The sequence below is a fragment of the Lepisosteus platostomus genome, chromosome 10 (genome assembly GCF_059453375.1).
Source record: "Lepisosteus platostomus isolate fLepPlt1 chromosome 10, fLepPlt1.hap1, whole genome shotgun sequence".
In the NCBI taxonomy this organism is placed as follows: domain Eukaryota; kingdom Metazoa; phylum Chordata; class Actinopteri; order Semionotiformes; family Lepisosteidae; genus Lepisosteus; species Lepisosteus platostomus.
Genome location: NC_142620.1, coordinates 16,617,529 through 16,739,424, shown reverse-complemented (window position 1 = coordinate 16,739,424; position 121,896 = coordinate 16,617,529). Strand labels below are relative to the sequence as shown.

General features: G+C 35.9%; 4 protein-coding genes across 6 annotated transcripts; 1 reads left to right on the top strand and 3 right to left on the bottom strand.

Annotated features, from left to right (window-relative positions):
* Positions 1-3,277: 3,277 nt before the first annotated feature.
* Positions 3,278-23,562, bottom strand: rad51 (RAD51 recombinase). 2 transcript variants are annotated; one of them, XM_088648457.1, is made up of 10 exons: positions 23,419-23,562; positions 22,027-22,122; positions 21,117-21,254; positions 20,560-20,677; positions 15,951-16,042; positions 14,956-15,050; positions 9,346-9,459; positions 7,634-7,763; positions 4,424-4,545; positions 3,278-3,929 (listed from the first exon to the last, which is right to left on the bottom strand). In XM_088648457.1, exons 2-10 carry the CDS (start codon positions 22,102-22,104, stop codon positions 3,806-3,808), a joined length of 1,011 nt encoding a protein of 336 aa, XP_088504583.1. In that variant the 5' UTR covers positions 22,105-22,122; positions 23,419-23,562; the 3' UTR covers positions 3,278-3,805. The 2 variants fall into 2 exon arrangements, with proteins under 2 accessions (XP_088504583.1, XP_088504584.1); XM_088648458.1 differs by lacking the exon at positions 23,419-23,562 and adding an exon at positions 23,261-23,408.
* A 2,142-nt stretch (positions 23,563-25,704) lies between these two features.
* Positions 25,705-44,722, bottom strand: knl1 (kinetochore scaffold 1). The gene is made up of 26 exons (XM_088648459.1): positions 44,582-44,722; positions 43,608-43,660; positions 43,116-43,158; positions 42,311-42,367; positions 41,864-41,940; positions 41,405-41,460; positions 40,319-40,343; positions 39,993-40,033; positions 39,793-39,845; positions 33,473-39,241; positions 33,112-33,265; positions 32,701-32,759; positions 32,338-32,436; positions 31,605-31,720; positions 31,060-31,150; positions 30,641-30,757; positions 30,039-30,126; positions 29,721-29,804; positions 29,189-29,228; positions 28,700-28,804; positions 28,467-28,567; positions 28,306-28,374; positions 27,998-28,107; positions 27,612-27,733; positions 27,219-27,344; positions 25,705-26,671 (listed from the first exon to the last, which is right to left on the bottom strand). The coding sequence occupies exons 2-26, from the start codon at positions 43,643-43,645 to the stop codon at positions 26,557-26,559; spliced, it is 7,755 nt and encodes a 2,584-aa protein (XP_088504585.1). The 5' UTR covers positions 43,646-43,660; positions 44,582-44,722; the 3' UTR covers positions 25,705-26,556.
* A 49-nt stretch (positions 44,723-44,771) lies between these two features.
* knstrn (kinetochore localized astrin (SPAG5) binding protein) lies at positions 44,772-48,976 on the top strand. Its single transcript, XM_088648463.1, has 9 exons — positions 44,772-44,816; positions 45,341-45,418; positions 45,517-45,649; positions 45,863-45,892; positions 46,049-46,148; positions 46,845-46,959; positions 47,237-47,298; positions 48,178-48,252; positions 48,756-48,976. Exons 2-9 carry the CDS (start codon positions 45,352-45,354, stop codon positions 48,885-48,887), a joined length of 714 nt encoding a protein of 237 aa, XP_088504589.1. The 5' UTR covers positions 44,772-44,816; positions 45,341-45,351; the 3' UTR covers positions 48,888-48,976.
* Positions 48,977-49,091: 115 nt separating this feature from the next.
* Positions 49,092-72,237, bottom strand: LOC148653443 (uncharacterized). 2 transcript variants are annotated; one of them, XM_088648461.1, is made up of 19 exons: positions 72,108-72,237; positions 70,497-70,559; positions 70,035-70,128; positions 68,761-68,886; positions 68,151-68,222; positions 64,454-64,600; positions 63,917-63,955; positions 63,706-63,786; positions 61,631-62,735; positions 60,138-60,291; positions 58,365-58,499; positions 57,170-57,280; positions 54,404-54,443; positions 53,814-53,914; positions 53,254-53,372; positions 52,898-53,166; positions 51,364-51,454; positions 50,113-50,396; positions 49,092-49,686 (listed from the first exon to the last, which is right to left on the bottom strand). In XM_088648461.1, the coding sequence occupies exons 3-19, from the start codon at positions 70,111-70,113 to the stop codon at positions 49,523-49,525; spliced, it is 3,117 nt and encodes a 1,038-aa protein (XP_088504587.1). In that variant the 5' UTR covers positions 70,114-70,128; positions 70,497-70,559; positions 72,108-72,237; the 3' UTR covers positions 49,092-49,522. The 2 variants fall into 2 exon arrangements, with proteins under 2 accessions (XP_088504587.1, XP_088504588.1); XM_088648462.1 differs by lacking the exon at positions 64,454-64,600.
* Positions 72,238-121,896: the final 49,659 nt, after the last annotated feature.

The window sequence follows — 121,896 nt, the reverse complement described above, 5'->3', positions numbered from 1 at the left end:
TTCTGGAGGCAAAGATATATTGTACTACACATCTGGAGCAGACCACCTATGCTAGGCCCATCTGACACTCTTTTAAAGTTATTGTTTGGTTTTGACTTGCTATGATTTATTTGTTGCACTCCTTTTATCCAAACTTGAATCGGCTTCTTGTGAAGAAAATATTAAAAGATTACTGGGGTAAAATTTGTTGGCACTAAAAAAGCCACTGTCTCTGAGGCTTACAATATGTAACATTGATAAAAAAAAGGAAAAATAACCTCAACAGTGAAAATACAAAGATTGAGCTGAGTTCATTTCCTGTTACAAACTATTTTTTTATTTCAAAAAAGGTGAGAGAAACAGATCAGATATAAACCATTTTTTTCTTGTCAGTATCAAAACATGATAGAACAGACTTCTGGAATGTGAACATTTTACCAATATATGTAACGAATGTCACACTGATTTTTTTTTTTCGGGGATGTTGACATAAATCTAGAAAAAAGAGAATTACTTGACATGCACCAGACTCTGGACAACATGCAATAAACAATACATAATTGCCTATTTAGTTTAGCGGAAAACGGGGGTTTGTTCACAATGACACAAACCCATTGGCTACACTGACTCATAGGCTGTAAAATTCACTCATGGTTTAATGGTGTTTTAATGTCGGAACACCACATAACTGACTCACTTAAGACCGACACAATATTGAAAAATAGAAATACAGTGATTTTGTCCTTGAGCAGTTTTGGTCTTGGCATACCTCAGTCTCGTCCTGATCTGCACCAGCCTAATGCCTCTGTCAGCATTAATACGCAGTGACAGGGCGGCGATTGCATGACAAGATACATGACCAGTCTGTGCGTGAGAACCATGCCCTATTCCAGCTTGGTTTGTTTTCTTTCGTGACCATGTTTCTCCCCTCTGCCGCTCTGTCACCTTCTCACCTTCCAGCAGGCTCCTTTAACCCCGGTTGTACAATTAGTAAGTCACAGCACATTGTTTTTTTTTTTTTAGAAAGTTACATTCTGGAAATGGTTCACACATTCATGGCTGACTTCACCGCAAAGGGACAAAATGCCAAGTGAAGCTTTGCGTGGCTGTAATTTCTTTCATTCTTATTTCATAAGCCAGACAATACAGCGCTCTTCCCGTCTGGTTACAGGGAAATGTGTCACTCCAAATCTGGGTTTGCTGCTTTTTAGGAACAGATAACACTTTGGTACACTTGTGTTTCAGGTCAGCTGGAGTTTAGAGACTAATGCAGTGTTTACCAGGGTGAGGAACTATGCGAAATGCATGAAGAGAATGCTTGATGTCAGTGATTCACCATACAGTACACAATTAGCATACGTGAGGCAGATTAACCATGCATTTTTCACCACAAAGCCTCAATTAATAACATCTGAACATTTTCCAAACCTTTAATGTGTTATCATGTAACAATTAGAAAAATGAATAAGCTGATTTACCTGAAAACTACTAATTAGTAAAACCAACAAAAACAGCAGAACAAGGCAAATTGAAAGATTAAGTCCGTGCCTACATCTGCTCATAAATAGTCTGCTCTGTAACCTACTTATCAGTGATAATGTATCTCTAGTACTTGTAAAATATTTTTAAGAATTAAAGATGGGATTAATGGAAAAGAATAGAGGTTGAAATCTTGCCAAAACGTTTTAGTTGGACTCTCATGTTTTAATATTGTGATATGAATATTGTGATACAATTTGTGTAGAGCTTTTCTTAATGTTTTTTTCTTACTGGAAGACCCCTAAGGCATTTTCTAAACAATGTGCCGCATCATGGCAGAGTGCCTAAATTTGACATATTAAAAAAAACAAAGGGAATGTCAGAGGTCAGCTAAAAAAAAGCTCTATGTTTCAATGTCATCAATTCCTGGCAGGTTAAAGCGACTATTAGAGGTGTAAATCGGCAGGGGATTTAAAACAGTAAAAAGAGGCCCTGACTACTGTGTAAATCCTTTCATAAATTTTCGGATATTCACTGTTTAATTAATGCCAAAAAAGTGTGAGTGTTAATCTATCATATTTAAGTATTTTGAACAAAAACAAATTACAATACCTTTAACACTATTGCCTGGACCTCAGTTAATGCTGACAAAAAGGTAATGCATATACTGTAGATGGTGAAATAACTCTAAAGCAAGAGCAGTGATTTGCTGTAATGATAGGCAAACATGGATCAGTACTACATCAAGCACAGTATTTCAGCTTAGGCACTGTACCTAAAGCAGGACTAAACACAAATCCTTTTTGTTGAAATGCAGCCCCAGTCATTATGAAAAACCACAAATGCATTCTGGTACTGACCACACACTGCTATAAATATAAAATGAAGCCATCTTATGATACACATTATTGGTAACACATTAAATTCAATGATTTAAGACAGCATTTTTTTTCATTCAACAACATGACAACACCAGGATATTGCTATAAACAAGAACCTGATGTAATTTTCTCCTTTCCTGGGTTAGTTATGCACTGAGCAATGTGTATCACTGCGACTTAATTCCTACAGGCTGTACAACAGATGTTACAGCCCACAACTAAGGGATGTCTCAGAGTTTTGTGTGTGCGGTGGCAAATCGGGGTACAATAATTAAGAGTAAAATAAGATTGTTCCGAGTGCCCTACGAATGCTGACAGCATTTCAGCAAAACAATCAAATCTAAGTGAAGGAGCTCCAAGGGGAGATGTGTCTGTAGTTGTTTATGTGGCGAGGCTGCTTTGCATGGTTTTTATAGCCTATTGATCATCATCTTAATACAGATAAACATAAAGGTTTTTTTTCTTCCACATGCATAAATACCAGCACACACCCTTTAAAAGAACAACATCCCACATAAAACCCCTACAACAAAATCGTTAGAAAGTTCTGTTGGATTTCACTTAATTCATACATTGCGAGAAAACAAATACAGGACTTTTTGTATAAACCGTTTGAAGTTTACATTCCCTAAGCCTCTCCAACAGCATGAAATTGAAAATTATACAGTTGAATTTCATTGTCATTCATTGAAAAGTTATATCCAAACAGACAAAGCACAGAATTTTAGAGTTGTTGTAACTTTTAAAAACATACTCCATAACAAAATGACCCTGCAGTTTGTCTGAGGAGAAATTTAAAATATTGTATGTTGCATGCTAGACACTTGACAATCGGCCAACATACATCTTAAGAACACAATGTTCTTTCAAGACAAAACTGTAAAATCAGAAACTATCTTTACAATCGCTTAAAAATAATGAAAACAACAAACCTGAAATTAGTGGTTTAAAAATAAATTTAATAGGGTATATCATATATATACAAAGGAAGGTGATATAACAAAAACATAAAAGGGAAACAAAAAAAAGAATTTCCTTCCATACCTACAGAGGAAAAATAAAGAAAACCTCAAGGTCTTCGAGATTTTTCAGTTATCATTGCTTTTCTCTCAAGTCCAAAACAGTAACTACATAGTAATTCATTACCTTTTCAGAGCACAATATTCAACATGAATTCTTCAGCAAAGTCTATTATACACCTTTGTTGTCTTAGCCCGAACATCTCAATATTCAACTTCTTTAGCAAAACAGGCATGAACTACCATTTCTTCAATAAAAGGGCTTTCACACATCTATGTGTTCACTCATGTGTTCTACAAAGAGTAAAATTGACAAGGGTAAAAAATCATCTTCGACAGATCATGTTGGACAAGCAATGCAAACTGTTAAATAGCGTCCTTAATGCAAAAAAAAAGACCAATGTTAATTTCTGACAACTGCTTCTAAGTTCTACAGTTGCAAGCAGCTCAGTCTTTTGCATCACCCACTCCATCTGGATTAATAGCAAACATGGCCTCAGCCTCTGGGAGACAAGGAGAATCATAAATCTTGCATATCCGGGTCTCACCACGGCCTTTTCTTAAGTACAGTCTGTGTAAGAGACATAAACAACACCAATACATGAACCTCGCAAGTGCAAAATATTTCATGACAACTCCTTGCTAAGCACATATAAAAGAAGGTCCTTAACGTTTTCGCAAACATTGCTAACCCCCGATACTGGCAAGGTTAAAGGATCCAGTTTGTTGTGAAACTGCTATCTTGTCACTGAACATGCTTCAGGCATCTGTTTCAGTAGAATTAAACTGGACTTCATAATTACCATGAATATTAAACATTAAAGCACAAATGAATAATTTAAATATAATAAAGGGCATTCATTCTTACAACTGCAGAAAACCTCTGTAATGCAAGATCCACCGATTTCATTTCATCCCTAATTTTAATAAAGGTTGGAAAAACGGAAGGAAATAAGCGACACATTCAAACTTTCAACAACAACGTAATGATATTAAAGAGTTTTATAATAACCAATAACAATAAGTAATAACCAATGATAATGTAGTTCAGGCGACAGAACACACCTAGTAGTTGATGCATGGGCGAGGATGTTGCCTCCAATAGGCTTTTTTGGATCTGCAGAAAACATAGCAGCACCATCCACCTGAGCCACCACCTGGTTAGAGATCACCACCGCTACGCCGAACTACAGGGAAAAATCACAGTATCAGAAAGACGCACTGGGTGTCCCTTCTTCGTCATTCGTTGCCATTTGCTATTGCCCTCCGTGAAAGAGAAAAATACAAACAAAAAATTATTGTAGGTTAATAACTAAAACATGTAATGCCCTAATGGAACAGCATTCATAATTGTTATTGCACGTAAGTCAGATTGTTTGGAAAATTAATGAGCACATGTGGATCAACAGTGATTTCACATGCTCAAACTTGATTTGATTGGTGACAGATGTACATTTTTAATGCTTGATTTGAGGATTTGTATATTTTATTATAGTCAGGCTTCACCAGCCTTCAGTTTTCAAAAGATTCTTTTTTGCTGTGTGGAAATAATTTTGTTACACAGCCTTCTATGGGCAATGGTCTACCAACAGTCTTCTGAATAGTGTGCAATCTGTACTAATCTGTGCCCCCACCACATTTCATGATAGATTTTGTTGGCTGAAGGGCCTTTTTATATTTTTTTACAAGTTTCATTATACAATTTATCATGAGCATTCACAAAACATGAAAATGACTGATAACTAAACACAACACACAAGTAAGCAACAGCACTAATGATGATTTAGACAGTAATGAGACAGATAATTTAGACTACTCCTTTAAGCACAGAAGGAGACTAAGTGCACACCAAGATGCTAGTTGCAATAAAAGATGTCAAACTATAAAGAGACTCCTGACTGACATACAAGCAAACACTTTGTACATTAACCTTGCACTTGTGTACAGTCAAAGACCATATTAGTAAAAACAAGAAATCTACAGGCAGTGGACAAAAAGAAATACCACGGTAAATTCACAAGGTCACCATGTGAAGCAGGGTAAGAGTCTGCAAGTGACCGGAATTCGGCGGAATGGAAAGTTGCAGAACCACCACAGCCCCTCACTGTTGGACCAAAGAACTCAAGGCTTTAGGAGTCTTTAGGTTGGAGCCACATGTGCACTTCTCTGTATGTTAAAAATATGCTGAAGGATGATTCATCTGCCAATATCCCATTTCTCTAATACTTAGCAGTCTATTGCTGGTGCTCTTTGTAACAGTAATCTCGTAAACATGCAGTGCCAGGTGTGATAAGCAGTTTGTGGACTGCAACCCAACTGTAGTATCATGCTCGAATACCATATGCCCATGCTAACCATAATTACAAGCATTTATGCTTGTTTCAACATTCTTGTACTTCTCCCCAAGCATGCTAAGGTGTTATTTACTTAGAAGCACGAGACACACCTGTATGGAAGCTCTTGCTCTCAATATACAGTACTTGGTGTCCCTCGTGTACCCAGATGTTTCTGTTTTTTGTCCACTACCTGGAGGTGTCAAAGTGAAATGTTTGCATGCATCACACCACAGAAAACATTTCCTCCCAAACAGTGTTCACACTGTACAAAGAATGCCCATTACTTGCTCATATAAGAGTGAATGAGTCATGCAAAGGTTCTGTAATTTGATGCCTGTCTGCCTAATCAAGATTCAGGAAGCACATCTGAAATTTGAAAACTGTGCATAGAACTCCTATAGATAGTATAGAAAGACACACCAAATATTTTATTTTAAAATTGTTACAAGATATCCAAGATGCTGCAATGGATTAAAACAGAAAAAAAAGTATTCTTGCCTTTCTTCTTATTACATTTAATTTGCTAACATAACTGACATATGCCTGTCTAGTGTCTTAAATGAGGGGTTAAAAGCAGTCCATTCGGTCTACATTGTAGACATTAAATACCATCTTTTAAGAGCAACAGCTCTGACCTTGGTGTCCTGACTACATACTGTTCTGGCATGAATGTCATGTTCCTGTAATGGATGTACAGTTTTCCCCTTACCAATTCATGTTTCATACTGCCTTTGGTGACTAGCTGTTTGGTTTGATACAGAAGAATAACTACCATGTTACATCCTGGGTATTTATAATGTGTTTTGTGATCCTTAGCTGTATATAACAAATTGCTACATAAAAGAAAGCTGCATTTTGTCAAAATTTAAGGACATTTTTTAAGTGTGTGGTTGTGCAATTTCTCTTTAGAATATACTTGAAATGTGCCAATAAGGAACACTGGGCATTACGGTACACCATCAGACACCAACTTCCCATAAATTACAAAATGGGAAAGGCAAAATACTTTTTCAAAACCACACAAATCTGTGCCGAAATATAAACTTTTCTGGTGGTCTGTTTTAATTAAAATTCAAACCTCATGATGCAATCCCTTTGGTAAAGATTGGCAGAAGGCCTTCTTTGGTGGAATAAAACCAAAAGAGTAGTTTTGCTTATTTGAAGATCAAAAAATCTACCTCACGCTTCAGACTCATTGTGTCTGAGTGCCCCTAAAGGGACAGCAAGGCCACTTGATGTTCATATGAAAAGATCTTTTGTGTGGTCAAAAAACTGCCACACTTGAACAAGTTCTGCTAAACTGAAAACAGATTTTGGTAAACTATCATCTACTTACACCACATCCTATGCTTGAAGCAACTTACTGCTTGTCTTCGGAACTACTTTCCCTGCCACAGATGGATTGCAAACCAATTAAAATCTGACAGTTACACTAATTCTTCATTTTGTATTCAAAGGTTCACTCTTTAGAGTTCTATACAATTGCAAAAAATATTACCCCTTGCAGTTAAATCATTTCACTAAACTCTATGATTGTGAAAATGGGGTACTTGATACATTCAGTAGACATACCATTTTCAAACAGGTATAATGTAATAAGAAATTTGTTAAACTTTAGTGACTTGCTGGGGATGGTAGGTGCCCCTTATGTCTGAGGCCCAGATCAAATCAAAACTTGGGCACCACTAAACTCAAATTTTAAAACAAGCACTTGATGATGGATGATTACAAAAAGCCTATTTCTTTCATCTGCATGGTTTGTATTTTTAACTAGATGGTAGATTGAAATTCTGATTTGGTTCTGGCCAAATTACAAGCACCAAAAGACTCAATTAAAAGATCCTAATAGGTTTTGTGTACAAGCAGACAAGTGCATCTTTACATAGCTGTGCTCTAAAAACACGTGTTACTATCTCTGAGCAGCAAAAAGGTACTCTACCTCATCTGCAAGCCTCAGCAGCATACGCAGAAACCTGCCCAGGTGACACTGTCGTGCAGAAAGCTCTCCTCTCCCTGAATAATCTGTTCTGTAGAGGGCTGTAGCACTGTCCACTATAAGCAAAGCATACCTGGAAAAAAAAAAAGTTAGACAAAGGTAAATTCACACCAATTAGACATGACTTCTAACTGAGACCTATTTCCCATTTCTAGAATTCACGGGTTAAATGGCATTTTAAGACCATATTCCTTAACGGGGTCAAACAGAAAGCCAGTTTCGATAGGAGAAGCAGTGATGTTCACTAGAACTGCAGAGAAGAACAAATGTACCAATTTTAAGGCCACAGTAAGCGCTGGACAATTCTGTTTTACATTACAAATCCCATTATGGCAGAAACAGCTGATTGCAACTTTTACTTGCAATCAGTATATGTCTCATTCCCTTATGGCCAAACTGTTTTCATTATGTGTATTGCTGACAATGCAGTCTAGCTCTCCGTTTAATCTAATGAAATGTGACAAACCCTCATGCTCATTACATAGAAGCAATGAACAGTTTATCCTCTAAGGACTTGAATTCCTTGTTTAGATACTGTACATCTCTGTGAAAGTTGCACGAGACGGAGTTTAAGTCTTCAACGCCAGAATCTCCTAATTAATTTGAACATTTAAGGCTTTTTAACAGAAACTGATAGTCTTGAAGAATCTTAATTAATGGTAATTTGGCAGAACCCCCAAAGTGAGGACTTTGGAACTTTGTAGTGACAGCCTGTTTTTGCTCAGTGCAAAAAAGTGCTTTAACAATTTAAAGCACTTTGGACTGCTTAAACAATAGTTTTTCTCGCTGAACAGGAATACTAACAACATGGAAATAACAGCATGAAGCTTATTCCTTCTGCATTACCATTGTGAGTGACAAAAGAGGTTTCTCCCGAGGACAAACCAAGTTAAATTTAGAGGACAAACCAAATTAAACATGTTCAACTGTGGCAAACAGTTGTATTCACATATTTCTTTTTTATAGGCCGTGATGTGGAATTTGCTAAATTTGCTCAAGTTCATTCATGAGCCGAAAGGCTCCTTGTGACAGCTCCACGTGGCACACTCCATCCATAAATCAGGCATCACTGTTCTCTCAATCACAAAGAATGCATGTTATTTTCTTGGTTTCAGTTCTCGCTTCCCTTGCATACGTTATTGTTGTAAATGCAAGAGACAGCTGTTGAACAGGTAGAGTGCTTCCGGACACTCCAAGTACGACATCACAAACAATACCTTGACAAGCCAGTTTTCACCATGTGGCAGTGCACAGCAAAGTAGTTAGAAATGCGGTATTTGTGCTAGCATAGGAAACCAAGAACTCAATAGGAGAGGTAAAGCAACGTAACACACTAAGTCATTTCACATTTACCAAAAAATTAACCATAAATATTTATAAAAAGTAACAATCCACCCCGTTCATAAAATTTAAGACTAATATACTTCAAAAACAATGGCTATTTGTTGCTAAGCATCAGTGTCAATGGTAAGCATAAACAAGCTGAAAAACTGTAGATTTTGCATCCTCATTCAGTTTATTTGCATTTGTTTAAATAGGACAAAAGCTACCAATGATCTTGGAAGAAAACTATTTTTTGAGAAATGCCCCTCTATTCATATACCACAGATTGCCGATATTTCTTGATTTTAATTTACATACAAAAGAAATATTACCTAGATTCTGACATCATTGCTGAGGCTTGGTACAACAGCTGGGTTTGGTGGTCTGTGTTAAATGCTCTGGCGTAGGCTACGTTATCAAGAACATCACTGCCAACCAATCCATACCTAGTGAGAAAAAAAAACACATTAAAATGTTTTTAGAGAGAGACACAAATGAATTGTACATTACACCAAAGTAAAAAAAAATCATATTAGTTATTTATCAAAGGAACATTTGATATCTTAATGATATCAAACATCTTACAAAGACATCTGCTGTTAGGTACACTTTTTTAAGTTGTGATCTCAGCTCATGGTCATTTGGAAGAGAAAGAAATTAATTAAATATGTCTCAATTACATTTTGTTAGGCTTTTTGTTATGTGTGGTGTGCATCAGCGAAAAATCTAAACTGCTTTATTTAATAATAATAATTGCTTACACTTATATAGTGCTTTTCTGGACACTCCACTCAAAGCACTTTACAGGTAATGGGGACTCCCATCCACCACCTCCAATGTGCAGCCCCACCTGGATGATGCGACGGCAGCTATAGTGCGCCAGAACACTCACCACACATCAGCTATTAGTGGGGAGGAGAGCAGAGTAATGAAGCTAATTCATAGATGGGGATTATTAGGAGGCCATGATTTATAAGGGCCAATGGGAAATTTGGCCAGGACACCCCTACTCTTTTCCAAAACGCCCTGGGATTTTTAATGACCACAGAGAGTCAGGACCTCGGTTTTACATCTCAGCCTCTGTCACTATACTGGGGCATTAGGACCCACATGGACCGCAGGGTGAGCGCCCCCTGCTGGCCCCACTAACAGCTCTTCCAGCAGTAACCTTAGTTTTTCCCAGGAGGTCTCCCATCCAAGTACTGACCAGGCTCACACTTAGCTTAGCTTCAGTGGGTTGCCAGTTGTGAGTTGCAGAGTGATATGGCTGCTGGTCAAATGGTCCTGTTTCTTCTACCTTAAAGTCAGTGATTTTAAATGTACCATCTTCAACAATGGATTTCAGAGTTATGAAATCATTTAGATTGGAGATATTTAAGTTAGAGATGTTACCTTTACTTGTTTGTAACAGTAACATCTTGATGACATTTATCAGCGTCTAAAATATCAGTGTCTAATTAAATACCGACAACATTTTCACAAATACCCACCATTTCATCTCCAGTGGAAATCCATTTTGCACTGCATTTTACTTTTAGAATACAAATGACAACTGAAACAAGATGAATTTCCAAAGAAAAATACTAAACTCTCAAACTGTATCAAAGCACTATCTTGGGGGAGACAATAAAACAAGTAGAAAATGTAAAGGGTATGTTCGAGATCTTTGGCAGAACACCAAGACAAAGCTTGGGAAAACCCAGGCCTTCCCAGCTCCTAAACCACTGATTATCAACTGTAAAGTGCGATCCCTAACTAGCAGTTATCAGCTCTGTGCAAATCAAACTGAAAAAACATGAAAGAAACAGTCATGTCAAACATTTTAATCTGAATAATTACTAAGGTGTTCAGCTGCATTTTTACATAACTTAGAAAAGAGATTAAGGTTTTAATACTTATCCAAGTTCTGTACCATGAAGTCTTCCACCTATTTTCCACAGTTAAAAGTCTAGACATGGTGTAAAAAGTAATACGATGGTGTAATTGCACTCAGGATGACAGTGATGATTTTTGAAAAGTATTGAGTATCTTGTCATTTTTGCCTTGCACATATGGAATGGCAGGCATTACAGAGATCACAGGCAAATTGTACACCAAAATAAAATTGAACAAATAAAATGAAAAAATATCCTACTGTTGGAATAAAAAAAAAGATTGTAATACTGAAGGTCAGCCATGCAAGCTTTTGCTAGCTCCTGCGTGCAATGTAATCAGATCTTTAAAAGTTCCAGTTGCAGTGCCCCTGACCCTCTCCCCCAGGCCTCAGTGGCAAGAAAGGCCAGGCTTTTAATGAGCAGCTGGATGGTGTGCTGCTACAGTCTGACAGGGACTGAGTGACCTGGGGCTGGCTACAAGGGAGAACAGGAGGCCAGCAGGCCACACGATCACAGAGAGAGAGTGAGACCTCATTACGAGGCTCAGGGGATCCCCCATACAGTTCACAACGGCATGCCGTGAGAAGGGGCGAGTGTGCTGTAACACAGAGAAGGAAGCGTGAAATCCTATTTAATAGTCACAGAAAGATTTCTTTTGCAGGCCTTTTCACCATTTTTTCCTCTTTTATATCTGTGTAAACAGACTTAATAAAGCTGTGTAACAAATGGTTAAAAGAAAAGGCTTAGAAATCTCTTACCTGCAGTAATTACATACTTATTCTGAACGTTGACTAATATGCACAGACTTGGAATACCTAGTGTTTAGAGGCAGCAAATAAAGCAGCTTTTATAATTCAGCTGCCTTTAATACATGGAGCAGACAAATTGTTAGTTAGGGACTTCCCTGAGGTTTGCAAGTTTAAGTTCTGCGTGACTAAAAAAAATGCAAGGTTCTTAATATGTTTATTGTTATAGTAACTTTAAATGAACCACTTATTTTACACACTCATTTAAGCACCTTTGTAAATCCCAAAACAAACACAATACCCTTTAATTTGCCTGAATAAGTGTAATTTAAAGGTCGTAGAAGTGACATATGATAAAGCAGTACATTCACAGGTGCCTCAATTTTAAAGCACTAAACATATGGCTATTGTTCATCTGTCCTACAGTCACGCAAGAAATGCCCCATATTCAGACCTCTGCTGAAGTTTTATAGCAGGCAGTGCGAGTGCTAGACACTACAAAGGCACCAGATTGACATCAACTTAATTCATAAAGTTACTGCCAAATAAATCATTCTGACAATAGTAAAAAAAAAAATCAAATATAATATTCCGCAAGACAAAACACCACTCTATTTATTATAAAGCTTTTTATCACAACTCTTTGTAGCATGAAAGACTAAATTTGTCAGTGCGCTGAACTTATTTGTAAGTTAACAGTAATATTTTATGCGTTGGGCCAGATTCTGTTCAATACATAAGGTATATAAAGCCTAAAACAAGTACAAAGGAGTAGAACAAGATGAACTGATACTGAAATTTGGTCATTTAGATGTTTAACTTGAGACCAATGTTATTTATCTTGTTCAGCACTTATTGTGAACTTGTATTTCTGATCCTTTTCATGTAACTGTTATTTCTGTTCATTATATTTTCAGCACTGTTTCACACCATTTTATTAACTAGGAAAGAATTAAACCAATTCATATCAACACTCAATCACAAAATATCATTCATTACACCAGTAATATTCTCCTCTGTAACAGACATCATACAAACTGACATAAAATAAGACTTTGTTTCCTCTACTATCAAAAGAAATTCACAGTAGTTATGTATTTTTAAACCAAAACCTCCTTCCTTTATCAGTATTTGATTTAAAAAGAAATGGAATTTATGGAAATGGAGTTTTATTTTATTGAACCGGATTTGAAGGCTAATGGCCAGATTCTTCATGCATTTGTGTGTCAAAACCACAGCACATAAAACAATAAAAGTGCACAATTTAGTCTAATTTGTATTTACATATTCAGTGCATTCAGCCTAAGAAGCCAGAAGTATAATGCTAGTAACATACACTGCTGTTACAATCTGATTTTATAGCTCAAGAACAAAAGCTTAAACAGAAGACAAAAGCCTGGGAGTATGAACATTAGTTTGAATATGTAGATGCAGCACTTCTGAACGCACATAAAAGTACAACAGATGGCATGAGACAAGAAACTCTGCTTTACAAGCTTAAAAATAATCAAATTTAAAAAAATATATGGTTCAACTGTATAGTAAAATAAACTCTAGGTCCTATGATTAACAACTAAGGACCTCCATATTTAAGTTGATCTGGCAGGCTGTCATTGCCAGAATCCTAAAAGTGGTATATTATTTATGGTTTGCTTATGATAATAGAAGCAGTCAATTTTAGATGTAAGAACCTAAATCACTTGGTATATAATTTAAGACTGAAATCTACTGTATATAAAGCAGCATAGTCCAGGAACAATTGATCTTGACCAGAATGAAATGAATGTCACATTTAGGGTTACAATATCCGAAGACACCAAAATCATTGTTTTTGATTTTTGTAACGATAACATTTGCCGTTGTTTTTTTTTTAACTTTTTTGCTGAACAAAAAAAAAAGAATCCCACAAGTATGTTAAGACCAGAGCTGTCAGTAGCACAACTTTTTCTTGGAAGGCTAAGTTTCAAAACATTGGAAAAAAAAAACATCTTGGAAAGTTTATGTGAAATGTGCTGAGGTATTACTTCCTTATTCTTCAAAGAGTTTCAAAAAGAAAACTCAATAAATAATTACTGAAAATTTGGCTGAACCACTACAGACAAATAGACTGTCTAAAAGTGAAAGAGGTTCAATTTATTTGGATGCATATGACCTCCAGAAGGGACTCAGAAGTAAGGAAGCGAGTTCCAGTGATTGCTGTGGCCGAGCTCGTTTAACAAAGCCCCACATTAGAAGGGATTTAAATCCGTGCAACAAGAACAACAGGAATCAAACAGGCCTCAAGGAAAACCCACCCAGCCTTCCCACAGCATATGTACAGATGCCAGTTCAGATAAAAGGCCTTGCTCTGCTTTACTCAGGCATACTCAATATCACACTCTCAACTGCTACTTCCCTTCGATTTAACGAATAGTGAAGGGAAAGAGTTTCATTTTCATTAATGAAGTGCCTGGAAAAACCCTGAATAGAACACCAATGGTATATTACTTTCATTTGTACATTTGGAAAATGTACAAACCACTTTATAGTCCGTGGACCAAATAGTTTGGGAACAGTCAACACTAACATCTTTCCTTTTTCTACCCCCAGACTTAAAGGTTGCATTTCTACCTTTCATCAAGACTGCATTTAAAAAAAAAAGTTAATATTTTGAACAAGTTAAAGCAAAAGGAAGACTTACCTCCCCAATGGTTTTCTGAAGTAGCTTTCTGACCCAACAACCTGAAGTCATTCTTGAGCTATTTAATCAATCTTGAGCTTCCAAAACATTTACATATTTTTGCTTCTGGTGTTGTGAAACAGTAAATTAAAATTGGCATATATCATGATGCACAGCATTTTTTCTAGTAGAATACTGTAATGGTATTCCTTGCAGAACACACACAAAAAGTGCTTGTAAAATTGCACGTCCCAAATTAAGTGCTAAAGCACATGTTTTAACAAGTGTGTGCTTAAAGTAACTGCTCCAGTGGGAACACATGTATACTACTGTTTTGATGTACAAAAAATACATATAAACATATTGACACTTGCAAGAAACAGAAAATTTAGGAGAAGACCTTTATTATTTATTTCGAGCAATGGTGGAGACCAAACACAGGTCGAATAGAATCAGATGAAAAAAATAAAACTCCAGGACCATTTGGCCAGCTTTCCACTGTCATAGTTCTTTCATTCCCTGATGTGTTTTTTGTATTTGCTGAAGTCTAGATAGGTCCCAGTCAAATGTACTTTACAAATTGGCAACCATGAATAGCATGTTGTCATAGAAACATAACCCATGTAAAGCATTCATATAGGAGGCCATTTAGAAAAATCACACCTGTCTGCAACAGCCAACAGTCTCTCGGGTCGGAAGGTCCCCTCTGTGTCAATGTACATGGCTTTTCCCTCTCCACCACCTTGGTCAATTGGCAACTAGGAGACAAGAACAACAACAATCCTTTCACTTAATGGTTTATCATTTGAAATGCACAATATCTTTTACAGGAGTGATTCTCAGTCCAGGTCTTGAAGGACAACCGTCAGCTTATCCAAATGATTTCTTAAAGGGAAACTGCAGTCCTAATTTCTCAGACCGATGGTTAAATATTGTTTTTACAATGTCCAAATTAGGCACAGAATTGTGAACTTTGTGAAAGTAATGGATAGTCATAATGTTGTCAAGAGTTTGCGAGACCTGCGATGTGAAGCGGCCCTTCCTGCTCACTAATCACTGGAATGACTAATGTAATGTGATGTACGAGCGTCTAAATACAGGTTGTGCAGACAGTTCACTACCGAAATGTTCTAACAGAATCCACATGCAAAGTTAACAAATAAATTGTATTTGTTGGCAAAACTGTCTTAAAGCCGAGATAAATATTTATTTTGGGATTAAAAGAGATGTATTCGCAACACTACGTGTTTACAATGTAATAGAGCTGCTTCACCTCACTAGACGTTTGTATACCTGGATATTTTGTCTATTTTGGAATGTAAATATCAGGTTTTACACGTCACTGTGTACATTTTATGTTCACTGTGATTTGAAATGCACCCATCTATGCTGATTATTTCTAACCAAAAATATAAAAATAGCATTACATCCGAGAATACTGCAAAAATGGCTTGTCAAATGACAAACCACATCAGAACACTGACTCCAGACAGGATGGCCAGTTCTTAAATTCACATGCATATATTATCTGTCAAAGCTTCACCCTACAATAAAAACTGAAGTATACAGATATAACTGAAAAAGAAGATTGTACACAAAGTTTAAATGACTAATAAATTCTTTCAGCATGTTAAACATTTATATATATTAATAAATACCTGACAAGTCACTGCTAGAGTGTGGCAAAGCTGGGTCTTTCCTGTTCGGAACTCTCCAAACATTTCTGTAATTGAACCAGTTTCTATCCCACCTGAAAAAAAATGGAAATACTATACATTAACTATGACCACGACACAAAAGGTGTCACTAAGCACTTCCCTGCTTAATAAATGTAAAAAATCAAATTATTTCAGATAAGCCAAACATACATAAGATTATTTACTTTATTCAAAAAATTTGGGAATATATATAGCTCATTTGGCTCGTCAGAAGCTAATTCATCCAAGAATCTAATAAAAGATTTTTTAATTTTTTTTATGAAGCCAAAATATCAACTTCAAAAACACTGCTGGGTGTTTTCTTTCATACTCCGGTGACCTTTTGGAACAAGGACTGCTTCCTAATCTCAAAAAGTTTGTAATTTGATCCCCTTTATTTACCCTTGTATCCCCTGGTTTGTGTTTCACTTTTGATTCTGACAAAGTTGATAGGACTGCCATTGTCTATGCTTTTGGAGATTTTGAATAGTAGAATCAGATCCACTTGTAGTTTTCTCTGTTAGACTAAAAAGAGTCAATATTTTCAGTCTAAGTAGGACATTCCTTCAAAGCACAGGAATGTATCCAGTTGTTTTTGTTTGGTTTAAGTTCAAAGCAGCTATATATTTTCTGAAGTGAAAGTGAAGAGACTAAAATTACACACAATATTCTAAACAGTCTTTCTAGGACATTGCACTTTTTTAACATAACCAAAATTTAAATTATATGCTTTCATGTATATCTTACCATTCTGTTCGATTTAAAAAAAAAAAAAACATATTGGTAGGCAGCCAAAAGGGCATACCTATAAATTTGTCCATTTTTTACATTTTCCAGACCAATTGTATAATTTTGCACACAGATTAAAGAATCAGTGTGGGATTCTTTCTTTTTGGACAGCTGCTGACAAAGTCTCCTGAGAATTTAGAAGGGAAATCTTGATCTTTACAAGCCTGTGAACACGCAAGGTAGGATCCAGACAGCATAACTGTCCTACCTCCGTCCTTCGGATGAGACGTAAAACCGAGGTCCTGACTCTCTGTGGTCATTAAAAATCCCAGGGTGTTTCTCGAAAAGAGTAGGGGTGTAACCCCGGCGTCCTGGCCAGATTTCCCATTGGCCCTTACCAATCATGGCCTCCTAATAATCCCCATCTATGAATTGGCTTCATTACTCTGCTCTCCTCCCCACTAACAGCTGATGTTTGGTGAGTGTTCTGGCGCACTATGGCTGCCGTCGCATCATCCAGGTAGATGCTGCACATTGGTGGTGGAGGTGAAGGGGAGACCCCATTACCTGTAAAGCGCTTTGAATGGAGTGTCCAGAAAAGCGCTATATAAATTTAAGCAATTATTATTATTATAACAATGTATTGTCCTCACCGATATGAAATACTATGTGAACTGTAAAGTTTTTTGCAAGTGTAAATATCTGCAAAGGATCTGCAATCTCACAATAAAACCACATTATTAAACACAGCCACCTTTTTATGAAAGTTATACTGGTGCCAATATACAAAGAGAGCCATGCTTTGCTGTGGTTTAATCATGTGCTAGTAAAAATAACTCAAACTCATACCGCCTGCCTTGAAAATGTGACTTGTTTAAAATTAGTCAATGATTTCTCATTTAAAAAAAAGAAAATTATTGTAACTTTATCAATCAAGGGCTTCCTGTACCTGATTACACTCCTAAAATGACCAATCAAAAAAATCAATGGCATTGTCAGTATATATAGCAAATTAAAATTATATGCCAAGTGAATGTGGATCTAGGAAATTATATATTGATGCAGCCTATTCATATAAACAAAGTTGTTTATGTTTCATGAATATTTAATACATATGAATGGAACTGTACTATAAACTCATTCAACTATAAGCTCCAGGAACTGTAAAATTGTAATAGAACACATACTGTATATACATGCAGTAGCATTAATACTAACTTTAACCTGGACTCATTGTTTATCACTTGATGCATATTAATTACCATTCTGTACTACCTTGAGGTATAGTAATTACAATAAATTACAAGTAAAATAAATAGAATAAATGAAGTTTAACAGCTATACAGTACAATCATCTCGACGGACCAATAAAAATAATCCATATTGTATTTACATTCTTTTTATTTTAATCTACTCAAATGTTTTCTTTAAACTGGTGTTAACTAATCAAAGTAAGTACCATGAACTTCATTTAGACTTTTTTAGCCACTTACAGCAGGCAGCTTATAAAAAGTTAAAAATGAGGCAGAGAAATGTTTTTCACCTCTGTGCCAAAAGAATTTGCAGGTCCAACACAAACTGTTGGCACTTCCACTAACTGTAAAATCATGCTGGAAAACCGTTAACTAAATGTTGCCTGTCGACTTCTAGAATGTCTAGGACATAGACTCAACAGTAAATGAACACTCTGATAATCATTTTATAATGTTAAGGAGGGTAGGGTAATATTACTTATACAAAATGCTATTTTTGGCAAAGGTTCAAAGGTTATTATTTCTTAAATGGGCACAGATTGTTTTATTTCAGACAAAATGTCTGGCTATCTGAGATGTTTGTTGTGGAAAATGAGCTTCTCAATTTGAACCCACCATGACTAATATGTAGCATAATGTGTGCAGCAGCTTTTAAGGAAACAGTAGGCTATAATATTGTTCGGATTCATAGTCATATGAATGCACCTAAAGTGCTTGTCTGAATTGTAAGCGGGCCTAACTAATGGTAAAATATTTTTAGATAGGAGTTTTAGGCTGAAAATAATAAGAGAAAGACCTCTTAGTCCATCTTTCTATCTATTTTAAAATAGAGGAGTTACAGCCTATCACAACAAGCAAAAGGTGCAAAGTGGGATACACCATGGACAAGATGCCAGTCCATCGCAGGATGCACGCACACACGCGCACACGCACAGCCAATTCTCCCAGAAGCAAATTGATCCACCAGTACATCTTTGGACCTTGGGAGGAAACCAGCACACCATGAGGAAACCCACACCAACAGGGGGAGAATTTACAAATATATTTCAATATAATGTATATCACATACATATACAAATATATATCCACACAGATAGCACCTCAGGAATTGAACCCAGGGCTCCAGCACTGTGAGGCAGCAATGCTAACCACTGCACAACCTTGCTGCCCGACCTTCTAGTCTCGATCAGCAATTTCTAGCCTAGATCTTCTCATCTCACCCATTCCCTTTTGGTCTCCCAATAGACAAAACGGTACTGTGTATTTATAATTCATCTAAAAGTGTAGAAGCAGACTAGCCCAGCCTATACCAAAAGACGGCTGAAAGGTGTTTCTCACGTGTAACTTGACAGGATAAACACAGCAACTAAGCTAAAAGTTTTGGGAGACAAGAGGACCAAAAAGACACTGGTCTCCTTTTTTTTTTACATTCCTTTGCTTCAACTCCCTCCAATTTGAAACATCAATTTTACAAGTAAACAGTTTCCGACCAAATGTAAGACCACATTCTTTAGCCTAGGCCTCAAATCCCAAATTTAAACCTAGAAAGTCTAAAAACCTCACCACAATGACTGCAAATGCTGTTAAGAACTTACAATCCCCACAAAAAAAAAAAACACTCTATGAGCTACCCCTAATTGGTAGAACCCCTGTTACAGTCTTCTGAAGAAGTCAGGACATTATGACAAACTCCCCCCCCCTCAGCCCACCACATCAGAAAGAGCGGATACTGTAGTTTTTAAGGAAAAACAAGATGCAACAGATGCAGTGGAAAATGGTCCACTGTCAGAGGAGGGGCAGCACAACTACCCACAAAGACAATTAAAGAACAAAGAAATCTTTTTTAAGTGCCACTGTGCAAAGAAAGAAAGACCCCAAGAAAGGGAACAATCTCCAAAATCATACAGAGCACCACCATCCTGTAATCCTGCTTATTATATGGTTCTGGCAGTTTTAAAGAGGATGCGCTGCAAGTGGTGTCATCATCTTTAATTCACTCCTTCTCCTGGATCACCTCTATATCAAGTGTGCAGCTGAGCTTGGAGTAAAAGTAAAGTTTGGAGGTCCATCCAAATTTAAAGTCTTGCAGCTGCCTTTTCTGCATTACTGATGCAATATAAAACTATAACTGTCACCATGCTTGAAAATAAAGTATAATTCCATGACACAAGATTACAATGAAACAGCATTTAGGCAAAAGGTATCAAGCATATAATTCAGGTGTTTAATTTCAGGTCTCCCTTCTTCAGCTCATCATCAATGTAAATTTCATGTCTTCTAGACTTCACCTGCAGCTGATCCTTACCAGCTATGTCAATTACAAAGCACAGTGTGAAGGCTGGTTTGGAGGTTAGTAGTGCCTTTACTGTTTAAAATTGGTTGCCCTTACAGAGTGATTACTTCACAAAAATGCCATTTGTATAAAAATGAAGTGGTTTCCTTGAAGTGCAAGTGGTACAGTATGTACCATAGGATCAGGGGGTTATAATCACTGATTTTAAGAAACAAAGACCCTTTGAGGTCCATAATAGAGGACATAATTTAGGAGTGGATATTCACAAAAATATTTGAATGGCATAAGCTCTCACCTTGTAGCAGCTTGTCAAGCTCTTTGGATCCTGTGGTGATCTGGATGATCTCAGCTCTACGCTGATGGAATTCTGTGGCTGTAGTAAACCCCATTGGTACCTGTTTTGCAGCCTCGGCCTGTAGTAAACAAATTGTGGTAATAGACCATTTGAAAAGATCACAAAATTCTTGCCATGCAAACACCACAGGTCAAAGATGAATTTCAACTGAAAAACAAGTTGTACCCTTTGCTTAGATCTCACTGATGTAATTTACTTTTACAAAAGAACTTACTACATTTTTGGATGTTTTATCTGAAGCAGTTCAAAGGAGCTTCTTCTCTTCAGTTCCCTTTAGTATGGGTCCCATTTATGAAGGAAATCAAAACTTCCTTCAAAAGCTACAATTCTTGGCAGAGAATTATAGTCTTTATCTTCAATCTCAAGAAGGGACTATGATGATTTTGGTTAATAAATTCAGGACTTCTATAGCAGTAAAAGCCACAGGTCAACCAAAGCACATAACATAAGACTAGACAAAATGAGATCAGGAGGAAGAGTATATAAACATGGCCTACCAGAAGTTTCTCAGCTTTAGCTTCACTGATTCCTTTGATGTTCAGCAGTTCCTTCTTCGGTGCATAAGCCACTGCCTCTACCGTGTGGAAGCCAGCCTCCTCCAGCTTCTTGATGTCACTTGCACTGATCCCACATTGCTGTGGAAAGACAATATAAAATAATGACTGCCGACAAAGCGAAGGGCAAGATAATGCACTGCACACACTACCGCAGATCTCTAGATAGAGGACACCCCTTTGCAATTCATTTAGGAAAAACTAAAATTCCAAAGAACTTTGGGACACACTGAGTTGTATAGAAGGTGTAAGAGATATTCTGTTAATTGTAGAGTTTCACTATAAATTGAGGTAGTGCAGAATGCTAATAGAGTACTCATTTCCAGTAACTATGATCTTGAGATTAGGATGAGGATTAGTGTATGAGTGAGTAATATGCATATTAGCCCTAACCTATCTATAGATGCTTTATTATCATTCTATATAACTTCAATTTATAGTTGATGGCTAATATATTATATAGATATTGGTATAAATATCTAAATGGAACAGGTAAAGGTTTATTTCATGCTGAAAGAAAAAGAGAATGTTTCAAATGTGGAGCCTTCTGATGCAGCTACTTACTTGAACTTGTAACAAATATATACGTTCACTATATGTAAACATATCTGCTAAACACTTTAAGTGTTACAAACCTTTGCAATGATGAATGAGAACAAGATATTTGTAAAAAGACTGGTGACAACAAAACATATTTTTTTCCTGTGGTAAGAGAAAATAAGCAACTTACAAACCAGAAAATTCCACAGGGTCTGTATCTGATGTTATGTTCCATTTATCATCACTACTATAGACACACAAGTGCTACAAGATACACATCACACAGCAGTGACCTCTCTGTCTAAAACCATACCTCCAGTCTGCTCAGTGGTTGAGGCCCAAAGTTCTCCTCCACTTCAACCTCCTCTCTGGTGTCACATCTCATGGCCATTCTGGAAAACCTTTGCGTCTGTATACAGTATGTCAAAACAGACTAAATGTAAGCATTCAAGACTAGGAGGGCAGCAATTACCCATCCATTTTTTTACCATTTCTTCCAATGCAGGGTCAAGGGAGAGCCGGAGCTTATCCCTGAAAGCAGCAGGCAATAAGCAGGGTACACCTTGGACAGGACGCCCGTCCATCGCCAGGCGGACACAGACACGCACACATCCACACCAAGGACCGACTTTCCTAGAAGCCAGAGCACCCAGAGGAAACTCACACAAACACAGCAAGAACATACAAATTCCACACAGATAGCACCCCAGATCTGGGCTGAATTAAATGGGCTCAAAAATGAACTTAGTTTTATTCAGGGAGGGTTTGATGTTAAAGGCAAATTTCCCTTAGCAGAAGCTAACTTGTGATCATTTTATAGTAGGCCTAAGTTAAAAAACAAAACAAAGCGTTTGTAAAATCACCATCCATGCATAATTCTACTATTAGACTTCCAATCAAACCTCACAAAATAAGGATATTCTGTACATATTGCCAAGTAAAATTACCGCTAAAATATAAGGCTGCTAATATAAAATAAGGTATATTTTGATCAATGTGGTCAAATGTGGTACACGTATAAACAGGCGTACAATTTCTGTTCCAACAAACTGCATAAAACATGCACAAGGTTGCTTAAATGCGCTTAATTCATAACTCGTGACAGTTGTCTTTTTGCCAAACACTGAAGAAATGCAGAAGCTGAAGGAGTTCACACTATCGAGTCTGCAGTGTAGAGTGAGCGGTGGCACTTAGCATTTCAGTACAGACCTCGGCTTTGTAGGATTAGATCACAGGTCAGAGGCCCTGTTCTGAAGGGAATACTATAAGGCGTATCACAAAAAAACTAAAGTCACGTAAGCCGATATATACACTTATTGCATATTATGAAGCCATAGATTGAAACTAGAATTTCAAATGTTCGCTTACACTATCTAAATATGGTCAATCTAACCAAAGTGGCCTATATGCTAACAGGTAAGAAAATTACTAATAACGGTCCAGTTTAGCTTCCAAGCCCTCTGTTTGCAGTAAATCTTCTGAAAAGAACATTAAGGAACAACACAATGTTATGTAACCTGGACATGTGTTGAGGAATAGTACAGTACCTTTGTCTCCTTTAGACAACTGAAAAGAATGTTAAATCTTCAACGCGCTTCTAATGTAATTCCTCGGGAATAATACCGTGACTTGAATGTCACTTTGAAATCATTAAACAGAAACTTTTTTTTGTTTCTCTGATCTGCAATGTTATTGACAAACTCACCTCCCGCTTTCTTCCTGTTCGTGGAATTCAGAAACTCCCGCGCACCACCAAGCGTCCGTGCGTGATGACGTTTTCGCCTTTCTTAAAGGAGCAGGTCCCCAAATATGAATGCTCCGTAATTTCAATTTGAAGTTTACTAATATTGTTTTGAAGCGTTCCATATTGGTTCGTGTAATTGAAAACTATGAGTGGATATTTTATTCTGCCTTCCAAAAATGATGGCGACACCAGGTGTGCAGTATTCCAGATGCGGTATAACGATGAATCTATTTCTTTAACTGTTTTTGTGTCATAAATTGCTGTACAGTAGGTTCAAGCCTTCAGCATGCTTTTTATTTTATTACCTAAATGGGTCTGAATACAACCACTATCTGCTTCATCCCAGTATAGATTTTGCCCGAAACCAAACAGTTTTAAGTTTTTGTTGACGAATATCGCAGCGGTCTGTTAAAAATCACATTGTGCCATTTTGGGGTGGGGGTGCGCCTTTTGAGCTGCATTGCTTTAGGAGGTTGAAAGATCATACATCAGCAGGAGCAGACTGCGAATCGGTTACTTGTCTATAGATTCTGCTTCTCTGGAGAGTCGGGCAAATTTGGTTAATTATTCCCAGGCACGCAATGCAATTCCCCTGGTAGCACTATACTGTGTTGGAAGCCTCTTTTCACTCCTGGAACAATCGTTCAAGCTTTGACTTAAAAAAAATGTTTTTAATGTGGCCGACTTCATTGTAACGTGACAGCAAGAAAAATATTGTATAAATTAATATCTAATGTAGCCATTCCACAATCTTTTGAAAACTTGGGAATCTAGGATTTTTATTAAATTTTCTACAAATTATGGTTTTCTTGATTATTAGTAACCTTATGCGAGATTTATTGGCCAATAGTTACTTTGGTCGGTTTTTCGACCTTCTTATGGATGGACACTGCATTACCCATTATCCAGTCCATGGGTACTGACGTGCAATAACTTGTGAAACTGGTGGAAAATGCTAATTTAATCTTTAACAAGAAAAAATAAAATGTCTAATTTTGGAGAAAAAAAATGGAAACGTGTCTTTCTCATACCTACAACTCAATTTAGTTTCAATGACATTTACATTAGTAAGGTTAATTTAACAAGTATTCCCCCCAGGATGATGCGAAAGCAGCCAATGTGCACCAGTACACTCCCTCAACGTTATCTCAACATTGAAGTGTAACAGAGCCATCTAGTGGAAATGGATATGAATACACAGGACAAAAATTGCCTGTCAGACCCTCGAAATCCTAACTGAAGTTCAGCAGGTCCATGCAATTCAGGTTATCACATTCTAGCCACTACCTTAAAAATCTAAATATGACATATACATATTTTTTCCAATATCCTTATGAAATACATCCAACATAAAATCAACAAACTATGATTAAGCAGCATAATACAAATGTTACATAATACAATACTTACAGTAAATAATCAAACATTTTACATTATAACCTATTCATTTCAAAGTAGAGAATAAGTAACAAAAATGAATGACATCATGAATAAAAGGATAATTAAAAAAGTAAAAGTGATTTGTAAATTAAACAAATACCAGGTATCATTTATTGGACATTAATTCTTCAGTCAGTTTTACAATTGATGCTTTTCAAACTTGATAGCTTCCTGGGTCTTTCAATGTTGCTGTCTAAGCCACAATTATACAGTACACAATCTATGCACTAGAAAGGTCGCATTCTGAATATTGTGTACAGTACATTTAAAATCCAAGAACAGGAACACTTTTTTACACAAAGGATAGTGAGGGAATGGAACAAATGACCCAGTTATACTGTTGAATCCCATACCCTAGTTTCTTTCAAGAAATGGCTGATCAATTTCCTACCAAATAGGCCTAATGAGCTGAACGGCCTCCTGTCATTTGCAGCCTTTATTATGATCTTAATTACACCACCTTTTGAATCTGTTGGTCATGGGAAATTCCTTAACCACAGAATCTGTTGTACAGATTGCTGAAGAGGTAAAAATTAAATAATGAAAGAACTGCATTGCAGATGTGGGACGTCCAAAGTACAAAACTACAAACAGGAGCATCAATCTTTTTGTTTAGTATACCAGATATATTTTAGAAATTGGCAGCAATTTCAATTCTGAACACATTTTTATAATGTAATCCTATCTAATTGCTGTTATTTTGCTGTATATTGAAGGCATCATCCAAATTGGTGTTTATTAAAGGCACTGAAGAGATTTAATAACAGGCAGTGTAGTTATGCACAATTAAAGCAAATCATGTCTAAATCTTTTTATAATTCTTTTTATTCAACACAAAACATTGCATCTCTTTTATCAAGCTTAACTTTTCAGAAAAGCAAAATTAAGAAATAAATCTGGTTAAATTAAATACACAACAATTTCAAGCGTACTTAAAATTACTTAAAAGAAAGAGAAAACTAATTCCTGATTCACTTCTACTTAAAGCTGCATCTATACATATACAGAGTAAAACAAATACATAAACGCTTACATATTTATTCAAATATACAAAGTCTACTTAAAAAATGGTAAATCCTTTGCAAATAGTAAATATCTGGAGCTATCTGATTTGTTTTATATATACAAGGCTGACTTTACAAACTGATTAGCACTAATGAGAAACCTAAATTCAGGATGTGTGCTAAAAAGGGACAGTGAAGTTACAGCAAAGTTTCACTGCAAATGTCACAACTGATAAACCCACAATAGTATGTTAGTACTACACAGCATGGCTTGCTCAAACCAGGACATTGTGAAATGAAAGGCTGCGTATTATTGTAACTTCTGATTAGAGCCCTAATTAAGTTTTTACTGACTACCAAATCGGAACATTAGTTAGGCAGTAGCACTGAATACAAAAGAGAAAATGACACAAGTCAATATATCAGCGTCAGAAACATGTGAGGGAGGCTGGAGTCTTTAGTGCACAGGTCCTCCATCCTGAGCTAAAGCTGCTCAGAAATAACATATTAGACTTGGTGGCTAACACAGGGTTATGAAGAATTTAATCTTCAAAATAAACTGAGTGCATATGTTAAAAAGCTTTTAAACACTGTTTTGGATTTAAAATATTTAACTCTCATCAACATTAAAAAATGGCATTGGATATAGCAGTGCTTAAAAACGGACAGAAGGCTTTGTCAGTAGGTTTAGGTGAATCTTTTCCACAATCCTGGTAAGGTAGTTGTTTTCAGGTTGAACTGCACATAGTACCTCTTCGATCTGTTCCCACCTAAGAAATAAACAGGTTTCAGATTCTAATTAGTTAATGTGAAACAACCATAAAATATTAACCTTACTGTTTTCTTATATGATACTAATATATGAAGGTAAACAGTGTATTCAACAGTGTATTATAGATGCCACATAAAAGAAATTGGTTTTTGTATCACTGTTGATGTGATGATCAAAATACGGTGATATATTGTGAATACTACTTTGTTAAAAAGTAGGTTTGTACAATCCAAGAGACATGAAAAAGTGTAAAAATAATTTTAATGGAAAATTGTGGAGTTCAGGTTTAAAAGGGGAATGGCTAAATTGGTTCCAAGGGAAACAGAAAAATGATGGCTTATTTTTGATGATACCATTACTTTTTTGGAAATCGTGAGGCAATGATTAGAGACATCATGTATTTGGAGTCATCACATTTTTCAAAGAAAATTTGGAATGCAAAACACTAAAAGGAGGGGGTTTGGGTGCAAAGGGAATGATGTAAAAGCCAAACTGTTTAGGAATCAGTTTAAACTTGCACCGCAAAACAATTTTTACTGACTTACCTTAAATTTCCAATGTAATTTTTGAAGTCCAACAGCACAAGACGGGAAAACGGGTAAGCTGGAGTAAGAGCTAATGTAATTTCAAACTTTGCAAATCCTTTGACACTGGAGAACAAAATCTTGACACTGAAATTACAAAAAGGGAAACAAGATGAATTGTTTAAGGTTGATATATAAAATTTATTTTCCATGATATTCGATTTAGGTAGCAAATGTCAAAGAAAAAAAATCCATAAATAACTTTTAAAATGCATATTTTAAAAATAAGTAGTTGCAACCATATATATTTTGTGTTTAGAGGCACAGGTCAAAATCAAAACCAGCCAGTTATCTTTAGAATTAGATGGTTCTAGACCACCTTTATGTATAGTAACCAAAGACATAAAAACTCACTGTGTGTCTAAAAGTGTCATTTCCAACATATCAAATTTGAGCGGCCCCCATTTTTTCAGGTATCGGAGCTCTTGTCCAAGAAGACGAAGATGACTAACCACAATAGAGAAGTCATGAAGGAGCTGTCAAAAAAATAAGAAGCATTTTAAAAACTACTAACAGAAATATTTGGCTTATTACGCCTTATTTAAGGGACATTTTTGTCAGCAACTTGAATTAAAGATTTCAGTAACATATTTCTATCCAGGTGCCATACTATGAAAACAATGATTGAGACATTTAAATGTTTCATACAAAAGTTCTGTATTTAGTCAAATATCTCCAACATTTAGCAGAAAAGCTGTCAAAATATAATATCAACAACAATTCAACAGTTTAGTACATACCTTAGGAATATCATACTGCGTTGAGTATTTCTTGCACCAACTTTCCTTACTGTTTATGAACTGGTTTATCAGACTGTGGATTACAAGAGAGGAAGGATGTGCTCTTTCATCTGTGGAAATCAGAAAACATTTTTGCATCAACATCAATAACCATTAATGAAAACTGAGTCGGTCTTGGAAATTAATTTTATTTGTTCTGTATTACAAAAACATCATGCTAATGTAACAGGTTTAAAATGTATTTACTGAAAGACTAAGGCAGCCTGTGTGAGCAGAAACAAAAGATTCAAAGGTATAGTTATACTTACCATCCAATAGTGTGTAAAAGTTTATAGCCAGAATATTTAGCACAGCCTTTTCACTTGAATGAGTTTCATCTGGGAAAGAAAAATAAAACTACATCATTGAACCTGTTTGTATCTCAAGTAACCTAAGGTTAATATTTTATACATACGCTTTTGCTACTCACCACGTGGTGCTTCAAATACCAATTTGAGTTCAAGAGATCCATTCAAAAAGGTGAAGACTGCCCGGCCATCTAGCCACTGAGTAAGTGTCCATTCTGATAATCTAGAAATAAAAAAATAAAGAGAGAAATATGGTACAATGTTTCATTACATTAAATTCCTGATTTAAAGATTTGAAAGAAAAACTTTTACAAAAAAATTACTTTTTATTATTATTAAAATAAAATTGCCACACCTGTTGAGGTCTTGAATGTAGAGTTCCAACTCTTGTGTTTTCACCTGCAGTTTGCGAACTTCAGTTTCAAGCTGTTTATTTTCCGTCACCAATTTGAACAATTTCCTGAACAAAAGTTTTTTTTTTTAAATTAGTAATATCTTTATCAACAACAACAAAAACAATAATAAATATTGACATTTACCTCTGTGCCTAGGAGCACATAGTTACAAATGCAAAAAGCACACAAAATCTAGTAATCTAAGTAAATTTAATTTACAGTATAAAGTGGTTACTAATGTCACTTTTTGACATATTTATGTCACCAACAGCAAAAGCATTTAAACCAGTGCTTGTGGGAAAACCTCTGAGAAATCTATTTAATGCAACTTTCACGTTGCTCCCATTGTAACGGAATACATGAAAAGTAAATATTTATTGTAATTTTAAATTAAGTTTAACATAGACAAAAAGGTTCTTCATATTTTATCAGACATTTAAACAGATTACCTTTCACAATCCGCACCCTCTGCATTGAGGTTTTCAAGCTCTATAATTGACCAAAGAAAAATGACAAAATGAAAACTGAATAAAGCACATTTGAATTATATAATTAAAATAAGAAAGGCTATTTTAAAATATCTTTGAATGAAACATTAACATGGACATCAATTATTATTGCTAGTATTAGTATTTAGTATAACCTCCTGTAGAACGTGAACACAAACATGTGGCAAGGTCGGGCATGGTATTTGTGCTATCATTAAGCCTTCTACACAACTAAAAGGGAAAAAGCCTCAATCTGCATCTTCATTTTATTATATCAATAAATTTGCAGCAGTAAAAAATACCTATAAAACCCTACAGTCTAATTTCCCCAATAATCACAAAAAAATAGGAAAGTAATTCCAAATTGTGGATGTTGTGATTTCCAACAGAAAGTGGACATTAACAATGCAAACAAAGCACTTAAAAGGTTACTATAAATTGGGAATTCATCTAAATGTACTGGAAGTAAGTGGGTTCAAACTAAGTAATTTACCTTCTTGCCTAGTTTTCAAGGTAAGCTCCAATTCAGGGTTCACATTTTCTTCTTCCATTTCAGAAAAATCCAAGCCTGCAAGCTCTACAAAATAATACCAGTAAATATAGTTACACACATAAAAGTTAATATATAATAAATGATAGATATCAACTATATTACACAATATATCTACTCAGCAACAGAACAAAGTGGACAAATCTTTTAACTAAATCTCCTAAAATCATCAGCATAGCATGAGGTGTCAGTGTATAGTTTAAAATTAAAGGAAATGCAAATAACTAAGTAATTTTTGCTGAACAAAACATTTGTACATACCTGCTTCTAGATTATGGAAACATTCATTTAGGTTTTGCAGCAACCCTTCAGTCAAATTGATCTTTTCCTTTAAATCCTGTTGTGCAGTCTGTCGAAAGAAATTATTTCTGGATATGTACAGTAATGATAATCTTAGCACTGTTCAATAAATTTCAGAGATAACATTCTGTATTTCAGTATGGAAAATAAGGAAGTGAATGTTAGGCACATTCGGCACATGTGCTGCTCAGTACTTTCTTCACCTCTAAATCAGATACAACAAGCCAATAAAAGGAAAGGAGAACAGGATTAATGGGATTTAACAGGATTCTTTTCTAAATTAGAAACCACAATTTTAACGTGCTCAGCTACAATTGATTTTACATGTGTACATTTTTTTTTAATTAACAGACAAAACAGCCCTAAATCCACACTACTCTACCTTGGGAAGTCCCAGTGGCAGTTACTTTCGTGTTTAAGATTTTCTATTTGGTGTATATCATTGCACGTGTATTGAACTTTACTCTTGGACAATCTATAAAACACTATTTCTCAAAAATACCCTACGATAAACATCCATAAGATCCCTAACACAATGTGTGAAGGTTCACTTGCTCTCTCACCTGTGCACACTGCACCAACTTGGAATACGAGTCAATTTTTATTTCATGGAAATAAGCTTTAACGTTCTTCCTGAATTGTACTTTTTTCTCATTCAGCTTGAATGCAAGACTTCTCAACTGAAGGGAATAAAAAATAAGTTAATAGTGATACAGCACTTGTAAAAGCAATAACTGAAAAAAGCAATTATTACATAAGAGATTCATACCACAATAGATTTTTAGGGCTACAAAAAATATTTAATAGTTGGTAAAACATAATTGACAAATGTTGAATAATTATTTTTTTCCTACTTTTGATATACATCTAAAAAATATGATAGCAGAAAAGTAGATAAACATCTCAAAGAATTCCTTCTGTTTCTCACTCAGCCAATTATACATTTAAAGAGATGTAAATGTATTTAAAGAGAGTAACAGACCTGTTCTTTTGAATAAGATTTCACTGTTAACCACAGAGATTCATTCATGCTCTTCAAAGTTTTTTCTTGGTCACAGATTCTGGTCTTTAATCTTGAAGAAAAAAAAGTTAAATTTTATTCAAATATGAAATCCAGACTTAAATTAAAAATGATTTAATCCGGTTCTCTTTTCCCAATGTCTATATACAGGAGCTAACATTACAGAACAGAATGTTTTCTTGGTTGAGATCTTATTCCTTCATTCATTCAGTCATTTGTAAACACATCACAATAATTTTGTATACAATTAAATATTTGTAAAAGTTTCTGACATTGTTAATTTTGCGAGAAGTTTTCAATTTTGCCAAACAATTTTCTACTGATGCTACACAATGAAAATCTCTTAAGTTTTTAAATGTAAGATTATACAATGAAAGCATGAACAAAGTAAATACATGTATTACAATGCTGACATCCGTTTGCTGATACATGAAAACATGAATGAATACATTTTACTAAAGCAGTAAAGAATGAGAGGTCACACAGTATATGTCAAATAAACATACTTGTCCAAAGTCTCTGTCAATGCTTGACAGTCCTCTTCGTAAACCTGTTGTTGAGGTCTATAAATATACTTTTCTTTGAGCAAGACCTCTGTCTTAGGAGCTGAATCTGATGCTACCTGCAATTCAGATGAGTAAAATGATAAGATCACTTTATTGGCCAAATACAATTTCTTGTATTAGGAATTTGTCTTTTCGCATACCCCAACTTGCTCTCTATGAGAGACACAGACAGGGAGAGAAACTTGGGGTCTGAGCGCAGGGTCAGCCATTTGTACGGCACCCCTGAAGCAGTTGGGGTTAAGGGCCTTGCTCAGGGGCCCAACGGAGTAGGATTTCTCTGCCGTTGAAGAGAAATGGCCGCGGTATACGAACTGGCAACCTTCCAGCCACAGGCGCAGATCCTTAGCCACAGAGCCACCGCCCGACCAAGAATGTCATTTAAAAATATAAAACCTGTTGCTTTGTACAATTTTAAATAACATTGTTCTGAGAAGGCTAACATAATAATTCAAGTTACATTATACAGAATCTATACAATCTTTGAATCTAGAGTGGATAACCTTTTTGGAATAAGGACCCCCAAAGCAGTAATGCTTTGCTGATATGGCACCTAATATTTGTAAACACAGCATGGATGCAAGAAGAATTATAATATTCTTCAGAATACTGAAGGACTAAACAAGCTTTTAATGAAACTACGAAACAAAAGATCCAGGCTTGTTTCAATTCGTACATTGTGAGGAAGTGTGCTCTGCCTAGGTCTCTGGATATGCATGTAGACATCAAGGAGCTGGAGAAATTCTTTGGCTGTAATGCTACCATCTTGAAGTTTCTAAAATAAAAAAGTAAAAGTTAAATGATTATACACATTTTTCCCCTCACAGGAAAAATAAAACTTTTGGTTATTCATTAATACATTCTACCTGCTTAAGATACATAAACATTTTTAAGAGTTAAAGAAAGTAGCTATTTAAACATTTCATTAATTTACTAAACTTATACTGAATATATTATACAGTTTAGTACCTTCTAATTTATAGTTGTATTAAACTTTTACAAAAAACAAAATATAATGTATCTATACAATAAAAATTACCTCTTGTAAATCCTCTATCTCCTCCAAAAATTGGGATTCGAATCTACTGCATCTCTGAGCTGTGAATCATTCAGGAAAAAAAAAACATATTAAATAATGTATTGGCTCTTACAGTTCCTGAGCACTACTTTCTTTCTATTGCCTATTCGTCTCAATTTATCATTGACAAAATTCTTAGAATCATTTGCAATCTAGTACATTTTAATTAGATCATTTTGTAAAGACTTTATCATTTATATTTATACGATGTTAGATATAGCATATTTGACACTAAGGACAAAGGGCTTCTGTTTAAATACAAATTCAGTAGAAATTGTTTAATATTTTTTCTGTTTTTCTTAAATCCAACATTACAGCCTTTCCATGTTCATTAACTTAGAGTAAAACATGATAACAAAAAATGTTACTTACCACTTGAGTCAAATGTTGCTTCAGCTTTTAGGTTCATGCTGTTGCTGCTACCAGAAGTGGTGTCAAAGGTCTTGGTCATTGTCCCACTTGGCAGGATTTCTGCTGTAATGCCCAAAGCACTACTGCTCCACTGGACACGACACACTCTGGCTTCCTAAGTAAGAAAATAAAAATCTGTAGTGACAAGAAAACAAGAACTCTACCTGGTAGAGATGTAAATTTCAGGATCAATTAAATAACCCACCTTCCAGCATATTATAAATTCTAAATAAAAAGCAAACCTATACAGTCAAACAAACAAAAAATCGATTCATTGCGTCTTCAAAGCACATTCTGAAGCGTTATAAAAAACATAACACACCTTTTCTTGATTTGCAGAAGGAACATCGGGGCTTCTCTTGATCTTTCTTTCATGCACCATGATGTCTTCATGTCCATCTTCCTGGAGAGGTCTTTTCTGGCTTGGTGTTTGGTTGAGTACTGGTTTATCAAAGCCCGAGTCATTTACACCAACATCAGTCTCAACAGTGTTTTCCTTATCGCAGTTTTCTGCAGGGAACTCGCAGTTCATATTTTCAGCCGAGTCCTCCTCATCAGTGTAGTAAGGAAGAATTTCTTCATCAATATTTTGGACAGGGTCATTGTTTCCTTGTTGAATTGCAGTGTCCGACGTTACAGCATTAATCAGTAGTTTCCCAAAATGACTGCTCTGTGCACAATTCAGTGTCTTACTATTAAGAATTTTCTTTTTTTGTGGGAGCTTTGGTAGAAATCCACCAAAAGACATTGATGCTTTCTGAGGCTTGTCATAACAGAAGTTAACAGGTGTGGTCATATTCCTGGTAAGATCCACATGACTACTGTTGTCGTTGCATTGAAGATTCTTTGGCTCTTCAGATACTGCAAAATGTACCTCTCCATTATCAGCTGCATTAGGATTGTTACATTCATTTCTGGGAAAGGAATCTTTATCACATTTGTCTTCAGTTTCGGTTTCTGAGAGCTTAATCAATTTAGGTAAAGGTGCTGTGTGGCAAGTCATCCCAGTTTCTGATTTGTTGATCATATTTTTAATGTTTTTAAGTTTTGACTGGAGATCCACAAGACTTCTCCTTCTTCTGTTGGCCATTTTGACAGCTTCATTAATAGCCTCTGAATTCTGTAGAGATAGTTCACCACTTTCTTCCACTGTTCTATTAATTTCACAAGTTAATTCAGTTAAATCAGCCTTTTTCATTTGCTCTCTTGATTCTAAGTTAAGGTCAGAAACTATGAAAGGAACACTCTCTCTTTTAACTTCTTGATTATTTAATCCAAAACAGTTACTCTTGTCTTCAGATCCTCTTTCTTCATCTAATTTATTTACATTTTGAGGTTCAAAACAAAAAAGTGAATCAGAGAGTGTTTTCTCTGTTGCAAGACCATCTACCAATACACTCATACCTAAAGCAGTTTTATCAGAGGATGAACAAATATCTGTTTTGATAGTTCTAGACATACACTGTACTGACATTTCCTGGGATTCTACATCTCTTTCACTGCCTTGCACAGGACTCCTTCCTTTAATAGCCACTTCTTGGCCTTTAGTTTTTTCCATATTTTCACCTTTTGAGAAAGTAATTGTTTTAATAGGAACTGACTCATCTGAAGCACTAGCCATATCCATATCATCACATTGTTTTGAAAACTCAATATTTTTTTCAGATATCGATAAAGCAGCCACATATTGCTTAGATTTCGTACTGTGACCTGCTGCTGGATTAGTGCTGCAATCAATAAAAACTGTCTGGCTCCTTGTTATATCCATATTTTGTTGATCCAAAACTGAACAGTCTACTCGTAGAATGGAGTTATTCAATGCACCGGTTGTTTTCTCTCTTTGTGTTAAAAGATTACTGCTTCCGACAGCAAGTGTGTGACTTTTTGTCGTGTCCATTTCATCTTGTTCATCTGTCAACAGAGTAGTTTTGTCCACAGGGGCGGACAAACGAGGCACACTTTGTTTAAATCTCTTATTTCCCTGTGCATTCGGATGGTTAATTTCAATGCTGCTTTTCACATCATTAGCAATAGTTTGGTTCTTTGTCTTTTCTGTATCACTTTTGAGTAGATATTGCACATTTGCATTATTTTGAAAAAAATTACTTTCAATAACCACTGTGTTGCTTTTAGTCATGTCCATTTCATTCCGATCCTCTGAAAACACAACAGTTTTATCAGTAGGAAGTGAAGAAAAGGTCACACTTTTTCTAGGTCTTTGTCGAATTCCAATGAATGAATTAGCTTCAACAGGCCTGCAGTCAACAGCACTAGTTTGGCTTCTTGTAATTTTTATGGCAGCCGACATCTCAGAATTAAGCTGGACACTATTTAGAACAGACTGCATGCAATCTTCACCCACCTCTTTTACTTTTCTCTTATCTATGACCACTGTGTGGCTTTTGGTCATGTCCATATCGTCACAGTCTCCTGAAAAAACAACTGTTCTATCAGCAGAAACAGACAAGAACATTCCAGATTCATCTCTGCCTATTTTGTCATTTGTTGGTAAAATGTTTGAGCTGTCAATATCCACTGTGTGGCTCTTAGTTATCTCCATTTCAGCAAAGTCCTCTGAAAAAACTAGTGTTCTATCAGAAGGAGCCAATAAAGAAGTCCCATTACGTTTTGTTTTAGCTTGGATCCCCATAAATGGATCAGCTGCTTCAATATTCTTATAGTCAATTGCAACAGTTTGACTTCGTGTCATTTCCATATTATCATTCTCTCCTGAAAACACGACTGTTCTATCAGCAGGAACAGACAAACCCATGACACTTCTAGATCTGATGTTAGATTTTGGTGCAAAACTGCCTGCTGCAGTGGTTTTAAAATCAATCTTAACAGTCTGGCTCTTTGTAAGTTCCATGTCATCTGGTTCAGAGGTGGAAAAGTGGGAATGTGGTAGGATGCTTTCAGACAAGAACATTCCAGATTTCTCTCTCGCTCTTTTTTCACTTTCTGGTAAGAGATTTGAGCTATTGATAGCCACTGTGTGGCTCTTAGTTATCTCCATTTCAGCTAAGTCCTCTGAAAAAAGAACTGTTCTATCAGAAGGAGCCAATAAAGACGTCACATTATGTTTTGGCTTAGCTTGGATCCCCATAAATGGATCAGCTGCTTCAATATTCTTATAGTCAATTGCAACAGTTTGACTTCGTGTCATTTCCATATCATCATTCTCTCCTGAAAACACGACTGTTCTATCAGCAGGAACAGACAAACCCAAGACACTTCTAGATCTGATGTTAGATTTTGGGGCAAAACTGTCTGCTGCAGTGGTTTTAAAATCAATCTTAACAGTCTGGCTCTTTGTAAGTTCCATGTCATCTGGTTCAGAGGTGGAAAAGTGGGAATGTGGTAGGATGCTTTCAGACAAGAACATTCCAGATTTCTCTCTCGCTCTTTTTTCACTTTCTGGTAAGAGGTTTGAGCTATTGATAGCCACTGTGTGGCTCTTAGTCATTTCCATTTCAGTTAAGTCCTCTGAAAAAAGTACTGTTCTATCAGAAGGCGCCAATAAAGAAGTCGCATTACATTTTGGTTTAGCTGGGATCCCCATAAATGGATCAGCTGCTTCAATATTCTTCCAGTCAATTGCAACAGTTTGACTTCTTGTCATTTCCATATCATCTGACTCCTCATTCTGTTCAAAATGGCTGCTGGTTTCAATAGCCATAGTATGGCTTTTAGTCATGTCCATATCATCGTACCCTCCTGAAAACATAACTGTTATATCAGCAGGAACAGGGAAACCCAAGACACTTCTTCCAGATCTGATATTACATTTCGGGACAAAACTGTCTGCTGCAGTGGTTTTAAAGTCAATCTTAGCAGTCTGGCTCTTTGTAAGTTCCATATCTTCTGCTTCAGAGGTGGACAAATGGGAGCTTGGTAGAATACTTTCAGACAATAACATTCCTGTTTTGTTTCTGGCTATTGCTTCACTTGCTGCTGGTAAGATGTATGATCTGTCAATAGCTACTGTGTGACTTTTAGTCATATCCATTTCAGCTATGTCCTCTGAAAAAAACACTGTTTTATCAGGGAGAGCAGAAAAAACAGTCATATTAGGTCTCGGTTTAGTATGAATTCCCATGAAACGATCATCTTCAATACTGTTACTGTCAACTGCAGCAGGTTGGGTTTTCATTATTTTCATGTCATTTTGCTCCACGTTTTGTTCATAAAGGCTCCTGTTGTCAATAGATACAGTATGGCTTTTTGTCATGTTCATCTCATCCTGGTCCACCGAAAAAAAAATTGTTTTATCAGAAGGAATAGACAAACCAATCGGATTTTTTTTAGATTTTTCAAACATTCCAAATACCGTTTGGCTCTTTGTTAATTCCATTTCATCAGCATTACTAATTACTGAATGCAAAGTTGATGGAACATTGCTATTTAATGACTGCATTGGGTTATCAATTTCTCTAATAATGCTCTTGCAGTCGATAGCCACAGCGTGGCTTTTAGTCATATCCATATCATACTCTCCAGAACAGACAACTGTTCCATCAGCAGGAACAGACAAACTAAAGATACTTTGTTTAGATCTCCTTATTTCTGAAGTGGAATTTTCTGCCAGAGTGGTTTTAAAGTCACTTTTTACAGTCTGGCCCTTTGCAAGTTCCATGTCTTTTGGCACAGAGGTAAAAGAAGGGGAACATGGTAAACGGCTTTCAGAAAAACACATTTCAGATTTCTCTCTAGCCATTAAGATATTTGTGCTGTCTATAGATACTGTGTGGCTCTGTGTCATCTCCATTTCTGCAAAGTGTTCTGGAAACACCACTGTTCTATCATAGGGAGCTGAAAAAGATGTTGCATTACTTCTAGGTTTAGTTTGCACGGCCATGAGTGGATCGGTTACTTCAATAGTCCTGCAGTCAATTGCAGCAATTTGGCTTCTTGTCATCTCCATGTCAACTAATTTATTATTTTGTTCACGTTTCTGCCTAAAAAGACTTCTGTTGTCAATAGCAACCGTATGGCTTTTAGTCATGTCCATATCATCCTCGTCTACAGAAAAAAGAACTGTTTTATCAGCTGGAACAGAAAAACCAAGTACACTTCTACATCTTTTGTTAATGTCTTTAGCTGGATTGGTAAGTGCTGCATTAGTTTTGTAATCAAGTGAATTCATCTGACTTTTTGTCATGTCCTTATAATCAGGTCTTGAGGACAATCCACAAGAAGCTAGAGCATTATGACAAAAATCCAATGGTTTCTCACCGGTATTTAAAATGCTCTTAGTGTCAATAGCCACTGTATGGCTCTTAGTCATGTCCATTTCATTAAGCTCCTCTGAAAAAACAACAGTTTCATTGCTACAACCTGCTAAACCGGCTACAAGTTTTCTAGTTTTTGGAGGGATTACTCTGAATGGATCAGAAGCCATAACTTCCTTGTAAGCAATGTCAACAGTCTGGCTTTTTGTCATGTCCATATCATCTGGTTCTGCAGGCTGTATGACACATTTATTCTCATTTATTGTTCTGGTATCTATTGAAATTGTGTGGCTTTTAGTCATGTCCATATTGTCCTCTTTGTCTACTAACACTGTCTTATTGATGAACTGGAGATCAAACCTTTCTGTTAATACAGATGCTTGCTTTTCTTTATCAAAACCAGATCCATGTGATTTGAGTCTGGAAAGAAAATCTTTGGAACATATTTTCTCAGGCCCAGGTGGCACAGAATTCTGTTGAACCAATGGGGTTAAAGAACTTGGATCACTGAAAAAGCGTCTGTTACCACTCTGTCCAGCTGATTTTGCAAGGCCATTTTTGAAATCGGATGTCTTCACAGAATTATTACCAAAGATTGTTGAATCTTCACATCTGCTGAAGTAGCTGTATTCCCGTCTTGAGTCAGCATTACCAACGTCCTTGTTTTTGTCCAGTCTAGAAATGAACTCTCCGACATCTAGATTTCCACAGTTAGCAACATCGTTGATGTCATCATCATCCTTACTAATAACAATAGTGTGGCTGTAGGTCATATCCATATTTGCATTGTCTTCTTCAGAAAATACTACCGTTTTATCAGCAACTGTGTCCATAGTTCCATGCTCAAAAAAGGACCTTTCCTGAGATGGAAAAAAGTAAAATTATATAATGTCGATTTCCATTAACATACTATTAGAATTGAATTATTTATATAATATAAAGTGGAATTTTTCAACCAAAAAATAAAGTATTTATATAAAGAAATAAGACATTACTGTATTATCTGAAACCTGATCATTCAAAGCCTGCTATAACTAATTTTCTGTCTCCAAGGGGTTTTTGTTAATGTTAACAACAAATTTCAAATAACCATTTAGGCCATCTATTAAAATGTTTTTGAAATGTTTGATTTGTTTTCTTATTTTTAAATATTAAATTGATCGTTTCTATCTATGTGCGAGATATTTAAAGATTCTGGATAACTTATATGATTAAACTGTTCATGATGTACTGTATGTAAAGCTAATGCTGCAGTTCTGTGGAATAGTGACACTGCTCTCGTGTAACAAGGTAAAATCCCAATATGAAACTAGAAGAATGTCTGTATTGGTCATCCCGCTAATTTCAGGGACAATTAAAGGTACTATATATTACCTGGCTTAATTTATAACAATGAAACAAAATATCTAACCTTATTCTGCTGCTGTGGAACTTGTAGGGGAGCATTGAGCAAAGTTTCCATGCCTGAAAAATTATACATGAAATGATTACTCAATTATCTCCATTAATAGAAACAATTTCCACTCATACCAGCTTTGCAAGAAACAATTACATTATTATAAATTAAAATGTTAAAAACATATTCATAGTTAAAATTTTCAAAATTCTTACCAAGTAACTGTGGTTTTCCATCTTGATCAGCAATCAACCTGCTAATAAGAGTTTAATTGATTATTTTACTAGGTTTTGATAAGGTTATTCAAGAAAAAATCCCTGATTTCAATATACATTGCTTTACTTTAATATAGAAAATAAAAGCCAAAACGTTTATCAAGTATATCAAAACTGCTAGGGGCTTAATATACACTATTTATGACACTTTATTGAATGTTATTTCTGCACCACAGTATGCCTTTTTGCCAAAAAATGATTAAAAAAAACAAACGCCATGCAAAGAGCTGGTGTCAGTTTCATGTAGGAAAATAAAATATACTTACTTCTCCTTATCCAAATCTTCCATTTCTAAAAAGGCAAATGTATTTTTTAAGTTCAATTTAATAAAAAATGTGACTTTAATATCAACTAAATGCCATACGACATCTCACTGGTTCATTTTTAAAAGATGTGCATATAATTTTTTTTCCTTTCTCCTGCACTTCAGTGAGTAAGTCAGATGAATTCTGCTTTCTTTGCCTTTATCATTCATAAATGCAACAAATTTGGTCTAACCCAACATTTCTATGTATGGTGCTTACATGAAAAGACACTATATGATCTAGCACTAATACAAGATTGTTAAATTTACTTCACATTAAAAGTGCAACATCATGGATTAGGGGCCTCCAACCCCTTTTCTAAAGTTGAGTAGGCCTGTTGGTTTAATAGGTAACCCTTAAATCATAAATTTCTGAAGAAATGGAAGAATTGTAACTCTGATCAATAACAGACGTAAAATTCGTAAACTTTGCAAATTTGTTAAAGCTATCAGCTCCCCAAGACTGGAATTTCTTTAACCGAGCATATGACTTGCTTAATTGGTCTATAACCACCAAGCATTCCCAAAATTCACAAACAGGCAATTCAGGGTTATCTATAAGACTTTATGTATTGGTGTTTTCCGAATCAGGAACATAGTGACGGAGACGTGTATAAATAATTAAGGGTAAAACAATCACTACAAAAAATAAACATTCACCTAAAAGTCAGACATTTTTTACGTCTTATGTGACATTTTAAGAACTGATATTTAGAAACATTAACATACAAAATAGCATAAAAAATTTTGCTGGCTTTTCCACCTGTTTTGCCTTAAGCTATATTCCATTGTTTATTCTGAAATGTGGGTAAATTCGTATACTTTTCAAAAACAATATAACATTTGAATGTTTTAGATCATTAACAATTTTTGAATATCTCAATATTAATACATTTCCAGTTTATTACTTAAACTAGTCAAAATGATTGAAATATGCCAGTATGACTACATGCAAAATTGGACAAATAGTGGAGAAATAAAATTACCCGAAAAGAAATGGGAATATTACTAAATCAGTATTAAATATTAAATGAAAACAAACACCTACCCGTTCCATCCAGGTCTCCCAAAAGTTTTGTCACAGGTGAATCATTTTTAAAATCCCTAAGAGGACAGAATAAAATAAAAATACAGATCGTAATATTCAGCTTATAAAATGTCAATTACAGCCGTTTATGGATTCATTTTTTAATGTTATCTACCTTTAGGAAAGTCTGCTTACATTGGGTAAATACACATGTAGCTTAATACATACGCAATTAAGCATAATTATTAAATTAACTAAAATATTAGAAAAAAAATAAACATTTTAAAAAGATTAACAGGAGAATATCTGTCCAAATATGTTCTTCACAGCAAGGAACCAAATGATATCCCAAGCAGGAAAAGATAGTGATTAATGAGAATAGACATAACTCGTCTTATCAACTCAGCTTTTATATAACAAAAACTGTAATCGAATGCAACTTTACATTTGCGAAGAAAACTGAAAATATGTTAATCTTACTTTATATTATTGGTTTGGGCAAAACTGACTCTTCGAGAACTTCGTCTTTTCTTTTCAAATGGTTTGTTTGTGCAGTCCTAACAGGGAAAAAAAATTAAATCATGGTGATCTCAAATTGCAAACTTTACTAAAGGAAAAGCTTAAGCCCCACTTCACCTTTCATCAATCGTTGTTACAGAATTAACATTGACACCGATCTCAGATTAGCAGGAAGAGAAAACTACTTTAACTAGACCACACTATTCAGTGTAACTGCTGCAATGCTTTTCATAGCAGAGAACACTAAAAATACTTTAACAGCTCTAAACTAGATAAAGTACTCTTTTGTTTAAAGCACTATAAAGAATATTTTATAGCATAGAGCTCTTTTTTTCTAAAAGCTCTTTACAATTAACAGCATATGACTTTTAAAAATTAAAATACCCAATCACGTATCATTGAAATTACCTGACATCCATCTTCTCCCCCAATACTTTTAAGTGGGGTGCGAGGTGCTTTTAAAATCTAAAAAAAAAAGCAAACTTCTTAGTTTACATACACATGTACTTTAACAAATGTAAGAACAAATGCACATTCTGTTCAGAAAGTGTACAAATTACTAATTGTATACAAAAATGAAAGGTCTAGCTGAACAGCTGTGTTTGATAAAGAGTCAAAAACACTTAAAATGTAAGATAAGATTTTATTGTCCCCTGAGGGAATTGTTTTATGGACACCCGGCACTTCTGTACATTTAAATAGAATGCAAAAGAAAAAAAAGAAGAAAAACATGGCGGTATGGAGTATGGAGGTAATGGGACTTAGTACAAAGGAGAAAACTATATGGTTTGTATCAGACTATTCTGATAATAGTAAAAAAGACTAGTTTAGAAAGAGGCCTAAGGTAAATAATATGATATCATAAATGTGGACAAGATATAACTAGACAGATATATGATGATGGTTCTAATACAATCAGCAGTTATTTAAGATGGCATAGCCTTGCCTGGGTTATCTTTAATGGTTTTGAACAACCAATTTAAATTCGTGAATGAAAAATGTAGTGTTCTCACTGCTTTAATAGTACAAGAAGTAGAGCCGTTAACATTAAAAGCATAGTGTTTGGTGTTAGCACCAAGGCTACAACTGGCACTCTGAAAGATCTAGATTTATCAATTATTGTGGGGATTTGACAGAATATGCACATTTTCATTGCTAAAAAGCACATCTGTTATGAAAGCTGGAACATAGAGAATTTTTTAAAGGCTCATACCGATGAAATCCTTCGCATATTATTGGTTTTAGTCGGTTCAGACCTGTAAAATTGGATAATTTTAATTAATCTAACACGCCTTGCAAAAAGTCAAACATTTACAGTTCTAGCAGTTAAAATATACAGTTGTGGTGCTACAATGAAAAGTAAATATCCATTTCCATATTTTCAGTGTAATATACTATGATTAAAAGAATCACTTAACTGAAAATTCCAAGTTAGGAATCAGAATAAAGAAAAGATTCTAAGAATCCTAAAATGGAGAAGTTTTCTGGCCTTCAGTTTGTTGGCAGGTGTTCCCTCAAAAGGAAATTTTCTGAATGTTGAATCCGTATGTAGACCTAGCTCACTTTATTCACCTTCCAAACAACACCAAAATCTTATTCACCCCAATGTGTCACTGCTACTGTAAATAAATACATTTTAACATCATTCTGAACTAGAAGTTCAAATAAAGACACGTTTAAAACTATGATTAAACACACAACTTACTGATCACTTGGGATTGCTACAAAAGGCTCCATCTTCATCCAAACAATCTTATTCTGGAAAGAAAGATAAATTAATTTCGCTTTGTATTTTCCTTATTATTAATCCCATTTTGTTTTAAATCAGAATATTGTCAATAAATTAAAATGTAATGCCTGCTAAACAGTCTTTTCGACTACACTCTGTCTACAGGTTTCTCCACTAAAAAGGCGTTTCATGTGAAACTGTAAATTGATACACAGTTTAAGAGAAAGAACATCAGGACATAAATGCTGCGGGGTTTCATTTTCCGAGATTGTTTCGTAACACTAGTAAATCTGTCCACTAGTCCATCCACATTAGGTGTATATCGAATGAAACATATACGCATTTCAACAGTTAATTATCGATAAAATCATCACTTTTCCAGACCATCTGGTTGGATTCGTGCACTACAAGGCACTGCTTTCCCCGTGCTAACATAACTCTAGTCTTATCAATGTCAAACGTTTGTTAATAGACATTAAACCAATGAAAAAATCCATATGAATAAACGTAAAATCAGAAACACATTACTGTAAATGACTTGCTAGGATGCACATGAAGAAATGCACGTAAAGATTTTATATAGTATTGTAGAATGCAGTCATTAAACGGATGTAGCTAACATTTCTGAATTTCACAGATGCTCTGAGCCAGTGTGAGCAGGTTGGTTAAGCACAGAAAGCAACATCACCACACACGTCCACATCGTTAAACGGCATTTATATTCTTTGTTTGAAATGAAATATCATACATGTTCAAGACCAGAAACACGCTAGGGTTTCACAACAACGTTTCCCCTATCATCACAGCCATTGTATGCAGTAGTGAGCTCCGCACCAAACAAGGTAACTACTGTAGTTAGAGCATACCGCCCTATTGATTAAAATGATTCTTTTGAATCAAACTGAACCTAAAGACTGCTTTTAAAAAGTGACACACATGTTAACACATACCTTTAATTATATCGCCGTCGTAATCTTCATTTATATTTATCCAAAATCATTTCCGCCACCCTTTGCAAATGTTTAATTTTTTCAAATTTAACCGCTCTACTAACAAGCATGCGCACTAACTTTCCGAAACCCTGAGTTCCTATACCAGGGGCGTTAAAAGGAAGTGACGTATTTTATTTTAAAATTTCAGAGCGGGTTTTGCTGTGTTTTTGCAAAGTGGCAACAAACAAGCTTGGTAAGTACTCTTGACTCGTGTTCATAATACAGATCGTGTTGTATTAAGTTACTTATTTTGATATATATTTCAATATGTTCGTTGCCAATTTAGGGAAATATAACTATTAACTACTTAAACTATAACTAATTCTTGAGCTTTTTAATGGCTGTAATTAAAATATTAGTGTAACGTATACCTCATGAAGTTCTTAAAATAAGTATAAAGTTCTTATTAACTTAATCGATTTGCGGATGATTGTGTGACTAAAGTATTTATAGTGCCATGCTTTAACGTGTTTTTTACTTTTAGTGCTATAGCCGCAATCTTTTTCAGACATACTGCCGGAGAGCCTTAAAATACAGCATATTTTAAGATTAACAATGAACTTATTGATTTCTAAATACTAACAACTTAATCGTGATCAGTCGTTGTTCGTATGCTAAACTAAAATACATGTTAGGGGACCGTAAAATTCAAGGCCCTTTTTAAATCTGACCTATCAAATAGGTGCTGTGTAGTGAAAGGTGATCCTTTTTTTTCAGATACTAAAATCATGGGGGAGAGAGAGAATTCCAGAATTCCTCTTTATCAAGAAAAAAAGCAATACGAAGCAACAAAATGTAGGTTTTATGAGACCCCGAAATGTTTTATTTCTGTGATGTAATTCTGTTATCCAAAACTGTAACATTGTAACAGAAATTTATTATTTTATATATAGCAAATGATCGCCCTGCTGAAAGTATGAAAAAAACGGTGGCTCCCAAATTTGAAGTACCTACCAGTTTCAACTTTGCTGTAAAGTCTGAAAAGGTTGGAGCATTCAAACCACAAAACCCAACTGTCAGCAAAAGGTGACTACAGCATTGCTTCTGTTCTGATCATGGAAAATGTTTACTCTCCTCTGCTTAAAGGTTTCTTCATAATGAACAATAACCATCATAGTTAGGAAAGTGTATACTGATATATGATAGATTAGCTTTTGTTAAGATTTTATTTTGAAAGCCTAAAATAGCTGTTTTGAAGGTGAATGCTGACCTTTTGATTTCTTCAATGTTGTTGGCCAGGAAAATTCCTCAAAATGGTGTTTACAAAGGGTAAGAAATGTTTTTTTTATTTATTTATTCTCAAAAATCAATATTGTGTGTAACTATATTAGTGTCTTTTTGCTTTTTTTAATGACATTGTAATACTGTTTTTTTTTCATGAAAGTTAATAGACGAATATTTTAATTTTGTATATCCTCATTTCAGACCAAATACCAGGCTCCGTGTGGAAGCAGAACTGAGAGATAAGAACCAGCTTTTAGAAGCATCCAATCTGGAGCTGTATCGAAATCTTTCAGAGGCAAAGGTAAGTTGGGTCCATGTTCACTTTTACGAAGCAATTGGTTTTACTGTGCCACCATTACCCACCATTAAACATCCTTTGAAATGAAGGGGTTTAGGAGATAAGGTATTGGTAATATTTTTGTATCCATTACCCATTATTAAGAATCAGAAGGTATAAGACTTACTCTGTGGTGCAACCTTTAATAAAATATTAAACCTAAATAAGCTGTGCAAACGACTGGCACTGTGGTGCAGCATTGCCCAGGGCTCAGGTCCTGGGTTCAATTCCCAGGGTGCTATCTGTTTGGAGCTCCGGTTTCTTCCCACAGTCCACAGATATACTGGAAGGTTAACTGGCTTCTGGAAAAATTGGACCTGGTGTATCTGTGCTCCATGAAAGACTGGTGTCCTCTACAGGGTGTATCCTGAATTGCGCCCATTGCTTACCTGGATAGGGTCTGGCTTCCCTGCAACCCTGTACTGGATGCAGTGGAAAATAGATGGATGAAACTACGTTTCATGGTTTATTCTAGTTCTTGATGCATGATTTTTTCTGGAGAAATTTTAGAGGTGTTATTCCTTGTTCTACATAAATAGGCTCATATGGCTACACTACCACTCTTTTAATCTACATTGTGCAGCAGTTTCATCCCCTTGATTGTCAATTCAGGCAGGGTATGCGTTTCTATACTGAACAAACCTCACATTTATTTTAAAGGAGAATATTGCAAAGCTGACGCAGAAATACACAGGTCTGGAAGGAGAATCCAGTGAACTTAAAAAGCAGCTGGAGAAGTGCATGCTATTTCTGGAAACTAGCAACATTGATCCAGGTAAAGAAATTATCCATTTTCTGTATTTTGATTTTGTTCCTTTTGTTTTTGATTTGTTCAGTTTCACAATGCATACTGCTTTGTAATATGGATAGCACAGAACTGTAGGCTATCTGGAATGTAAGTAAAATATATTTTATTAATGAAGTAGAAAAAATACTTTTAAAAATGGTCTTTTAAAGCTGCATGAAATGTTTTGCCACATTGATTTAGTCCAGAGCAATAAGAGAATTAAACAAGCTAGTTTTTTAAGGGGTATGACTTTTTTCATCCTACGTTTCAGGTGAAAAAATCCTTGAAACAGCAAAACAAAATGAAGAGCAAAGAAAGGAAGTGTTGGTGAGTCTGACATTCTAAACTGTAAGGTATCCGTTTTGTAATTCTTAATAGTGCACAGCATTCACTCTCTTAGTACTCTTGAAATAATTGAAATAATACATTCATTCTTGAAATAACCCCATGCTGCAGGAAGGTTGAAATAATATCCCACCCTCATGACAAAAATATATTATTGTGTAGTGATTGAATGTGTAATACCAGAAAACAAAATCTGGGATGCTGTGATTTTCACTGAATCGTTTTGTCCACACATATTAAAATGTTCTTTCTTTACTGACTGGAGAACCCTAACTAATAGGATGGTAAGGACATTTTAAAATCAATCTAATTTGAATGAAATTTATAGAAACAAATGTGATTGTTTAATTTTGAACATTCTTGGACTGAGTGGATGCCAGAACAGTTTTCTTTTGTTTCTAGAGACCAACCAGTTCAGCCCATACCAGCAGAAAATAATCAGCACAAAAGGACACTCGGCTGAACGACTAAAATTGGTCCTTTCAAATGTTACATTTTAGTTTAGATCAGTATAGTATGAACATGAGGATGAGTCATCTTCACCCAGATTAACACTAATTATAATAAACACTAGTTTTACTTGGCCTTGTCTTTTAAAAAATAAAAACCATTTAAAACATTTCAGCATTATTTTTTTGAACTTCTAAAACTGAGTTTCCATTGACAAATTCCTATGTTTAAAAAGGGCAAGGTGTCTGAACTTCATACAGAAAGAAACAACAATGAACACACTGATAGGTGACAGGCGAATGGCTATTCTTCAGCTGTTTTTAATGCAGTGTTATCAGACTGTTAAAGATTTTAGCTTTTTGCAAACGTTTGCTGCTAGAAAGGAAATAATCAATATTTTCTCTGGTCCAGAGTCTGTCTAGGAATTTGCAAAATGAACTGGAGGTATTTAGTCAGAAAGCTTCTGAGCACAGGCTACAGATGCAGGTAAGGAGTTACTTAATATACAGCAAATAAAGGCTTTTTTATTTCCATTTAAAAGTCTTTGCTCATGACTAGAAAAGCCCACTGTGATACACTTTAACATTAAACATATAAGAAGAATAATAAATTGTTCTCTGAAAAGCCATAGCCTTTCTGGAAAAATCTAGCATGAGCAGGGCATAGAGATTTTATTCCGTGTTTATGTGTAGCCTTTCAGAATATTCTTTAAACATTTATAAATATGTACATAAATTACATAAATTTGTAATATTTTATTTAATTACAAATATATTGTATGTGTTCCACTCAGAACCATACACCTACTGTAAGTATGCAATGTCCCGTGAGTTCCCGTGTAGGTAATGTACAGTTGTCAGATACTAGAAAAAGAGAATAACACATTTAATTAAGTGGAATTTTATCTAAAAGACTGACTGTTAAGAACCATAATTTTTTCCTGCAATAAAATGAGTTGGGTTGAATCCTTCACTTATTTTCTTTTGTAGGAAATTAAATCCAAAGTGAGGGCTCAGCAAGAAGAAATAGAGAGGCGTCTGAAGGAAAAAGAAAACTTTCAAACAGAACTACAAGAAATGGAGAAAGCTTTAGATGATGCTCAGCAGCTAGTTGATGTGTAAATTTGTGTGCCGGCAGAAAAGCCATTCGCTTTGAGATGTAAAAATTAGTATTTTTTTATAAGCTAATAAAATATTAAAACCAAGAAAAACAGACCCTTGAAGAGAATGATTTTAAATACAATTTGTTTAGGAGCCTTTAATTAATTTTTTGACATTTTTTCTATAAATCTGTACGGTAGGTTTTTTTTAAATCAATCTTGGAAATGCATGACAGATTATTTTATTCAACATTTCATTGGATTACATGGTCCGTTTATATAAGATGCCCAACACAGATACAAAAATGCTTAATTTAAAAGCTGTTATTAAAGTATTGAATGTACAGTTTTTATAAATAGAGAACAAGTATAGTGAAAGAAAAATATGTAAATTGGAGTAAACTGAGTCGTGTGTCCTTTTAAATAACTTTTATTAGGTGAGTCCTGTTCTCTCAGAAAATCAACTCTGCTAGGTTGGATGTCAAGGAAAACTTTTTTGCAGATATCCTACATCAGGTTATGACTGCCTTTTCTTTGTTAAAAGGACTTGATTTATATATATCACATCTGTTACTCTATATTTTACCTACAGTATATACTAAGTCTATAATGATAAGTTAACATGATTAATATAGACTTGGTGCTCAGAATTTTCATTTAGAGGTTTTTCGTTGAAGGATCACTGTTGGCAGGTGTGTGTGTTACATAAATATTGGAATGAGCTCTTTTTGAACTCCAGCTGGTATTACTGCTTGAGAAGCTAGGAGGGCCATCTGTAGTGACTTTACTTGTTTTATAATAATACAGGAACAAAAAGAAACCTGTTGGGGGAGGAAAAAATATTTCAGTTCAATTGAAGTTAAACAATCCATGATTTACTAATAAAAGGTATGATACCATTTTTTTATTTCATTATTTCATATTACACTGTATATAGGCTAAATTAGCACAATGATGTGCTATGTAATTTGAAATACTTATTCCTTAATAGGTGGTGAGGTGTGAGTTAGTCTAAACAGATTTTCAGTTTGAAAAAAATTTTTAAAAATCTACATGTTTTATTCTTGAATTCCATTTTCATTTATTGATAAACAATTTCCTGTTCTGTGTAGAACAGAAAACAAATACTATAACATCTGATTTTTATTCAAAGATGAATGGAGTTTGATTTTGGTTAGGGGTTCATGCCTTTAATTATTCTTAAAAGTCCATTAGAGTGTGAATTATGACTGATTTGTTTTACCTACCTTGAAGAGAATTGAGGATGCTGAAGGCATAAAATGATGGCATTTGGAGAGGACCAAAGCCGAAGAATGCAATGCCCCAGGTTATTCCAAGCAAACAGCACAGGCCCATTACAGTGTATATAGTCTTTATTAATCTATGTTCATTTGGTCCACCAATGTTGGTCCTTTTGAGGTAGATTATTCTCTTCACTACAATAATGAAAATTATTATATTGAAGAGAAACACTAGTGCATAGTAACCAATGTTGATTACGAAATGCACATTGGAATCTGTGATCCAACACCTAGAAAAAATGGAAAGTATGTTTTTAAACTTGCAAAAGCTTTGTTCCAGTTTACATAATGTTTTGAGTTAAGAAAGTCCTGCTTATAACATTTGTTGACCTTCCATTTCAAGAGCATTGCTATGCAATTTTATGAATATTCATGACACATTTCCAAAATTCATTTTTTTGGGGGTGAATGATACTGATCTGTTTAAATTGATCTAATTCAACATGCTTATGTTAGATCCATAGATAAGCAGAGTGCACAATAAAGAACAAATACACATAAGTATGAAAAAAGATCATCATGATTTGTCATTTGAACACAGTAGCCAGCAAAAAGCTACCCTAACCATAAATTAAAAATGTCTGTTTTTTTTTATTAGACAAGTTTGTTTTTTCGTCTGATTTTATTTCATACTTGTATGCCTTTTTCTACTGGAAGTTGGTGTATTTCCTAAAATGTTTAGCAAAGTTCGTCTCAACGAGAAAAAAAAATCGGCTCAGTGCTAGAGCCCATCTTTGGGAAAGCCTCTCCTATAGATTTGGTGATATTATTTTTCTGTTACCCCAGATAAATGAGCTTTTAAGAGGAAGTAAAAAACAAATTCCTTGCAATTAGTTATGGCAATAAAGTATTGAATCTTGTGATTAGCATACTGAGACATCCATCTGTCATTTTTAATTGCTTCTTTCAGTTCAGGGTTGCGGGGGAGACAGCCTCTCTTGGCAAGCAATGAGCATAAGGAAGGGTACACCCTGGATGAGACACCGGTCAATCGCAAGACAGACATAAATATGCACACACTCACAACCTAGGGCCAATTTCCCAAGAGAACATCCTTGGACATGTCCACCACAAATACAGAGGGAAATGTATAGTACATACAATATGAAACAAATGAGCTGATGAACAGCAACAGCATCAAAAATAAATCTATTCCCAAGCAAAAGTGAATAAATTATATTATGATGGTGTACTTACATTGAGGCAGTCTGATTACCATCGCTCTGTATGTCATATTTACCATATTTACCCAGACCTTCGAGGAGAATGATGACTAATCCTGGCATTGCTAAAGTACATAAGAACATAAATGTCACAGGCTCTTATGGTTGTTGCTGCCTAATTGATCAAGGGATCTTATCCACAAGTAGAAATGAAAAATACCACTCCCTCAGAACAGTTGCTTATTGATCAACTGTTTTGACGGAATAAGAATAACTGTATTGGGACTCTCCAGGCTATAATTAATTATGATTAACCAAACACCACCTTAAAATTATCATCCTAGGAAGTTATTGAAAATGTTGGCTTTAAGTAACTCACTGACTCAAGAACATAATAAAAACATGAATGGGCACATAAAGTTTAGTTGCCCATTACATGTGCAATTCCTCTATGCAAACAAAATACAAATTTGTAAAGGGTAAACACTGCAAAGCTTTTTCTGAATTCCTACTTCTATTAATTTCATTAAACAATGCTAGTGCAATAACATGAAGTACTTAAAGGTAAAACGTCAAGCATGCTAAAACAATTAAAATATTAATAGTTCCTTGTCGGTTGCATGTTTTTTTTTTTAAATCCTCGTGCAACATAAAGTTTTGGGTCACAGTTTCAAAGGATCTCTAACCATGCAAACACAGCTCTCTAATGAAACACCCATCTAGCACGATTCTGCTACATCAGGATAATGCTTTTTGTATCTATCACTTCTGCTCTGAGAGAGGTTTCATTATTGCAGTGAATGCCATTGTCCCAGTTCTGACACTGATAAGGTGTCGTAAAAGAAGTGAAATAAATGTTATACTGATGTCTCTGCACAGCACCATTTATTCTAGTTCGTTGTTGAAGTTCAGCCCACACCCTTATAGAGATGGAACAGAGGTTTATATTCGTTGCTTTGTTGGTTGTCGACTGGGTGGGGAACAACAGTCTGGCTGTTGGAGCTCGGCTGTGTTTTGAGGGATGTGCCAGGAAGCATCTGCATGGGAGGTGATGGCGTGGAGGGAGGGGTGCTCTAGAGTTGTGATATTTATACACAGAAGATCAGAAGTGGGCAAGAACAGGGTTTGACTTTTCCCGAACTTTTGTTTTAAACATATTTATAAGTCCTTTGCTCTTGTCACTTAGAAAATAAGCACCTCTTGAAGATTTTTTACATAATGTATACAATTTTTTTCGGGAGTTTACGTGCTTGAACTGGAAATTCACTTGAAGGACACTTAAAACATCTGAAACATTTATGTATCATATTGTTAAATCAACAGGTGCTGCTTTAGCATAGTTCAATTAAGCACTAGAACTAAGAAGTGAGTTCAAGCCTTTTGGCCATCTTTACTTTCTTGTCTTTCATGACCCAGTTCAAGGAAGTGCTAAAACAAAGCTTGGTCTTCAATTCCAAATTGAAAACTCTTCTTTCATCCAAGTAGCTGTGCTACTCATGAACACAGTGATCCATACATACTGTAGTACCATGTAACTGTTGTGTCACCAAGTGAGGCATTAAACTTACCCCAGCCAATAAGTGTAATTTTTAACACATAGTGCTTGATGTCAATGTTGAAGACCTTAATCAGCTGCAGATACAAATGGAAGGCTTCAATGGCAAACCAGGTAAAGGAGCAGAGCATGGAGTAGTGCATTGCTCCTGCAATGATTGCACAGACTATTGCATTTCCTTTGGAGGACAGCCACTCATTCATTAGAAAGGTGAGATTCAAGAGGAACAGGGCCAAGAAGAGATTGATGAGGATCCTGGTTGCTTTGTTGGCTTTGGCTCTCCTGTACACAGAAACATTTTTTTTTATTCAAACAGAACAGTGATTAATGGTCTTCTTATCAGAAAAATACATTTAAAAGAATACTTACCTTAACATAAAGTGCATGAACAGCCCCACACTCAAGAAGAAGAGTGAGATGCCACAGCCAATGTTGGAAATATATGTCAAGGTTTTCAAATCTGAGCTACTGATAGTTCTCTCGGAGGTCTAGGAAATTAAAAATGGACAACAGAAGTTTAATAAAGGATAGATCCATTAGTGGAAGGAGCATGATTTTAAAAAAGCAGTATACTATTATATAAAATAATATTTCAGGCACCAGAAATTCTACCAATAATATATGGAGGAATCATCTGTGAAGGAGAACTGAAACAGCTGCCCTGTCATGCTGCTTTAAGAAGCATAAAGAGGGAAAAAACAAATCCTTTGACATGGTGTTGGATCCAGGCTTTGTTATGTGTCTAAAATGAAAATGAGGTGGAAAAACACTTCTGATGAGATGCATCTACCATGAAAAAGATGATACAGTACACTCCGATTAAAGACAATGAAAATAGCTGTCAGAGTTATCTGGTCACCAAATACCAAAATAAAGTAAAATACAATAACAGTAGGGCACTACATACGTAGTGACAACTGTGTTCCTACCATGAGTACAGCAAAAAAGGTGAGGTGTTCACAGTTGCAACGTATAGTACTTTGATTATTTTCAGTTTTACAGCCATCCGTGATCCACTGAAGTCTTGTACCTGTGGGAAAGTGTAAAAGGGTCCAGTTTGTATCCACCAGAGACTGGAAAGGTTTGCTAAAAATATATGAATATGTCAATGAGAAAATTCTTAGCATATCATAGTTTAGGCCCTTAATAACTTCCAAGTGAATTTCAAGTGACCTGTCAGTTGTGAAAAAGGAAAAGAGTAAGAGGCAGATTTTTGTGGCCATAGGCTTTTTGTACTGAGTCAGTGTTCCCTTGCTTAAAGTTTTGTGGTGGTGGTGGGTTTAGATCTTGATTTAATCTGGGTCTTTGTGAATTGAATAGTTTCTGATTTTGATTTCCATTTTTATTCTGTGTTCATGTTATTACTATACTTCACTATGCACCACACAATGTTGCTTTTGAAAGTTTGGCTATTTAAAATGTGCCCCTGTTTTATTCAACAAATATGCTAAAACAGGAAATATGGCACACTTCATTGGAATGTAGAAACCGTAACAATTTAAAGTGCAAAATACTGTACCTTCACCATTCCATGAATTGCAAGATGGAGTAGCACTACCCTGCAATTAAAAAAAAAATACAATTCATTTTTTTATAACAGGAAGACTCATCACTGAAAAACACTGAAATGTTGTTTTTTTCTTAGTTACACTTTTCAGCTCGGAATTAAACTCTCCTTGTTCCTTTCTGGCTTCCACGCTGATGCAGTTTCAATTATATGCTGTAGATTTTTCACTCCTATAATTCCTGTAAACTAACATGGTGCCCAATATGTAACTCTTATAATAAATATAAATGCAACAGGCGTATGATGTGGTCCTACAACACTCCTTTGTAATGTACTATTGTAAATCCCTGATATTTGGGCCTATACCTAGTTGGTTGGTTGGTTCATATTGTAGAATTTGTTTAAAATGTTTTTAAAAATCATCTTAAATGAAAACACAATTCTCACAATGATTTAAATGGCTTATAAATTATTCAGTTATTATATCTGTAGATTATGGTCAATGTAATTATTATATGTGTAACAACAAAGTTTGAAATGAAAGGAGGCCATTTAGCCCTTTTCTAAGTTCTAAGTTCTAAGGAACCCTTTCAGGTGTTTTGTGAAAGAAAATCTTTGCGGATTTAAAATGCTTGAACCAGGTTGCCTCATAGTCTTGTCTGTTTGAGACTAAAAAGATGTATTTTTTTTATCTTGTTCAGAGGAGCAATATATTATTGCAATAATTATTGTATCAGAGTGACCACAATTTTACACAATATTCTAAATTAGGCCTCGCTTGTACTTTGTACAGTTTTAGCACAAAATATCTTTATGTACATGACATACTTTTAAATATATATATATATCCTTAATTTGTTTTGCCTTTATATTGCTTCCCCTCATTTGTCTAGAAGATAAGTGATGCTTCAACATAAACTACTTGTTTTTAATGAATTGCTTCTTTAAATGCAGTTTTTACCACTTCATATTTCTGCTTTGTTTTTTCAACCTTAGGTAAAACTCAGCACTTCTCTACATTAAATGTCACTGATATTTTCCCAGTCTTGAATTATATCTAAATCTTTTTGGAATTTCCATTGTAGGTGCTATACTGATTGTTAACTGTACTGTTTTGGTGCCACCTTCAAACTTGACTAGTTGACTAAAATCTTGATCTGATGGATACAAATTCAGAAGAACAGTGTTCCTAGTACAGATTTGTGTCATACTCCTCTAATAAAATCATCCATATTTGAGCATTCACTCTTTACCTGTTTCTTATCCATTTACCAGTTCTTACTCCAAGTATACATACTGTATTTCCTTGAATGCCAGTCACCTGGAATTTGAAAACTACTCTTTAAAGAGCACTTTAGTCTTTGTAGCTAAGCAACTCATCTAGCCGATTTGATAACATAGCTGGGTAATCTACTCCATATTTCCACAACCCTTTGTGTAAAGAAGTGCCTACTGTTTTCAGCTGTTAGTGCACATCCCTATAGTTTCCACTTGTTTCCTCTGGTTCATGGTTCAATATTAATCCTGAAGAACACTGCTGAGCTGACTTTGTGTTTTTGTTTTAGAATTTTGAATACGTGGATCAGATCCCCTCATAACTGTTCACTTTCAGTAGAGATTTTTACATGGCCTATGAACATCTCCTGCATCCTTTAAGGTAGAATATTGTTAGGACTTGGAAATATGTTTATCCTAAGTTCTCAGCTCTCAGTTTCAGTACTTCCTTCTTAACTGTGCCTTTGCTATTGCAATACTGAAAAAACTTTTATTTAAACTTCCATTGCATTTTTTAATGTTGCTCTCAGCTTTTTAAACATTTTTTTAACTTATGCTTGTGATTTGTTTTTAATCACTTTATAAAGTGCTTTCTGTCTCTGTATGTTCTTCTTAAGTTATTAAATATTTGAGCCACTCATTTCCAGCCATATATTTTTCCTAATTGATTTGTTGAACTATTTGGTTTTTGATTTGCTAACTCTTGGGATGAATTTGTTCTGTGCTCCAAGATGAGTAGCTTTAAACAACTGCCTACCATTCTCTACAGATTTCCTATCAATCCTATTCCATCCCACATTTCTTAAAGTTTTGCCACATTCCTATACAGTGTGCTTTCCTGAAGTCATAAGCAGTTTTCAGTCTGTGCTAGTTGTAGAACAGCTTTCAAACCCATTTTAGCAAACTGTCACGCCCGACATCCCTCCCTAGAGGGCGCTCCACTACTCCCGTTATTGTTTCTGTGATTAAGCTTCCCAGGAGTACCTTTTTAGGTTTATTATTTAAAGACTGACTCCTCCAGTCCTTGGGGGCTCATCATTAGGGTAAAGATGTCGCAAGGCTCGCCTAGCACCAGGAAACCCTACGTCTGTCTCCTGAGGGCATAAGCCTCATCCCCGACACGTCCCACTTCCTGAGCCCAGGGTCTGGAGGATCTCGCCCCGTCACCCTTGGACCTCCATGTTTTGTCTCTCCGTGTGTTCCCCCCTCCCAGGAATTTTAACCTTGTCGCGTCCCAGGATGGATTTCTCGCTGATGGACTCTCGGACTGTGCCCTGACCTGCCTTTGGACCCGTTTGGATTTGGATGCCATTCTTTGTCTTCCCCGTTCACTGTCTCACGGATTGTCACTATTATTTTGTGCACTATTAAACCCCTGTGTGTTCCCTTTTACCACGCCTCCTGTTTTCTCCAGCTCTTACCACATCGCATAGGGTCTACTACAAGATCTGACACGGATCTCAGTCCGTGTTCGTGACACAAACCTTAGCCTTTGTAACTTACCTTCAAGAAATTTGTGAAAGATATTGTTATGCGGTCTGTGAGATTTGAAATTCTAGCTCCCATTTCAATGGCAATGACCTCATTGGCAAAAACCTGACTGTTGTTCTCATCCTAAACACACAAACATACAAAACAAAGGTTAAGAGTATACTGGATTCATAAAATAGTTAAATTTCTCAATACATTTTCAGGAACTGCTTTACCTTTATAGGGTCACAGCGAGTCATTCTAGCACAGGGTAAACATTCAATCCCTAGCACAATTGTGGAAATGAATCAGAAGTCAAAAGATGCTGTGCCAAAAATTCAATTAGAATTTATTTTAATTCTGAATTAAAATAAATTATAATTGAAAAATGTTTAAGAAACAATGTAACACTTATGTCAGGGTCTTTCCGAAATTATTTTATCTCAGGTGACCCTGTATATAATTTAATCTATATATCTGTTCTTGATAGACAGTATGCAATTTTACTGTGGGTTGCAAGAATGAATGAGAGTTCAATAAATGTAGACCATTAGGGGCGGAGTGGTGGCACTGTGGCTAAGGACCTATGGCTGGAAGATTGTTGGTTCAAATACCACGGCCAGCAGAGGATTCCTAATCCGTTGGGCCCCTGAGCAAGGCCCTTAACCCCAGCTGCTCCAGGGGTGCTGTATAAATGGCTGACCCTGCGCTCTGACCCCAAGCTTCTCTCCCTGTCTGTGTGTCTCATGGAGAGCAAGCTGGGGTTTGAGAAAAAACAAATTCCTAATGCAAGAAATTGTGTATGGCTAATAAAGTGATCTTTTCATGAAGGTCATTGACACATAATGTTGGTATAACCCAGTAATTAGTCAAGTAGTTTAGTTAGATCCTAATGAATGTGATAGAGGGAGCAAACATGTATGAAGTATTTGGCCTGACTTGCATAACTGAAGTGATGGCAGCCTATCTGTGAGGGCGAGGCTGCTTAAACTCCCTCACTATTTGAAGGATTGAGCTAGAGAGTTTGCGAGGGTGCAGATGAGGAAGTGGGGGTGGCGGGGGAGGTGCAAGAGGGATACATAATGGAAAGACTTCAACTATCTATGTATTTCTGCTCCATTTATGCAGTTCTGTATTTTTAGGACAAATCGCATGAACAGAATGCGATCAAATTTATAATTTGTTAAAGGTTGTGGTTACATGACCATTCAGAAATGTATTTCTTTACCTTTGAAAGTCCATGAAATTGAAAAACACTAACAAATGCACTTCTGTTGGTTTCACTTCTTGCTTTGTCTAAAGCTTCTCCTGGAATGCGCACTAATGCCGTGAATTCGTAGTTGGCTGTGCTGTCATTAATCATCTGAGGACACAAAATTTTTTTAAAGAATTTAAAAAACGTTAATTAGGCTGATCTTATATACTATGATGGAAGGACTGAAATAATAAACTTTGGAAAACTACTCATTCAAAAACAAGAATCTTGCATATTATTATTTTCACTTTGTAGAACCTCCAGCATTTACCTCTACAAATACTGTGCCAAAGCAATGAAGCCAACACTTGCACAGCATAATAAACGTATCTCAGAGCAACTTTCCTTAATGCTGTTGGGTTGGATTCTGGTATGTTTTAAGTACTGACATTAGGATTGTTTCTTCACACTTTATGGTTGCTTGAATTCTTATATTTCCTGTATGTAAAGTACACAGTTTTAGAAATTCTGGGATAATGTCACAAACTGCACGCAGACACCGTTGCATTCCCACTAGCACACGATCACTCACTAATTAACGTCACTCACCTTGTCTATTTGAACTTCCACTCAGCAACTTGTCGTCGCTCACTATTGAGGTTTCCTCAGCCTGAGCTATGCATCCAAGTAGCGATTTACTCTGACTTCTCATTTGTTCTTGTGACCCCCTGGATTTCTGACCCACCGTTTCTGATCTCCGGCTCGCTCTCGTCTCCCGATTTGTATTACGTTCGCTTTAGGAATTCGGTTTTCTCTCTCTGACCTCGCACAGGGTCTTTTTCCCTACCTTGTCCCTCGGCATTCATGACTCCTCTCTGTTTGTGTGTCTACTCACCTTTTGTTTGTGCGTGGGACAGGAGGGCAGAGAGGAGAGGAGTTTAACAAATGTTATGGTGGCTAATGTTTTGCCAATTTATGACGCTGAGTATGACTGCATGTGAAGCTGGCCTAAGTAACAGGGCACTGTAAAGTGTTTTACTGTAGTTAAATACAGTCTTTTCTCCCTCCATGTTTGTAGAAAATATCTGCTGTTATAATGTATGGAAATAAGTTTTGAAGGATTGAAAATCTACATTGCTACTCATACGTAATAATAAAAAATGCCTTAATTGATATTTGAAGTTGCTCAATAAGTAATTCCTTAATACAAGAAACTGGTTGTTTCTATTTATTATAAATATACTGTACAATAAATGTAATTGGATTGGTATAGTTGGACTACACATAATTATATACATAAAATGTATAGCATACAGTATATAAGGTAATAGGCTGATATTGAATTAGCTTGTAACTGCATGTAAGATTATCACAAAGTCCTTCTTGTGTTAATTCAGTTGCTTGGTTAAAAAGTGCTAAGTGAACATGAATGACATGTTGTCTTCCAAATCCTGAACTGAAAGATGATGCGTACGTGATGATATTGCAGCATTGAAGTCCAAATTTGGATTTTCAGGTGAGTGAAAATGAAAAGTGAATAATAATTAGTTTGTCATGCTCACTTAACCGAACACTGTAGCTTATTGTACAGATAAAACCAGTTCTTGCAGGACTTTACATTTGATGTGGTTTGTATTACTGAGGAGCAATCAAACATTTTAAATTAAGTAACAATTTTAAATATTAATCTTTCTCAGATATTTCACCCTCAAAAGAGCCAGTGAGACCCAGTAAACCAATGATGTCATATATAGCATGATGTATCTCTATACACTAGATTATATTGGTCAACAAATGAATACTCACCATTACTCTCTTTGATGTTATCCCAAAAACAATAGTTTTTGATTCTGATATCCTGGGTTTTACCACAATCCCTTTGACATTCTCTGAGCTGTATATGACAATCTGACCCTCTGTCATATTATCAGCTACTGCTGAGAGATTGCTCATGAACATTCTGTGAAAAAGTATGATTTTAATTAGTATTTGATACTGTACCTTAAGTTGTGTCAAAGCATGCTAGGAAACAAATTTTCTTAATTTAATAAAGTTAATTGCTTTACAGAACCTAAAACATTAGGACACACACACATGATCAGTTCTAGAACAGATTCATAAGAAAACTAATGCCATGAAATTTAAGTACAAACTACTTTAAACTGCTTTACAAATTTTTCAGCGATATTTCATTAAGCTCTGTTTAAAGGATTTTGAAAACAACTTTGTGTACAATGAACTTCCACTTCAATGTCAAGCAGGATTTTCAGCATAAAAACTGTTTGGTTTTTTGAAGGGCTAATATGACAAATATTTCCAAAGACTACACCACAAAGCTAGGCCATCAACAGCCAAAGAAAGCTGAAAAAGGGTTCAATGTCTACAGCTGATAGATAAGATAAGATTTTTATTGTCCCCTGAGGGAATTTCCTTTATGGACACATTTAAATAGAATACAAATAAAAAAAAGAAGAAGAAAAGAAAAACACTGCACATTATTCTATTACAAAAAACAAGATAGGTCTCATTTGTACTTTTGGTTGAATCCAGACCAATTTCTGACAATGTTTTACAATACTGCACAAAGATTGCCTCTGATAGAACCCCTATTAATTCTCTATATTCTGGGATTACAACACAAACCGCAGTTGTAGTTTAGAAAAATCCACCCACCTTCTTTTCATATTATTCTGAAGTTTATACTATGAAGTGGAGCATATAACATATGAAGTAGGCCAAGGATAAAACCTTTTTAACCTGAGAAGAATAGGCTATAATAATATGGACACGGTTTCACGATACATTTATTTAAAATTTAAATCGATTAAAACTGTTGATAGTTTCACAATATACATGCTGAAAAATGAAGTCATATTTGAAGCCAAGTTGTATACATGTCTGGGAAAAACATCTTTCTAATGAACTTTATATGGAGTAATCTAAATTGCTTATTTATAATCTTGATAAACATTTGAGATGATAAGGCTTCTGTCAGCAGCTGTGGTAATTACCATCATTTACTGTAGTGGCTCTTCACCCTTTTTAAACTCTTTCCCAAGTGGTGGGGCTGTCTTGCTCCCAATGCCACCCTGAGCAACCTCAACAATCTCCAGTTTTGTTCATTTTGATATATTTGGTTTTTATTTTTGTTTTTTACCCAAAAGGCTCACAGCAGAAGAGTAACTTCTATGAACTTTGTTTTTTAAAAACTTTTTGGCCATGTTTTTATTGTCCTGTGTCTGGAAGACTGCTACACCACTCTGTATAGGAAGCACATAAAAGACATATATGTTACTTACGAAGCATCTTCTGCTTTTATGGTATCATTTTTGAAAGGTAGCTGAGGGGATGCAGTACTTGTTACTGTAGACTGTACAGCTGTTGATGATATTTGAGATGCAGTATGTGCTGCTGTGGACTGTGCAGTTGTTGATGATGTTAGAGATGCAGTACTTGTTACTGTAGACTGTGCAGTTGTTGACGATGTTGGAGATTCAGCACTTGTTACTGTAGACTGTGCAGTTGTTGACGATGTTGGAGATTCAGCACTTGTTACTGTAGACTGTGCAGTTGATGATGATGTTGGAGATGTAGAACGTGTATCTGTAGACCTTACAGTTGATGGAGATGCTAGAGATTCAGTACTTGTTACTGTAGACTGTGCAGTTGTTGATGATGTTGGAGATGGAGCACTTGTTACTGTAGACTGTACAGTTGCTGATGATGTTGGAGATGCAGCACTTGTTACTGTAGACTGTACAGTTGTTGATGATGTTGGAGATGCAGCACTTGTTACTGTAGACTGTACAGTTGTTGATGATGCTGGAGATGCAGCACTTGTTACTGTAGACTGTACAGTTGTTGATGATGTTGGAGATGCAGCACTTGTTACTGTAGACTGTACAGTTGTTGATGATGCTGGAGATGCAGCACTTGTTACTGTAGACTGTACAGTTATTGATGATGTTGGAGATGCAGTACGTGCTGCTGTGGACTGTGCAGTTGTTGACAATGTTGGAGATTCAGCACTTGTTACTGTAGACTGTGCAGTTGATGAGGATGTTGGAGATGCAGCACTTGTTACTGTAGACTGTGCAGTTGTTGATGATGTTGGAGATGCAGTGTTTGTTTTTGTACACTGTGCAGTTGTCGTTGATGTTTTTGATGATGCACTTGTTACTGTAGAATGGGCAGTAGTTGATAATGATGTTGTTGGGAATGCTCCACTTGTTGTTGGTGGGTTAATACATGTAGTTACTGTAGCCATTGGACTTTTAAATGGTAGGGATACAGTAATTGGTGATGTTAGGATGTTGTCAGATTGGCATCTAATACAACTCATATTAAATGTTTTTCTAGCTGTCCACAGTGTAATATTGATGATGTAAGAATCAAAAGGTCTTGCTGCAAAAACACATTGGAAAATTAGAGAAGAGAATCTTGTTCCAAAGTGCTAAATATTGGAGAAAACTGATTCTATGTAAATGTTAACAATCTTCTGGAATCAAAGACACCAAAAAACCTGTCCCACAGGTAGACAACACATCACACCTCATCAGATGATAGTATAGATATTGTACACTGACTATTCTGGTGAATATTATTAGGATTACATTGGTCTTTGTTTATGGTGCTTACCAGTAACCAAAAAACATTCCAGCTTATGCTGCAACACTGCTATGAAGTGCTGAATGAAGGGAAATAACTTGATTTCTGAAAAACACTCTTTATTTGATATAATTAAATTATTAATTTAAAATTAATTATAATTGAAAGTAGTGCTGGATACACTATGTGTGCTCATTGTGATGAGAATCTTCGATAGCTCTTTATCACAAAAAAGAGATTAACTTATTTTATGGTCACCATATTGTATGCCTTTGAACATGTAGTGTCTTCTGTAAGATGCTGAAAACTATATTCTCATGGCAACAATATCTCCTGAGTAGTCAGATACCATGCTTGGGTATTTCTGTTTTATTTGTCCAGTGCACAGTACCAGTTTTTGAATCAGGTGCTGCCTTGTCTCTTATCCTTTTCTGGGAGTTGTCAAGCATGTTTGTGTCATATGTGATTTTTATAAAATGTTTGGAAATGTCTGTTTCAAGTAGACAAGCTCATATTCTCAGAACTTCATAGCTCAGCAGTAGAAGACATATGGACTAAGCCTAAAAGATATCCTTAACAGCACAATAAAAATTGACAATAACATTGCTAAAATGCTTTTGTTTTGCTTTCCTCCATAACATTATTGAACGGTAAATCTATCTGTGGATTGTAAGAATTCTTAAAAATAATTTCTTGTAAAACATTATGTGACGTACCTGTACATATTACAATTTGAACATTTGTCTGATGAATAAGAAACATTTACCTTTGCAAATGCTTTCATTAAATGGAGTCTTGTTAACAGCACATACATCTGATGGACTGAAGCATGTAACTGTGCAGTTTCCTGAGAGATTGAATTAAAAAGTAAATCAACATACAAAATACACAGTGATTAATAAAGCAGATGACTTATTTATAAAATAATAAAACATATCCATAAGCATAATATGTTTAAGTAATAAAGACATCTGTACCTGTAAGGTTTTCACTTTCATTACAATTTTGACATGGCTCTGTAAAGAATACACAAATGCTGAAGTTGTCACAAACATATAGTTCAGTCTACAGGGATTTTGGTTGATCATATAAAATGTAAACTTAACACCAAGAAAGTACAGCTGGTTAATGAAAGTAAACTCACATGATTTTTAATAAGCCAAGGAAAAAAATAACATACACAATTAACTAAGTGATCCATGTTGTTAACAGCAATTGAAATCTAGTCAAAATAGCTCCGTTTCACTTATTTTTTATAAATAGAAAGTACTGCACTGTACTTAGATGTCTAACAGCAGACATGCACAGTCATTTTAACAGGTGGCGCTGTTAGACAATTTAAGAGCTTAGATATCTGCTCTTACTGTCTTCAAGAAAGATTTGAACAGATTTGCTTTGCTTCTTTTTCTCATAAAGGTCCCAAAAATGGAAAATGAATCAACAGTTACTGTTTCTAAAGTGTTAAATTGATTAAAAATAATGAAAAAATCAGCAGATAAATATTTAAAATGTACCTGAAAATCGTTCAGGGCACAATAATTCTGTTAGATTTTCACATCCATGTATGAGCCGCAATATTGGAACCATAGAAATGTTGTTTTTTTTCAAATATATGTAATATGAGCTTCCATTTTTTTCTACATCAATTAACTCATCGTTACCTGGTAATGCAAATATAAATTCCATTAAAAGTATCTGATGCAAATAAGGAATCAAACATTAGGACAAAAGTATTAAAAAGGTAGATGTGTGATCACTCTTAAAAAGCAAGTTGAAGCAAAAGGAAATAAATATTTGCAGGAAATCTAAAAGACCAGGATTTTTTTACATGCTGTATTTGTGCTTACATATTTGCTTGCTCTATTTGTAGGTAAGGCTATGGAAACTATGAGACCTAAGAGGATTAATCACTTCATAACATATGGAAATCATATCCTATCATCATGGATTTTAAAAGGTAGGTCTTGCTTGACCAACTTGTAAGAGTTATTTCAACAAACCACACCATTAATAAATACACAGAGAGCAGATAATATGGTGTATATAGATTTTTGGAAGGCTTCTGATAAAGTATATAAATAAAACATTAAATTTAATATTATGAGTAGTAGGCATTCAGGGAAATGATTTTGTTTGAATTGAGAATTGGTAATAAATTGAAAATGTATGCTCAGATTTGGTTATTGTAATTAGTAGAGTACCACAATGATCTGCACTAGGACCACTGCTCTTTTTAATTACAAGAATCATGGGTTGGCAGCCAATAGGACTGTGTCACTATGGAATGCAAATGGTTTTAATGGCATATGCAATAAAAGTCTAATAAGAGTGTAATAATATGAGTGTGTGGATACAAATGATGTACTGAGATTAGCAATTCTTACAAGATACTGTGGCTCAGATGGAATTTGTGAAGAGATGTGCTGCCTAATATCTATGCATGGCACAGCTACAGGGGAAGATATAGCTAAGACCTTTATTAATTATTCTGAGTAAAGAGGAATTCACATCAAGAAATTATTTTCTGTGATGTCTGACGGTGCCCCTACTAAGGTTGGAAAACAGAAGGTTTTCAAAAAGATCATTGCAGAATAATACAACACTGAGCTCTTTTCTGATTAAACCAGAAAGCTTTGATACAAGAGACATTAACTTTTCAGGGACTACCAATGAAAAATACTTTCCTTTTGAGGTGGATGTTTATATCTTAATTATTTATATTTTTTGACAATGTAGGGAAGAAAGCATTATAAAAGGCAAAAACTGTAAGGATATATAATCAATATCATAGAATTCAAATCACGGTATGTTCGTCACTGTGTTATAAAGATATGACTGCTCTGGAATCAGTCCAGGGAAGAACGACCAGATATATATCTGTGATATATTCAGTGTGTCCTACACTGTCAGGCTGAAAGAACTAAATTTCTTTAATCTGGAACAGAGAAGACTATGAGGGGATATTCCAAATGCAGAAAATCATCAACAGCATTGATACACTCACTGCAATTGGACCTCTTTACTAACAGGTGTCAAACCATGAAACACTAAGGACAAAAATGTAAACTTTGTGAAAGTACATTTAAAACTGAGAACAGGAGGACATCTATGTCTCCTTACTTTGAAGTTTCTGGGAGTATGGGAGTATGGAGCAAGCTAATCATACTCTCAGAGTATCCCAGATACTTTTCTGAATTCAGCACTCTGACTTCTTTCAGGAAATGGCTGAATGAGATCCTTGCATCACTTACAGTAAACACTAACTACAAAATGGACAAGATGGTCTCAATGGCCTCTTCTTGTTTGTAGTCTTTTAAATGACTTAATTACATTCAGAACCATTCTTCTCTGACACCACCGAACCAATCAAAGTGAAACATGGGGGAAATAATCAAAGTAACATCTTCTTTAAATGGTATTGAAAATATATGAAAGAGATATCTCTTTTTTAAGAGATATAGATGAAGCTGTCCACTCACATTTCTGCATCTCCATTTACATTTGTTTATGAATTTATTAATGGTACAAGTGCTTTCATCAGAAAACACCAATTTCAGTACATATACACTGATTAATTTAACAGATTGCAAGCCATTTGGGAGTTTTTAAGATTTTAGCATTAGGATTTTTACAACAGTCATTTAATGTATTATAGAGGTGGGGTGCAGAGGAGCGTCTTACGGAAAAAAGTACAGAAACTGTGACAGCACATGTCAGGTGCTTTTCATTAATTTTCATATTCAGGGCTTAGAAAGCCTCCTATTCCCACCCACTTATTTTAAATGACTCATCACTCTGTTTTTTTTTAACAGTTAGGTGGTTTTCTTCTAAAAACAAACAAACAAACAAACAAACAAACAAACAAACAAACAAATAAATGTAAAGACTGTGTACGTCCACTATGCTGACATTTGAAATTTCCTGAGGGAATTCATTTAAGCTAGGCTAGGCATCACTTGCATTGCTTTAGTGATTTCAGAGACGAAACATCACACAACCACTCTGTTTACTTATACTGTAACATTTAGCAATTGTGTAACATTTTCCGCTTGACTCTGTTGTAATGACACTGTTGTAAAGCAGCAGCAGTACCACAGATACACTACTCAGTAATCGCATGGATCCAATAATCTTGTAAGCAACATTTTAAAACTGAATTTGCTGTATAATCCATCCTATAGCATAGGAAGTTATGAAACCTCACAGGGTTTAAGGGCTTATGCTGTATGTGAAGGTGTGCATGCATAAAAAATAAATTAATTAAGAAGGTCACTTGACTTGGTGGCTGTGTTCTATTTTTTTCAAATATTTCAAAATCTTCTTTATTGAAAGATGCTGACTCATCCTTTGGTCACATTCCATTCAGATGGCGTTGCTCTGGCCAAACTCAGCTCCATTTGTTTCATTTAAAATGTCTTTTTACATTCAAAGATTGAACAAGTGTCTAAGCCCTTGAAACTGATAATGTTGTCAGTCAATTGCCAGATGGCCATTGCAACAAGAAGGCGCAGCAGTTTGAACGTTTTGTTAAGTTAAATTTAAAAAATGTCAATACCTTAAGGCATGGAGATATATGCAGTGTTGCGGATCTGTATTTTATAAAAACAATGCTACTAGCTACCTCTGAATTAAAGACAAAAATCTCCAGACTAGCAACCTCATTCTCATTTTTCCTCCTATTAACAGATTTATCCAGGCAGAATATGTGACCATTTTCAGTTGTACTAGCTCTTTATCATCTCTGTAATAAGTTTAGTCAGAATTGACAACTGGGATCATTCTCTGTTTGCTTTAATTGTCTAAATGTGTGTGAAAATCTTAGAGGACAATTCAGCTTTCAAGTGATGTAAATCTCGAGGTTCAGTCTCCTGAATCTTTAGTTTTTTCTCTCTTACTTATTGTATTTAATACATCTGAGAGCTTGTTACCTTGCATAATCCATTATATTCTACTCACAAAATCAACAACTAGAAGAGCATTTCTTTATGGTGTTTTCTGCTATGCATCAGTTATATGATATGCAGTTGTTCTGCTTCCTTTAACGCTATAGAAGTAAGAAGGTAGTGCTGACTTCATGAAAATTATGTTAACCTGATGCAAATACTCTATTTTAATTTGTATATTAAATGAAAAGTATAGAGAAAGTCACATTGGTAAAGACAATTAAGAAAACATGTATAACTCACTATAGGAGAGAGATGGATCAATTACCTGTATTATTATTTCCCATAACCAATACACAGTATTTTTCCAAGAAATTAGTAATGTTCTGTGCTGGGCATCCTGATAAACAGACAAAAATGAACAGTTTGCTAAGAAGAGAAAATATAAATAAATTAAATTTAAATGATTTTTTCAACTGAAAACCCTTTATACAAGGTAAAAAAGGATTTCTGCATTTTCCTGCTTGAATAGGTATTACTTTTCTAATCAATACAGTGGATAAATGATCATTTAAATTATTTCATTTACAATATCATTTAGATGTATCATTTAAAACACCTAGAACAAATTACATGAAAAATTCACAATAAGAGTGTCAGAAAATCTTGCTAGTTTATTGCCAAACTGTCAATTCTTTTTGCATTGTATAAAATTTTGTGAGGAAAAGTAAGCAACCTCTCATTATACCTTGATTTCGTTACTACTGATTTGAGTGTTAAACCAAGATATCAAATGTTTTTGCATTTTCAGGTCAGGTACTAGGTCAGAACTAGGAGGAAAGTAATATAGATATACAAAGGATTTTTTGAATTTTCAGATCAGCATAAATATACGTATGTGTTGATCCAATCTAAGTATAGAATCAAATTAATTTTACCTGAACAGGGTGCATTTCCAAATGAAGTTGCACTAGAATCAAAAGGTTGAATGATTGTGAATCCTCTATTTGAGTTTATATCCTCATGTATAATTATAATAGGCTTCCCAATGCATGAATCAGTATCTAAATGGAAATAAGGAAAAAACAGAGTTAATACCTCCAAAATATAAATACTATAGTTGACCACCAGTATGTTTTTTGGGCTGTGGAAGGAAACCGAAGCACATGGAGGAAACCCACACAAGCCTGAGAAAAACAAACAAACAGCACGCAGATTGCACCCTGGGTCCGGAATTGAACCCAGAGCCTCAGTGCCACGAGCAAGCAATGCAAAAATTCTGTCCATGATGTTGTCAGAATAGAATGTTCATTCCAAGAAGTTCCAGAATACCTTGCTACCTTTTCTGAGTACTGATCTGCTTCACTGATGATGGAGTCTTCCATGCTTAGTGAATGTCCCATAGGTTCTCAAATGTGTAACTGGATGCATTGCTTGCATGTGGAGCAGTAAACTAATTCTTTACATGTACATTTGAAAGTTTGGTATATAGTAACTGGTATATAGTAACTTGATTTAGGGTCTAGGCTGTCTCTGCTGGAACTAATATATCTGTAGGTTGTTCATCTTGGTCAATTGAAACAAAAATGTATTTCCACAGAATAAAAATCTACTGTGAAACTACTATTATTTTAAGTTATGTGTTATTTAGTTATGGATATAGGCAGATAGTAGCTGGTGATAAAATGGAAATGTCTAAATCACATTTTAGACACTAATGCAAGATATGACAATGAGTCTTATGGGGTTCTTTCTGCTACTTCTGCTACTTAAAACATATTAACACATTTCAATTTGACAATACTAGTGGGTATTGGAAATTACAATCAGTAAGAATATAAGGGCTTAATGGCAGACCTATTAAATTTCATCCTCACCTTTCAACAATTCTCCATTAAAGAAAGAAATTACCAAGAACTGTTTAGGAGATCAGAAATCAGACTACCTTTAAAAAAATACTTTCACTAGAATCAATAATTGCGTAGAAAAACAATGAGCTTTCATGGTTGAATAGACTCTTCTCGTGAACTTTTCTTTTTCATTTGTTATTCCAACATTACTAAACCCATTACTAAACCATTTGGGCATGTGAGTATTCGTCCTCTACATGAGGAGAATTTTACATAGAATTTATTTCTCCAGTTTTGAGAATATTAAAAGAGCACATTAGCAACAAATCAGTTCATTATTTGAGTGAATCATCTATACTTACAAACATAAGTAGGAAACAGAAGTGAACCCAAGCATATCAGAGCTCCATATCCAAAGTAATTGCAAGCTTCCCTTTCCATGATGAATATCTAGCTCTGCAAAGGACAAGTTAAGTAGTTAGCTACAAAAAAACTGTAGAAAACTGATATAAAAACATGTTTCAGGCAGGCCAAAACCTGGAAAAAACAATAGGGTAACAGCAAACCATTGAGCTTGAAAATGTATTTTATTCTTCCTTACTTACAAAAACGTCATCACTTCACATAATGCTTTCAGCTGTATTTGTCCTTTTCAATTGGTGCCTCAGTTAAAACATCTACATGAATAATTGATATTCATTGATATTATTGCAAACACACAAACCTTGACACTAATTCCGATGACAAGACAAGACAAGGTGTTTACCCTTCTTAAAGGTCTAAACTAAGACGTTGTATAATGAAAGCCTCAGAGTCCCGCTTACCAGTAGGAAGGGTGTCAACAGGTTGCCTGTCAGGATCACATTGAAGTAACACATTTCTCAGATCTGAAAAGGAAATGGAACAAAAATAAATAAATTTACATATCTACGCTGTATGCACAATAAAGTATTTTGACTTGCAAATTCCATTCATTTCCATTAGTCACCGAACCATTCTTCATCTATATTATATTGATAATAGTTAATACAACAACATTGTTAAGCAACAGCATTGTTGCATTTTGCAATTTTGTAATGAATGTGAATGACGAAGTTGTAAACTTTTTTTCTTTTAAAACTTTGTGAAAAACTAGTTATTGTATCACCTGGTGTACAAATAAAATCCAACGTTTCTTAGAAACGGTACCACTTAATTGATTTTGCACTCAGAAATAATCATTTTAATTTGGCTGATTTTTCAAGTGATATTGCTGAAGAGCAGAAAAAAAGGACTAGTATTCTTATATAGTGATGTTTTTAAATAGACTCTCAGTAGGAGGTCAGACTTCTAATCTCACCCCTTCCACTCAGGGCTGGCCCTAGCTTTTTTTCCTAGGAAAGATCGTGGAAAGGGGCGCCTCCAGATCACAATTTGTGCATAAACTACTATTACTAGCTCCCACAACAAACTTATTCTAATATTTAGAACAAAAGCATAAATGTATTATATAACCAGAAAACTTCTATTAACCAGTTTGAAGAATACATCATAAAAAACTTACAAACAGCAACAACAAACATGCATTTTACAAAGATAACATGTATTTTAATATTGAAAGTAATAATGTGAAATTCCAATCTGTTAACTTAACTAGTAAAACACCTTAGCCAGTCTATGTGTCTAGCTAGAAAATGTGGCTTGTCTACCATTCACTAATGACATGGATCTGACAGACTCAAAACCAGATGAAATACAGTACAAATGCATTAACACATGACTTGATTTGGCACACAGTACCTCAGTTTTGAGATCACTTATCCTGCTCTTCTTCTCTGCCCTTCCTTTTCTCAGTGCCCAATAAGTACGGTATGACAGTGTGTGTTTACCAGTTGCAACTACAAGATTTTAATTTTAAAGCATTACCACATAGTTTCCAATGCAATTAGAAGGTCACTTGTAATGTTTCATCAATGTTTAATCAATAAAATTGAGTATCACAACATTTACTACTTTCCGAAATTAAACAAACAGCATTCGTTGTAGCAACATCTGAAACCACAATGATGCTGTTGTCTTAGATGGTGAAGATGAGAGTCATGTGCTACGTTGACAAATAAACTAATACACTTGTACATTCACAACTAATAATGTTATAATTTAATAATTATATAACAGCCTAGATCAGTATCAGAAAGAGCATCAGAAAGAGCCACAGCAGGGAATTTTTGACTCACATTTGAACATGCCAATTAAAAAAAATGTTGTGTTGCACATTGAAGGGGCCCCCTGGTGGAAGCGGGGCCTTAAGTAGTCGCCTAGTTCACCTAGGCCAAGGGCTGGCCCTGCTTCCGCTCTGCAAATAAGCCCCTTTCCGCTTCTTTCTCACACTCTTGCTTGCTCTTGCCACAGACTTGCCTTTCTGTGTTTTTGTTTGTGCCAGAGACAGATCTTACCTTCACTTGGCTCCCACACCATCATCTCCTTGTGTGTACCAGCTTCCAGCCAGCCAGGATTAATTGACTCCTCCTTGAAAAAGATGCTCTTCATTTATTACTTGTCCCTGCTCCATGGTTAACAGTTGGTTCCCAGTGTACAGGTTTGATGGGTTTACTGAGACAATTATTAATTGTAGCAGTAATCACGAGGTTGTTCGTTATGGCTTTTAGAAAATCAATCGTCAGAACAACTAACAACGCACACACACGGGTTCAATACACGAGATACATTTATTAATATAAATTGTGCACCAAACATATACTAGTCTGCCTGGATACGAGCGGCAGACCTTACTGTGAGGGTTATCAATATACAAGGTATATAATCTCGAAGAGATGCAAACACAAAGAGATACACAACAGAGAATATATGTCAATATATATCGTTCGGTTACCAAATCGCTAATCAGTGTTATTACCCACTGTTACTCTAAACTCGGAAGTAAATACATTACTCATGATTTAAATTGATAACAACTTGTGTTGAGGTACAATTGAATTCTCGAGACGCAATGTAGAACATGGGGTTTACTTATCCACTGTGAATGGATTTGGAATTTCCCGGCACGAACACCAAACCAGCTGACAGGCTCTGTTGCAGCCTCTGTTCCAGCGGTTGTCCAATGGGCGTTGTCCCGGCGTCCTCTGGCTACCGGCCAACCAGTCGAGGTGCAGCTCGGAGTAGGACGGGCGGAGGAATCTAACTGCGGCGCGCAGGGCAGTCGTTGCTCCAAGGGGATCTACCAGCAGTCCGGCTGGCTAGTAGAAAGTCTCTATGTCACTCTTTTGCCTGGGAAGAAGCTGGTTCGTTCCCGGTCCAGCGCTGCTTCTGAATAAGCTATTCAGGTTGTCGACGAGGGTCCAACTGTAGGCTGCCGTTGATCAAGCGGAGCATTCACGTTGGTAGAATTCTGAGTACGTACGGGATCCTCGGCCTCGCGCTTAGAACAAAGTCCAAGTCCCTTTGCAGACAACAGCAGTTGTCACGTGATTGTCTCTGAGGATGCGCGAAAATGGCCAAGGAGAGCCCCGATCTGAGCTTGCGCTCCCTTTTTGACCAAGACACAGATGTGTGCTGATTGGTTGAGAGTTTGGCGGGCATTGGAGACCCACGTGGTATTACCACGCCCTGCCAGTCCCTGATTGGTTGGTCAAGGTGAGATATGAGTCACTTACTCTTGACACTTAGGAATGCAGTCCAGATGTCCATTCGGCACTCCCTAGACAGATAGGCGCCAATGGATGACCATTGATCATGATAGTCAGGCTTAGCTAAGTGGATCCCCGTCTGGGAGCTGTCCCTTATCAAAAGAAAACATCTTAAATCAGCCTGCATGAATACTTTCTCTGTGGCTGCACCACAGAGATGGAGGGTGAGATGGGGCCTCATTTAGGACAGCATACCAACGCTTAATTCTGTCATATTAACAAGCATTGCCGCTACACCAGCAAACCGCCATGAAATGTGCTCCTCTCTTCTGACACTTTCTGATGTTGTCACCTCTCCTTGGAGCTCTGGAACAACTGCAGTCTCTCTGTCCTAGACCTCCTTCCTCTCTCCATTCTTCTATCTCACCACTTACTTTACCGTCACCATCCTTTGCCCCATCGGGTGTCCAACCCACTGCACTGTCATTCCCAGCCTTTCTCCGGTGTTTGATCTTACCCCCTTTCCCAATCCTTTTCTGCTGTTCCCATAGGAGCCCCCTGATTGCTGAGGCTCATTACTATGGGTGCAGCAGTATGTATGTACTGGGCCCAGGTTCCCCATTTACAGCCCTCGCTACTCCTAGTGATGGCAAAAGGTTCCTTCCACTTGCCTTCTTCCCCTGATGCCTGGTGTTGGCCCCAGACTCCTTGCTTTCTTCAAGGACCTTTGATTTCATTGCTGTTTTTGAGGGTTTTGCCTGAAATCTGTACTCATTTGTTCATTCATAGCTAACAGTGCACACAGGCCAAGATGCATAAATTCATTATTACAAGCAATAAAATGCTATCAATCATATGAGTTACATTATCTTCGCTTTTCTCAGCCTGCAAATCCATCTGTTCACTGGCAAGCATAGGTAAGTGTTTAGGTTTTATCCACATGTGATCAATCACTTCCAGGTTAATGTGGAACTACAAGAAAATGAAAAAACCCCACAGGGAGATTACAGGTGAAGTGATGGTGATCCTGTAATAACTTGTTTAAAGTTTGAAAAACGTCCTTTCTTCTGTCTATGAACTCACAGAAAATTCAATGTTTCATTGAACACATCTGTGGATAAGAAGTCATATTATTTGTTTTTTCCAGATCCTGAGTGGGTGCTTATTGAACCAGATGACATAAAGTGCCTCTGAACCTGCAGGCCCCCAAATTAACTTACAATCTTGATCAAGAGATGTTATGTTAAGATTGTATAACACACAACTGAGGCCTCAATTGGAATATTGTGTACAATTTTGGTCACTTAGTAATAGAAATGATATTGCTGCTCTAGAATTTGTTGGTAGAAGTGTCAACAGTCCTGATAAAATCATTCGGAATTCTCAAAAGGCTCTGAAAAAGTCAACAAATTTCTTGCAAATTAATGGTAAAATGTGAACCTGAGCACACACAAATCAAAACTATGTAGAGGTGCATTTAAAACCAAGGACAGGAGGCACTTCTTGGACCAAAGGCATAAGTCTAAAGGATTGGGCTACACAACCATGTTGCTGAAGCCAATACCCTGGCTTCTTTAAAGAAACACTAGGATGGCATTAACTAATCACTACCAAATGGACTGAATGACCTCCTCTTGTTCGTAACTGGTTTTATGTTTTTATGTTTTTGAACAGTGTCGTGGTTGATTTTCCAAGATGGAGGTGGATATGGGGACCAGGGACTTGCACAGGCACTTCCAGGCCAATGCCCCCATTCTCAACTCACAGTCAGGAATTCTTTCCAGTGGGCCTCAGGGAAAGAATGCATCAGCTGGAGGTGCTGCTTTCTCTCACACCTCTGGTAAGGCTCCTGCTTATCACCTGTGCAGACTGAGGCATAAGCAATTGGCCAGCAGTGTTAGGGAGTGGATAGAAACAGAGAGGGAATATAGGATTGAAATCTTGAGGCCCTGACAGTGTCTGAAATCTGAGCTCAGCTGTTCCACACCACCAGTATGGCATCACACATGGCAGAGACGCAAAAAATTGAAATGTTCATAAACCGCCTTCAGTGAATTTAGGCACTGAAGAAGAATATTGTTCCCTCTTGTGTGTTTCTAAACTTTTCAATTTTAAATGATAATGTTTTTGTATGTATTTAAAACATTAGAATTCTCTCTTCTGACTAAGTCTAAGTAACTGTATAGGAATAGAACAGAAGAATTTGAATCTAATTTCCATCTGTAAGAGGGTCATCGTGGCTTACTTTCATGTGCCGTGCTGAAAGTATTTAAAACAGCACTGGATCTCCCTCTCATTTGTTTTTCATGCATTATACTGAAAAGCAATTTTACTCTTGGAAATTTTATTTTTTCAGGATGTATTTTTCAAATTCCTGACGTCTTCATTTCTTAAGAAAAGACATTTACTGTTACAGTATTCCATAATAGTGATAAAAAGGTTATAAGTCATCAATTACAAAAATGCATTATCTTACTACTCGTTTTCCAATCGTGAATTCATACTGAATAATAGTTATTAAAACAATCGAATAAATGAAATACTGATGGTGGATGTTAGGTGGCAATTTTCCCCTTTGAACCAGTAATTCTAAACTGATCTCTAAGCATGAGCACACGAAAAACTGTAATGTAAGATGTTCTATGCTTCAAATAAAATATTCAGCTAGTCTTCCCAGCTGCTAACACAAACTTCTACTGTGCATCCCATGGGTAGATGAGTTGAGCCTCACTGCATGTGGAAATATAGATGAGTGGAGCCCATAACATTTGCATTGCATCACAATCCTGAAGGCAATCAGAGCTTCCTGAACATGTCATTTCATCTTGTGAGAAAGTTACAGACAAAATAAATCTTTTAAAACATGGCCTGGGTCAAAAGATGCTTTTCATGGCTTTCATTCAAGCTTGGGTCAATGTCCTCTGGAGTAGCCATCCATCCTCCTTCCTACTGCTGTGTTCCCTGGGGCAGATATCTGACTGTTTTTGTTCTAAAGAGTGAAGTGGATGTGGTAGACTGGCTTTATCCTTCTCCATATCGCTTTCCCTACACTATGAAGGGATTGGCTCCTCATTCAGTTCATTCTCTGAGCTCTGCAGTTCCTGCCTCTAAAATATCTGTAATAATGGATTTATCTGAGGTGGGAGAGCTTGATCTCTAATCTGGTGTCCTGTGCTTCTCTTCCCTACTTCTCTTCTTAGTGTACCTTCAGTTCTCTTGGCTCTGTCAACTCACTTTGAGTCCGCTACTTAAATGGCCTTCAAACTTTTCACTCATCTGTGTTTAGCGCCCCCCAAAGTCAGGATTATTATGCATTTCTGAAATATTCTTCAGTGGAATACCAGGGTAACAAGGTTGAGTTATAAGCTTCTTTATGGTTCTCTTTTGTACTCCAACTTGCCAAATTGCTGTTTAAAAGGGAAGAGAACAGTTTGATACCTGTAAATCTGTTTGGTAGCAGCCATGATTGGGTCTAATGACAATTTATGTGGATCAAAACATTAACTTTCAAAACATTGAATTTTTGTGGTTAGACTTTTTATCTAATGAAGCTTAAAGAAAACAAAGGCCCTTATTTTCTCTGTGGGCAGACTGCCCGTTCTCTATTAAATTATATCTGCTAGAGGCTTTCCCACAGAGATCAGAGGTCTCATGATCTCAAGAGGATTCATAGACAGAGTTTGATATAAAAGGTGCACTGAGCATACATACTGTACATAAAATACAAAACCAACATGAATGTGCATATAGACATGTACATTACATTTAAATTTTAAGGGCTAGATGTTAAGCAAACCAAGCAAGCTTACATTTGTTAAGCATGCAAAGCAAGGCATCTATTACTTTTTCTGTATCATATTCAAATTACACACCACATGGATTTTAGTAATGGACAAGCATTAGGAGAACAAAATAAAAACAAAACAAACAACATTTGTAGGCATGAGGCAAGGTTTTGTCACATATAAAAGTGATCATGAAATTACTAAAAATGATAGTACAGTATACAGTATGTTTTATTTTTGGATACTTCAAAGGATGCATTCGATCATATTAAAACAAACATTTACTCTGGGTTGTGATTTCAAATGACCTTAAGTATTAGGGAACATTCACTTTGAATAAAATTTGGAATGTTGAGCAGTTTGTTTCATATTCCTTTGAAGCAATCACTGCATGAAGTGTGCAACTCATTGAGCTCTCTTGACTATTTCTGTAGGGACACCTGAAGAAGGCTCCACGGCCGAAACGTTGTGTTCTCTTTCTTCTTTTTTTCAGCATGGAATAAACCTATTACTTGTTCCTTTGCAGTCATGTAACTATGCCAAGCCCTTGCTACTTTGCCTATTCTGTGGGTGTTGTGACTCAATTTGTCTTCAATATGTGAAATGCATGCTTAATTGCACTTAAATCTAGTGATAGATTTAAAACTATTCTATTTTTCTCCTGAAGAACTCCTTGGTTATACATGTTGGTTTATTGTCATGCTGCATGGTAAAGCACTGCCTAGCTATGGAAGCTTGCCCTGGCCATAACATGATGAGTTGGTGTTCTCTGGAGAATCTGCAGTTATTTCCCCCACACTTTAATCATTTTGGTGAAGGTTTATCTTGGTCTGATCAGTCCATTTAACTTCCACGGCTCATCTTTGTACTTCCAAACAAATTCTGAAGCATAGTAATAGTAATGTCATGGCACAGGAGTTACTCTCTACAATATCATCATCCTAGGCTTGTATGGAAAATTGCTTATTTGAACTTTAATATATTTGCTTGAAGTGGTTTCTGAGAAAGAACCCTTCAATTTCGGTAAAGTGAAAAATGTCAGTTCTCTCACTTATAGAAAGAAATGCGCAAGGTATATAGCCATAGTTATTTCAATCTAAATCAATGCAGTACAATTCAGGTAATAGTTAAGAAAAGTAGAGCTGATACAGAGAAAACGTTTGCAACAAAGTAGTGAATGTATGAAAAGGGGAAGTTGTGTTTTTTCATTAAATATGGAGTCAATATAAGTAAAAAAAAGAATTTAATAGTTGATAGTAACAAAAAAGATTGGAATTTATTAAATGGAAGGAATAAATGAGCAAATCAACAAGAAACCAACTTTTAGGTTCTTCTAACTGTCCCAGGTACAGTAATCAGTGCCTTTCCATGCATCACATTGCTAACCCTGAAATTGTAATAAGGTTAAACTTCCCTCTGCTGGTTAAAATGTGGTATAAATATTAAGGTCATTATTCCTTTCTTCTGTGTTCTAACTTTGATTTTCATGATAAGATCATGAATTTCATCGTGAGAAATATATCTAGATATATATAGATACAAATAGTAGACTCCACCATGACCAACCAATGATATTAAACTGCAATTGAAGTTTGTTTGGTTTAATAAAAACAAATAAAATAGTGAAAATAAAATGACAGATTATATCTATGTTTACTACTGTTACTACTAATAATAATTCCTTGCATTTATACACTACATTTATTATGAGAAGAGCAAGAAAAGACGTGAACATACAAGAGCATGACTGGACTGATAATTGACAAGGAGCATGGATCATTAGATCATGGAAATGTTAAACCCAATAGATTAACAAATGAGAGCCAAAGCAGTCCCTAAGGTTCAGTCTGATAGTACCGTTGAGAACTTTGTCTCTCCCAGCACATGACTGTATTCCATTTTACGAGAAACTGCTATCTCAACATGGCCTCCTTTTACTAGTAAACCTAGGTAAACTTTCACCAATCAAACCTAGGGTACTCCCATCTTCCAGAAACTGATTTCTTTGAGCAAGGTTACTTTCTTCTATTTTGAAAAGGTAGGGGAAGAATATTGGCCTTTCCTTAATTCAGTTTCTGCCACTGTCACAATAAGTTAATAACTGATGGTTAAGGAATAGCCATTACAGCTATAACTTATTTATGTTTAAAAAGCACTGGTGGAGTTGGGTCTTACATTACATGATTACTTAATGTAATGCACAAACAAGCGAATTTGATTTTTGCAGCTTTCCATGAAAGATAATAACTTTTGGTAGACCATAAAGATTCGCCATCACAGCCATCAGACAACAACAACAATCAAAACCTCTAGAAGGAACAAAAGTAACATGACTTTCAAAATACACCCCCCAGTAAAGTGCTTGGATTTTAATGCCAGATAAGCCCTTCCTTTCTTACATGCCCTTTTGAAACACAGAATAATTGTTTCTTCTGTTGGAAACACTCTGGAATGCACCCAGCTGATGTGTTGAAATAAAAGACCAGGGTGCATCTCAGGGAACGCGATCTGCACTTATCAGTGATCCCACACAGCTGGGGGCTAGTGGTCCTAGGGCAGCCTGCTCAGGTTTCACGCGGGCGTGCAGAGTCGTGCGCAGGGCTGCTCCGACAGAACAATGGTCTCCTTGTGTCCTTACGTGTTAGAAATCTCCGCAGTTAAAAATAACACAGAGGGAGATTAGATGTGCTCAAGTTCAATCTAAAATACTTTCTAGCTGGAGCCTGTATATGGGCAACTCTCTGCTATACAGACATCAAGTAGCAGGTTTGGAGTTACACCGGGCTTTACTTTATCTTACATGATAAATCTGTTGTTGTTTTTAACCTTTTTTTTCCTGTTCAGATTATGGCCTCTGTTAAATCAAAATGTCAACACACACCAGCCGCAAATCAGAAGCCCACTACTTCGTGCCAGCCCTTTATTTACTGCTTTTCTAACCAAAGGAAATTGGTCATCATCCACTGGGTTTATAATATGCTAATTTTAGGTAAGTTTAGGTAAGGTTGCTTTGAAATCTATGGATGATACCAAGTATAATACAAATTGCTCTTGTGGAAACGAGAGCTTAAGGATGAAAATGAATGGTAATTCATGATTGTGATGTTTAAATTTGTTAAAACTAATCTTTAATGATTTGTTGTTGATGCCTAACTGTGCCAAATCTACAAGCCATGTCATATGCTGTTTTCCAAACTGATCTGCAAGGAAAGAAGCAACACAACAAACATTACAAAATAATTGCCCTGCCGTGGCTGATCTCATGCCCTATCGATATCACAATAATCAGGACCTGCTATTGTGCTGCCTTCAAGACAGTCACCCGCAGCAGTGGGTTTCAGTTTCAGACAGACTAGATAAACAGCCCCAGTCTATGGAAGGACACCGTAAACCAAACAGTCCACATGTTGGCATATAAACAGGGATAACCTTCCACTGCGCAGAGTGGGATCTCCACCGTCCATCCAGAGGTCAAGTGGCTGTGGCTACAGTGCTTTTTCTGGCTCTTTCTGGCTCAGTACTTTCACCAGCCTGGCATTTGTGGCTCAAAAGGCTTCTCACTGCAACATCAATGATGATTGGCTAGGGTGTTTAGTTAGGCTGTCTCTCCCATGGACTTTTACAGTATCAAACAGGCAAACCAGACTAAGATCTTCATAGATACAAAAACAAGTTGCTCTTTGTTTTCAGTCTTGAACTAATAGGGGAAAGTTTTTGGTAAGCATTAATCACACGAGAAGGTAGGCCCTCTATTGACTATTGAAAAACTACAAGATTCTGGTAAGTCCAAGAAAAAAAAACTTTCAACACTGATTGTTCTTAATACCATATTTAAATGTGGTCTAACTGAATAAATAATGAGCCGTTTGTCACTGTAATTGCCAATACTTACAGGGAATATGTAGAAAATTGGATTGCCACAAAGTGACATCTTAATGGATCTTCTCATATTACTCTGGGGGCTATGGACATTTTCTTTTTGCTGTTCACACGCGTTTAAATTGAATTAAAGTCCATTTTAGAGAAATGTTAATTCTCCATACTCTTTTAAAAAATTGAAAACGCTTTGGTGTTACTGTCTGGTGTGCAATTATTGATTGAGATTTCATTGACAGTTAACTCACCAGATCAATAATCTGGAAGATCACTGAATGATGTCATACAGCATTTATTTTCTCATATAGTGTTGTCATCAATTCAGCTGTATTCACTGTGATCCTTTATTGTCAGCTGTAAAGATAATTGAGTTTTTTTCAGACATTATTCCATTAATCATCTTGCTGGCTAATTACTTTGGCAAGGAATTATAAGGCAATGCATGTAACAGCTGCTGACTTTCAAACGGTCTTAAATGTGGTTGTTTATATTGCTGCAATTATTCCTCTCAATGCAGATGAATCTTCTCGACAAGTTAAGAATCTGAAGAAAATCGGCAGTAGCCATTACCACCAGTTTTCATGGTTATTTATCTTTTTTGCCACATCTTATTTCTACTGAATTGTCCCCGTTTTTTTCCTTTCCAGAGATTTCTGAAGTAAAAAACTGATTACTTATTGCTTTGGAGTAGATATTTGTTATTCAACAACAGGAGAAAAATGGGCACATTTTGACTATACATGAATACATATATATTTCCACATTTTTTACTATTTACTCCAAACTGATACAGCTAAAAATGCAGATAGTATGTAAATTATTTTTAAAGCAAATAAGAAGAATCTTAGTTGCATATTTACTATTTACTTTATATAGCAACCTTTATGATAACAACCTAAAATCAGTTGAGATGTAAAAGAATAGTATGTAAGGTTGCAAAATTAGGGTAATAGTCTAGGTGTTATCACAGCTGTTTAAATGTACTTCAGAGTACAAGTATAGCTATTTAGCTCAACGCTTCAGATCATATAATGAACTGACCATGAAGACTAAGAAGCTTTTGAAAAAAGTCAGGGATTAGGCAGTAGAGAAGTACAGCTCAGGAGAAGTTTGCTTTTCCCTTCAAGTACAGTCAATCCTTAAGACGTGGAATGTGCATCATACCACACAGATCAGCTTGCCTTTCCAAACTGAGCATATGGGTAAGCTGGACACTTATAGTATACTTTGTAAATTTAAAGGCTTTCAGCTTACTTCACACTACTGTATTATCTCAAGTACTACAATATTGAAAGTATTAAGCAATTATAAATTCATTTACAGCTATTGAGCAGCATTTTTCATCCTTAAGTGCTTCACAAACAGGAGGGAACCCACATCACCCACTACTGAAGTGCAGCTCTCACCTGGGTGAGACACAGCAGGAGCCTGATACACTGCACAGTGTACCATTTAGAGAAGTAAGGAATTTTTTTACACCCACAAAATATCCAACACATTTCTGACATTTTGAAGCAAAACAAAATCCACTCTGTTATCTCTTGTGAGATTTACAAACTTAAATTGTCACTTTTTATTAATATCAAGATCACATTGCATAATATTAGGAAAGTTTTGACAGTGACTGTGACAGGCCTACCTCTCCCTAGGAGGCTCATGAGGCCTGAGCACATGGAAATCACAATGGAATGCCAAGAAATTAATGCTACATAAAATGACTAATAATTAATCAACACCAATACCAATGATGTCTGTGAAACCTTTTGTGCATCAAATTATTCTAAAATAAACCCTTATGGAAATGTGAAACTCAGCCCTCCACCAGTTATCTCATTAATCAATTAATTAACCACAATTGTATCTATGTACAAACAGTACAGGCCTAAATGACCTGTAATGGCAGGTCAGCTTAAGCTACTATTCTAATCACTGCTGGCCTGCTAGAATGGCCTTGATCCTTTTAAATCCTACAGTAAAGATTACTAACACCACAAAACAAATTGGCAGCCCATAGTTCAGTGTTTTTCTTATTACTGTCTTTTTTGTATTTCCATACACCTAATCCAATGTAATAATTCAATTCTACAACAGAAGCATTTGAAGTCTTGGAGTTTTAAATTGCACAATTGTGTATCTTTTTTGAGCAGGTCTCCAAAAATGGATTGCAGAAAAATAGGAGATAAAACAAGGTTTTGGAAATGGCTCTGCAAATCCACGTAAATCAATCTCATTTATGATTTTATGAACTTTTTTTTAATATTAGATAAATTTAAACTTATATGGTCCATGCAATAATTGTCCATCAAAGTTAATTAGTTAATGGACTCATTGTCCCTATAAGGTCTATAAGATGAATTCAGAAAACTATACAGTCCATGCAAAAATAATAGAATCTGGATTTATTTTTTGAGGGCTCATGATATGTTTTTCGTCTTCCTTCAGCTCACTGTACCTCCCTAGAAAAAAAAAAGGTTGAATCATTTCCCCACTTTGTATCAGTTTGGTTATCTTGTTGAAAACAACAGCTGTTGTCACAGTCATTTATCAAGTGAGCAGCCAGTCGGCAGCACTGGAGTGCACACCAGCTGGGGAACTTTGCTCTGTCTGGAGGCTGTCAAGCACAGTCACTCACTCAGACAACACAGGCATGTAGCACACATACACTTTATACCCTGGTATGACTTGCACTAAGAATCTAGTACAATGATGCATTTATACATACACTAGAGTAGTGTGCTTAACACAAGTGCCGGTCTCTTTCAAGTGCTGCTTTTTGAAAAATAATCATCACTACATTCACAAATTTTCAACATATTTAAGTAAAACTAAGCAAAAAATCTTATTCAAATACAGTAGATGGACTGCAGACATTTTTGTTTTCTATCAGCCAAAAAGATATCTGCTGTCCATCTACTTGAGTAAACAAACGATGATTTGTTTCCATGGTCTCAGGTCTCAATAATGTCATTCATCAGTTAATCCATCTGCGAGCAACTTTATTTAGTAAATATTCAAGTTGTTAATTAACTTAATGATTTGTTTTTCATACAGAAACCTCTCAAGAATCAGTGTGCAATATACTGGATATCCTGACATGGCAAACATGACAAAACAGGAGTGTATCAACAATTTTTTTATTGCAAAAGATACTGTTTGAAAGGTTAAAAAGGCAATATCTGGAGCTTCTGTTACCCTGCCACAAAACTGAAATTAGAATTCTATATTCCCAATAAAGTCAAGAGATGTTTCACAATGTTTTACCATCCCCATTGTTGTACAATTTAAACTTCCATAATTGTGTTACTTTATTATATTACTTTCTAGGGCATTGTATTAAAATAATTATGATTATTGTAAGATGGCTTGAATAAAAGGATAAATGAGAATGGTATTAAAAAGTAAGAAGGTGTGCAAGTGTTCCATGTTTTGCAACAAGGCACTGTATAAAACACATCGGCTGTCACTAGTTGCTTTTGTGAGTTTACAATGATTATAATTTACATTTAGTCAATGACTCTCTATTGCCAGAGATTGAAGATTTGCCGAAACATTTGTTATTGCAATGTGTTTGGACGATTACTGTGTTAATTAATTAAGTAAAGCATTACACGGTTTTACACAGAAATGTGTAGTATACTGAAAATTAGGAAGTGTTAAGCCTGGCAGACATCTCAGTCACATCATTCAAAGGAGAGTGAATACTTTCTGAATGTGTCACTGGTGTGTGTCTGAAAATAGCAGGAAAGTTGGAGACAACAGCTGCCGAGTCCAGCAGGCTGAGGCATGTCTCGCTCTAACTGTAGTACTGGGTAATAGGATTCCAGGGCAGGTGCCTCTCAGAACTGGGCCTGGCTCATACTCTGCCAGTTTTATACACTCAAAGCCCTGTCACTTATCTCCTAAAAGATGGAGGCCTTGTTCCGGGATGATGATGATTATTATTATTTTTGTTGTTGTTGTTGTTATTATTATTAAAATGCCAGGTTTCACTATAAATTTTATTAAGAACAATAATAAAGAATATATTTATGGGTTTGCCCTTTTACACCCTGTGTAAACAATTCACTTTAAAACATTTCAATAGACACAAGAAGCTTAAAGTCACTAGTATCATAGTGTAATATGAAGATGCGTATAGTAAACATGATTTTATTCTGTACCTCATCATGGATGTGAACATTAATCCGTATTCATCCATATCCATAGATACAGTATGTTTGTGTTCCAGGAGATGGACTGGAAAGTGTATGCAAATGTGCCCACCACAAAAGATTGTTCTCTCCCCATCTGTTTCTTTTGCTTGCATTCCAGGGCTCTTTTCAAAACAGCTTTTAAAAAGTGCTGTTCAACTAAGAATTAACAATCTATTTTTAGAAAGTGAAAAATAAAAGAAAACTTAAGTTAATGCTGTGGTTCTGCTACTTATTCTAGACCATGATGCTTACTTTATTACTGGCATATCCTGGGTGATTGATGCTCGTCTCCTGCCAGGTCACTGATTGCATGAAACTTGAACAGCAGAACAAAAAAGCAATTATAAATATTTAAGTTCAGAAAAGTAAATCAAATACCTGGAGCCTAGGCCTTGCAGTACGGCTTCTAAAGTTCCTTGCTTTGCTTAGTCCAGGTACAACCACTTGTGTTTGAAAGAAAAAGTAAATATAATTTATGACCCTTTAAAAAACAAAACAGACGGTCCGGTTTCTCAAATCAATCTTTCATAGGTTTTCTTTTACAAGGTCACTCAGTGGCACCCTATCCTGGTCAACTTTTATTAGCATGTCTCAGACCACACACATACAAATACACAATGAAACAAATACAGATGGTGGCACATATACTTCAGATCAAGTGGGAAGAACACTCTCTTTACCGTAAGGACACAGCATGGTTAATGATCTCTTAGTGCATTAATTATTTCAGACCAACTCCTGTTACATAAGTCATATAAACAGAAATGGCACAAACATGCACAAAACTCTTATTTACAGTACATTATGGATTTTAATAATGAATCACTAAATGTAACAGCATCTAATTCTTCATACAAATATAAGTTTATATAGTTACTATACTATTATAGTTGGAAAAAAATGTTTCTCCTACTCTTTTAAATATGCTTTTACCAGAAATATGTTTTTTCTTTATGAAAAATATTTTTTGCAAGCTCTAATCATGAGCAAACAGACTCCAGAGCAAATTTTCATGCTGTGGTGCAATTTTCAAAATGACCAGCAGGTGGGTTTGATGTACTTTTAGTTCAGTTTTTGGAGCTCAAGGTTTGCAAAATGAATACATTTTCATATTTTGTCTGCCCTGCCAGGTTAATTTTATACAAACATACCCACACAAAAGTGGATGCTCTCTCCTCACTTCTACATTTAGCTTCCTCTTTCAAAGGATTTGTATTTATTTTCAAATCAGAACAGAGTACAATTTTTAGCTAGGGGAGTGACTGATACACTCATCAGGAATAGAGATCCCTACACATCTCAAGAGTGTCTTCATGACATTTCTTGGAAAGTCCTAATTAATCAAGAACTGCATCGAAAAAAGCAGCTCCATACATAATTTGTTTTTCTGCGACTGAGTTTTTCACTTGCTAAACTTAAAAAATAAAAATAACATTTAACCCAATCCTTTCTTAAAAAGTGCACACTGTGCTTACATAGGGACTGCATGCAGAGAATATCACTTGATTTGTATAGAGCCTGTCAGATGAAGAAGAAAAGCATTTTGAAAAATCTTCAAATCTTGTACTACGTATTCAGATTTCCTGGGTTCTTTTTATGCTTCCCTATCTATGCTACCCTCTGTACTAATTTAAACCCCCTCTCAAAACTCTTATGTCTCCCTTCAAGCCAGACTCATTTGTATTGGTTCAGTTTATAGCATTTGCTCTTTATACATTATACAGTTATGGCTGTGTCATGAACAGGCCAATCAGTGAATTTAATACATTCCCAGTTACTCAATTACATAAAAAGCTGTGCACTATACAAAGAAAGTGCAGGGCAGAAATGTGGTTGAATTGAATTAGTTATAATATTAGAAGCAAAAATAAAAAAATATCTAAAAAACTTATCAAGGGAGTTGGGATCCAACTGTATCACACCTATATAAAGCACATGTATCGAATGTATAAAAGACAAAACATGGCTTTCCACATATGAATATTTCTCAGAGAGGAATATACACTGCGCAGACAAGGCAAACAATCCAGTAATTTTTATAGGTAAGTTGTGATCATCAGTTTCTAATGACTTGGAAGAAAGGGAAATTTCTGGTCAAATGAGAAAGAACGACTGCTACATTAAGCCTGCTGTACACCTTGAGGTGTTTGAGGTTTTTATTCAATCTGTTATTCTAATAACCTCTTCAACAGATCTTGATTCAAGAATGAACAAGAAAAGGGACAGAGTGGACAAAAAATGGAAACACCTGGAGTAAATGAGGGACAGTAAGTAAATTGAAAACAAGGGCGTCCATACAGGTGTGTCTTGTGCTTTAATTAAAGAAATAACAACCCAGAATGCTTAGGTTTATGTATAAAAACTGTGTATAGACCTGCTTGCCTATACTTATGGCTAGAATAGCAGTAAGAGGAGACCTCGTTGACATTAATGAATGATGATTGTTGGGACACTTTTAGCAGGAGCATCATTGACCAAGATAGCTCAACTTGCAAATGTTTCACAAGTCAAGGTGTCTAAGGTAATGTCAGTATATACTCCATGATCATCATGTTCATGCATTAATTCAAAGGGCAAGGCAAAACAGGCAAACAAATGCAGATCAACTGACCGAAAATTTCAACAATGGGTTCAAGTAGCCAGCTTCATCAAAATCTTTCTATAGGAAACTCACAGAGAGGAGTATCATAGTCAGGTTGCAATGCACAAACTGCTCATCAAACCCAGCAATAAACGTTTTTAGTCCAGTGGTACAAAGAGCACAGGTAATGGACTACTGTGGAGAATTGTCAGATGGATCATCCTTCACCGTGTTCCTGACAAATAGATTAAGGCATTTGTGGAGCCAATCTAAAGAACTCTGCTCTAGGTGTTTGTTTCTAATAGTCAGTGATTCTGATTGTTCTGTAATATTTTGGGTTGCATTTTCATTGCAAGGTTTGGGTGCACTTAGAAGGCAAGGTTAATTCTAATTGCTACAGTACCTAATGGTGTTAACCGTTACCACCTAATGAGTGATCACTTCACCCCATGTTGCAGAATTTCATTCCTGTCAGAAGGGATGTCTTCACAGAGTGTTACCCGGTGCTTTGATAAGCATGAGACTGAAGTTATTTGTGTGTCATTGAATTCTCAGTCACCAGATCTAAACAGTTGAGCATTTATGGGATATTCTGGAAAGACTGGGACGGTGTTTTCTACCTCAGTTAGCCACGTGTGAGTTAACTGCCTTTCATTTGGAAAAATGGTGCCACATCCCTGCAGAATTCCAGTTGCTGGTAGGCTCTATGCCACGAGGCATACATTGGCTGCATACAGCTTGTACTGGCTGCACGTGGGGGCCAAACACCTTAGGAGACATTTTTGACAGCAACCTGTACAGATCATTTTGGAATGTGACACTCCACAACCATGGTTAGCAACCTTTCTAGTGTAAGTACAAGGATGTAAAGAGGCAAAACGATTTGACACATCACTTTTGATTACACGTTTGCGTACAACCATTTTTTGACAAAACAAATTGGCAAAACAAAGCCATGTCTTTGCAGATGACAGGTGAGTTGCAATGGTGAGGTGGAACTCACATACAGAATTTCAATTTGGGAAGAAAATTGAAGGCAACACAAATCCAAAAGCAATGAAATTTAGAGTAAAGAAATCATCTGGGAGCCCTCAAAGCATTCTGTAGTGGTGAGCTCAAGTAAATGGCATGCTTTAAAGTGGTCAGATTTTTTTCTTGACCTAGCATTCTTCTTTTGTTTCTGGAGATTTTAAAGCACAGAAAGACAGCTATTTATATGCTCATTCTGTGTTTGCCGGTTTACTTTCCAGAGTTTTGTAGCTTGGCATTTTAATGACATCATTAGAGTCCACAGTAATTCACGGTGCCATGCACTTTATTTGGCACTTGTAAATGAATACTAGAGCCTTCTTCATGGACACCTGAAGAATAAAGAGGATCTGAGTGAACTGGGTCATGCAGAAAGGGGGCCGTGACAAGGTCATGACACAGAAGCAACTCAGGAGTAGGTGTGAGGTGGCAGGGGGTAAGCAGCAAGATAATCTCATCACTCGTCAGCGAAAGGCAGGCTGAGGTGTGAACTGCCAGGGAGGGTTAGGATTAGTTGGCCAACCTGCATTATAATAGAAGTGTGAAGGAGGGGAGAGCAGGCTAAAATGACAGTGAGAAAAACCGAAAACAAAGAAACAATGTGAGATACACACTGATGATCATTAAGGGCAAATGGATGAGGAGAGGGAAGGGAAAATAGACTTAAGTATTTAAGTTTGGTTGGCAAAGAAACTTTCCCGCACTTTGGGAATGTGAAAGTAATAAATTGGGCAAAGACTTACTCTTTAGCTAAAAACAAAAAACAAAAGAACTTTCCCGCAATTTGGGAATGTGAAAGTAATAAACTGGACAAAGACTTATGCTTTAGTTTAAAACAAAACATGAATGATTTTGCAGAGGGAAATTTATGTTATGTGTTTATTAGGTATTACTGGAAATAAGTAGCATATTCCAACTGCTGAACAATCAGATAAATACAATAATTTGATAAAATAATTTGGATGGAGTTTCACCTAAATAAATAATGACCTGTAATCCTAAAATGTTAGTGCAAACAGTATGAGCTAGGCTGGAAAAAGCATGTGCATGTAATGGTTTTTGAAGAGAACTGAAATATATACAGTACCAGTCAAAAGTTTGAGTACACCTCCTAGAAACCAGGTTTTCCATGATCTGTGCTTTAAACTATATAAACTTGTCTATATGTGTACTTATCATCTTAAGTGAACTGCATTGAAAATGTTCATTTTTCATTTTCAATAAAATGAACACACAAAGCAAGTGGATTTCAGTCTGAAGACCAGGTAAGTTAAAAGTCAGAAATTTGTATAACATGGTGTTAGAACACTAAAAGAAGTTCAAAATCGTCTTTGTTAGATGTTCTCACAGTTAACTAGCATGTTACCTCATTTACCTTTTGTAACTAATTATTGGTAAACAGGTGAGGGCCCACGATTACTATAAATATAGGGAGCATGGGCAAAAGTTTGTAATTCCTGAATGAACATGGCACAATTTGCTCAGTTAAGCAAGGAAAAAAGACAGTCTCATTATTTTAAGAAATGAAGGTCAATCTTTAAGACAAATTGCAAGAACTCTGCAAGTGTCAGTAACTGCTGTAGCCAAGACTATCAAACAATATGAAGAAAGGTGACCTCAGAATCGGAGAATACGTTCATTAGAGTCGCAAGTCTTTGAAACCTGCAACTAACTGTCTATGAAATACAAGCTGAGCTCAATGCAACTAGAAGTACAGATGTTTCAACATCAATGGTTCAGAGGAGGAGGTCTGTTTTATATCCACAGAAGACTATGCTATTTTTGATATTTCGGGATAATTAAGCAACAATATATAATTAACAAGATTTAATATTCCAGGTCTATGGGCATTAAACTTTCAACTAGCATACTGTGTACAATTTTGGTCATCATGATACAAAAAAAACATTGCAGCTCTAAAATCAGTCAAGAGAAGAGTAACCAGCTACATTCCTGGGATTAAGTTCTACCCTGACATGCTAAAAGACTTTAAACCTTTTAGTCCTGAATAGAGACAATTATGAGGAGATTTTTAAAGTCCAACATATATTCAAAATTTTCAAGGGCACTGATAAAGTCAGTGACGTGGACTTTTTCAGAATAAGCCATGAAACACGACTCAAGGACTGAAGTGGGAACTGTGAGAAAGTGCATTTATAACTGAGAGCAGCAGGCAGTTCTCTACCGAGAGTGTTGGGGGATTATGCACCAAGCTATCCAGTCATGTGGTTGAAGCTGACACCCTGGCTTCTTTTAGGAAATGTCAGAATATGGTCCTTAGATCAACAAACTACTATCAAACAGACTAGATGGGCCAAGTGGCCTCTTCTCTTTTGTAACCTTTATTATGTTCCTAACAGTAACATTTAAATATGTTTCAGGAATAACAAGGCCAGCTAGTGGCCAGTTTAATTGTAGATTACACAGTATAAAGGGATGTTTTACCACATTCATTTATAGTTTGTGGACAGATGAGAAACATTTTTTTTAATTAATCATAATTAAATATGTGTTGCCAGAATATTTTAAAACAGTAACCCCAGTAATACAAAACATTGTAACTACACAAAAGGAGTGTGGTATGATTATGTTAGACGAAATTGTTTGGCAAGGTTTCTGACTGTGAGGGTGCAGTTTGGTTATGTGAGACATCTGGACATAACATGGACACATGACAAACACTTATTACATATTTGTTATGTAAATGTTTTTAAAAGACATCTCTTAGGTTTTTTACACATAGTAAGATGTTGAAATGTCACAAATTCTCAAACTGAGAAGTGATCATTGCAGAAGGATTGTGGTTTGTGTGATAGTTTGTGGACATATGAGAAACATTTTTTTTTAATTAATCATAATTAAATATGTGTTGCCAGAATATTTTAAAACAGTAACCCGAGTAATACAAAACATTGTAACTACACAAAAGGAGTGTGGACACATGACAAACACTTATTACATATTTGTTATGCAAATGTTTTTAAAAGACATCCCTTAGGTTTTTACACATAGTAAGATGTTGAAATGTCACAAATTCCCAAACTGAGAAGTGATCATTGCAGAAGGATTGTGTTTAACTTGGATTGTGTGTACCCTGTTTATGACAACACTAAAGAATGTTTTCAACAAATTTAAAACTTTTGTGGCATTTAGAACTTGTTGCATAGAATGTGGTTTGGTGAGGATATATAATTAAAAGACATACAATATAAACACATAACATAAAGCCAATATTAAACAACATTGACCCAACACATTTTCACATAGTATCCTAAACATACACCAGTAATAAAACAAATAACAGTGAGACCATATTAAATAAAAAGATAAAAGTGCAGGATTTATGCATTTCACAGCCTCTAGGTAGGTGCTGTTACAGAACCTAGCAGTCCTTATTTTGACACACCTAAACAACTTACCAGAAGGGAGGACAGTAAACAGAGGTTGGGCAGGGTTGGTGAGGATCTTTACAGCTGCGGGTTTCAGTCTAGAGAAGTAGAGTGACTCCACAGAGGGATGGTGGTATCCTACACTGCTCTCTCAAGCTGCTATTTGTCCTGGGATGAAGTGTTGCAATACCACACAGTGATGGAGAAGGTCAAAACACTCTCAATGACAGATCTGTAAAACAGGTCATTGCTTCCTGTGACACACCAAACTTCTTTACTTCTCTTAGAAAGAACAGCCTATGGTGGGCTATCTTGACCATAATGGATGTGCTGACGTCCCATTTTTAGAGTGTTGGAGATGATGGTGCCCAGGAACTTACAATTCTCCACCACCTCTATAAACTGACCATTGATATATAGAGGTGACACTGCTGCCTTACTTCACCTAAAGTCCATCAGAAGTTCTTTTGTTTTATTGGCATTAAGCTCCAGGTTATTTAGGCTAAACCATCCAACTCATTCAAGTACTTCATTCCTGCATACTGACTCATTGTTTGTGATGAGCCCTATGAGAGTAGTAAACTTGAACATTTTGATTGAGTGTGAATGTGAAATACAGTAAAGAGGATCTGGGCATATGTGCTGGGTGCTTCTACTGTAGAATTTGAAATGGATAATTTCCCAAATTAGACTTTATCGCCCATTGACCTGTTTGCTTTGTAAGCATGCTGGGATGAGTCCAAGTGCATGTTAGAAAAGGAAATTGTCTTTGCTCAGAAACCTTCATACTTTCAGACATCTAGTTTGTAGTCATTCGGGCAGCGCACAGTGGATTTCTTAGGTGCTGGTATGGTTAGGAACTGAGGCTGCCTGTTTAAGGGTTAACTTTGCAAATATCTGTAAAAAGAGGAGTAAGCTGATTGGCACAAGATTTCGATGTAGCTGTTGATACGAAGTCTGGCACGGATGCTTTCCTTCTATTCTGTATGTGGAAAAATTGTTTTATGTCATGGTTCTGAATGATAGAGGGTGGCTGGAGTGACTCCCTGGTTGTCTAGATCTGCTGCAGTAGAATTCATTCACTTTGTCTGAGCAGTTTATTTCACCTTGTAGTCAGTGATTAATTGAATACCTTCCCAGATGCCTCGGCTGTCATTCGTAATTAGTTCATTTTCTAGTTCTTAAATTTAGCTTTGGCCCTCTTTACTGCATTTAGGAATTCATATTTTGTGGTTTTAAAGTAGGCATCATCACCTATGAAAGCCCTGTTTTCATTTTTCCTGGTTTTCTTGAGACTGGTTTTGGTGTTTCCGACATTGCTCTTAAATGGATCATCTCTTTTGGGGTTTTCAGTTCTGAAGTTGAACTTGTTAAGTCTGGTGTTCCTCAGGGCTTGATACTGGGACCCTTACTTACTCAGAATTTACATGTACCCAATGGGTCAGCTACTTAGATCACATGGTTTAAATGATCATTTCTAGGCTGATACTCAAATTTACATCCATACTAAACCTGACACTGAAGTGGTTTCTAATTGCATCTCTGACATACAAACATGGGTGACTTAATTTCCTTCATTTAATTTGCGACAAGACTGAGGTCATGCTTCTTGGCACCTCCCATCAACTTTCTAAAGCCAGTGCAGTAACCCTATCTGTGGCTGGTATTGCACTTTAATTTAAATCTAAACCTCAACACATTGTAAAAACATTATTCCACGTCACCAGACTACAGCCTATGTTGTTGCTAACTGTTCCTGAAAAGCTGTTAAACACTTTTATCTTCTCACAAGTGTATTAGTGTAGCACCCTACTTGCTTGGGTATGTAACTCCACATTGAACAGTATGTCCAGAATATGGCAGCCAGAATCCTGACCAGGTCTAGTGCAAGTCATCACATTACTCCTATCCTGGAGTCTTTGCACTGGCTGCCTTTCAGGATTTGTGTCGACTTCAAAATTCTCACACTCAACTATAAGGCTCTATATGGCTTGGCACATCTGTACCTGTCTGACTTACTATTGTTTTACTCCCCACTTTGCAAATTCATTCATCTCAGTGGTCTCCTGTCTGTCCCTCCAACCAGTCTACATACTATGGGTGACAGGGCCTTCTCCTGCTATGCCCCTAAAGTCTGGAATTCTATCCGTAAGGGTAGAAAGAGTCACCTTCAAATCAAGACTCAAAATTCTTGATTTTTAATTTTGAATTACATCTCAAAAAAGATATATCTAGATTAAATTCTTTGAGGCCTGTACAAGATTTTAATCTGTATACATACCAATTTTACTTCACAGTATTAACTAAATCTGTGTCGTCAAAATGGAAGCTTAAATTTAGTAATTTCCTGTTACTATTAGGATAATTCTCAGTTTATGTATTGGCACAACAATTAATAAATTAAACTAAACATTTTGATGCCAAAGTAAGTAATCACTATCCCATTCAGATAGTCTCACTCAGGTATCTCAGTGATATCTCAGATTATCTCAGAGCTTCACCAAGAACTTTTGGTTGTGTTTTTATGAGCATTTGTTAACCATCTTTTCATTCTTATTGCAATTATCTTCATACAATTTTTGCTTAATTAGAAAAATGCACCCAGAAAAATGTTAACATACCATGAACATCTGACATTGTAGCATGAACATCATAGCATGAACAACTGCCAATGCTTCCACTATCTCATTTGATGTTGTTTCAAGTGGTTGTAGAAATATAAAATACCATTTCTGTGGTATTACCTCAGCAAGTATTTTATGTCTCATACATATGTACTGTATATATATAGAATACATTTCTTCTTGTTCTGTAATGTTCCACTGGCTTGGATAGTCAGAAATAACTGTTTAAAAACATTGTAATACCAAAACTTCAAAACACCAGTTCCCTCAGGCGTTTCTGCGCATTATAAATAGACCACATGTATGATCTGCAAGTAGTTTGTCCCCTTAACTTAAAATAAACTTAGAATCACCAAGTATATTTGCTTTTTTAGGTCCCCTAAAAATCCCCAGCTCAGAGCTAAAACTCTTGTACTAGCAAAGGGGAAATGAAGACAATATACATGCATTCACTTCTCATTCACACATGCCCACAGAGCCATCAAGAGATCAACTATGCGTAACTCACTGATAAAACTGCAAACTCACAGAGGGGATTGTTATGCAGCAAGTTGATTTACGCAGAGGTTCTCTCATACTTGACCAGCTCTGGTGACACTTGGCCAGTTGTGTGTGAAATTCCCATTAACAGCTGCCTAATGACACTTGGGAGGCCTGCTTCTAATCTACTCCAGTACACTCTTGCAAGCTAACATTGGAATTACCTTATTTAAACAATCACCTCGTAATATGATTTGCACTAAAAGCTTTCTGAAGCTGCACTTCTGAATTAATGGTTTCTGTTGTACAGTTGTTACCAACATATTTGCTAATGCTTCTATATTCACTTTTAAATCTATTCTATCATAGTCATTACAACGCTGAAAGATGGAATCAATTGCTTTTTTTCAAATCTGCCAGTTCAAATATAAGTGTAAACATGTTGGCACATTTAACATGTAATGTGTTTACCTTTACCAACATAGAATTTATAAATAAGCAGATTTTATACCAATAAATAAGATTGCAATGGACATTTAGCTGAACCTTTCCCAATCTTTCAAAAGAGACATCTTATGTCACCACCAAGGTAAAGTAGCCAGGTAACATTTTGCTAGCAGAGTGCCAGCCATTTGTTTAATTAATTGCTCATTTTGTTTTGCTGGTGTTTTCCTAGGTGCACAGTGGTAATGTATGCATGACTGCTTAAAAACAAGAAGACGAGATGCTCAGGATGGCTGATGCGCTCCTAAATGATTTATGACTCCCAGTGCTTACTGATCTTTTGAGCGCTGTTGCCAAGGCTCTAGTCTAAACGGCAGGCAGAGGAATCCTGTCACTGACAGACAGATACAGAGAGGGCTTTTCAGCAGCACCACTGAAAGATGCTGTCAAGGCAAGCAATTGAGGGACTGTGAAATTGTAAGATTACCAGATAAAGCGTGGCGCCATTTTTTCTTATATTACTTTGATAGCCTGAAGTGATGTTGGTAAAATGATTCAGAATCACATACTAGAAGTATCCAAAATGAAATGTATATAATCAAGTTTTTGAAACCCTTAACTGAAATAGCAAAAGAACAGGATAGTACATACATTATAAATATGGACTACAGTATGTAATACACAGTGCTGGCTGTTGCCACTGTTGTAGAAAATGCAGAGGACACCCATAAAGAACTAGATTAACAGCACCTTAATTGCCATTCCATTTGTAATTTGCTCTTTATTTTTTGTCTTAGATGTATGCTCTCCCAGCTTACAATTAACAATTGACAATTGATAATCCTTTAAATTTACTTCTAGAACCACAAAACTACACAGAGAACACAGAGAAATTGAAGAGCTGTTCAACACCCAGGTTTTTTGATTGGCTCATCTTCTACCCAGTGAAGCAAAGTGAAGAGCACTCAGGATGACCTCTGTTCTTCAGGACTCAGCAGCAGGGAAGACTCAGTAATTATGTTCAATGGTGATCATGATGAGTGCTTGATAAAAAGGTGTGAAACTGTAAGATTAAGAACCTCTCAATTCCTTAATCCCTTTTTATCCCACTTGAAAACTAGAGATAAAGTGAAGTCTGCATTTTTGTCATATAGTATTGAAAAGGAATATGGGGTAAGTACAGTGTATAAAAATGAGTGGCAGGGCTATTATTGATTGGTCAGGACATCTGCTTATTTGTAGCAGTTTTATAAAATTACTTTTAATTTGAAATAATTCTTAAAGACTTAAAACATGAGCAGCAGATACATTCAGAATTCCTACTGAATCTCATAGTAACACAGCCTAATTTTTTTTACACGTTTCTCATTTGCAGCTTGTTTAAGGACATTTTAAGTCCAAACACTTTCTGAAATGTTCACTGAATGAACGCACACAAATCAGAGCACTTGGTTTTCGGTGCATGAGACATGATTTGAACAGATCAGCTGTTGAAGGCATCAGCTGTTCAAATGATATCACCTATGTCATTCTTGACAGCTTTCACTGGGGAGCCCTCATAAATATTAACCGAGGGCTCGTAGCACCAGAAGGATTCCAGACTACTACTAGATCTTAGGCTGAAGTGTAAGTCACCATTCCAGTATAGAATTGTTTAACAGCTATTTTGAGAATTGCACTGTTACAGAATGCACATCATGTTAGCCAGCACTTCTACACAAAATTGCTCTAATAGTTAACGTGAAAATTTCTTGTCTAAGTGGACATTCTAACAAAAACATGTACTTTGCCCAATTTCAGAAGTAATTACTGAGAAACTGAAATTGAACTCCACCTAAACACCTATGAAAAGACATTGTATTTATTTTCCTCTATAAAGCAGTTAATATTTGTAGCTAGTTGACATGCTTTCAGCCCAAGTCATTGATGGATGTATTTCAAAGCATGAAAGATTATAACTGCAGTAGTATTGCATGGCTAAACTGGATTGTTTAATCATTATAACCATGGATTTGGAAGGCAATTATTAAAAATGTTGTTACAAGAACTAATTCCCAAGAAGCCAGGGAAAGTGATTAAAACTCCAGCTCTAACACAGTACAAACAGTTCTTAAGAAATGTAATGTAGGTCCCAATGAGAAATTTGAATGTAATACTTTTTAAATGTTAATTTACAACATGACAATCTTAACACAATGTTTATTTATTTATTTATTTATTTATTTATTTATTTATTTATTTATTTATTGGAATATGTTTTAGAACTTCAGGAACAAACACTATTTATCTTGAATTTCACTACTGCCAATCCATTTTCTGTATGGTAGCACACTATGTACTGTATACATCTAATTTTTTCCACTGATCAAATTACAATGTATCTGTACTAAGGGTGAATGTTAGTAATAAGTAAATTGTATAGGACAATATTCCTTTAAATTATACCACTTTCGCGATTCTTATAAGTACATCGTGATTGTATTTAGAGGAGACAGTGGGTAACTGTATAAATTTGTGAATTGCAAAGGCATAATTTAATTCCATGCTGAAAAGTACAGAGGAAAAAAAAAACATGTCAGCTGTGGAGTCTGATTAAAGTGATTGTTTGTATGCATCCTAAATAGAAATTTAGGCTGGCACTCATTCTGCCAGTTTTTTAGATCTGATTGTCAGTACAACCTTTGTGCTTGTGCACATCTTGTGTTTTCATAAAAGCCTAATTCAAAACTAGTGTTGGCGAGGTTGCCACATAGATTCAATTTTGGGCTACTTTTTCTGTACTTGTGCACTTAGAATTACAGCTGTTTATATTACGAAACAGAGTGACAATTTCAGGCAGGCACATGAAACTAGTTGCAATCTGCACTAAATCAAGGAAATCAATAAATTAATCAGTATAGCTTCTTTATTTGGAATAAGTAATAGGTTTATTCCACACTGAAAAGAGAAGAAAAGGAAAAGGATTCCTTTCATCTCTTTTCAGCATGGAATAAGCCTATTACTTGTTCCTTTGCAGTCTACGCATGCTGACGCAGCTACCCACCTGTACTAACTTCTTTATTTGTCCAGATACTGCTCTTATTCTTAAAGGGACTGGCTAATGTCAAGCTTTATCATTTATAAACTTCAGTGGGACTTCAGTGGAGAGGGTCAGAAGTTTTAAGCTCACGGGAGTTAACATCACAGAGGACTTAAACTGGACCGACCACCCCAACATCGTGGTCAAAACGGCACGGCAGCGCCTATTCTCTCTCCGTAGGCTAAAGAAGTTTGGCATGCCATCACATATCCAGGCCAACTTCTACAGCTGCACTATTGAGAGTATCCTGACTGATTGCATCACTGGCTGGTATGGGAACTGCTCCGCCCGGGATCGCAAAGTACTGCAGAGGGTGGTGAAGTCAGCGCAGCTCATTACCGGCTGTGACCTACCAAACATCTAGGATATGTACTCAGCTAGATGTCTTAAGAAGTCCAAGTCCATTCTCAAGGACCCCAGTCATCCCAGTCACAAACTGTTTTCTCTCCTACTGTCCAGTAAACGGTACATAAGCATTCAAAGTCCAACAGATTACGTAACAGCTTCTACCTCCAGGCAATAAGACTGCTAAATAGCCAAACTGCAGTTTGTTCAGCAAATCAAATGTAATGGCTACATGGGGATACAGTTTTCATTGTATTCGGCATACTGCACTACTTGGACATAATGTATTGCATACACCCTGGACACTCCGCAGCTCTATTTATATTGAGCTCTGTCTGAGTTTATTTTATTCCATTTCTATTGCATTATTATGTATTATTATGTAACTTTATTTTGTAACTAAATTTTGTGATTTTAACTCCCCTGGTGATCTCGCAGAAAAGACTGTTCATTGCCAGCAACTACTGCTGCATGCTGTATTGTTGTGCGTTTCATAAATAAACTTTGATTGATTGATTGAAACATGATGATGAAAATACAGAATATACATACATTACCAGAAAGCTGCCTAATCCTGATAAGGCTTGACGCACTCTAGAACTTACCAGGGAAGCATAGTCTGTAGGGCACACTGCACTCTGGATAGAATGCAGCCCATTTATTGTACACAAGCATACAGGCATAATTTAGAAATAACAGTTTACTTAGCCAGCATTTCTTTAGAAGATGGGAGGAAACCAGAGCAACTGATAAAATCCCATAGAAAGATAGGGAGAACAGACTGAGTCAGGAAAGACTGGCATGATATTATAGCTGACCTGCCACTACAGACATTTAAATTGCTGTAAATAGACACACTGGGTGAATGTTAATTAATGATTTTGATAATTGGTGAAGGGCTCAAAAGACACATTCTCACATGGGTGTACTGAGTTATGTTTAGTATATAAATGGCCTTGTAGGGGTGGTTGTGTTTTAGAGTTTCTGATTAATAAAGAACTCCTGTACTGCGCTCCTCAAGTGATCATGAGTTTCTTTTAATGTGCTCAAACCAGTTCAGTATCAAACCCAGGATCCCAGACCTGTGAGGCAGCAGCTCTAACTGTTTCACACAGGAAAAAACACATTTCTTTCAAGACCAGTACTATAAAACGCTGTAGAATAACACTTTCTTCCAAAACCAATGCCTATCTCTTTAAGAAGCCACATGAAAAAAAAGTGTGAAAGCTTTGACTGCTTATTTCATTCGTGTAACCACAAAAGGATGTGTGCCACTGATGTCACCAGGCTGCTCTCGGCAGATAAGCTGGTTTTAAACAATGCCGTACTTCACAGCATAGAAAACGTGACACTCAGAGGTGATATCACCCCACACTCAGACTGCAGGTGGTCGGGGTTTTTAAATCACAATGAGAGAATTTTCTCTCTGAATGGCAAGTAGCCTCCTTGGCTGAAAATCCTGCACAAGGTGTGAATGACCCCCACGGAGCAACACTCAGTGATAAAACGCATTTTGAAAGCTTTCTACATCAAACCACCTCCAGTAGAAAGCGCTAGATTTAAAATAATATATTACGATTTCACCACTCATAATATTAGTGTTGTAACAGGATTCATTAGTCCTTAGTCTTCCCTTAAATTCTAAAACAAGGGTTTAATCGATCAAATGCTACCACAGAACTTGATATTTTCAAAACGAGAAAATTGGTAGTATTATAAGTATTAACATGAGAATTATTATAGGTAGGTATTTTTATTAATATTTATTTATTAATACTTGCAATTTTTATAATCTGATCAAAACTTTTTTTTATCTTTCAGCCTAACTTGTCTAGTCAAACTACTCAGTTTTATATCTGATATTGATTTAAATTGCATAAAACTGATTTGACTCGGTTTCTCTTGCACATCCTCTGTAGTGTTGCTTCTGCTACTGTCATGGTTTAATGCAGATTATTTACTTAAGATATTAATGAATTAGGATAGGCCAGACAAGCCAGCTAGTTCCTCAGAAACACCCGGTGAATATGATGGATGTACTATAGAATACATATTTTAAAGGTGGCAATAAACAGTTTAAGTACAAATATGGAGTTATTAATATGTGAAATGAATATGGCTAGAAAAGGTTTTATAACTAATACTTAAATTTATAAACCATGACAGATTTTTTTTTTTGGGGGGGGGGGGATAGATGCAGAAGGCAGAGGCATTCTTTTCATTTAGTGTCAGCAGTATGATCTAAAAATCATGCAAAAGAGAGCAAGTCAGTAGAAAGATAAAAAGATTTTGAAGAGTTAATACTCCTTATATATAGCCAGACTACCATTTTCTTCTTTAGAAACACTCTTCATTTTATTGCTGAGGAAGTGTCATGTGCAGTACCCATTAATCACACAGTGTGTAATTTTGTTGGGGAGGATCAAGATATCTCTCCCAAGTCAAGTTAGTCAATCCGGATATCTTTAGACAAACAGCAGTGTTGTTTTTAACTAAGCTTTCACTCTGCATGTTTTTTTGCCTTTCCTGTCAAAATGAGGCCTTCAAGGGCTTTGCTATGAGCTGTAAACAAGACCCCCTCCCCACCACAGACACAACTTCAGGCCAGTGGTGTGCTGCATGTGTAGTGTATATTTAAATGCTGACACTGCTGTATCTGGGCAAAAGGAACAGCCTGCATAACAATGTTATTATTTTTTAATGTTTCAGTATGTCAGGCAGGGGGCTGGAGTACAGGGTCCTTACTACCCTGCTGTGGTGGTGACATTAAGATCTGCCAGAATCATTTAACATTTTCAGGAGATCTTGTCACATTTTACAAATGGAATTTTAATGCATTTTGCAATAGAGTGCCTGTACAGCAACACAGGCAGTTTATTTGAACCTTTTACAAAATGCAACCATTGTATTATTAGCATTGACCTTGATAGAATGACTTGCAGTGCTGTTGTATAGAAAACAAACTGTATTAAATCTGTATCCAAAAAGACTGTTCCTCAGAAACACTCAGAAAAATCAGAAAGGATTTTAGAATGACTACCCCCAATAAATAAACACAGAATTAAAAGTTTTTTTAGACTATTTTGTTTCCAATATTGTGGATTAATTAGCATATTTTCTAATGATCCATAGTGACCCTTAGCTTACACATGTAAGGGCAGAATACATTAGCTATAGCTACAGCTTTTTTAACTAAATATGTCTTTGGACATTATGTAGGATCTCTCTCCTCCATTTATTTTAGTGTATGAAAAAATATAGATTCTGTCTTGCAGACCATATGAATGAATGAGTTTGTAACAAAAGTTCAGGAGGGATACAACAATCAAGTTCAATCAGACTTGGCTGTCAGTAATTAGTAATCACGTCATTTCCTCTTCTAAAACACAAAAAATACGGTATTTGATCCCCTTCTTTCCCTCACATATGTCTTTTGCATCCCACCTCCACCCCTTCTCCACCTCTGTAGCTGCTCCTTGCTCACTTGCCCGGGAGGGCAGCCCTCAGCCAAGTAGGTTAAGCTAAATTTTCACTAACACTTCATAATGCCTTCAGTACACTTAATCCTTGGGTGTTGTTATTCCTAGTGAATTTCTGTTCACCAAATGGCATCATATTCCATGTTCTAACCGCTTCTTCCAATTCAGGGCCGTGGGGGAGCCGGAGTCCGGCAAGCAATGGGTGCAAGGCAGGATACACCCTGGATAGGACACCAGTCCACCACAATGGAGATCGGGAGGGATGAAGGCCGCTAATTAAGCTCAGCTGCTGGAACTCTGACTAATTCTGACGTAAGCACTCGGTCTCCATATATACTGTACCACATGTTACCCTCTCCTATTCCTCGCTCGTGTTTTGCCTCCCTCCTCCACCCCCTCTCCCCCTTTGCAGCTACCCCCTTGGTGGCATGGGGGTCTTATCCTCCCTGTCCAATGGCCGGGAGATTGGCCCTCAGCCAAGCGCGTTAAGCCAAGTCTTCACATCTCCATAAGCAATTCCACCTTTCTCTCAGTCTTCGGCTGCTATCATGCCTCATGAATGACACACACAGGCACAAACACAAACATGCACACACCTGCACCTAAGACCAGTTTTCCCAGAAACCAATTAACCTACCAGTATGTTTATGGATGGGGGGGAGGAAACTGGAATATCCAGAGGAAAGTCACGCAAACCCGGGGAAAACAAACAACCTCCATGCAGAGAGTAGGATTTAACCCAGGGCTACAGCACTGCAAGGCAGCAAATGCGAACACCACTGTGCTGCCTTCAGATGGCATCATATTTTTACCAATATATAACCTTCAATGTAGAATATCACACCTGATTGCAGGAATGCCGAATGGTAGGTGTCTTTTCCTATGTGTTGCACTAACATACAGCATTTTTTTAACAAAATGGATGGAAAGAAATATCAGCACCATCTTTATGTGAATAAACACAAGAGAGGTTTTTAAACTTTAAACTTTTCAATCTGTAAATTTTTTTAAAGTGATGTGTAATACCTACTCTGATTTTTCCTGAAATATATACATTTGGAATCGCAAAATGTACGTCTTTTTGTGACAACAGAAGAATAAAAAAACTGAAGTATACAAATCCATAAATACAGGCAAAATAAAATTTCAAGTAAAGAAATGGGAACTAGTCTGTGTTGTACTAAAATTAGTTCCTTTGCTTTTGTTTTTTTTTTCCTTTAAAACATTTTTGTTGTGAATTATTTCCTTTTTCTAGCTTATATTATGAAAACATATAATGACACAAGCAGTTGTATGTACACAAACAGATTTCCTTGTACATCGAGGAAGTGCCCCTCGGTTTGAAATTGCTGTTCCTGAGACTATTGTGATTGATCACTTTGTTTACAAAGATGTTATCATAGACATTCCTCATAGATCAGTAAAGCCTGGTCACATCATGCTCTAGGAATGTGACGCCTAGATCTTAGATTTTGTCATTCTTTTTTTAACAAAGTGAACATCTGTGCAAGGTCTTTCCTCTGTTTTGCTGTGTTTGTGCACTGCAGGTGGTAGCGTGGGTTAAACGTCCTTGAGAGACTAGAAACAGCAGATTTAACGATGACATCATTTGGCCCTGTTGTGATGCTGAGTAAAGAGGATAGGATGCACCAAGTCTCAAGGGACATGGGGCTCTAGTGGTTTAATTGCAAATCCTGCATATATACCTAATTTAGAGGGGACATTGGGCTTTAGTGGTGTAATTGTGAATCTTGCATATGGCATGCCTGTCCACAGACACAAATTCTGTGTTGCTCCAAATCTTGTTTGTACAGCAACCCATTAGAGACCTCTTCAAAATAATAAAATAATGGAAACCATTTTCTGTTTCAATCTGTGTTTTTTTCCTTTTTGCTAATATCTCAGTGTTCAACAGCATTTAATATACCAAACTATGATTACTCTTTTGTGATGGGAGTTTTCAGGTCATGAAGCAAGCATCTTTATAGTGGAGCAAACAAGGTTAAGCAGATTTTAGTAATTCTTTATATTTCAATAAACCCTTTGCAATACTCTCGTTTTTCTGGCATGCTTTATAAGCTAATTTCTTTTAAATTTTCTAAAGGCAAGAATCAGTGATACGGATTATTAGTAGAGTTCAGCACAGACTTCAGAGGATCTTATGCTGGTATGTAAAGACAGTATGTCAAGATGCTTTTGAAGCCACTCATCATTTGTGGCATGGGGTTTCACTGTGAATATACACAAACTGTAGGCATTCCTGAGTAACAGAGACAGCAATTTAGTCTTTAATAGTACATATTTAGATATATAAACAAAGTACTAAGCAGGGACTAATTGAAGCACAGCACACAGGGTTAGTAAAAAGCTTCTGGTGCAGTTCAATGCTGCTGTTAATTGGTTTACTTTGTCAGTGGTCACAGGTGGCTGCCTAACAGCTGGGGCAATACTGGACCGTGTTTAACAACTAAGACTTGAATTTCAATTTGTGTAATTGGCATGTTACAGAATTGTAGTTTGTTCAGTATTGCCATTTATCACAATGATAGTGAACAACAATTTCAGAGCATAACAGTTAAAATTTAAACAGGAGGAGGTATTTCAGCCTACCTAGCCCCAAATAAGTGTAAAAAAATACTAAAAATGTTAAAATAATTCAAAGAAATATTATAAATGGTTACAAATTCACCTTTCAGCAAGACAATGACCCACATGAGGCATGAGGCCAAAGCTATATTGGAGTGGCTTAAGAGTAAAAAAGTGAATGTCCTGGAGTGGCCTATTCAAAGCCTTATCTTGAATCTTATTTAGAATCTGTGGAAATATTTGAAAACTACTGTCCGTAATTGTGCCTCATGCAACTTGAGACAAGTTAAGCGAAGTCAGGAATAATGGGCAAAAATTCTACCAGGCCAGTGTGCAAGCCCCAAAAGACTCTCAACTGTAATTGTTGCCAAAAGTGCTTCCACCTAATGTTGAGTTAGTGTTTTTTTTCGCTTGGTTTTTCCTGACATTTATTGTAACGTGTCTAGCCCATAAAAGTCTTAGGTTTGAGCATTAAGGTTGTGAATAAAATATTAAATTTACGAATGTATATGCGTATTTTGTGATTTCACAATATGGGATAACATCTACATGCTCTTGCAAGACACTTTATATCCTAAGATTTTGTGTGCATTTTCTATTTCTTTCACACATCGTTTAGAAGTTGCAAAATACGTATTGAGATCAATGTTTCCCATTTTGTATATGTATATAAAGATGATGGTTTTGTTACTTACTGTATATGTAATATTTTGTGTGCATATCTTAGATTCAGGCCTTTGTACAGGACAATATTTAAAACCAAGTTAAATGTTTTCTACTGGAATTCCCCCTGTGGTTTTTATTACCAGTCATGCCGTGATTGACACCACATTTTGTTTTCCATGTATTAGAAAGTCTGACTTCATCCTAGCCTATGAGATGCATGTGTGTGTGTGGGGGGGGGAGGTCATGTAACCTAGCCCAGAGGTCATCTAATGCATGTGACCCTATGCTCTACATTACAGAGATTACATAGAGAACACAGAGGGATCTGTTTTTGGAGTTGACCGTTAGTTGAATCCTATGATGTCAGGTAAATTACTTTTTTTTTAACCACGAGAATAAAAATGACTCATGACCCGGGGAATTTGGGCCTCGATTTGCATTTTGTGTGATATTTTGTGGGTGTGCAGTACATAATTGTATACTATTATGTTTCAAATTTAATATTAATTGTTAAAAGACTACTTGTTGGGACTCAGACTTTGTTAGAGATGCCTTGTTGTTTGAGAATGATTAATTGTATATCACGTAACGTAACTGTTTTTTATGCAAATAAAACACTGCTTTCCTACTATATAGAAGGCTTCTGAAATGGCATTTAAATGAGATTAGAAGCAAATCACTCTAGAAAACAAAGAAATGAATAGTTAATAAAAGTGATGTTAGATTTTTACAATACATTTTCTTTTATAAATTGAGGAATGTCAGTCACTAATGTTACTTGGCCACACTTTACGAAGTGACTCTTTGGTATTGCGCAGCCTAGATATTTCTGCTTTTTGAATGTTTTGGCAGACTCAGACAGAGATGACTTTCTCTGTTGCAATGAAAACCTGCAACAATGATGTGACAGTGAAACTAAAGAAGCAGGGACTACTGAGCTCAGTCCCTGATTACATGTCCTTTTGCTGGCTCATGTAACCCCTAAATGCCTTGTTTACACTTCGGGGTTTGACTTCAAGCACGGAGGACTGCTGATGAAATAAAGTAACATGCTCCTCTTTCAGGTACTGTTTGTTGATGAAGAAGAAAACTTTGCGGCTTCAAATTATCAAGATAACAATCAATGCAGACACCAGACTTGGGGGCACAGAGACACAGTAAGTACATTTTTAATTAGGAAAATTAAAGATTTCCTCATTTACAGGAATGGAGACAGGGGATGCAAATTGGGTGGTGGGGGTAGGAGGTGAAATAAAATCTTGACTTGGGTGTCAGATTTGTGGAGGGACTGAATTGGGTTTCATTACCAAGAGGTGCACAAAAAACTGAAATGAAGTTCCTCATGAAATCTAAAACTAAGTCTTTTCCTAAAATAACAAGAAGCATTTTCGAGATGTATTGTGGTATGTCAGAATTTACAGGTATATTCCTACATGTAAATATTCCATTCAAATGGGACGCTTCCTCCATTTTAAAGGAATGGATGTGCCATTCCAGGAATGGATGTTCCAGGTATGACAGAAAGCACATTTTGTAATGTAATCAGGGGAGAATTTTTTTTTACAACTTTGATGAAGATTTATCTTAAAGACAGAAAATATGAATATAAAATCATGAAAACATTACAAGTTAGAGGGTGTCACTCATTTATTTGTTAATGTAGGTAAATTATTTTGTTGATTTTCTAAACTTAAATTACTTAATGTGAATACATTTATGTTAGTATGAAGTTAATCTATTTTAAATACTACTTAATTTATATCATATTTATATACAAAACCCCTCATGTCTTTTTTTTTTCATTGTGAAAATAACTGTGACGGAAAATGTTTTTACACTAGTTTATAAATGGTTTAAAACCTTTCCGTTAGTGATTTTATGTGCTTGGAATTACCATGAGGTCATTCTCTGTGGTATTATTCTATGGGTTCGGCTGACTAAACCAACTTTTACATTTCAGTTTGTACACCAGGATTTAGAATAGTACTTGAGGGCTTGGGGGCATGGTCTCACACATTCTGAAGTTTCTGTAGCTCTGTAGTATGTGAAGCCAAGAACAACAGAACTAAAAGGGGAACGGAGAAGTTAAACATATCCAGATAATATATATATAAAAAGTATTTAATAATAGCTTTGCCTCCTTTTAACTAATAAGTCAGAAAAGGAATAACAAAAAAACATAAACACCACATAATACATTATTAAAGGAAAAAATAATCTTTATTGCAACATGGGTTTTGTTTGATTTTATTTTCAATAGATAGTTATTGATAAGACTAAGAAACTTACATAGTGCTTAAGTGCCACTACAACCTTCTGTTCCATTTCAGCATTGGTGTTAGATCACTATGATCATAAAGCTTTTGTTCCCTTCTGAAAAAAGAAACTCCCTTTGTCAACATGCTTCTTGAATGGCTTTCCTTTTACAAGCACCACATGTTGCTCATGTTTAGGACTTGGCAATATACTCAGATGAAATCACACATTTCTCACTTCAAACTCCCCTGGAAGTCTTAACCCTACCATTCAGGAAATGTTTTCATCTTTGGTGGTGAGTTACTCATAGGCTGCTAAACCAATGACATGATAAAGTCATTATTACATCAGCTTAAAATACTCATGATTTACATCAAATCCATCCGAGGCCTTTATTAATGTATTTAAAGACAGATTTTTTTAAAGAAGTAAAACATCAAAGGTATAAATTAGCAGTAAAATAGCAGAGAACAAATAGTAAATGTCTTAGATTGATTTTTTGATAATCTGGGGACTTTAATCACCTTTAAAAGTTAACGGGGTTCAGTTATAAACAGCTAGGTTCTACTGTTTAATAGTGACGTTATGCATAGTAAACACATGGTTCTGGAAAAGATTTAGGAAGTAAAGACACTGTTCTCAGATCCTGTTTCATTTACTGCATTCCATTATGGAGCATGTTTTTGTAAATATATGTTTTATTAAGTTAAATTTTGCAGAACGCAACAAATCAAAAACCCAATAAAACCATATTAACAATAGTTCTTATGATCTTGAAACAAATACCACTGTATGAAGACTGGGATTTGGTATTTCGTGATTGTGTATTTTATGAGGGGGGAGTACATGACTAACAGTTGGAGGCACTTTGGTGTCAAAGGGGGTAACATATGCCTCTAGTGCTAAATTAACTGGGCATTCACAAGATTGCCATTATAGCAGTATCCAACAGGGAAAGCTCTAACTAACTACACTTAATTGTGGAGCCAGAGTTATCATGTTTTGGCTTGAATTAACCCGCTTTATATTTTGATTATATTATCTCAATCAAGAGATAATTAATTTTGTTTATCCACTGACAGATACACGTGGTGCTAAATTTTCCTTAATCGGATTTCCCCTCCTATAAACCTCATACAATTAATCCCCTTTCATTGAAAATGAAGTAGAGTGTTCTGATTATTAAAATGATTTATATATAAAGGTATAATAATTTTTCATATTTCAGTTTTTGGATGTTGCCATCCCTATGAAAAAAAAAACACCAGTGGATCCTTACTGCTTTATTACTACAGTTTTGCTTCTTATCTTTGCAGCTGTTAAATACATTTTGTTGCATCACTGATATGCTGATCTCCTGAATGTTACATGACAAACATCATGGAAAAGTTTTCTTTTTACATTTAACTATGAGGTGTACAGCATGCATTAGAAAAAATCACAGGACAAGAAAGAAATATACAGGGATACATTTTACAATCCAGGTGTCTCTCTGCATTTGGCAGCAGTCCAAGCTTGGACTCAGTTACTTACACATGCCACTAAAATGTGAAACTTTCCCTTTAGCCATTTATCCTTCAAGACAGATGTAAAGCTATCTTAGCACAGTCACATAGCCATGGTAACCCCACTGTAGTTTTCATGGATATCCCAAGACAGACAGACTTTAAATAATAATTCTGTCTTGATGTTTGCACCTCATTGCCAAGGAACCACCCCCTCATTTCCTGTTTTAGTGTGGTAAATAATTGAACTACGTACGCTGAGTTGCCTTTACTCTTGAAATCTCTAAAAGCAAAGCTGGAGCACTATTTTCAAACTACCTGAAGAACGTTTGCATAGATTTAATTTTGTTTCAATAAATTGAAAAGAAAAAAAATGAACAATGAATATTACCTACATGTATAAACAGTGGGCTATAAAATATACCATAGAATTACATGACATTTTAAAGTGGAATATAATTTCATTATTTTATGCGCACATTTTTCAAACAGTTAGACCTTAAGTGCTGTTCAATGTTATCTTCCCAGGTCACTGTCCTGGTGGTGTTTTTTAGTATCTATGATATAATTTAAATTGATTTAAATTAGAATTTATTTATAACTATAAAAGCTACTGTATTTATGTTTGAATTGACACTAATATTTGCTCTACCTCCCAGAGCTTTTAGTTAAAAATCCCAAATAAATTCAGATTGTTCTTATCTAGGAGAAAGTGCACATACAGTGCCTTGCGAAAGTATTTGGCCCCCTTGAACTTTTCAACCTTTTGCCACATTTCAGGCTTCAAACATAAAGATATAAATTTTTTATTTTATGTGAAGAATCACCAACAAGTGGGACACAATTGTGAAGTGGAACGAAATCTATTGGATTTTTGAAACTTTTTTAACTAATAAAAAAATGAAAAGTGATCCTCGCTGAACTTCTGGAGTGAGTTTGCTGCACTGAAAGTAAAGGGGCCGAATAATTTTGCACGCCCCACTTTTCATTTTTTTATTAGTTAAAAAAGTTTCAAAAATCCAATAGATTTCGTTCCACTTCACAATTGTGTCCCACTTGTTGGTGATTCTTCACATAAAATAAAAAAATTATATCTTTATGTTTGAAGCCTGAAATGTGGCAAAAGGTTGAAAAGTTCAAGGGGGCCGAATACTTTCGCAAGGCACTGTACATCCCCCAAAATATGCTCTCTTCAGGTCACCTACCACTTAAAAATGTACATTTGCATGAACAGTTATTTTTTTGGTATCACATACACGGAAGGCAGTATCAACATTTGGATCCATAAGACATTTTAATCAGGACATATAGTACCAGGGGCCACTATTTAAATATATATTTAAAGACTCCAAATTCAACTGAAAGGCAAGAACTAGCAGATAGAATACAGTTGAACAAACACTGTGGCACTTACAGTAGCATGACAATATTTGTATTTAATAGAGTCTAGCAGTCCTTCATATATAAAAATATATTTAACATATAAAATAATTCTAGTAGCAAATTTGTAATATTTGCATTTATTCTTGAAGGCTTCCAAACTGCTTTAAAACTATAGGAATGGCCCCATTTCTTCAGCCACTAAAGTGCAGCACGCAACCTGGGTGATGTTTAGTAGCCATTCTGTGCCAGAGCAGGAAGTGAGAAATTACTTCGCCAATTGAATTAAGAGAGAATTAGACCTGAAAACCCAGGATACCCCAGTTCTTACAAGAACCAATGCAACCTGCCAAGCACAGCGCCAGGTGATCTTTAATTACCAAGTAGTCAAGATCTTGGTTTAACATTTCATCAGAAGGAAGATACCTTCCACACTACAGTGTTCTTAGTCACCAAACTTGGGCAATGGCTTGGAGATTCTAGTCCACCAGGTAGAGTTCTAACTACTATTCCATATATACAATCAACCTGTACAAAGATTTAGGAATCATAAAGAAATCCTCAAAAATCATTAAAACATATTAAAACTGAAATATACAGTATAAACATTTAAAGTGTATTCATAACATTCCAGTAAAATATATATTTAAAAAATAACATTTAAAGTACAGACAGAGAAACTCCAATAGCCTTCTTTTGTACATTGTGCCCCAGGAAAACTTGGAGGTGTATGTGTGCTTCACTTTATACCCATGTCTCACTCACAGAGCTAACTCACAGACCCAAAAACCACAGAGGCATCCAGGCACAGCCGCACTGTGATGAAATGTTCTTTCGGGACCCTATGCAAACGACACAATCTGGCGATGAGTGTGGAAAACACGGGGAAAAAAGCATGCGGGAGTCGGGAATGAAAACAGGGGGCCTGTCCATGGTGCGCTGGTGTTCGGGGGAGGTGTGGCCAAGGCAATCCAGAGCTGAGTCCAAAAGGGGAATCCAAAACAGGGCAAAAGTCCAAAGCCAGGCGATGCATCCAAGAAAGACGAGATTAAAACAAGAACCAGGTCTGGACCAGCGCGGGAACAGGAACAGGAACTAAAACCTTGATGGGAACAGGCGCTTCCAGGTCCCGAACTTGCCTGGTATGGGAACCAGAGCAGAGGCCAGAACAGAGTAGGCATCTGGCTTATAAAGGGGGCTAGAACAGGGAGCAGGAGCGGGAGATGAGTGAAAAACTAGGAAGGGCTGGAGCGTCCTTAAGAGGAGGGGATTACGATCGTGATAGGCACTCAGCTAGTCTGCATACACTATTCACACCATGGGAATCCTGGTCACAGAAGAGTGATGATGTAAAGTAGGTCTATACTTCTATTCCACTAGAATTCCAATATTTCTGTACAGCAAAGTGCTTTTTTTATTTCCATGATACATCATTCATACCAAGAGAGAAGCCTGAGTCGTTTCACTAGAGATGTGCTGACTCTCTGGTACAGGTAAATACTAGAGGAAATCTTGTTTCTTTCTGCTAAAGTCTTAAAACCAGGGTGATAATTCACCTTTCAGGAGGACACTGATCCAAGACACAAAACTACACTGGAGAGGATTATGAATAAGAAAGTGAATGTCCTTGAGTGGCCTAGTTAAAGTCCTTGAGGGAGCTGGAACAAATTGGCCAAGATGAATGGGGAAAAATTGCACTAAACTAGTGTTCATAGTTGGTACAGGCTTATCCTGAAAGACTTGAGTCTGTAATTGCTGCCAACCCACAGACAAGCATGTTTACTAAGTAAACAAATTTTTTAAAAATTAATTAAATACACTCCCTCATAATTTCCATAATTCTGGGTCCTGGATTTGCTGTTGTTTTGAATTCATTTCATTTTGCCCAAGAGTTGTGGGATTTTACATACCTACATTGAATTCCATCTTTTTCTCCTTGGTTGGATACTAAAGATACTCAGTTCATTTATCCTTTGTCTGAACAAAATTTAATGCAACATTTTAAAGTATAACCAATCCACATCTTGACATAACTTCCTTTTTACTTGAAATGCATTTTATTATCCTTTCTTATAATTTCATATTGGAGATACTGTCTTCCTAAGGGCACAAAAGACCTTAAATTATTTTCAAAAAGCACATGATGTACAACGCTACCAATATTGTACTTATTATTTATATTACTACCTGGAAGAAATACTTTGCACTTGTTTACATTAAACTTCTAACTAACTCTTTGGTATCTGAGTTATGCCTTTTCTGCTTCCAAAGTGGGTACAGGCTGCTGGGAATGGGTGAGGTGGAGCTGGCAGTGGTATTTTAGGCTTGCCACACATCAGAGAAGACCCCTGTCACTGGCTGGATGCCCAAGAGACTGAATCTAATTAGATGCGTGTTATTGGTGGTTTGTCGGTTTAACTGTTGGTTTTTCTTTTTATAATTCTGAAAAAAATCCACCTTAGTAGTGTCAAATGACTCACATGAGACATGTGTGTTCATGTGGTCTTTGGTTCTTTCAACTGAGTCTGAGGTTGTGGTTAAATAACAATTTGCAAATGCAAATTACGACATCAGAGGGAAAACTGTGATTCTAATTTTATAGTAAAAAAACATTGTATATCATTTAGTTAAAAGTAACAGCCAATTGTATATTCTCTAGTTAGAACTGCTTAAAGTGAACATATGTAACTTAACTCTGATTTTTTAAAACCGAACTGCAGCGTATATACAGTATCTGTAGCTCTGTATCTTCAGGTGTGACTCATAACATTAAAGTACTGTGGATATTTGCACTATCCTGTTTCTGACATTCCATGTATTATTTTATATCCAGTGTTTTCTTAGTAATACTATGAGCTTGTAGGTGAAAATCTACTTTTACAAAGCCAGAAGACAAGTGGTCAGCTGCACCATTCACAGTCATGGTTCTGTCAGGGATTTATCTCATGTAACATAGTATAAGCCTGCTGATTAACAAAAGTTGCTTGAATAAAGTATTTTCTCCCATTTCCCATTTTGTTGAGATCATAAAGGATCACAGATGCTAAAAAAATATATAGCTTGACAGTATGTTCTAACATCTGGCTCAGTGAGTCACTGTTGAGTCACAAATGGCCTAATGTTGTCTCAACACTGGACCAGATTAAAATAAATGAGTAAAGATAACTTGTTACAGTAAATAATTTACTGTGACCTAAAGAATACCAAAGATAAAACTGTGTCATCTAGGTCATTGTACTGAAAAAAACAAAAGGCACTTATGAAAAAGGCTTAGACATTTATGTTGACTCATCATTTACATCTTCTAGACAATGTTAAGGATAAACAGTTAAATGTGTTCAAGAATTTAAATTTAAACTTCAATTAAAAAAATACATCAAAATTGAAGGGTCTTAAGTTACATTCATGAAAATTCATGAGGAAGATTATTTAGTATACTGTATACAATGTTGTTAACCATGTGAAAAAAAAAGGATACTGTTATTCTAGGAACAGTCCAGAAAAAAACAGCCAGATACTTTAAGGAGCATAAAGGTGTATTTTAGAGGCTAATATAATTTAATCTTTTGAAATCTAGAAAATTGAAGAGGGGACCAGAAATATTCAAGTATCCAAAATCCAGCCTTAAAGGCACTGACAAAGTCACACCAGTGGAAACAACAATGAAATAAAAACCAGAGGACACAAGTGGAAATGATGGGGGGAAAAAATTCAAACTCAGAACAGGCAACACTTTTTTCAACAAAGGGTTGAGGGAGTCTGGAACAAACTACCCATCCTATACTTTACTAGTCATATTGCCAAGCAGATACTGCTTCTTTCAAGAAACAACTGGCTCACTTAGCCACTAGCAACCGAAAAAGCTAGATAGGCCTGAATGACCTGCTCTAATCTTAAACCTTCCTTATGTTCTTGCAAAAAGTATTATTTTAAACAGTGAACATCTCGGAATGTTCAGAAAACCTCTACTGACAGGTTGCTGCTCTTCAGTATATATGCTATTCAATTATAAAGACATTTGCTAATGTAAAGGGGCTTGACATGAAAATAATCACATCAATCAAGACACTAAAAACATTCCTCTTTATGAGGTGCTTCTAGTGAAGCCAAGTCCTTAACAAGTTACTTTTAAATCTCAAGTGACATTCTGATTCCTAGGCAGTGTGTTTTAATGTCATCACTAAGCATGAAAGTGTTCCTAATGGAGAAAAGTGCTTATGGGCTTGAAAAATAAAGCCCAAGATAACAGAAAGGTTTCTCAGAATAATCTTTCCCAAGAGCTCTGCAAATCCTCTCATGCCCTTTTGTAAAACCAGCTGTCAAGAATATTCATGAGGAATGGACTGTGCAAATAATAACAGGAGGACAGCAAAAGTACAGTAATTTAATTGCAGATTGGATTTATTCTGCCAGACAAGTACAATAGACCCTCTTCTTCTTAAAAATAATTTAAAAAATGACTATAATAAAACAATACAGACTGAAAAATAGTATAGACAATAGCTAGAATTTCCTTTAAGAACTTAAAAAAACATGTTCTTTTTTTCTGAGGCTGTCAAATGGTAAATGGTAATTTTTCTTATAGTGATTTGGAGATTACTACATTAAAGCTGTATGGCCAGATGTGCCCCTACATATGCAGATGGGAAGTGCTGTATACTCTTGATTTCATAGTACCGTGAGAGTTAAACAATATCTCATTGATGTTCTATTTTATAAACAAGAAAACAGAAATAACTATGTAGGTGTTACTGTAGGAATACTGTTGGGATATGGGTCTGTGTAGGCAGAAGTGTGGCAGTTCAGTTCAGTTAGAGGATGAAAGGTTGATGGAAGTCCCCTAAACCCCTGAACCTGTGAGTGATGTAAGCTGCGAGTGACTTAATATTTTCCCCTTTTTGTACTTAATTTTCAATATTTGTTTATGGTACGTTAGAATGCATGGCATGATCACTTTTTTTTACTTACTGAAAATGTTACTTGTTTTATGTCATCTGTGTGCCTCAAACATATCAGTTTGGTTTTAAGCAATGATGTTTAACTTTTTCAGTGTGGACAATTACACCACTAGTAATGTGATTAGTTATGTGAGAACCAGCAGGAGAGAAAGTCAGTAAATTAGTAGTGAGCCAATGATTATCACAAGTCCTAAAAATAAAAATCAAAACTGAAAAAGTCTCTTCGAAAAAGAGGAAATATCCTAGCTGATGATTTACTTAAACTTTCAGTTTGCTGTTGTGTGGAGTTTTCATGAGTTGCGGAGTGACTCAGACACAAGAACTAACTGTGATGACTCCTCATTGTTTGCTCAACAACATATCAGTATTTCATTTTTAGCCCTTTTGACTTTGAGAATACATTCAGCAGTATTTGTTAAGAAATCTATATTATTCAATTACTGAAGCCCTGGTTTGTGTAAAGGAAGCAGGAAGAAAAAAAAAAGGTCTGGGGAGATGAATACATATTTTTCAGAAACAAGTCACACTGTCATTTGTGTCTGTTCATGGCTGATTAATGTATTTGTTTGCTCTGTAACATCATGGCACTTGTATACTACTCCTTTTTGTTTGCCCTCTCTCTAATGATCACAGGACCATGCCGGTAAAGCAAAAATAAATCTCACAGAAGGAAAGAAAAATGATTTAGGGATTCATTTCAATCGTAACACAGGTGTGAGAGCATGATATTTCTTTGCTTTTTGTTTAATAGCTCTTGCATCTTTCAGGAGAGGATAGGATTACCACTGGCAGGCACCCTGAAGGTTCTGCGAGTAAAGACGGATAATTATCCAGGTGAGTGTATCTACAAATTGCTTCGTCCCAGCCTTCAAAGGACGTGCTGATGCGTGTCAGTGAAGTTCTGGCAACCGAGGGTGTCAGGCAGGTGCCCCAACCTGACTGCTCTGCGGGCTTGAGAGATACGATCTGCCCGTCAGCTCTGAAGAATTGTATCTGCTGCCGTAGTGCCAAATCATTCAGATTTCAAGGGCTCATCGTTTGACAACTGAAGCAATAGCCTGGGTACCTATAAACATTTATAAAGCTGAACTTAAAATGATTACTAATCTATTAAAAAAATCGCCCTTCTCCCTTTCTCCCTTCTCTTAACAGAGGCTTTTCAGAACATCTTCTCTATATTTTATGTTGGTGGTAAAGCAATAGGGCTATAGGTAATAGTAGGTAATATGATGTGCCACAAAAAACAATTGCAGACACATAAACGCAAATGTAGAGATGCTGTATTTCAATTGATGTTAACAGCTCAAAATGTTTTAAGAAACAATCTGAAACACTTTCTGTGCCCCAGTAGAAGGAGTTAACACTGGAGCTGTGTAGAGATTCTCAGGCACCATGTTATAGGTCAGTGAATGGACAATATCCTTATTTTTCTCCACATTGCAAGGCCTAGCTTCTGCAAATGACACCATTAGTGGTACACTTTCCTTGACCACTATGGAATCCTATTAAAAAGGCCAGATTCATCTTAGGAGGACTGTACCAACAGTATGATCGCAGAAGAAAAAGAGTAATAATCAAACAAATACAGCAAAATGTTTAACATCTGCCTGTGATGGCATCTTTCTGTTCTAAGTCTGCACATATATATTACTGATACATTCAGCACTGGTGAAAACTTTCAAGGAAAAGGAGACTTTAAAAAACAACTTACTGCAAAACATAGGAATTTGGAAGACAAGTGACGCTCAGAAATGTTATTTTCCCTTGGAATGACCACTACGTAATCCCCTGCAGGTCTGGAGCGTGTGTGTCTGTGTGTTTTAGGATCCTGTGTCAGATCAGGAGCTGGCTGTCTGCTTCCTACATTGTAGTGAGATAATAGACAGCAATTAAATATGAATGGAGGCAGATGAATGTTTAGTAGCTGGAGCAGTCACAGAAATTGGATCCAGTAGACACAGGCAGAATAATTAGCAGCCTGGAGAGACGATATCAAAAGTGTTGCACTAAACTAGACACGGTTCCCCACCTTGTGGCGTTTTAGTAACCTGTTGCTGAATTTAATGGACTAAACCTGTTTACAGGTAACTAACCCTGTTTACGGATTTCAGCAAAACATTTACTTCAGCAGATTTCTGTGCTCCAGCTGTGTCTATATAAAGTAAACACGTTTCACCTTTGAAATATCTTATTTTTAATATATATTAATATATATCATAGGTAGATAAAACAGTTACCTGAGCATGCAAATTATTACAAAATGGTTTATTAATCAACATATGAAATGATTGCAGCAGGTTTCATGCTGATTCATTGGAATACTGAAAAAATAATTATTTAAAAAATAAAATTGTCAGGAGCTACTGCATTTTAATGAATACAAATCTTGAGCGACAGTACAACTTTCATAAGACTCCAAAATGTATTCTGTTGGCCATTTATGATGTTATGTCCCTGATCTGAAATATCATATGTCTAAAATCATGAATGCTCAATGAATAATCAATGCTCATAACTAAACCATTGAGATCCACTGGACACAAGGTCTAAAGCAAGTTTTGAAATACTGTGGTCTGTAACCTAAATCATCTGCCTTATATCACATGTACTGGGAACTACTAGATGGATGACAATTACGTAAAGTCTCAGACCTGGGTTATAATGTTATATTGATATAAACAGCAATGTTATGAAACAATAAAATTGCTTGGAAGCAAATTGGTTCTGACAGTCTAGGACAAGGAACAAAGTTGTCATTTGAAACAAGTAGTGATTGCACTGCCCTGAGTACCGTTTTACGTTAATGTCTTCTAAAGAGGTGCTGGTTTGAGAAAGTAAGTCTTCTAAAAAAAAGACTTCAGGACTTTCAAATGTTTCTTCCTCCTGGATCAAACGGGAGTTTTAGATAAAGCTAAAAAGAGATAAAAAGGTACTGAGCTGGTTCTTCTGTGGTCAAAAGTTCAGATTCTCGAGGTTAACTTGTAGTATACTGTAGTTTTTTTCTAACCTCATCACACACATCATAAAGAACAGCTACCAAACATACTATTTTTCTGAGAAAACACTTTCATTTGATACCTCAGAGAAGTATATATACTACACATTCATTTACAAAAAACACTGATGGCTATTGAACAGTACTTTCACATTAATTAAGGTTGAATAAGGGTTACTATTTAATTCTCATGTTCTTTTGCATCATCTTGTTCTTTTGTGTCTCAGCTCCTTTCATATTATCTAAACCATATTTACTGCCTCTGGGGATCTGATTAAGTATGACATCAAACCAAATGATCTTATTGTGGCATAAAAGTGTATATTCCATTGCGCCAGTTTATAAATTGCTTTAAATATTTATAACTTAATACATATTTATCATCATTATGTGCAAGTCGTGTCATTAAAAAGTTTTCTTTATTAATGTACAAAATAAAACACTGATACAACTCAAATTTAAACATGCACTGGAGTGCTGCTAATATATTTTTATATGTTCATTCTATATGTTGCATTGTTTATGCCACTGGGTGGTGAGTTTTTAAATTTCCTGAAAATATAATCTATAAGCAAGAAGAACCTAAATCCAATTTAAAGTAAAACAAATAAAATACTAATGGAACTATTTTAAAATCTCTTAAATACTGAAAAAATAGAGTATTATTCAAACAAATATGCAATGCAAGAAAATCCTCAATGTGTCTCTACCTCTGAAGAGTTATAAAGGGACAAGGATATGTTTACTACTCTTCTTTCAATGCTTCTATGATTTCAATATTAACCTAAAAATATATATATCTAACATATTTTGAAGAAAAGGTTTATTTTAAAGAATGAATCTGAGACTTTAAGAATCTATTTCCTCAAATTTAGCTTTTCACATATTTTTAATTTAATCCATATCATTGTATATGTGCCATTTCAGAGTTAGAATGCAATTTGCATTTCATATCTCCAGTTAAAAAATAAACTTAATATTTTACAAAAACGTTGCTTCCTATTTTTCTTAAAATCTTAAAAATAAGCACTTTTTATAATCAGGATTATGGTTTGCAGCCATGTTTTATTGAAAACACTTTCAACATTCTGTGAATGAAGTCTGACACAGTATGTAGTTTAGGTTTCAGTATATGTTTCTTCCATAATGTGTTATACCTGTTACACAAGTTATTAAAACTATGTGTTTATGTGACAGCACATCAGTAGGGTGTTAAGATATAGTGGAAGCACCTTTGATCTAAGTTTATTTCAACTGGTCAGGGCTCTGGATTATTCTAGATTTGGGAAAGCTGTATCTTTGTTTTTACATCTCATTTCTGGTATAACTGTTCAAAGATTGGTCGGGTAAAAACCTGTACTCCTGCCAGTAAAAAGAACTGGGGCCTGAATTAGTCAGCTTTAATTGCTGTATTTTGAGAAGAATCTAGGTGTACTGCAGAAAAGACTGTCTTCAACATTTGAAGTCATTTTTCACAGTTTGAAAGCAGAGGTTTTCTGAGGAAAATGACATAATTAAAAGCTATTAAATCGAGTATTTATTTCTTCAGTAAGGAAGACAAATGTCAGTGTTAATTGCTATACAACAGTAATACAAAAGCAGAGACTACTTAAATGGAAAAGAGGACACATTAACCAGCAATTCATAGTTTTGTAAAAGTTAGTGGAAGCAAGAAAAGCTTATTTTAAAACTAGATTTTCATGTCTGACTTTCTTTTAACCCAGTGAGTGAGGGGCCGTTCATTTTCCCATGTCTGAAGAAATGGAGGTAGACATATTTCTGCAGCAACATTATTGAAGGCTTCTTTGAGCTGTTTATGACAGACCAATATTTCTGCCTACCTTTAAACTGACAAATGCAAATTGTTCCAGGCAGCATTAGTATTTGCATATAATGCACAATTAGTTTCTTCTGAAAAATGTGGTGACCTAGTTCACTTGAAATAATAACAGAAACTCATAAGGATATGTTTTTAGGTTGCTTTCTATAAAATACTGTTTCAAGTAGAAAAATGGATTAAAATACAACAATAAACCAAGAAAATTTAATATTTAAAACCTGGTAATGACCTTTGTGCTCTGACTTCAAGCAGCACTTATAATAATAATAAACTTTAAAGGTGGCTTCACAAAGCGCTTTACAGGATGACAATAACAATAAATAAGAAGAATACAACAATAAATAAGAAGAATACACAAGATAAAACACAATTACAATATATAGAGGAGACCGTGGATGGTGGTACTAAGAAGAGCAGAGGGGTGAAGAATGGAACCAGTTAAGTAAAAGCTTTTCTGAAGAAGAGGGTTTTGAGTCTAGATTTAAGGGAGTTTAGAGAAGGTGACTTTCTGATATCCTTGGGCGAAGAGTTCCAGAGCTTGGGGGCATAACAGGAGAAGACCCTGTCACCCATACAATGTAGACGGGCTTGGGGGACAGTAAGGAGGGCAGAATTAGAAGAGCGAAGGTTGCGAGGTGGGGAGTAGGGCGATAATAGTTCAGACAGGTACTGGGTGCCAAGCCATGCAGAGCCTTATAGGTGAGCATGAGGATTTTAAAGTCTACACGGAATTTGACCAAAAGCCAGTGCAAGGACTCCAGGATAGGAGTAATGTGAACACTTGCACTAGACCTGGTCAGGATTCTGGCTGCTGAATTTTGGACATACTGCAGTTTGTTCAGAGTAGATTTAGATACCCCGGCGAGTAGAGCATTACAGTAGTCAATTCAAGAGAATACAAATGTATTTTCAGCCACAGTTAATGATAGCATAGGGCGTAGTCTTGCGATATTTCTAAGGTGAAAAAAAGATGTTTTGACAGTATGCTGCACATGTGGGTCAAATGTTAAGCCAGAATCGAATATAACCCCAAGGTTTTTCAATATTACAAACACTTACCATATTTTGGAACGATATTTGGTAACTAACTTTTCCACCCACACTTGAA

What these genes read in the sequence shown, in the direction of transcription:
- LOC148653443 (XM_088648461.1), bottom strand. Translation starts at nt 70,113, where the DNA reads ATGGAAAGGGAAGCTTGCAATTACTTTGGATATGGAGCTCTGATATGC. An exon ending in CTTTCACAAATTTCTTGAAG is followed by an intron (nt 54,444 to 57,169) that starts GTAAGTTACAAA and finishes TTTTAATTGCAG; the next exon opens with GGTAGTGCTACTCCATCTTG. An exon ending in GGTAATCAGACTGCCTCAAT is followed by an intron (nt 50,397 to 51,363) that starts GTAAGTACACCA and finishes CATTTTTTCTAG; the next exon opens with GTGTTGGATCACAGATTCCA.
- knl1 (XM_088648459.1), bottom strand. Translation starts at nt 43,645, where the DNA reads ATGAAGATGGAGCCTTTTGTAGCAATCCCAAGTGATCA. An exon ending in AGATAGAGGATTTACAAGAG is followed by an intron (nt 32,437 to 32,700) that starts GTAATTTTTATT and finishes TTTTTATTTTAG; the next exon opens with AAACTTCAAGATGGTAGCAT. An exon ending in CTTGAAAACTAGGCAAGAAG is followed by an intron (nt 29,229 to 29,720) that starts GTAAATTACTTA and finishes GGTCAATTATAG; the next exon opens with AGCTTGAAAACCTCAATGCA.
- rad51 (XM_088648457.1), bottom strand. Translation starts at nt 22,104, where the DNA reads ATGGCCATGAGATGTGACACCAGAGAGGAGGTTGAAGTGGAGGAGAAC. An exon ending in AACCACTGAGCAGACTGGAG is followed by an intron (nt 21,255 to 22,026) that starts GTATGGTTTTAG and finishes GTCTTTCCACAG; the next exon opens with CAATGTGGGATCAGTGCAAG. An exon ending in CTGTTGGCTGTTGCAGACAG is followed by an intron (nt 9,460 to 14,955) that starts GTGTGATTTTTC and finishes TTTTCTCACTAG; the next exon opens with GTATGGATTGGTTGGCAGTG.
- knstrn (XM_088648463.1), top strand. Translation starts at nt 45,352, where the DNA reads ATGGGGGAGAGAGAGAATTCCAGAATTCCTCTTTATCAAGAAAAAAAG. An exon ending in GCAATACGAAGCAACAAAAT is followed by an intron (nt 45,419 to 45,516) that starts GTAGGTTTTATG and finishes TTTTATATATAG; the next exon opens with CAAATGATCGCCCTGCTGAA. An exon ending in GAAATCTTTCAGAGGCAAAG is followed by an intron (nt 46,149 to 46,844) that starts GTAAGTTGGGTC and finishes TTTATTTTAAAG; the next exon opens with GAGAATATTGCAAAGCTGAC.